General features: G+C 36.9%; 6 protein-coding genes across 7 annotated transcripts; 4 read left to right on the forward strand and 2 right to left on the reverse strand.

The window, feature by feature from the left end:
- Positions 1 to 6,195: 6,195 nt before the first annotated feature.
- On the forward strand, positions 6,196 to 9,428 carry cldn15a (claudin 15a). Of its 2 annotated transcripts, none has more exons than XM_073837265.1 (5): positions 6,196 to 6,618; positions 8,068 to 8,232; positions 8,405 to 8,486; positions 8,618 to 8,725; positions 8,808 to 9,428. In XM_073837265.1, the coding sequence occupies exons 1-5, from the start codon at positions 6,402 to 6,404 to the stop codon at positions 8,899 to 8,901; spliced, it is 666 nt and encodes a 221-aa protein (XP_073693366.1). In that variant the 5' UTR covers positions 6,196 to 6,401; the 3' UTR covers positions 8,902 to 9,428. The 2 variants fall into 2 exon arrangements, with proteins under 2 accessions (XP_073693366.1, XP_073693367.1); XM_073837266.1 differs by having other exon boundaries at positions 8,811 to 9,428.
- A 2,255-nt stretch (positions 9,429 to 11,683) lies between these two features.
- dnajc3b (DnaJ (Hsp40) homolog, subfamily C, member 3b) lies at positions 11,684 to 23,957 on the forward strand. The gene is made up of 12 exons (XM_073837267.1): positions 11,684 to 12,115; positions 13,078 to 13,188; positions 13,871 to 13,995; positions 14,094 to 14,168; positions 14,307 to 14,450; positions 16,024 to 16,205; positions 16,473 to 16,592; positions 17,918 to 18,023; positions 18,636 to 18,756; positions 18,849 to 18,981; positions 20,954 to 21,102; positions 22,638 to 23,957. The coding sequence occupies exons 1-12, from the start codon at positions 12,031 to 12,033 to the stop codon at positions 22,781 to 22,783; spliced, it is 1,497 nt and encodes a 498-aa protein (XP_073693368.1). The 5' UTR covers positions 11,684 to 12,030; the 3' UTR covers positions 22,784 to 23,957.
- Positions 23,958 to 24,800: 843 nt separating this feature from the next.
- cyb5d1 (cytochrome b5 domain containing 1) lies at positions 24,801 to 27,995 on the forward strand. The gene is made up of 4 exons (XM_073835573.1): positions 24,801 to 24,999; positions 25,116 to 25,192; positions 26,793 to 27,011; positions 27,555 to 27,995. Exons 1-4 carry the CDS (start codon positions 24,879 to 24,881, stop codon positions 27,780 to 27,782), a joined length of 645 nt encoding a protein of 214 aa, XP_073691674.1. The 5' UTR covers positions 24,801 to 24,878; the 3' UTR covers positions 27,783 to 27,995.
- A 3,922-nt stretch (positions 27,996 to 31,917) lies between these two features.
- Positions 31,918 to 95,583, forward strand: chd3 (chromodomain helicase DNA binding protein 3). The gene is made up of 40 exons (XM_073836333.1): positions 31,918 to 32,117; positions 36,789 to 36,931; positions 37,129 to 37,302; positions 41,039 to 41,163; positions 41,245 to 41,483; positions 43,248 to 43,375; positions 43,462 to 43,591; positions 44,308 to 44,483; positions 44,688 to 44,945; positions 47,145 to 47,348; positions 47,435 to 47,652; positions 47,730 to 47,861; positions 47,970 to 48,060; positions 49,889 to 50,080; positions 50,213 to 50,413; positions 50,634 to 50,771; positions 52,059 to 52,180; positions 52,371 to 52,544; positions 52,713 to 52,854; positions 53,087 to 53,218; positions 54,283 to 54,400; positions 55,436 to 55,560; positions 55,771 to 56,002; positions 56,178 to 56,344; positions 58,670 to 58,847; positions 62,345 to 62,410; positions 64,981 to 65,066; positions 65,473 to 65,606; positions 65,733 to 65,877; positions 68,291 to 68,456; positions 68,554 to 68,708; positions 71,970 to 72,207; positions 72,302 to 72,436; positions 72,670 to 72,801; positions 79,045 to 79,153; positions 80,587 to 80,719; positions 82,658 to 82,853; positions 84,812 to 84,975; positions 85,216 to 85,342; positions 90,169 to 95,583. The coding sequence occupies exons 1-40, from the start codon at positions 31,952 to 31,954 to the stop codon at positions 90,372 to 90,374; spliced, it is 6,297 nt and encodes a 2,098-aa protein (XP_073692434.1). The 5' UTR covers positions 31,918 to 31,951; the 3' UTR covers positions 90,375 to 95,583.
- A 10,427-nt stretch (positions 95,584 to 106,010) lies between these two features.
- On the reverse strand, positions 106,011 to 115,864 carry tnfsf12 (TNF superfamily member 12). The gene is made up of 6 exons (XM_073837268.1): positions 115,111 to 115,864; positions 111,804 to 111,885; positions 110,140 to 110,187; positions 110,025 to 110,048; positions 109,810 to 109,937; positions 106,011 to 108,376 (listed from the first exon to the last, which is right to left on the reverse strand). Exons 1-6 carry the CDS (start codon positions 115,324 to 115,326, stop codon positions 108,122 to 108,124), a joined length of 753 nt encoding a protein of 250 aa, XP_073693369.1. The 5' UTR covers positions 115,327 to 115,864; the 3' UTR covers positions 106,011 to 108,121.
- Positions 115,865 to 116,956: 1,092 nt separating this feature from the next.
- LOC141332164 (thialysine N-epsilon-acetyltransferase-like) lies at positions 116,957 to 122,093 on the reverse strand. The gene is made up of 6 exons (XM_073837270.1): positions 121,955 to 122,093; positions 121,324 to 121,375; positions 121,121 to 121,204; positions 119,841 to 119,942; positions 119,706 to 119,746; positions 116,957 to 119,583 (listed from the first exon to the last, which is right to left on the reverse strand). Exons 1-6 carry the CDS (start codon positions 122,015 to 122,017, stop codon positions 119,410 to 119,412), a joined length of 516 nt encoding a protein of 171 aa, XP_073693371.1. The 5' UTR covers positions 122,018 to 122,093; the 3' UTR covers positions 116,957 to 119,409.
- Positions 122,094 to 144,179: the final 22,086 nt, after the last annotated feature.

Here is a 144,179-nt window from a genome sequence, read left to right on the forward strand (position 1 = left end):
GTCATTTCTCTGAGGTTTTCAGTTCAAACACAGATATACTCACCGTTTCTGATCAGCTCTTCCGACTGCAACAAGGTTCTTCTTCCATCCACGAGTACACCCTTCATTCCCGGATGCTGGCGGCGGCTAGTGGCTGGAATGAGACATCGCTGCTGGGTGCCTATCGTCACGGTCTCCACCCGGATATTCGCGCCGCTATGGCCATCTATGACGACAACATCGGGTTGGAGACCTTTCTACAGCGAGCTACGAGGGTATCCCAGCGCCTAGCCGCCTGCCAGCCACCTGAAACCGCTCCTCAGTCCGCTATGGTGGCAGCTTGCTCTCCAGTACCAGAACCTATGTAAATCGATTCAACACGTCTCTCATGGTCAGAACGTCAACGCCGCATCAAGGAAAGACTCTGCTTATACTGTGGACAACCTGGTCATCTTCTACGAACCTGTCCTGTTAGACCCCCACGTCCGGTGGTGAGTACTATTCAATCAGACATTGAAACTGCTCACCTGACTCTTATACCTGTGACACTGCGTACTGCTGAACAAGATCTTTGTGTTTCTGCTCTCCTTGACTCAGGCTCATCGGGAAACTTCATCTCACAAGAATGCATAGATCTCTTACGCTTGCCACGTCACCGCCATAGCCCTGCACTTTCTGTCAAAACCATCCAAGGAAAACCACTCGGACGTGGGCGGATCCGGTATTCTTCACCATACATCACTCTGCAAGTTGGTTTATTTCATCAGGAACAAATCAAGTTTCTGGTACTGGAGCACTCCACGGTTGACATCATTCTGGGACGTCCTTGGCTCCATCGTCATCATCCAGAACTCCGCTGGGATCCATGTGATATCATCGGGTGGAGTAAACATTGCCTGAAGAACTGTTTTACCCGTTTACCCTCTCCAGCTTCTGCTCCACTGACCGTCGCATCAACCAAGATTGAAAGTCCTGAGACGGACAGTAATGTGGAGATCCCAGCGGAGTATGAGGATTACGAGGACGTCTTCAGCAAGCAAGCTGCCACCCAACTTCCTCCTCACCGGCCATGGGACTGTTCCATCGACCTGCTACCTGGGGCTCAATTACCTAAAGGACGCGTCTACCCTTTGTCCAACCCGGAGCGCCAGGCGATGGAGGAGTACATCCAGGAAGCTTTGAAGCAAGGATTCATTCGATCATCCACCTCACCAGCTGCCTCAAGCTTCTTCTTCGTGGGTAAGAAGGATGGAGGTCTCCGTCCCTGCATTGATTACCGTCAACTTAATGCCAACATCCTCCAACAACCATACCCTCTTCCACTCATTCCTGCCACCCTCGAGGAACTCCGTGGGGCTCACATCTTCTCCAAGCTGGACCTGCGGAGTGCTTATAACCTCGTTCGTATTCGTGCGGGAGACGAGTGGAAAACAGCATTCATAACACCTGCTGGCCACTACGAATACCTGGTTATGCCCTACGGTTTGTCCATCAGTCCCTCTGTCTTCCAAACGTTTATGAACGAGGTGTTCCGGGAATTTCTACATAAGTTTGTGGTCGTCTATATTGACAACATTCTGATTTATTCCCGGAACCAGGCCGAACATCGCCAGCGCGTCCGTCAGGTCCTTCAAGTCTTGCGCCAACATCAGCTGTACCTCAAGCTTGAGAAGTGTGAGTTCCACCAGACTAAGATTCAGTTCCTGGGTTATAACATCAGCCCCGAGGGTGTGCAAATGAACCTGGAAAAGGTGCAGTCCATCCTGAAATGGCCCAAACCCAGTACAGTCAAGGAACTTCAACGCTTCCTGGGGTTTTCCAACTTCTACCGCCAATTCATAAAGGATTACAGTCTCATCACTGCACCCCTGACCTCCCTCCTACGTGGTCGACCCAAACATCTGGTCTGGACCACCTCTGCCCACGAAGCATTCCAGCAACTTAAGAAGATTTTCAGCACTGCTCCTCTCCTACACCATCCTAACCCCGATCTCCCGTTCGTAGTTGAGGTAGATGCATCCACCATCGGCGTCGGAGCAGTGCTGTCGCAAGCAGCTGGTGAGTCCACTCTCCTCCATCCCTGTGCCTACTATTCCAAGAAACTGTCTCCGGCGGAGCAAAATTACGATGTAGGCAATCGTGAGTTACTTGCCATCAAACTCGCCTTGGAGGAGTGAAACGAGAAGCCAAACGACTCAACCCCCGCCAAGCCAGATGGGCATTATTCTTCACACGTTTCCAGTTCAAGATAACCTACCGTCCCGGATCCAAGAACATTCCTGCTGATGCTCTATCCAGACAATTCTCCCACGATGCCGTGGTTGAGCCTGAAAACATCATTCCTTCAGATCTCATCGTTAGCCCCATCCAGTGGGACATTGACACCTGGATCCACGAAGCCACTCTCCAAGAGCCTGCTCCGCCGGAATGTCCAGAAGGTAAAATCTACGTACCCAGCTCCCAGCGTCAACACCTTCTGGACACAGTTCACCAGTCTCCGGGCTCTGGACACCCAGGTAGCAGACGGACCCTCTCGCTCATCCAATCTCGGTACTGGTGGTCCAGTATGACCCGGGATATCATCAGGTATGTCCAAAGCTGCTCAGTCTGTGCCACCTCTAATACTCCTCGTCATCTGCCCACAGGAACGCTGGTGCCACTACCCATCCTGCAGAGACCCTGGTCCCATCTCGGGGTTGACTTTGTGACGGACCTCCCAGAATCTGAAGGTAACACCTGCGTGCTGGTTGTAGTGGACCGCTTCTCCAAGGCCTGCAAATTTCTCCCCTTGGCAGGCCTACCTACGGCTATGAACACCGCCGAGTTACTCTTCCAGCACGTATTCCGTCACTTTGGTCTCCCCGAGGAGATTGTGTCGGACCGGGGTCCACAATTCATCTCGCATGTATGGAAATCATTCTTCAAGTCACTTGGTGTTTCTGTTAATCTCTCATCAGGATACCACCCACAGACCAACGGCCAGACTGAGAGGAAGATCCAGGAGCTTGGACGTTACCTCCGGTCATACTGTTCCGCTGACCAACACAGCTGGAGCAGGTTCCTCCCGTGGGCCGAGTATGCACAGAACTCACTACGCCAAGAGACCACCGGACTAACTCCCTTCCAGTGCATACTCGGTTTTCAGCCGCCGCTGTTTCCCTGGACGGAGGAACCCACGAATGTTCCAGCTGTAGACTACTGGTTCCGAGAGAGCGAGAGAGTGTGGGACTCAGCTCATCAACATCTACAACGAGCCATCCGACGCCACAAGGAATTCGCCGATGTTCGTAGAAGACCCACCCCATTATACCAACCTGGAGACAAGGTGTGGTTGTCTACGAGAGACATCAGGCTGAGGTTACCGTGCAAAAAGCTGAGTCCCCGCTACATCGGTCCATTCGAGGTCCTGAGGCAGATCAACGAAGTGACATATCAGCTTCAGCTCCCACCCAGGTACAGAATCCATCCCACCTTTCATGTATCACTCCTCAAACCGTACTTTCCCTCTGCCACAGATAATCCTGGAGCTGAAGCTGATACCCCTCCTCCGGAGATCCTGGATCAACCTTCCATCTACACCGTGAGTGAGATCCTGGATTCCCGACGTCGGGGCAACCGCCTGGAATATCTGATCGACTGGGAGGGGTACGGACCGGAGGAAAGATCATGGGTGGCCAGAGACGATATCCTCGATCCTCAACTTCTGACGGACTTCCACCAGAGCCACCCAGAACGTCCTGCCCCTCGCGGTCGAGGTCGTCCTCGACGTCGGAGAGGGGCGTCGGGAGCCGCCCCTGGAGGAGGGGGTAATGTCAGAGTTCTACCACAGCAAGATCCACCAACCACGCCCCCTGAAGACACACACACACACACGTTCACTGTCACCTGATTACTAATTACTCACCTGGATCCAATCAGCTCCCCTATAAATACCCGGACAGATTCATTCCTCGTTGTCTGATCTACCGATCACACCCCTGCATGCTCTTCCCGTGGACTCTATGGTTTCCTGGTTCCATAGTTGGAATTACTTACCTGAACGCTGGACATCTCAGATAAGAACTCTTACCTCAATACCTGCTTCAATATACTTACCAAACCTGTTAATAAACTTACCTTTTATCTTATACATTCACCTCCGTCTCTGCCTCCCTCTGTGCTGTGACACTTATTCAGGTCAGTACTAAATAAAAAATAACATGCATTTTGTATGATTCCTCTTATTTTGGTAAAATAATTAGTATTTTGCAGATTCTGCAAGGTGTATGTAAACTTTTGACTTCAACTGTATAACGTGCATTACTTTGAGTTTATCTGCACTTTATTTGTATTTACAAAATGTTAAATATGTGTCTGTACTGTGTTTAAGTCTCCTCACAAGCTTGTTTCATTCCTCAGTATACCTTGTATAAGCTGTGTAAAAAAACAAATAAACAATCTCATCAAATTTAAACATCATGTAATTCCTGAAGTGAGGTTTCATTGGGTGACAGTGAACTTGATGATCCACAGGTCATCTGATGAACATATGAGAATGTCTGACGTGGTGAGACAGATAATGAGACAAATGATAAAAGCAGTAGTAGATAAACACTGTCAACAGCTTCTTCAGTTGTTAATTTAATCACTCCACCCAGTAGTTCCCCTTTTCCCTCTTCTGATAGTGCCCTCTGAAGACAATTTCAGACAAATCATTAAGCTAAACGTTTTAAAATCCACTAAAACCATGTTATTAATAGGCCAGGTTAACATTTGAATGGATTACACTTAAAAAAAAATCTATTAATTCTTTTATTCAGCAAGGAGGCATTAATTGATCACAAGGACAGTTTATTGCCAATAAATGCTGTTCTTGAACTTTCTATTCATCACAAATCCTGATATGTATTTGGTTTTCACAAAATTATTAAGCAGCACAGCATGTTTTAAACAGTGATAATAATAATTTTTTCTTGAGCAGCATTTCAGCATATTAGAATGATTTCTGAAGGATCATGGAGAAATGGCTGCTGAAAAACAGCTTTGCCATTAAACTACATACCAACCCCAAACTTTTAAGTTTTAAATAGTATAATTAACAGATATCTTTAATTTAAAGATAATCTTATTTACTTTTTCTATAGCCCCGGATCAGTGGCGGCTACTGGTCTGTCAAATAGGGGAAGCTCATTTTCGGTCTACATCATAAAATTGTCTATTTATTTAAAAGTAAATTCTGCCCTACGTTCCTTTTCAAGAAAATGGTCTGTGACCCTGTCGTACCAACTAGGCGTCTTTTCCAGTGACTTTTCGTGTGCAGTTTCATATGAATGAATGATCTAAAAAAATATTAAACTCTGTAAAAGTGAAACAAGGAATGTGGTGTATAATTGTGTGAAATGTATGATGAAAATCAAGCAATTTCGCCAAGCAAATATAAAGAAATAGGTTGCAGCAGTTTTTATTTCGACTGAACTTGAGAAATCCACGATGGGACTGAGCGGCCGCAGAGAGCGCGAACGAATAGCTTCAGCGATTCCTTATAGGACAAAATCGCTGTCAGTCAAAAGGAGATGCAATCTTTCGACAGACCCTCCAATCATCACGCAGAAGCTCAGCGTCCAGGCCAGCCCACTCCTCATTCACCCCCAGAGACGCTGAGCGTCCGTGGGCGGGACATAATCGCAGCGTTTATCCAATGACCGTCTAGTTTCAAAGCACTGAAAAAAAACGTTCAAAGCAGCCCCATTGAAGTCAATGGACGCTGGGCTTCAATGGGGAAATGCACTGTGACGCTACGGGAATGTATGAGAAGAAAATCAAGTCAGCCGACCTGCTATATCTAACTGATTCTGAACGAATTCGTCTTTGAGATGAACGTTTTCTAACGCATTTTTAGTCAATAAAATGTTAATACAATAGTACGTAATTTGACCATTAATTTTGTGACATTATAGGGGAAGCTGAGCTTCCCTTGCAGTCTTAAAGAAATCGCCACTGCCCCGGATATTCTCACTTTGTTTAGGTAAAGTCAACTAATCACATATTACAGTGTGCAATGTGTTTGCGTCCATGAAACATAACGGATGCACTGGCAGTGAAGGTCAGGGAACGACCATTGGACTTTAGCGATAACCACCTGTTGAGTTTCGGGGTGTAAAATCCAAAAGCGAGACATGCTCACGAGAGGGCAGGGCAAACTGATCCTATAAATGACCCATCGCTTCTTCTGACTACACATTTCATATGTCACACTACTGCACTCTCCCTCTCAATGGAAAAATTGTCTCAGCTCAAGAAACATCGAAATCAATAAAACTTGGATATTTTTATAATTTTACAACCAAAGCTGAACACATTTTGAAAACAACTAAATAAGATATAGCCTACTAACTTCGATTGTGGACGATCTTGGCGTCTGTATAGGCTAATCTAAAGCAGACATGGATCCGATTGTTGAAGTCGTTGCTTTATGTCTTGGCTTTTTCGGCTGGATAATGGTTGGCGTCGCAATTCCGAACCGTTACTGGAAAGTATCGTCTTTAGATGGGACTGTGATCACCACAGCAACCATTTATGAGAACCTGTGGATGTCCTGCGCCACGGACTCGACGGGAGTGCACAACTGCCGCGAATTCCCCTCTCTGCTCGCCCTGTCTGGTAAGACAAAAACCATGCTTTAATAATCATTTATTCATCACGTAGCGACTTGATAAATACATGTAGTTTTGGCGGAAACTTGGGTCACCATTAATATTTCCCCTCACAGCTCGCATGTGTTTTGGAATAAAGCAATTATTTTTATCTGTATTTTATTGTTATTATTTTTTTAATTACTATTATTATTATTGCTATTTATTTATGTATTTTCTTTGGCAGTCCTATTTATATCTTATACATTTAATTATGTCTTCTTAATTATTAATTTAAAAGATACAAAGTTGCGACGTTTATTTATTTATTTCTGTCCAGTAAATTGTTTTATATTCATTTGACGTTCTTTCTTTTCTTTCTTTCTTTCTTTCTTTCTTTCTTTCTTTCTTTCTTTCTTTCTTTCTTTCTTTCTTTTTATTTTTCCAATTGTTTTGTTTCTTTTTTTGTTTATTTATTTGTTTACTGCTTTATACATTTATGTATTTTATTTGTCAACCATTTATTTATTTATATATCTATCTGTTTCGTAATTTTAATATACATTTGACTTTCGTTCTTTACTTCCTTCTTTTTTATAGATCTATCTATCTATCTATCTATCTATCTATCTATCTATCTATCTATCTATCTATCTATCTATCTATCTATCTATCTCATTTCGAATAATTTGACTGTCTTTTTATTTATTTATCCTTAAAATATTTTATTTTCTGTTTATTTATTTGTTTACTGACATTTACATTTATGTATTTTCTTTGTCAGTCAATTATTTATTTATTTACTGCTCTTTACATTTATGTATTTTATGTCAACCATTTATTTATTTATATATTTATCAGTTTCGCAATTTTAATATACATTTGACTTTCGTTCTTTACTTCCTTCATTTTTTAACATTTATTTTTCCTTTTTTTTACTGCAATTTACATGTATTTTCTTTCTCAGCCATCTATCTATCTCATTTCGAATAATTTGACTGTCTTTTTATTTATTTATCCTTAAAATATTTTATTTTCTGTTTATTTATTTGCTACTGACATTTAAATTTATGTATTTTCTTTGTCAGTCATTTATTTATTTATCTATTTATTTATTTATCAGTTTAGTAATTCTTCCAAATTCATTTTCCCTGCTTATAAGGAAGACCTTCCTTGCTTCCTTATTTCTTTTTACTTATTTATAATTTCAATACTTTATTTTTGTTTATTTATTTCTTACTGCTATTTATTATTTATGTATTTTCTTTGGCTGCTTTCACTTTATTTGCTTATTTATTTATGTATTTATTCACTCAACCTAATAATTCGCTTTATAGCCTATCTGTTTGACAGACTCTCTTCATACACTTTCTTTCGTGCTGTAATTATTTTATATACAATCCTGTACTATATTTCTCGTTATTTTTTCAAAACTGTATCTAATGTTATATAAAACTAAATATATCTGTTTCGTCAGGTTATATCCAGGCGTCTCGGGCTCTGATGATCGCGGCAGTGGTGTGTGGCACATTCGGTGTGGTGGCCACTCTCATCGGCATGCAGTGTTCGAAGGCCGCTGGTGACAACGAAGTACTGAAAGGCAGAATCGCCGGTACTGGAGGCGCCTTTTTCCTGCTGCAGGGTAAGGCACATTACTAATTAAACTAAACGATGACTGGAATCTTCTTATGGTACATGTGCTTCTCAGGCAAACAGCTAAGCTATCTTTAGAGGAGTTCTTATCAGATTCACATTCCGAAAGCTTTATTGCTATTGTATCTGTTAATCTTTATGTTTATTAATCCAATCCAAAGGTTTCTGTACGATGATATCAATATCGTGGTACGCGGCCAACATCACTCAGGTGTTCTTCGACCCGTTGTACCCTGGCCAAAAGTAAGTGCTCAGTGCTCAAAGTGAAATGCTGCCTCCTGCTGTCTCATTTAATACTCCCACAGAACACCTGTTGATGCTCACAGTTTTACAAAGTGTTAGACTGAACATGTTATTTTTGTGGTGTGCTATAGGTATGAGATTGGAGAGGGTTTGTACATCGGCTGGGCCTCTGGTATTCTCGCAATCTGTGGTGGAGCTTGTCTAATGTGCTCCTGCAAATTAGGCACAAAGGAAAAGACGTGAGTTTTCTATAACATTTTGCCCATTCTTGTTATTTTATGCATTCAGGAGCATGTTTCTCACGTTCTGTATCTTCTCTAGTAGTTACTACCAGCCCACGCGTGAAACGATTTACTCAGCGTCCGCATCCAGGAGAGACGCTCAGAGCACTTATGGAAGAAATGCCTATGTCTGAATGAAGCAATTCTGGTCAATTTCATGGCCAAACAAAAGCAACGTTAATAGTCGACTGTTAATATTTTGTCTAGTGATGTTTTATCAGTGCAATTATGTAAATATGTATACAGTACTAAACGCACAGGTGGTTTTGTGGCCACCTAGGAATATGTCATTAATCAAGTAAAATGTTACTGTGTCGGTTTTGCTGTGCAAAAACACTTCAGAGAACATTATACAGAATGAAAGTTGAAATTACTTCAATGTTGTTTTGAATTTTGAAATATTTAGTTTCCGTTACATGAACCAAGATTTTGAAATAAGATTTATATGTTAATTAACTTAGGTCTCCATTTATTTGTACAAACGACCCTGTTTTATATGATGTGTTTTATACAAACATTAAACAAACCATTATGTATTTGAGGATATTTTATTGGTTGACCCATCTCACATTAACTGCAATAATACAACATGTCATATTTTATTGTATTCTCCATTATTACAAAACTTTATCATCATTTAATAAAATCCTGTATTATTTTATTCTGGCTTTGCATATCAATAATAGCAAATTAACTACAGCTGCGAAAGCCATTGTGAATCTTTGAAAGAGTCTATTCTATTCTATTCTATTCTATTGTAAATGAGGTCCCAGATTAATGTATTTATTACTTAAAGTACTAAAAAAAGCAATAATGATACCTTAAGTAAGAACATGACATTCAAAAATGGCATTATGTATATAGGGATGTTTTATTGATTGACAGAGCTTACACAATAACAACAGAAATACAACATATCAAATTTGATATTATTCTCCATTCTTACAAAACTATATAATTGTGACCCTGGACCACAAAACCAGGTTTAAGTAGCACAGGTATGTTTGTAGCAATAGCCAAAAATACACTGTATGGGTTAAAATGATTGATTTTTCTTTTATGCCAAAAATCATTAGGGTATTAAGTAAAGATCATGTTCCATGAAGATATTTTGTACATTTCCTACCATAAATATATCTAAACTTAATTTTTTTATTAGTAATGTGCATTGCTAAAAACTTAATTTGGACAACTTTAAAGTCAATTTTCTCAGTATTTAGTTTTTTTTTGTACCCTCAGATTCATTTAAATATTGTCCTCTCCTAACAAACCATACATCAATGAAAAGCTTATTTATTCAGTTTTCAGATTATGTATAAATCTCAGTTTTAAAAAATGTTACCCTTATGCCCTTATGGTTTTGGGGTCCAGGGTCGCAAATGACACTATTTAATAAAGTCCTATATTATTGTATTCTGATTATACTAATCATTAACTATTAATTCTATTCTATAATGCTATAAAACAGCATACAAATAGAACAGAATAGAATAGAACAAGTCCAAATACATTACAGAAACCATGAAATGCCATTAACTTTGGAAAGGATGTTAATTATTTGACACTCAAATAATAACCATGTTTACCATGGTAAATATTAAAAAATTCCTTACACCGTTCTTACACTGCTTTAATTTATTTCTATTTTCAGTAAAATGAAAAGTACTATCAGTCAAAAGTTTTTATGTTTTAAACAGTAAAATGTTTAATGTTTTTTAAAGGATTCTCTTCTGATCAGATTCTGCATTTATTTGATCCAAAATACAGCAAAAGCAGTACTATTTAAAATAACTAATTTCTAATTGAATATATTTTAAAATCTAATATATTTCTGTGCTCAAAACTAGCTTTTCGGCATCATTACTTCAGTCTTCAGTGTCACACGATCCTTTAGAAATCATTCTAATATGCTGATTTGCTGTTCAAGAAAAATGTATTATTATTATTATTATTATCATCAAGATTTAAAACAGTTGAGTACAGATTTTTTTCAGGATTCTTTGATGAATTTTTATAGAAATTAATACTTTTATCTAGCCAGGATGCTTTAAATTGATCAAAACTGATGATAAAGACAAAAGATTAGCTTTTCTTCTGAACCTTTTATTCATCAAATAAACCTGAAAAAACTCTACTCAGCTGTTTTCAACATAATAATAATAATAATAAATTCAATTATTATTATTATTCTGAAGTATCATGTGACTGGAGTAATGTTTCTAAAATTCAGCTTTGATATCACAGGAATAAAAATATTTCAAAGTTTTACTGTTTTTGCTGTACTTGAATCAAATTCATGCAGGCTTGGTGAGAAGATGAAACTTCTTTAAAAAACATTAAAAATCTTACTGTTCAAAAACTTTTGACTGGACATTAAGGCCCGGTTTCACAGACAGGGTTTAGGTTAAGCCAGGATTAGGCCATTGTTCAATTAGGACATTTATGTAGTTTTTAGAAATATTCCTTAGGTAAAAACATTACTGTTGTGCATCTTGAGACAAAACAAAAAATCTGACATATTTTAAGATCAGTCAGTGCAAGTTTCTTTCAGCTGAAACAGCTCAGACTTACATTTTAGTCTAGGACTAGTCTTAAGCCTTGTCTGTGAAACCGGGGGTAAGTGTAGTATAGTATTTTGGTGGAATGTTAACATTTTCTATACTGTTGTGTTCTAGAATGCATAGTGGAATAGAATATAATAGAATAGAAAAGAATGTTTACCATGGTGACGACGGCGAGAATAGACTTTTCATCTCAAATAAATGATGGCTCATATCATCTATCAGTCTAATGCAGGACGTGGGCGTGTCCGTCCAGTGAGCTAAAATAATTTGGCCAATGGGACGGGACCACGTTTGTCGGCAAACACGGATGTGAGCAGCCAGTCACCGCGCTGAAATGTAGGGCGATTTGAATTGTACACCCAGGAGGTTCAACTAGAGCGGACTTCCAAAAGTACGCGACTGACAGCTGTTGTGCACGGTCACTGTCACTGGGCTAAGAAACAACTCCCTATAAATTACAATACAGTTTTTTTTTACCTCAGCAGTATACTGAGAAACACGGAACTATAGTTTCGCATTCCTTTATTCTACTCGGACATATTTATAACCCGGACAACAGAAACATCTTCTAGCCAAGTATGCCGGATATGTCGCTGTTATGATGATCGGAGTATAAATACTCTTTCTGTCCTGTTGCGCGTTGTGAATCACGGTGGAAAGACACACGGTTGTATATCGGGGGGTGTGATAAATGTCATCATGGAGTCGGGACGGCGGAGAGGTTTGAGCAGTGTCCTGTCCTCCCTGTCTCTGCTCTGTGTGGTCCTGGACCTACAGTTGGACGGTGAGATTTCGCTTTCATTCACACCTGAGATCTTACTTATTTTGAAAGGAAATCAGTTTTTACAGGTTTTTTTATTTTTCAGTTGTTTGGGAGTGCTATAGTATTACTATGTTTTGGACAAGGTCCATGGCCATACTATAGTATTCTTTGAGATCTATAGAAATCATGTTACAGGTGTATATATAGTAATAATTAAATAAATATATATCAGAATACCTTGGTATCATCATCTGGCACTTCACTATAATTCTACCATGGTACCTCCACAGGTGCTCAACAGGAAGTGTGAAGACTTTCAAGTAGTTGTATAAAATCATATTGACTTAAAGACTTAGTCAGATGCTTATCTAGACAGCATTTTGTTTAGTTTGACAGCTCAGTAGATTTTAAAACACAAATGTTGTTTAAAATTATTCTTGCTTTAGAATCTCATTTTGGTCAAACCGAAAAGCACCATAGTACTACCATGTCATTATATAGACATTTAATATGCTAAGCCAATGTTTTAAACATAAACCAAGATTTATTTGATGTACCTAATGAGATTGAAAGGTGATTTTAAAATTAATGTATGCATTATTGTGACAACTAAACATATAATGGCCATCTGCCTTGTCTTTGGAGTTGTTAATATCATACATTCAAAGCTTTTAAAGATCTTTATTGGTTAATGTTAAAACCAAAGCCATGCTAAAGTAAATAAAGGTGGTAGTTAGTCATTTTAGGTTTTGTTTTCCTAAACAACCACAGGGCAGGGTGCTGTTTGCATGCTTTCACTTTTTGTTCTGTCAGTGTTAATCGAAGCGTGAATGCAGTGGAATGCTGTGTTAAGGAGTTTCGTTCAAGTTTAAGGCATGCAAACTCAATCCCTTCAGGCAGATTTTAAAAGCTACTTCTAAAAGCAGAGTCATTCTAAAAATGAAACAGGTGTCATGTGTGAGTAAGCTGTCTGTTTATTTCAGGTGTGTTAGGAGCAACACCTGTTGAGATAGAGCATCATCTGGAAATGGGCCGTAAGCTGCTGGCAGCCGGACAGCTGGCTGAGGCCTTGTCTCACTATCACTCAGCTGTGGGTAAGACATTTAAACAAACACAGTGACATATGGAGGCCACACTATCATTCAAAAGATTTTTTAAAAATAAATTAATGCTTTTAATAAAAAAAAAGGATCTGTGAAATTGACATGTAAAGACATTTATACTAATACACAAGATTTATTTTTCAAGCAAATACTGTTCCTTTGAACTTTTTATTATTCAAAGATAAAAACCAAAACAAAATTTCCTTTAAAAAACTGTTAGACTGGGGTGATGATGCTGAAAATCGAATACAATTAAACTTAAATGTATTAAAATAGATTAAAAAAAATACATTAATAATACTTAATAATAAAACATTAAAAAAATGTACAGACTATGCAGTTAAACGGCAGTTTTTACATTTTTTTGTTTTTTTGTTTTACTTGATGCTAATTAGTATTAAAATGCATTTAGATTAATTAATTTGGACAACTTTAAAGGCGATTTTCTCAATATTTAGATTTTTTTTCAGATTCCAGATTTTCAAATAGTTGTATTTCAGATCCTATCCTAACAAACCATACATAAATGGAAAGCTTATTTATTTAGCTTTTATATGATGTATAAATCTCAAATTCAAAAAAATGTACCCTTATGACTGGTTTTGTGGTTCAGGGTCACATTTGAAATAAAGCAAAGATGTAGTTCATTAACAAATGCAAATGTTTCAATCAGAGGGCGACTCTAAGAACTACCTGACATACTACAAACGGGCCGCCGTTTTCCTGGCAATGGGAAAGTCCAAGTCAGCACTTCCTGACCTTTCCCAGGCCATACAGCTTAAGCCAGACTTCCTTGCTGTGAGTTTGTTTTTGTTGTTGTGTTGTATATCAAATCAAGTTATAGGTGATAACACTGTTTTACATGTTATTTACATGTTAATGGTGTGTGTTTTCAGGCTAGACTGCAGAGGGGTAATATCCTACTGAAACAGGGAAGTACTCAAGAGGCCAGAGAAGACTTTCTAGCAGTGGTGAGTGAAACAATATCCGGATTTATTTCAAACCTGCCAGTGCCAACTTCATTTTCAAACCAGATCACATTCGGAATCTGCTTGGTGCGCTGTTTCTGTTCTCCTGCTCACTGCTTTGTTAACGCTTTTCCTTCGCAGTTAAAGCGTTCCCCGGATCACGAAGAAGCACATGATCAGCTCCATAAAACCAAGGAGCTGGAGTTACTGCAGGAAGAGGCACACGAAGCTCATCACCGTGGAGACTACGTCACTACAGTCCAGGTGCTGGAGAAAGTCATAGAGGTGAGTTAGTTTGGAGATCAAAAATGCACATGCAGCAACAGGTGGTGTTTATATATTGCTGTGGGGTAGTAGTAATATTAAAGGGATAGTTCAGCCCAAAACGTTATCATTTATTCATCCTCACGTTTTTCCAAAATCATGCAGCGCTTTTTCTTTCCTCTATGAAACACATAATGAGATTATTATCAGATGCCAGAATCTTTTTTCATACAATAAAAATCTCAAAAAGGACCAAAAATTAGCATAAATTTTGTCTGTACAACTGTCTGGATTTCTGAATCCACACAGTAGCTTTGTTTGAGTTAGAAACCCAAAATGACACTATTTTTAAAATGTTTGGGGTTGGTAAAATTTTTTGGTTACACTTCATTTTAACGTGTCCTTATTACATTGTAATTATACATTTAAGTGCTGAGTAATATTAATTAACCACATGTACTTAGGGTTAGGATTAGGGTTTGGCTTAGGGTTATTGTTAACTTATTGTTATTATAATAGTAAGTACATGTAATAAGGACACCTTAAAATTGTTTTAATGCTTTTGTTAAGTTAATGTTAAGTTCAACAAAGCTGTATTTATTTAATTTAAACTACAGTAAAATATTATCACAATAAAATTTTTGTTTTAATATTTTCAAATGAAATTTATTTGTGTGATGGCAAAGCTGAATTGTGACCCTGGACCACAAAACCAGTCTTAAGTCGCTGGGGTATATTTGTAGCAATAGCCAAAAATACATTGTATGGGTCAAAAAATCATTAGTAAATTAAGTAAAGATCATGTTCCATGAAGATTTTTTGTAAAATTCCTACTGTAAACATATCAAAATGTAATTTTTGATTAGTAATATGCATTGTTAAGTGCTTAATTTGGACAACTTTAAAGGTGATTTTCTCAGTATTTTGATTTATTTGCACCCTCAGATTCCAGATTTTCAAATAGATGTATCTCAGCCAAATATTGCCCTATCCTAACAAACCATACATCAATAAAAAGCTTATTTATTGAGCTATGATATATACATCTCAGTTTTGTAAAATTTAACCTTATGACTGGTTTTGTGGTCCAGGGTCACAATTTTCAACAGCTATTTCTCCAGTCTTTAATGTCTCATGATCCTTCAGAAATAATTCTAATATGCTGATTTGATGCTTAAGAAACACTTCTCATAATCAATGTTAAAAACAGTTGTATTGCTTAATAGTTTTTTTTTGTTGAAACTATACTATAGTAACTTATTTTTAAACAGGGTTCTTCGATTAATAAAACATTCAAGAGAACAGCATTTATTTAAAATAGAAATGTAACACTATATTTGTCTTTACTTAACTTCTGATCAATAATCAAGTAATTATTCACTGAAAATATGAAAGTGTTCTTTAAGAATTTTGTAATTTATCACTTTACTTGTATGAGTTGTTGAATTGAATGGCCTTGCAAATAAAATACAAGAACAAACAAAATATCAAATCTTGCATTTAAGCTCAACATGTCTCTGGAGATTCAAAAACTTATTGTGTATGCTTAGTTGTCATCTAGCTTTGTTACAGTCATCTTCTCTTTGTTTTCCAGCTTTCTCCTTGGGACCCGGAGTCTCGAGAACTAAGAGCCGAGTGCTATATCCGACTCGGGGATCCACGGAAGGCCATTATGGACCTGACACCAGCGACACGTCTCCGTGCGGACAACCGAGCGGGCTTTCTCAAACTCAGTCAACTCCATTACAGCTTGGGCGAACATCATGACTCACTTAAGTATGTTATTCAGTATGAATGACAGCCACATTCTTTGGTTATTAAATCATACAGAAATTATTCAAGCATCTCCTATAAGCGGTGTCAAGGACAATTCTAGAGTTATACCTTTTAGTAAATAGAGTTGTCAATGCCTCACTCTGACTGTGTGTGCATGTAGTTATACAATAGTAATAATATACCAATCTTGTGTGATGTTAAAAGAAAAGTTGTCTCTTTCTTTTGTGGCTGCTCACTGTGTGTTTACCTCTTTCTTTCTGTTTTCAGTCAGGTGCGTGAGTGTTTAAAGCTAGATCAGGATGATAAGGAGTGTTTCGCCCACTACAAACAGGTCAAGAAGCTCAGCAGGCAGCTGGACTCTGCAGAAGAGCTGATCTCAGAACAGAGGTGATGAAAAGTTTCCTTTCACTTCTAGAAAATATCTTTTAAATCAGGTCTAGGCTCAGCTTACCTGACTCATTTAATTTTTGGCCTTTGTTTGAGATTTGTCACATTATACTTTATCATTTGTTAACATGAGTTAACATGAACAAACAATGAACAATACATTTATTACACTATTTATAAATTTTTCTTAATGTTAGTTAATAAAAATACAGTTTGTTCATGTTAATTCACCGTGCATTAACTGATGTTAACAAACACAACTTGTGATATTAAAAAATGCATTAGTAAATGCGAAAATTAACATTAAAAATTAATAAATGCTGTAGAAGTTTCTTTCATTCTTAGCTCATGTTAGATAATATACCTTATTGTAAAGTGTTAACAATTTATTTTATAAATGTATAATATTTTATTTTTAGCTATGTCTTATTTTATTATATTTACTTATTTTATCACATATTACATACAGGTTTGGGATTCTCTTAAAAGTTTTTTCAGTATATCAGTCAGAACAGTAATGTTATAAAGTATTATTCATTTTTTAATTAATATTTTAACATTTGTGATCCTGGGCCACAAAACCAGTCATAAGTTGCATTGGTATATTTGTGGCAATAGCCAAAAATACATTGTATGGGTCAAAATGGCAGATTTTTCTCATGTTCCATGAAGATATTTTGTAAATATCCTACCGTAAATGTATCAAAACTTAACTTAATTTTTAAATTCTTAGAAATATGCATTGCTAAGAACTGAATTTGGACGACTTTAAAGGTGTTTTCCCTTAATATTTAGATTTTTTTGCACCCTCTGATTCTAGATTTTCAAATAGTTGTATCTCTGTCAAATATCCTAACAAGCCATACATCAATGGAAAGCTTATTCATGCATAAATTGAGATCATTTTTGAAAAGGCAACTAATTTCTGTGATGATAAAGCTGATTATTTTTTTTAGCAGCCATTTCTCCAGCCTTCAGTGTCACATGATCCTTCAAAAATCATTCTAATATGCTGATTTGCTGCTCAAGAAACATTTTTTATTAGTAGTAGTATTGAAAACAGTTGTGCTGCTTAATACTTTTTTATGACATTTTTCAGAATCATTTGATGAATAAAAAGTTAAAAAAGAACAGCATTTTTTTTTAAATCGAAATGTTTTAAGATTATAAATGTTACATTTGATCATTTTAAATGCGCATTTTTAATATTTCAAATGAAATAACTGATTTGATTTAAATGGTTTAATTTTTTTCATAATTTCTATTATTCCAGGCTTTACATTTCTGATGATTTATTTTTTTTACTTGTTTTTATTGAATGGCAGGTATCAGGACGCCATTGAGAAGTATGAATCTGTAATGCGAACAGAGCCAAATGTAGCATTCTACACTAATAAAGCAAAGGAGAGGATCTGCTTCTGCCTAGTCAAAGTATGTTCTTATAGTCATTTCACAGCTTTTTAAAGGGATGGTTCACCTAAAAATGTAAATTCTGTCATTAATTGCTCCTTCCAAACTGTAACACCTTTGTTGATCTTCGGAACACAAATTAAGATATTTTTTGACGAAATCCAAGAGTACTCTGACCCTCCATAGACAGCAAAGGTCATACCACGGTCAAGGCACAGAAACATAGTAAGGTCATTGTTAAAATAGTCCATATGACATCAGTGATTCAACAGTAATTTTACGAAGCTATGTGAATACATTTTGTGTTCAAAGAAAACAAAAATAAGGACTTCAGGGTCAGAGCGCTCTCAGATTTCATCAAAAAATTTAATTTGCGTTTCGAAGATAACAGATTGTCTTGCAGGTTTGGAACGACATGAGAGTAAGTAATTAATGACAGAATATTCATTTTTGGGTGAACCATCTCTTAAAGCCCTTCTAGTCTATAATCACTAGTCCTAGTAATTACCATTTATATGGTATGAGCACTTTCACGTTGTTAGAGGTTAATAAGAAAAAGTGCACAAAGAGTCTGGTTTTACTGTCTAGCCTCACTGGCTGTTTTTCTCTCCCTTTCTCTTGTGACTCCTCCAGATGAAGAGTGCCGAGGAGGCCGTAGATATTTGTTCAGAAGCCCACCAGAGAGAACCTCAGAATATCTACATCCTCCGGGACCGAGCGGAGGCCTACATCCTACTGCAGGAATATGAGAAAGGTAGTACAACACTCACTGACTACTATATAATATACCTAATATTCTAACCTTTTCATTTCAACTCATGTTTCTTTCTCTGTTCCTCTTCTCAGCTGTGGAAGACTATCAGGAGGCACGGGAGTTCGACCAGGATAACCAGGAGATTCGTGAAGGCCTCGATCGAGCACAGAAGTTGCTCAAGCAGTCTCGCAAGAGAGACTATTACAAGATCCTGGGGGTCAGCAGGTAAGGCAATCACTGGTGATCAAAATCCTGCCTACAAACATTGCTGACAGTGATACTACCATAACTGTTCTGTCCTGTTTTATCATAAAAATTAGAAATGCACCGATTGATCAGCTAGTGATCGGAATCGGCCGATTTTTTTGCATGATCGGCCCGGATCGGTGACCGTCCGGTCAATTTCTCCTCTTGCCGATTCCTAGCCGATCCTTTTATTGCCAGCGGCGCATGCAATTACGTCACAGCCACGCGCGCACTCACAGTCGCGTGTAAACATGTCTGTGGTGTGAGTGAAGATGACACAAAGATCGCAGTTTGTAACATTTATAAGGCCAAAATACAACGTGAGGGAACAACCACGAACCACGCGCGTTTGGACATGTGGTAGATCGCGCCCCCCGCTCTGCATATTTTGCATGTCTCTCTTAGTTAACACACCTGATTCAGATAACCCGCTCGTTAGAAGTAAGCTTCATGAATGAACTGTGTTCCGATTGACATGGTCCCTGCCCAGTGTTCATTGCTCCCTACTCCCTGAGCAGGGGATATCCGTTGACGTTTACTACACTTTCATTCATTCACAGCCTCTTCACACACTAATAGTTCGAAGCGAGCATATATGTTACATTTGAAGGTAATTTAAGCATGCGCAACGTGAATTTAATTTGTATTTATTTACAGATGCATTTATGTTACACTTCTCCAGTAAGTTTGATCTGTGTGTGAAGACGCTGTATGCTGTGGCGTAGCACAAATATGTGACCCTGGACCACAAAACCAGTCATAAGGTTAAATTTTACAAAACTGAGATATATACATCATATGAAAGCTCAATAAATAAGCTTTCTATTGATGTATAGTTTGTTAGGATATGACAATATTTGGCCTAGATACATCTATTTGAAAATCTGGAATCTGAGGGTGCAAAAAAATCAAAATCCTGAGAAAATCACCTTTAAAGTTGTCCAAATTAAGTTCTTAACAATGCATATTACTAATCAAAAATTACATTTTGATATGTTTACAGTAGGAATTTTACAAAAAATCTTAATGTAACATGATCTTTACTTAATTTCCTAATGATTTTTGGCATAAAAGAAAAATCAATAATTTTGACCCATACTATGTATTTTTGGCTATTGCTACAAATATACCCCAGCGACTTAAGACTGGTTTTGTGGTCCAGGGTCACATATGTGAATGAATGTTACGAAGTGTAGTACCGCTGGATTAACTGGTGACAAGGCAGAAATGCTTCTCTTTATCAAGAAAAATTTGCTATTAATGCTCAAGTAATAGCATTTAGTACTAGCATTGTTATTTCTACCTGTTTGAAGACACAGTGCACTTTTTGTTATTAAAGTTATTGTTGTGAGATGATCCTGTAATTAATGTTTTTTAAAAAAATCCATATAAAATTAATTGAAGAAAAGTAGATTTTTGTATGCCTGCTTTGTTACTTATATTTTATTTCTAATGTTTTCAAGGCTCAGAGCACTTTATTTTGTTAAAGTTATTTTAAGATGAGAAGATGCTGTAATATTTATACATTTCTTTTATTATAAAATTAAAAAAAAAAACATTGAGGAAAAGATTTTTGCTAGTATAACTATATACTATGTTAGTCACAGGAACTAATTTGATACCTTTTTCAAAGGCACAAACGAAGCACTTTATTTTGTTGTTAAAGTTATTTTGTTGTAAGAAGATCCTGTAATGTTTAAAAATGTATTTTATTATAAACTAAATTTAATTAAAGAAAATATTTCTGTATAGGCCCATGCTTTCATTACGGTTCTTAAAAAAAAAAAAAAAGGGAATCGGCAAAAATCAGAATCGGCAGGTCACACTTACTGAAAAATCGGAATCGGCCAAGAAAATTGCAATCGGTGCATCTCTAATAAAAATGCATGTATGTGTAAGCCAAAAGAAGGTTATTTGACTGAAGTGCTTGTTTTTCTTCACTTGTTTTCAGGAGTGCCAACAAACAGGAAATCATAAAAGCATATAGAAAGCTGGCTCAGCAATGGCACCCTGATAATTTCCAGTCTGAAGCAGACAAGAAAGAGGCAGAGAAAAAGTTTATTGATATCGCATCAGCAAAGGAAGTGCTCACAGATCCAGGTAGGAAAATGTCAGGTGACAACGGAAATTAAATGAAACATGAAGACTAATTATTTTTGGTCCTTATCAATCTGTTTTTCTCTAATGTAATTGGTTATTCATATGTAAAATTCAGCAAACCCACCTCTGTCACTGGCAAAACACATTAATGTTTTTGATTACTTCAGCTTGTCAGACAGACATCTAGCCATCTTGTCCATATGCATCTGTTATTGCAACACTCTAACTAAAGTGTTGGCACATATTTGTTCTCAAGCATACAAATATTAGGCCTGCAAAGAAAAGGGAATAGTTATGATTAATTCAAAAAAATTACTTGACAGTTTCAGCTTGTTTTATTGCTGGATGTACACTACTGGTCAAAAGTGTGTTCACCCAGGCTGCATTTATTTAATAGAAAATTCAATAATATTGTAAAATATTAATTCAGTTTAAATCTTTGTATTACATTTCTCTAATATACACTACCAGTCAAAAGTTTTTGAACAGTACGATTTTTAATGGTTTTTTTTAAGTGGTCTCTTCTGCTCACCAGCTTACATTTATTTGATCCAAAGTACAGCAAAACAGTATAACTTTGAAATATTTATACTAATTGTCTATTTAAATAAATGTAATTTATTTCTGTGATCAAAGCTCAATTTTCAGCATCATTACTCCAGTCTTCAGTGTCAAATGATCCTTCAGAAATCATTACAAAATGCTGATTTGCTGTTCAAGAAACATTTTTATTATTATTATCAATATTTAAAACAGTTAAGTACATTTTTTTTCAGGATTCTTTGATGAATAAAAAATAAATAAAAAAGCTTTTGTACACTATATGCAGTAGAATTTTTTTGGGGGTAAGAAATAAAAGAACATGCTGTTCTTCTATTTATCAAAGAGACCCCGAAAAAAATCTCCTCAGCTGTTTTCAGCATAATTATAATTATAATAAATGTTTTTTGAGCAGCAAATTAGAATGATTTCTGAAGGATCATGTGTACAATCAAGTAACGATGCTAAAAATGCATCTATAAAATCACAGAAATAAATTACATTTTAAAATATTCAAATAGAAAACGGTTATTTTAAATAGTACAAATATTTTAACAATTTTCTGTTCAAAAACCTTTGACTGGTAGTGTATATATTTAAAAAAAAAAAGTATTATTATCATTAATATTAAAACTGGTTGTGCTGCATAACATTTTTGATATGGTACCATTCAACAGTTTGAGGTAAGCATGATTTAAAAAAAAAAAAAATAATAATGAATTAATACTTTTATTCATCAAGGATGCATTAAATTGTTCTGAATTGACTGGAGAAATTTCAGCTTTGCATCACAAGAATAAATTACATTCCAAAATATATTACAATAGAAAAACAGTCATTTTCAAATATAATACTATTTCACAATGTTAAAGTTTTTACTGTATTTTTGATCAAATACTTTCAGCCTTGGTGTACATATGAGGCTTCTTAAAAAACATTAGAAAAACATAATTGGTATGTGTGTAGGACTGATGCATTCTTTGTTTTCTGGACAGAAATGCGTCAGAAATTTGATGCCGGCGAGGACCCTCTGGACCCTGAGAATCAGCAGGGTGGAGGAGGTGGAGGAGGCAGAGAATGGCCCTTTGGCTTCAACCCCTTTGAGGGCGGAAACTTTCACTTCAAGTTCCACTACAACTGATAACAGACAGGCTGATGCAGTATAAACGGACAGTGATTTCGGACTAAGAAACCTGGCTAGAGAACCTGCTTTATCCAAACTGAACTTTGGAGAAATCTTATCAAACCGAGAGGCTTTTTTTTTTGTTGAGACTTGAATCCGAAGGCTGTTTTGGACTTCTCCAGGAGCAAATTACTTGATCAGGCAAACACTATTAGTTTTGGTGTTTGATTTCCTGCCCTTAAAGACTTAAAAATGCAGTCTAGTTGAACTTGGAGTCTTAACCCCAGCCGAGTCATTTTGGCTCAAACTTTTGTCAGATCTTTCTTTGACGTATGTGCCATCTCTAACATTACTTTGTCTTTCTCATACTTTTTTTTTCTTTTTCTGCTGCTTATCTTTGTTTTCTTTTAATTACACTCCAGAATTTAGGGTTGTGGTTTCTTTTAGACTGTGCCATGTATTTCTGACACCAGTATGTCATATTTGCGTTCTTAAACCTTCGACTCTGACATGCTGGCAGTCTTGAAATAGATAAAACAGTATTGCACGCTTTTTGGCAAAGGAGGCACCTTTTCTCATATTTTTGTCTCATTTCTGTTTTGTTTTATTCTTTAACCACATAAAACCATCAGAAAATTATTTCCTTGGGCTGCTTCATAGCCTGACGCCTTTGATCTGATACCAGTTTGCACAGGTTTTTTTTTACTGAAATCTTTGCTAAACGTTTACATGACCGAATGTTTATGATCATTCTACAGCTGTTGCCGATGATAAATCAGATGACAGGCCATGAAGCAGCCTTTATTTGGTCGAAGTCTTTTGTCTAATATATCAACAGGTCAATGTCCCACGGCAAAGCTTTGAAACTATTATGTAAACTTAATAAGTTACCCCTGCACTTTCTAATTTCGAGTTGAAGGCCAACCAACCAGCTATTGGAGAATAATTGAAAAAACGTATTATTTGAAGATTTATAAAATGTGGCAAACATAATTCAAAAGGTTTGCAAGGTTTTTGGGTATATGCTTGTTAGTTTGTGCCAACATGCCAATGCAATGTCTCCTTTTTGACCTTACTGATGTTAAGGACATGGGTCTTCCTAATGTTTTAAGCTTGTTTTTCATTTGTTTTAAGCTTAACAAAGTCATGAAAATCTCCAACATATACTGTATTTAAGAACGAGTATTGAAGAGTTATTTGTCATGTCTTTTTTTTTAGAGTTATTGTATGGAATTGAAGGTCAAGGCAAGCATCACAGTTACTTAGGTTTAAGGGTTAGAGGTTCTGGAGGCTTTCTTATCATTTGTACATTTGCCCAAAGGATGATGGGGGAAAAAATGATAAAAACATCAAAATTACACAATAGTATCTACCTTATTCTTCAACCCAGAAGTCCGCCTATGGGTGAGACTTCCAGTACAGGAAAATAATGAGAAGCAGTAAAAGGTAAAATTGTTTGCTCTATGAACCAGTGTGTTCATAATTAAGACAATACATTAAAATAATATGGTAAGACACATCCATTTGCAAAATCAAGCAGCAAAAGAAGCTGTTTTGTACAGCTGCAAATAGTTGGACACGGATGAGGCCGGAAACGCGACCCATAACATTTCAAATTGGCCACGCCCACTCTTACGGAAAAAATAAGGTACATAATTTATAGAGGATATCAAAAATAATGGGAGCACTTTACAATAAGGATCCATTAGTTATAATACAAGTGAAAACTTTAAAGCATTTTTTTAAATCTTAGTTCATGTAAATTTTAACATTTTATATTATAATCAAAATTTGTATCTCTTAATATATCTTAATGGATTTGGTTAATATGAACTTACTAATACATTAACTAACATGCCTTAATAATGAGTTTACTAAACTAATTATGAAAAAATTACTAGCGCTAAATTTTTCAAGGCGTCCGTAGGTTGCGCGCTCTTGTTCCTGTGCTTCGGTTACTACAGCAACCATCCAGTAAGCTTGTGCGCGCTTCCGCGGCCGCCTCACAACACAAATGTAACAAGAGTAACAACAACAACCAGCTTAAGGTTGACTGAATACTCTTTAAATTTAGTAAACAGTTTTAATTTTCTGAAATAGGAAGTTTGTTAAAATGCGGCGCCCAAAGTATTTCACGCCGAAGGAGGTGTCCGTTCACAACACTCTCAAAGATATGTGGGTGTCGTACCTGGGCAAAGTGTACGATCTGACACCACTGCTGGAGGAACATAAAGGTAAGTAACTTGCACCTATCATTAAAATATAAAAAGGAAGTCACGGTTTTGTCCCCAAACCTTCAAAATGTGGAATGTATTAAGTGTTTATTAAAAGCAGTGTCTCTGTCTTATAGGTGATGTGTTACTGAAACCTATCACAGAGTGTGCAGGAAAGGACATCAGTCACTGGTTTGACCCGAAGACAAAGGATGTAAGCTACTGTAATAACATTTGCTAAACTTTATGGAAATATATTTTATTATTTTTATGCGTCTGAGAAAACCTAATTTAACTATATACAATCAAACCTGTTTTGATATATAGTTTAGAAAATGGTAATAAAACATGACAACTCAAGAGTTAAACTGTGCCAGAACAAATTCATCTTGATAATGTCAGATAACTTTGATAGATAACTTTGTGTCAAATCACAAGTTTTTGGTGCAATTTTTATTTTATTTATTTTTTTCATAAATTTTACTGGTAGTCCACTGTATTAAGATATTTTGGGTATAATATGTCACAGCTGACTTGAGAATTTTGCTATCCTCAAATGTACTATAATGTCCTGCACCCAGTAGTAAAAAAAAAATCAAAAACTTATATCTGGTGTCTGAATAATTTTTGGTTTGTATAGTAAAAATGTAATATTTGCTTTTAGTATTTTTTCAAATATATTTTTTACTTTCATTAATAACTTCAAAGACACTAAAATCTATATATTTTTAAGAATTTCTCCATTTGAAAAAAGTATGCTTTTCCTACGCAGAAATTATAACCAAAATCAAACTGAATTTAAATGAATTTGTTATCTGGTTGTTTTGTTAAAGTCGCCAAGAAATCAAAACTGACAACACTTTTTTAATGGTACATTGCAGTCAAAAATTTTTGAACAGTAGGATTTTTAGGTTTTTTTTTTTTTAAGAAGTCTCTTCCTCTCACCAAGCTGCATTTATTTGATCCAAAGTACAGCAAAAACAGTAAAAGATATGTGAAAATATTTCAACTGTTTACAATAATTGTTTTCTATTTGAATATATTTTAAAATGTAATTTATTCCTGTGATTTAAAAGCTGATTTAGAAATCAACATGATCCTTTAGAAATCATTTTGTTGAAAAATGCTGAGTAGAGTTTTTTCAGGTCTCTTTGATGAATAGAAAGTTCAGAAGAACAGCATTTATCTTAAATAGAAATCTTTATAATCACTTTTAATCAATTTAAAGTATCCTTGTTAAATAAAAGTATTATTTTTTATAATTTCTCTTTAAAAAAAAATGGTATAGTGTATAATGTTACAAAAGATTTTTTTTTATTTCAGATAAATGCTGACCTTTGGATCTTTCTATTCATCAAAGAATGCTGAACAAAATGTACTCAACTGTTTTAAATATTGATAATAGTATTAATAAATGTTTCTTAAACAGCAAATCAGCATATTAGAATTAGAAAGGATCATGTGACACTGAAGACTGGAGTAGTGATGTTGAAAATGAAGCTTTGATCACATGAAAAAATTACAATTTAAAATATAATCAGATAAAAGCAGTTATTTTAAATAGTACAAATATTTCACAATATTACTGATTTTTGCTGTATTTTAGATAAATGCAGGCCTGGTTAGCAGAAGAGAATTCTTTAAAAAACATAAAAGATCTTACAGTTCAAAAACTTTTGAATGGTAGTGTATACTTCACAGTAATGGTCTTATGCTGATTTTAGGGATTCAATCTTCTGAATTACCAAACTATTTTTACATGATCAGGAGGCTGACATTTTGTCATTTCACAGTGTTGTGTTTTCCCTTTTTAGATTCTTACCCATGTTGACCCATTGACGGGCTGCATGAAATACTACACCCCTAGGGGGCGCTTTTTACACACACCCCCTCCCTGCCCTCGTACCGACTGGGCCAATGACTTCGGAAAGCCGTGGTGGAAGGATAACCGTTATGAGGTTGGACTGCTGTCTGCCAAAACACGCTGGATCCGCATTATCAACACTCTAACCTCCCAAGAGCAGAGGCTGGAGGTAGGCCAATATTAACCCGCCATAGATTTGCAGAGAGTGGAAAATGTTAATGCTGACTCATCTACAAAATGATATCAGGATTGTGGCCCAAAAAGTGCATATTAATTATTGAAGCATTCCTGAGATAAAATGCCTGCGCAGAGCACATTCCTTATACTTGCATTGTGCTTTGCATACTGAAGAGGGCAGGGTTGCACTGTTTCATCTCTTTGTAGCTCCTCTCCATCTTTTGATTTCGTGCTCCCTCCCGCTCTGTGCATCTGATATTTTTCCAGCTTGATGGAAATGGACCTAATGTTGAGCCTCTGGCATTACAAGCGTTTTCAGACTGACCGTGCTGATTCACTTTGCTTCAGCAACCACCAGAATAACCATCTGACAGTTTACATTCAGCCCAGATGCTTCTTTCTCTGCTTTCTATGGGCCTGTCGAAAGACAAATTTCTGCCACGTGTCTTTCTGTAGGACTGCTTTGATAAAATAAACATGCATTTGGAGCACTTTTCAGCAGTCAAATAGTTCTAAGCTGTTGTTTGTTAAGCAGGTTTGCTCTGAGGAGATTCTGGATGAGATTCTTCAGCGATACCTGCGCTACAATACCCATGCAGAAAGCTACACCTGGAAGCACAACGGCATCAATTTGGATATGAGCAAGACTCTGAGTGAAAACGGCATCCCTGAAGAGGACGAGTTCTACTGCGGAAGCCCAGACTGTGACCTCTTCTCTCCATCCATATGTCTGTATTTCAACGACGACCTCACTGAACTCTGAAAACGCATGCTATTAATATGAACAGTGGCATATACTTCATTAGAAAATCATATCCACTGTGAGCCAATTTGAGCAAGGAGCATGAACGGCACATCAACTATTCATGTGTTCAGTGTTTCATCGATTCCTGTATGTGGTTATCTTATTGCAGCTCTCTGGGCTTCGTCCAATCAAATGCTGAGCAACAGAATAAAAAAGATGAATGCCAGCCTACATAATAAACCCCTGAACCATAAAGTCTGGTGGTTGCCATGGTAATTGCTCGGAGGAAATGCAGCAGCTACTGTATTGTAGGCCACAGCGGGCTCTCAGCCCTAATTAAGTAGCATTATATATGTATGCATGTACACAGAAATGATTTCATGCAGCCAACATTTCAATTTAATCACTGCTTTATGAGACTATGCCATTAACGGCTGCAAACATGCATCTTTTTGCTAAGCAGTTTCATTTGATTGTGTACTTGGTCTAATCAAATCTTGGGACTGTTTTTGTTCCCTTTGCACAGGAAAGAACATTTAACTCAGTGGTTCTCATCTAGGGGGCTTTGGGATGGCTTAAAATAAGACTAAATGTGACCCTGGACCACAAAACCAGTCTTAAGTCGCTGGGGTATATTTGTAGCAATAGCCAAAAATACATTGTATGGGGTCAAAATTATAGATTTTTCTTTTATGCCAAAAATCATTAGGAAATTAAGTAAAGATCATGTTCCATGAAATTTTTTTGTAAAATTCCTACTGTAAATATATCAAAATGTAATTTTTGATTAGTAATATGCATTGTTAATAACTTAATTTGGACAACTTTAAAGGTGCTTTTCTCAGTATTTAGATTTTTATTTAGATTTTGCACCCTCAGATTTCAGATTTTCAAATGGATGCATCTCATTGTCCTATCTGAACAAACCATACATCAATAAAAAGCTTATTTATTGAGCTTTCATATGATGTATACATGTCAGTTTTGTCAAATTTAACCTTGTGACTGGTTTTGTGGTCCAGGGTCACAAATACGGATTAACAGCTAAAACTCAAGATGTAAGCTGATGTCACATTTCTCCGTTCCCTCAACATCTGTTTCTACGAACTTGGATAACCTGGATTTATGTGGAATTTTAAAAATGTGATTTTAAGACCTGCAAAAGTCACATTTCTATAACAAATATACATTTTATTGGGCTAAGAAATATTGTATTTGATAGAAACTGCTGATAAATAACTATTTGCATATTTAACAAATTAAATATACATTTTTTTTAAAAAATCACAAATGACTATAAAAATCGTATAGATTAATTAATAATAATGTAAATCATGATAAATATTTAGTTATTGAAACTGCATCTGTAATGCTAGAATTTTATTATTTTAATTATATTAAATATTTAATTTAACTATTTTAAGTAAATGTTGCTATTATAAATATAATTTAGATAACCTATATAAATAGTTAACTAAATGAAGTTTATACTGCAACCTCTAGTTTTTGAAAAAAAAAAAAGTTTTTTTTTTTTCATACCAGAAATATCTTGGTGGAACTTCAAATATTGTCAAATGAATACAAAAATCATGGTAATTCATTACTAGTAATGTAAATCATGATTCAGTTATTAAAACTGCATCTGTTATTATGGAAAATTATTAATTTTAATTATTTATAATATTTAACTATTTTAAGTACATTTTGCTATTATAAATATAATTTGGATAATTTATATAAATAATTAATAATTAAGTTTATATTGCAACTTCTAATTTCTGTAAGGTAAAAAGTGAACATTTTAAATAAATAGCTTTTTTTAATGCCCAAAAAATCTTGGTGGGACTTCAAATATTGTAAATGACTACAAATATCATGTAAATTAATTATTAGTAATGTAAATCATGATTCAGTTATTAAAACTGCATCTGTTATTATGGAATTTTATTATTTTAATTATTTATCATATTTAACTATTTTAAGTAAATTTTGCTATTATAAATATAATTTAGATCATTTATATAAAAAGTTAATAATTAAGTTTATATTGCAACTTTTAATTGCTCTAAGGTAAAAAGTGAAAAATTTAAATAAGTAGTTTTTTTAAATACCAAAATATAGTGAATGACTATAAAGATTATGTAAATTAATTAATAATAATGTTAATCGTGATATTCAGTTATTAAAACTGCATCTGTAATTATGGAATTTTATTATTTTTATTACTTTTAATATTTCATTTAACTATTTAAAATAAATGTTGCTATTATAAATATATATTAAATATAAAATTATATATTTATATATATTATATATAAATATCTGTTAAAAAAGTGAACATTTTAAAGAAGTAGCTTTTTTGGTTTCAGAAATATCTTGGCGGGACTTCAGATATTGTCAAATGAATTATTAATAATGTAGATCATAATATTAATTATTAATAATGTAAATCATAATATATTTCAAATAATAAAACTTTATCTGTAATTATGGAATTGTATTATTTTGATTGTTTATAATATTTAACTATTTAAAGTAAATGTTGCTATTATAAATATAATTTAGATAACATATAAATAGTTAACTAAATTAAGTTTATATGGCAACTTCTAATTTTTGAAAAAAAGTGAAAGGTTCAAATTAGTAGCTTTTTTCATACCAGAAATATCTTCAAATATTTTCAAATGACTACAAAGATCATATAAATTGATTACAAATATTGTAAACCATGAAATGGCTTTAATTATGAATTTTTATTATTATAATTGTTTATAATATTTAACTATTTCAAGTAAATGTTGATATTATAAATATAATTTAAATTATTTATAATAATATTATATTATGTAAAAAAAAGTGAAAAATTGAAATAAGTAGCTATTTTCATATCATAAATATATTGGCGGGACTTCAAATATTATCATTAAATTTATTAATAATAATGTAAATCATGATAAATATTCAGTTATTGAAACTGCATCTGTAATTATGGAGTTTTTTATTATAATTATTTATAATATTTCAATATTTTAAGTAAATGTTGCTATTATAAATATAATTTAGATCATTTATATAAATATTTAAGTAAACTAAGTTTATATGGCAACTTCTAATTTCTGTAAATTAAATAAGTAGCTTTTTTTCATACCAGAAATTTCTTGGTGGGACTTCAAATATTGTCTTTCAGAAAGGTCGAGAACCGCTGATCTAGAATAGATCTAGAATACCAACCAAACATTAAAAAACTAAATTAGACTGAATAAGAAGCTAAATAAGTATTTAAAGTAGGAAGAAGTGGATAAAGCTTATTTGCATCAGTGCCACTGAGTAACGTTTTGCTTGTGGCATCCAGACTCAGAAAGTGCTAAATTTCCCAATGCAATATGTTTACATATATTTACATACAATTTACAATGCTCTTTTCCATTTCATTTTCCTAATAATTTATTCTATTCTAGACGGCTCTGATAACTTGCTTTGTTTTATCCTGTCCTCAAACAGTTAATTTTTAAGCAATGCAACATGATGTAAGTGTGGGCATGGCTGCGGCAGCGCTCCCCCCTCTAGCCAACCTCACATCAGCCCCTTCTGCTCCACATTTCTCTTTTTTTTGGATTTGTTTTTACAAAGGTGGGGGCCTTAAAAGAATATTAAGGTGGCCATGTTTGTTAGATTTGTGTGGTGCGCTGCGTACAGTGCGCGCGGGCGTTACTACGTGCACCTTCGGAAAAACCAGACACACAGTTACCAGGGAAGTCTGAAGCAGTGAGGGAGCGAAAGCTCACACACATTAAAAAAAAAAAGAGTTGAAATACAAGTTGCAATCAGCTATACGCCCCCCTCCAGTAACAATGTGATTATTTTTAAGGAGGGAGGGGAGTCTGGAGAGAGAGAGGGAGAGAGAGAGAAAGAGAAAAAGAAGGAGGAGGAGGAGGGGGGGCGTTCTGAAATAATATAGTCAGCCATTTTTATGTAAGGGGATTTTTCTTATTGGGGGGGCGGTGGGGAGGGGGGGTTGTTAAAAAATAAATATAAGGGCGGCCATCTTTGTTTCTCTGCCTTGTAGTGTAAAATATTCCAAAACGCCCCCCACTTTTTGTGTGTCGATTTGAATATTAAATAAATATCATAATTCGGAAGGAATACACTTTTAGATCTCGCGGAACGGGGTCACCGACGGGAATATAATGTCCTCTCTTCTCCGTTCTTGTGAGGAAGATGAGGGCACGGCGGTTAATTCCGAGGGAGGAGATTTTGATGAAGAAGAAGAAGACGACGGAGACCTGGACGAGAACGCAAGCGACATAAACTCGCCGGCGGCGCCTAGAGAAACTGCAGCAAGAGCCGCGCCAGGTACCGTACAGTCCGCGGCACACACGGGAGCGCGCGTGGGGCACAAAACACCTCGAAACAAACGCGAATGCTCCACAAACTGCGACAGCGACAGCTGCGCTGCTGCATACTTCATCCTTCATTCTCTTAAGCGCTTGTGCGTTGTGTATGCTTTATTTATCCGCGGCAAAGAGTTGCGTAGACTTTGGCTAAAGTTGACCGATCCCCCCTCACTCTGTCCCGTCTGTGTGTCATTCATCAGGTCTGTCATATGATGGTGCTTTTCATCTCCAGCTGTGATCCGACAAAGGATCATTAAGCCGCCACCATGTCGGTTTTTGTTTGCCCTGAAGGTTACAGACTTAGCACTTAAGCAGATAAAGAGTAATATGACAATGCATTGATTTAAATGCGGGTCAGAAAGAGGCGTGAGCGTCAAGATTGTGACAATGTAAATAAACTTGACCCGACCCACTGCCGCCTGGTTCAGTACAGGGCAGAGATCTGAGCTGCCTGCGATGCTTTCACTTTGCGAAATACCAGTTTGTACAGTCACCAGCCCTCGGGCTGTTTTGGTGTGTGACTATGTCAATAGCGCTTAATTGTTATGTATATCCATGGCTTAACATCAGCAGAGAGTGATGAGTCTAAAGTTTACACTATTCAGTCGATTGTGTCATCAAAAAGCTTAGTAATAAACGTGTTGCTTAAACTGATGCTCTGAGAAATTGAGTCCTTATGCAATTACTTTGTTTTGCAAGATTGGACTTATTTACTTCATTCTAACTTTTGTCACACAGTGCTGATGTTTGTGGCCACATTTTGGGGCCTCGTTTTTCACAGTGATTCACAGTGCGCGTGAATCAATTAGCACGCGCGTCCTGTCTCGCCCCCGCGACCTTTAGCTGCGGTTCATGTGGTGGTCTGCTCCCCAGGTGCAGGAGTTCACGACGAGGGGAGCATCAGCTCGACTCGCGGCCTCTCAATCACCGAGCCCCGAGTGCTTGCTACTGCCGCCCCTGGCTGCAGCGAGCGGGAAAAAAGGGCTCTGCCTGCGCGCCCCAGCAACAAAGACAATCAAATCTAATTCGTTTATCGCAGCGCAGTGCCGAGGCTTGTGCGTTATCAGACGTGCTGATATATCTGCATTTATACAAACAAGCTGTTTCAGGGGGAATGGTACAGTGTAAAAAGCGACTGAGGTATTTCTATCTTATCTGACCCTCAAAAACATCTTTCTTCTTTGGTGTAAACTTTAGTGTTAGTTGAAAATATAATATTTTAGACTTATTATATTTGTGCTTTTTACATCTAAATGTGCTGAAAGAGCTGTTCATCTGTTCTAAGAAAGCTGTTTGCTTTAAATGAAAGAACAGACTGATTTGGTTTCATCTGAACGATTTTACATGGCTGCTGTAAATAGTCACATGACCAGAGCTGTTTAACTCCACTTTGCCCTTCTGAAAGATGATGTCTGTGTCAAAGCGCCTTTTATGGAAGCGTGTCAGACTTGTCATAATACAGGTACCTTATTTGGAACATTATAATATTAACCATTTTAGCACATTTTAAGGTGAACTGGCTGTAAGTTTATAGATAAAAATATTTTGAGAAAGAAAAAGCGGGTTAGTGCCTCATTTAATTATTCCTTGTATGTTTGTACTTAAAGGGATAGTTCACCCAAAAATAAAAAGTCTGTCATTAATTACTCACCCTTGTGTCGTTCCAATCCCGTAAGATCTTCATTCATCTTTGAAACACAAATTAAGATATTTTTCATGAAATCCAAGAGCCTTGTGACCCTGCATAGCCAGCAAGGGTCTTATGGTCAAGGCACAGAAACATCGTTAAAATAGGACGTTGTTAAAATAGTCCATTTGACATCAGTGGCTCAACAGTAATTTGTGAAGCTACGAAAATACTTTTTGTGTGCAAAGAAAATCTCTTCTGAGACAGTCTGCCGCCGTTATCGAGAGTACCTCGATGTTTGCACGTGCTTTCCTCTGCTCGTAAACAAGGCGCAGCATGTGTTCTACACCAGCAGCAGCAGCAGCAGCACACTAGTGATGTTACATTCATGAACAAATTCTTTTTGAACAAATCTTTTAGGTGAACGAATCATTGTCGTTCGCGTAATCCATTGACTTATATTTCTCGTTCACCAAAATCCCTCCCTCCAGAGCAGTGCGACGCTATTAGCAGATACACACTGCCTCCAAAAATTTTGTCTGTCATTAAAAAGTTTGGTTTGGTTCGATTTTCTGCGTTTTCACATCCGTTGCAAGCATTTTGAAAGGAAAGGATGACGAATACAAAAAAGCCCTCCGAAAAAACGCATACAAAAACTCTGTGAACTGTTTAGTCTGATTGAAAAATGACTAAAACTCGAGCCAGTAGCCTTCGAGTATGAGATGTGACAGAGCATGTGATTTGTGGAATGTAGAGAACGAATATGTCCTTCACTGAACGAATTGCTTTTGAGTCTGAACGAGGGAGAGATCTCGTTTGTGAACAAGTTGAACAAACTGCTACATGTCGTTCGTGAATGAAATGACCAAACTGGTGAATGAAAAGAACCAGTTGTTGAACGATAATGATGGCGAACAGTAGAACTCGGCTCGTGTAGTTTGGAATATTTACAGCAAACAAAAGAAATTTACGCTTTACCACTGTAATGAAAACTAACCCCTTACTGTGTTTTAGACTTAGTATTGTGGTATATTTGAACAATTATTACTTGACTACTGTACAGAGAACTGAGCAAGTCTGAACGAGAGAGATATCTTGAGAGGATTGTTCAAAGTGCAAAATATTCAACAAAAAAGTCTAAAACACAGTAGTGGGTCAGCTTTCATTACAATGCTGCAAATATTCCAAAACTACATGAGACGAGCTCTGCCTGTTTGCCATCATTATCGTTCGACAACTGGTTCTTTTCATTCACGAACGGTTGGATCTAGTGAACGAATATGCCCATCACTGACCGAGCGAATTGAACAATCTGGTACATGTTGTTTGTGAATGAATGTGTACCAGGTATTTAGCATGTTAGTCAGTCTCTTTCAGCAGAAAGTGCAGGTACTGTGCACATTCTTGTTTATATATTCATTTTTAACATACAGAACATAACCCTACGACACATTTAACATAATCCCAAATTTATGAATGTGTAAATGTCTGACCAAACAATTAAAATGGTAGTTATGCAAGACAACCTTGTGCTTTGGTCATCTGAACCACGACTTATTTTATTTAGTTAATAAGTATATTAGGCACACATTTTAATAAAGCCAAATCATTTATTGTAACAAGTAAATACACACTACAAAAAAAAATGCTTTTCTTAGATTTTTTTGTCTTGTTTCCAGCCAAAATATCTAAAAAATCTTAAACCAAGAAGGATTTTCTAGACAAGTAAATATTATTGTTGTGTTTTCAGAAAAAAAGTTAAAATTAAGTTTTGCTTGTTTTTGCTTGTTAATCTGCCAGTGGGGTAAAATAAATAATCTAGTTTTCTGCTTAAAAATAAGATTATTTTGCTTGTAATAAGCAAAAACTCACTTAGTTTTAACTTATTTTTTCTGAAAACAAGACAATAATTTTTACTTGTCTAAAAAATCCTTTTTGATTTAAGAATTTTTAGATATTTTGGCTGGAAACAAGACCAAAAATCTGAGTAAGAAAAGCATTTTTTGCAATGCATTCGTTGGCATAACACACTCTTTTTCGAAACCTGTTGTGGTACTTATGTAATATGAAAGAAAGGTCACTGAATGAATCTGATCAAGTCATTTTGGTGAACTAACTGAAAATGAAAGAATCTCTTGAAAGAATCAACATTTTCACCACTACAACACACGCATACATGGTGGTACTCTTAATAATGACGGCAGGGTGTCCCGGGAGAAAAGAAATAGTTAAATAAAGTCATTATTTTGTTGTCTTTGTGCATAAAAATTATTCTCGTAGCTTCGTAAAATTACCTACCTTACCTACCTTTCACATGCATCGTGGTACTTTCAATAATGGCGGCAGACTGTCTCAGGAGAGAAGAAATCGTTAAATAAAGTTGTTGTTTTTGTTCTCTGCACATAAAAAGTATTCATGTAGATTCATAAAATTACAGTTGAACCACTGATGTCCCTTGGTCTATTTTAACAATGTCCTTACTACCTTTCTGGGCCTTGAATGTGTCAGTTGCGTTGCTGTCTGTGCAGGGTCAGAAAGCTCTCGGATTTCATTAAAAATATCTTAATTTCTGTTCTGAAGATGAGCGAAGTAAGGGTGAGTAATGACAGAATTTTCATTTTTAGGTGAACTATCCCTTTAAAGTAATTTCTTCTGCTCCCACAGTGACCTGAAAAATTCTCATCTTATGGAGTGCTGCATACAATATTTATCACGTCTTAAAATTCAGTCCGTAAATAGCTTTCGGAGAGTCGTAATTAGGTCATGTAGATAATCATGTTTGTGAGATTAATTCATTAAGTCCTACAGCTTAGTTCGAGTCAGAAGTGGAATGACTTATTTTTCCTGTGTGACGGTCTCGGTCTTCACACCGCTCGTGTTGTTCCGTAATTGAAGTGGGAAATCATTCGAAGGATACCTCAGAGGGCTTGCAAAGTATTATGGTCACTTTCATTTCACCAGTCCTTCCATGTTCCCTCATTTCCCTGCATCTCTCTCACTTAGATGATGGAGACGACATTGCTGAGACATCGGACAGGGACAACCTGGCGAAAAAGAAACGAGGCCCTAAAAAAAAGAAAGAGACGAAAAAGAAAGACAAGGACAAGGAGGGCAAGATGGCCAAAGCACGCAAGCGCAAAAAAATAGTATGTGGTTTTTTGTTTGAACTTTTATTTAGTAGTCATTTGCAAACTGTCAATTGATTTTTAATCAAATTACAAATTTAAGTGCAAATAATCCTATATATGAATATTTTCTAATATTTGCACTATTATTCTAAATGAATGCATTATAGATTTTTACTTTATATAAATGATCATTTTACTTTCTCTGCCTCTTGCAGGAGAGTGACGTAGAAAGAGACTCAGAGCCGGAGTATGCCATGAACTCTGACAGTGCTGCCAGCGATTATGGAGGAGAGAAGAAAAAGAAAAAGAAACACAAGGACAAAAAAGAGAAGAAAACCAAGAAAAAGAAGAAAGAGGATGACGACAGCACACACGAAGAGACCACAAAGGTTATCCTCTAGCACTTTCTATGCCTTTTCTTGCTCTGTCTGTGGATTTGCGTGCTATTTTTTTTTCAGCTTTGCTGAGACAGGTTGTGTGTGTTTCCTTACTCTCCTCTGGATCCAAATCAGACACAATCAGCTCATTATAAAGTGTAAAGATGAATTAGTTTACCTGACTTTGAGCGGTAAAACTGAAACTGATTCAAGAAATAGTTAACCCAAAAATGACTATTTGCTGAAATTTGACTCACCCTCAGGCCATTCAAGATGTTAATGATTTTGTTTCTTTATCTGAACATATTTGGAGAAATTTAGCTTTAGATTATGTCCCCAGCAATGGATCTTCTGCAGGGAATTTATCTTAGGTTTGAACGGTTTTGAACTCTTTTGTTTTGCTGTAGTTGGTATTCGTGTGTTGTAAAAAGTCATTGTTAAGATGATTATTTTTTCTTTGGTGAGCTAGGACCATGTTGAAATTAAGCAAGATCTCTCCTTGCAAAAATATATTTTAAATAATTACATAAAAATGATTAGAGATTAAATTATTCTTTCGGTGTTCAGCCGATTAGGTGAAAAGGCAGAATAAATTCTACCGAACAATGACTTGACGTGATTAAATAGAGACGCGCACTAATGCAGCAAACATGTCAGCAGAGTAGAAGCATTTAAAACGGTCAGAGAAAGACGCAAAAATCATTACAAGCACCTACAGCATGAGACTGTTTCGTATTGCATCGCATGTCTTCCATGAGAAGAGAAAGGGGTGGTTGTTGCTGGTTACTGTTTGATGACTGAAATCGTGAAATGACCTTAAACCTCCTTTGCTCAGCAAGGCTGCATTTATTTGTACATTAAAAGCACATGCTTGATTCAAGAAGGGGGTCTTAAAAATGGCCAAAGAATATTATTTTACTAACTTTTATTTTAAATTAAATTATGCTTTGTTGATAAGCTATAATGTCTACTAGAATGTTAAAATGTTCAATGTTGAGTAAATATTTTTTTAATTGTTTTGTAATTGATTTAAAAAAAAAAGAAGACAAAACTGTAAAAAGCACATTTTGGCTAATTTATGCAATGGTGAAAAAAATGGCAAAATACATGGGGGGAAAAACATGAAAAACCACATTCGGTAATCGGTGTTCGGCCAAGAATTTTCATTACGGTGCATCCCTAAAAACTATGTTATTCTAAGATATAAATTAATGTGAACTAGGTAACTTCATTAAGTGTTAATAGTGCTAGTGCTAACCCATTAAGCATGTTTTAATAGATTGTGCTGGATTTAACTAGGTGAGGAAACTTAAAGAAATGTTAAACAAAGTTTACTTTTCTTTCTCAGGATTCTTTGATGAACAAAAAGTTCAAAAGAGCAGCATGTATTCAAATAAATCTTGTCTAACAATATGTGACCCTGGACCACAAAACCAGTCATAAGGTTAAATTTGACAAAACTGAGATTTATACATCATATGAAAGCTCAATAAATAAGCTTTCTATTGATGTATGGTTTGTTAGGATAGGACAATATTTGACTGAGATGCATCTATTTGAAATCAGAAATCTGAGGGTGCAAAAAAATCAAAAAGACTGAGAAAATCACCTTTAAAGTTGTCCAAATTAGGTTCTTAACAATGCATATTACAAATCAAAAATTACATTTTGATATATTTACAGTAGGAATTTTACAAAAAATCTTCATGGAACATGAACTTTACTTAATTTCTCAATGATTTTTGGCATAAAAGAAAAATCTAAAATTTTGACCCATGCAATGTATTTTTGGCTATTGCTACAAACAAACCCCAGCGACTTAAGACTGGTTTTGTGGTCCAGGGTCACATATAAGTCTTTGCTATCACTTTTTGTCATTGCAACACATCCTTGCTGTAAAAAAGTATTAATATTTTTTTCAAAAAAAAGAAAGAGGAAAAATTTACTGTCCCCAAACTTTTGAACAGTAGTGTATATTGTTAGAAAAGATTTCTGTTTTGAATAAATGCTGTTTTTAACATTTTATTCATCAAAGAATCCATAAAAAAACCACAGGTTCCAAAAAAATATTAAACGGCACAACAGTTTCCAGCATTGATAATAAATCAGCATATTAGAATGATTTCTGAATGATCATGTGACACTGAATAATGATGCTGAAAATTCAGGAATAAATTAGGATTTAAAGTAAATTAAAATAGAAAAATGTTATTTTACATTGTAATAATATTTCACTACATTAAATAGTTTTAGAATTTTAATCAATTAAACACAGCCTTAATGAGCATAAGAAACATCTTTAAAAAACAAAAAATCTTGATGATCCCAAACATTTGAATGGCAATGTAGTTTTACTATAACAATTTCTTGCCATGAAAACAGCCACAGAAACTGGCATGCAATTAAAAAAGGAACAAGCAAACAAACAACACAATAGTCCCATATGATCCACAAGACTACAGTTCATTAGTCAAGCAGGAAATCTGTGTTTGTATTAAACAAGTTCATCATTATTTCTTTTTAACTTATAAACATTGATCAAATATGAGTCTGTAATATTGCTTTTTCCAGTGAAAAGTCAAATCAGAAAAGAACAAACAAGCTCATCTACAGCAAGTTTTCATTTTTGGGAGAACAATTCCTTTAGTGAGTTAACTCACATTGACTTAAATCTAGGATTAAAGTATAATTTTTTATGTAATTATTTAAAATATTTATGTTTACAGTATGTGGAGAGAACTTGCTTAAATTCAACAGGGTCCAAGTTCAACAAAGGAAAACTAATCACCTTAACTCTGACTTCATACAAAACACGAAAACCAGCTACAGCAAAACAAAGGCGTTCAAAAGAGTTCAAACCCATGATAAATTCCCTCGGTTTGACCAAGCATACATAATTAAGTTATTCAAGTGCAAGGGCCAATGGGTGTTCCCCACTGCCTCAATTTTGTACCTGATTCTTTAGAATTATTTATTCTAATGATTTAATGGATTTTAAACCAAATAAGTTTAGGGAACATTTCAAGTAATGTTTGATTATGACTTTTTTTTGTAATGGCAACTTTATGGAAACAAAAAAAAAGCAGAATATTAAGGATAGCTCTCACAAAAAATGAAGATTCTGTCATCATTTAATCACTCGCATGTTGTTACAAACCAGTATGAAATTCTTTCTTCTGTTGAATGTGAGTAACCAAACAGTTTCTGGTCCCTATTGATTTCCCTAGTATTTTTTTTTTTTAATGGAAGCCAGAAGGGACAAACAACTGTTTGTTCTGTATGTATGTATTTATGTTCAGCAGAAGAGAGAAATTCAGACAGGTTTGGAACAACCTGCGAGTGAATAAATGATGACAGAATTTTCATTTTTGGGTGAACTATCCCTTTAATATGTTTAGGATAGCTGGTAGTATTTACATTGTATCAAAAGATGAATCGCTTTTATCAGCTGAGCTGGTGTTAGTAATGTCTATGCAAGAAATTTCCCTTAATATAATATGTTTGCAGACAAAAACCTCACACATTCATATGCAAACACATCATCAGAGGTTCTTCTCACGCTTGCGTCCAGAAATGATAAAAGATTGACAAGTACATGGTGTTTCTAGCTGTTGCATGTCCGTGATAATGTACAACACACATAATTACTGATCCAGTTAACATGTAGTGGATTCTAGAGTGCAGATGTTTCCAGACATTTATTACCCGTCCACACTGTGACAGCCGTATGATGAAGCCTCTCTTCCAGCCGGTAGAGATGAAAACGTCAGCCCAGCTGGCTAGGGAGTGGGGTCTGGAGGATGTTGATCACACATTCACAGAAGAAGATTACCGCACACTAACCAACTACAAAGCCTTCAGCCAGTTCATGAGGTACTGACCTGCACCAGAGGATTCATATGTTGTAGTTCCCTTTCAGCAGCATTTATGTATTAAACATATTGTTCTCTGCAGACCCATGATTGCTAAGAAGAACCCTAAAATCCCCATGTCCAAGATGATGACCATTCTGGGGGCCAAATGGAGGGAGTTTAGCTCCAATAATCCATTCAAAGGCTCGGCAGCAGCCGTCGCTGCTGCTGCAGCCGCCGCCGCAGCAGCCGTTGCTGAGCAGGTCTCCGCAGCAACAGCCTCCCCTGAACCTCCGCCTCAGCCACCGCCACTTCGCAAGGCCAAGACCAAAGAGGGCAAAGGTCAGAGAGCAGCTGTATGGGTTTCAGTACAGGATTTGTTGATTCGCTTTGTTATATAAACACACAGCATCAAAAAATTGTTTGTGTAAGATTGATGGAAACTGATGGTAGATTTTTTTGAAAACACTAGTCAAAAGTCAAAAGTTTTTGAACAGTAAGTAATGTATGTATTTGAAATTGATTTAAAGGTGATGATAAATACATTAATAATGTTACAAAAGCTTTCTATTTCAGATAAATGCTGATCTTCTGAACTTTCTATACATCAAAGAAACCTGTTTTCAACCTAATAATAGTAGTTTTTTTGAGCAGCAAATCAGAATACTAGAATGATTTCTGAAGGATCATGTGACTGGAGTAGTGGTGCTAAAAATTCAGCTTTGAAATCACAGGAATAAATTACATTTTAAAATATATTCAAATTGAAAACAGTTTTTTTAAATAGTAAAAAATAGTTCAAAATTTTACCGTTTTTGCTGTACTTTGGATTATATAAATTCAGGTTTGTTGAGCAGAAGAGACTAGAACATTAAAAATCTTACTGTTTAAAAACTTTTGACTGGTAGTGTATATATCACCGTACTTTCCCTAGTTGATTAATCACAGTACATTAAGACAATTATTTTGTATTAAACATTTATTGAAATGTTATGTTTAATGCCATTTATGTTTTATGCCATATTTTTACATTAAGGTTGCCTTTGCACTCATTTAAAGTTATTTAAATATTTAAACAATATTTAAACACTGATTAAATAGCATTTTTAAATGTCATTTTATCCAACTCTCCAGACATATATTCATGATGTTCTGATGCCTAAATTCATCTAAAAGCACTTTAGGGTTCCTATAGGGTTTGGAGAAGTATGGCATTAGTTTTAAGTATTTCCCATGTCTGGAAGTATGGAAAGTATAAAAAAGAAAGCAGAGCATGAAACAAACTTTGGCCCCAATTTAGTTTTTTATAATAGAAAATAAAGAATGTAATGAAAATCTATTTATTGTACAAGAAGTGAGATTTCATGGCAGCTGTTTAGTGATTCTTCAGTCATTGTCAAATATGCACTTTTTGATTATGCAAAATGCAGGTTATAAGCATTTTGGGTTTCTTCTCACAGTATTCTTAGCACCATATTAAAAAGCCTCAAGGACCTTTGCAAAAGCAAAAAATATACAGATTAACCATTAAAATTAGCATATAGGACAATGCACACTGAGCCACCTATTGTGCCATCAGCTCATTTTGCTGTGTGGTTTCTTGGCCTCCATAAAGTATGCGTTAAAGGCCTTGAAATATTGCTTACTGTCCTAATGTAAGCCAAATTTGAAACACTTTTATACAGTACCAGTCTTTTTTTATAGACTCTTGAACTTGGCCAATTTTATGTCATGGTTTCTGCACCTTCACAAAAGGAAGTGTTCAATTAGACATTTTGTCTTCATATAAGAAGTAATACAATAAGAAAATTAATTCATGTGCATCCACACTTTTGTTTTATTCAGTGATACACAAAAGGAAATACATTATATAAAACTAGAAATTATAATGCATAAGCCTGCAAAAACTTCCCATGCACAGGTGAATATCTTCTCAAGGGCACAAAAAAGTCTGGAAAAGTATGACATTTTGAAATGGAAAATAGGATTTAAACAATTGATTTTAGTTTTTAGTGTTTTATTTTGAATGCATCTAGACAAATACTGTCAATACGTCTAGACAATACTGGTTACTCTTAATATTTCCTGTTTATTTGTTATCAACAGGCCCTGGCTACAAGAAACGCAGTAAGAGTCCTCGTGTCTCAGATAAGAAGAAGCCAAAACCCAAGAAAATGGCTCCTCTGCGCATTAAACTGGGAACGCTTGGTAACAAGAGGAAGAAGAGTAGTTCGGTGAGAGTTTGTGGGTAATACATGTGCACTTCAATGTGTGTTGGGTGCAGTGGTTGTCTTTGATCGTGTGTGTGGTTGTAATGCAGAGTGAGGAGGTGGACGAGGACGATTCTGAGCAGGAGAACTCCAGCGTTCACAGTTCTTCAGTCCGCTCTGACAGCTCAGGACGGGTCAAGAAGAACAAAAGGGGTCGCCCGGCAAAGAAGAAGAAAAAGGGTGAGACATTTGCTTTTACTTATCAGTGTTCTTTCTGATGAATGAATTAAATAAAAAACTAAAAAATCATTTTGACTTGAAAACAAGAATGTAAACATACACAATCTTCAAAATATTTAATTATTCAAAATTGTTCATTGCAATAAGGTTTCTTGGTTCATCACCATAGTATTGTGGGTAAGTACCGAAGATAATTGGCCATAGCGGTTGGATGCACACTCTTATGGCCTTAATGTACTTAAGTTCTTTGCTTAGAGGTAAAAAGTAGTTTATATACCTTTGCAGGGGTATAGTGTTAGCAAAAATGCTGATGCCATCCTTGTTTAGATGAATATACATGTAACAAAAATGACAGTGGTAAGAAAACAGCAGTTAAGAAAGCATCTGATCATAGAGACATTCATATCTTTGCACCAGCTCTGTAATGCGGCACTCGTTTCGAGTTAAGTTACATTTATCAAGTTACATATATTTTTGCACTTCATATAATAGACTGCATTTGATTTGTTTGTTGGACAAAATGGCAGATTCAACGTTTTGATTGGTCAGAGCATCTGTCAATCAAGCTGTTTGCGAAGGGTCAATTATTTTTACATTTCATTTTAAGTATATTGTTGCCTTTAATAGTTAAAAATCACTTTAGAATTTAGTGGACATTATGCATCAGAGGGTTAAAATTAATTTTGATAATTTTTTTTATTAAGCTTCTCTCTCAGCGCTGGGTGATGAGGATGGTGATGGCTATGAAACTGACCATCAGGACTACTGCGAGGTGTGTCAGCAGGGAGGAGAGATTATTCTGTGTGATACCTGTCCTCGAGCGTACCACCTGGTGTGCCTTGAGCCTGAGCTTGAGAAAGCCCCCGAGGGCAAGTGGAGCTGCCCTCACTGCGTGAGTCACATCAACCCACACCTACAGAACTACAGATTGATTTTAATCTGAAACCAGACATCATCCGATATTTTAGCACATTTTTATTTGAGAAGATTATTAAAAAAACATAAAAAATTGTTGACTTGAATATAATACGAGATGAAACTGAATTTTTTCAGTTTGATGTTACTGTAATGAAAGTGCATGTTTTTTTTTTCTCAGGAGAAAGAGGGGATCCAGTGGGAAGCAAAGGAAGAAGACTTTGAGGACTTTGAAGAGGAGTGTGACGATGTGCGGGATGTGGAGCCAGGGCTGGGTGGAGAGGAAGAAGAGGATGATCACATGGAGTTCTGTCGCGTGTGTAAAGATGGAGGAGAGCTGCTGTGTTGTGACTCCTGTCCGTCATCCTATCACATTCACTGCTTGAACCCCCCACTGCCCGAGATCCCCAACGGAGAGTGGCTCTGTCCACGCTGCACTGTGAGTAATGCTCCACCACTGTACTGCCAATTTGATGTCACAGGGCTTAATGTTTTTACAATAAACATTCATTAGAATATCTTTATCATTAATATTTTCCAATTTTCAAATGTATTTTATGCTTTCACACAGTTGATTGTTTTTCTCACGTCACAGACCCAAACATTCCATTATAAACTAAGAATTACAGTGGTGGCCAAAATTATTAGAACACTAGTATTTTTAACCGGCTAAAAATGGTTTTAAGTCAGTTATTTGTATCTTTTGCTGTAGTGTGTCAGTAGGAAATATTAGTTTACATTTCCAAACATTAATTTTGCCATATCTTATCATCATCCAGTCTGTCTGGAATGACATGAAGAAACAGAACAAACTAAGACAGACTAAATCCAGAAGAACTGTGGCAACATCTCCAAGATGCTTCAAAAGACCTATCTGCAAAGCTACAGTACTGTTAAAAGTTTTAGGCACTTGTGTAAAAATGCTGTAAAATGAGGATGCTGTCAAAAATAATGTTATAAATAGATTTTCTCTATCAATTAACTTCTATTAACTGAATTAAATTAACATCTGGTGTGACCATCCTTTGTGTTTGAAGCAGCTTTTGCCCTAGGTGCAGTTGCACATAGTTTTTCAGGTAGCTTTGCAGGTAGGTCTCTTTAAGCATCTTGGAGACGTTGCCTCAGTTCTTCTGGATTTAGTCTGTCTCCGTTTGTTGTTTCTTCATGTCATTCCAGACAGACTGGATGATGATGATGAGATCAGATCTCTGTGTGGAGCACAGGCTGGAAATGTAAACTGATATTTCTGACTGACACTACAGCAAAAGATACAAAAAACTGACTTTTGACCATTTTTTAGCTGATGAAAATACTGTTGTTCTAATAATTTTGGCCACCTCTGTAAAACTATGATAATAGAAACACAAACCAGTGTTTATTGTGGAAATAAAATGACTAATCGGGACAACCGACCTGTAGTTGTGGAGTGACCACAACAAACAGTTTTGGCCCTAAAAAAGTTTTTGCAAGAGTTAATGTACTTGGTTACCATGCAGACAACACTGTCAGTGAAGAGCATGCTTGAGATGAAATATGAGACATGTGATGTGTGAAGAAAAGAAAGAAATTGAAGGTAAATATCACGTATGAACATAATATTATTTTCATTTTCAGTCAAGCTGAAACTTGGTTAAATTATGAAATTATCAAAAATGTGTTAAAATATAATTTTATTATGGGTATTTAGAATACATAGAATGCTAGTGATAAAATTAGCAAGGCAAAGATGTTTTTTTTATTTAAAATTAGAAAAAATTTTCTGTCTCTTTTTCTGTCTCTCTCTCTCTATATGTGTGTGTATATATATATATATATATATATATATATATATATATATTTTTTTTTTTTTTCCTGTTTATTCTGAAAAATCATGTTTCACAAAAATATTAAGCAACACAACTGTTTTCAACATTATAATAAATATAAAAGGAGGTGTTTATAGGACCAAATCAGCATACTAGAATGATTTCTGAAGAATCATGTGTAGGGGTAGACAATTATTAGCCTGGGCGATTATCTGTACCGATATTAAGGATTGTCATAGTTAACTGTATTGGTAATTTTCGAAACCGATTTGCAGATAAAATAACTTAAAAGTATTTAAAGAAAGTAGTTTTTCTTCATTTTCACATTCACATTCATTTTTATTTTTATTTTTACACCAGACATATATATCGGTTCAAAATATTGGTTATCGGTCTAATTGATCTGTAATAATCGGTATCGCATCGACCCTGAAAACACATATCATTTAACCCCTAATCATGTGACACTGAAGAATGGACTAATGGATGCTGAAAATTCAGCTCTGCATCATAGGATTACATTTCATTTGTATATATAGCATATATTTGATGTATTCTTAATACACACAATAAAATAGTTAATAAAGTATATTAAGAGAAGGGTTCATTTGAGGTGAGCTCAGTTAAGGTAAGTGTGTTGAGTTTAGTTGTGCTGATTTTGGTTTGATGAAAAATTATTCTGGTGGGTTTTCGCTTGAGAGATTAAGTAATTTATTATGTTGCGGAAAATAGACATAAGCTTGCTATTTTTAGTAATTAATACATTCAAATTTTATTAATGAACAATCTAGTCAAAATTTTTAATATAATCTGCAACTTCTGTTGTCTTTCAGTGTCCACCAATCAAAGGGAGAGTGCAAAAAATTCTGCACTGGCGATGGGGTGATCCCCCACCCCCTGTTCCTGTCCCTCCACCCCCAGACGCACCCCCTGATGCACCACCCCTTCCACCTATGAAGGGTCGTCCAGAGAGAGAGTTCTTTGTGAAGCTAGCGGCACAGTCCTACTGGCACTGCACCTGGATCACAGAGCTACAGGTGCGAGAGTAAGACAGTGTGAGACAGACATAACTGTTATGGGATGTACAGACTTTTTTCCCTTATGCATATCTGTCCTTCCTCAGCTTGAGATCTTCCACTCTGTGATGTTCCGGAACTATCAGAGGAAAACAGACATGGACGAGCCACCCAGTCTGGACTACGGCTCTGGGGGAGAGGAGGATTCTGGGAAGAGTGAGAAGCGGAGGGCCAAAGACCCTCAATATGCCATTCTGGAGGAGAAGTACTACCGATATGGCATCAAGCCTGAGTGGATGATGGTGCACAGGATAATCAATCACAGGTGTGTGTACTACATAATACTGTATATACTAATAATTTGTACTGTCAGAATATTACATTTTATGTGTTTGCGAACAGCATGGATAAGAAGGGCAACTACCACTACCTGGTTAAATGGAGAGATCTGACCTATGACCAGTGCACCTGGGAGAGAGATGAGCTGGACATCCCTGAGTTCGGTGGGCACAAAGCGGCATACTGGAGACACAGGTGCATACATAGATGATTCAGAAAACTGTTATAGGGGTTTAACTTCTCACAGAATCTTTGTTTTCTGGAAGTATATTTTGGGTGATGGGATTCTTTTTTTTCTCACAGGGAAGAAGTGATGAAGGAAGACCCAGAGAAGCCAAGGAAAATGAGGAGGAGAGAGGAGAATGATGATGCTCCAAGCACGCCTGTTAATGATGTTAGTGTCATCCTTTTGTTTTATTCCAGTGCTTCTGGAATAATATTCTTAAAGGGATAGTTCTCCCAAAAAATGAAAATTCTGTTATTAATTACTCAACCTCTTATTGTTCCAAACCTGAAGACCTTCGTTCATGTTCGGAACAGAAATTAAGATTTTTTTGATGAAATCCGAGAGCTTTCTGGCCCTGCATAGATAGCATGCAATTGAAATGTTACGCTGGACCACACAACCAGTCTTAAGTAGTACGGGTATATTTGTAGCAATAGCCAAAAATACATTGTATGGGTCAAAATTATCAATTTTTCTTTTAGGCCAGAAATCATTAGGATATAAGTGAAGATCCATGAAGATATTTAGTAAATTTCCTACCATAAATATATCAAAAAATGTTTGATTAGTAATATGCATTGCTAAGAACTTCATTTGGACAAATTTAAAGGCAATTTTTTTTGCACCCTCAGATTCCAGATTCAAATAGTTGAATCTCAACCAATTTGTCCTATCCTAACCAAAACCTAAACCATGCATCAATGGAAAGCTAATTTAATCAGCTTTCAGATGATGTCTCAAATCTCAATTTAAAAAAAATTACCTTTATGACTGGTTTTGTGGTCCTAAGTCATGTTCCCAGGCTCAGAAACTTAGTAAGGACATTGGTGGTTCAACCGTATTTTTGTCCGCAAAGAAAACAAAAACTTTATTCAACAATTCTTCTCCTCCAAGTGACCATCCTCCGCAATTATCAAGAGTATCATGATGCATGAGTCATCATTTTTGTTTTCTTTGCGGAGTTTGCGCACAAAAAGTATTCTCGTAGCTTCGTAAAAAATACGGTTGAACCACTGACGTCACATGGACTGTTTTACCGATGTCCTTACTATTTTTTGGGGCCTGGGAACATTTGAGTACTGTTGCTGTCTATGCAGGGTCACAGCAGAAATACCAGTAATATCTTATACAGTATGAGGGACGGGAGGCCTGTGAATCAGAAAGGTTCCTTGCCCTTTTGTAGGGAAAAAAAGCAACGGAAAAGAAACATGCAACAAAATGACCACATTTAGAAAGAATACTGTTACATTATTATGCAAATTCTGCAGTTTAGTTCAAACTTGCCCTCATGAATACGAGCATCTAGTTGCTTACATAATTTGAGGCCATACATAACAATAACTCACCTTTTGTTGATCGCTTCAGTTGTCTGCTGCTTTTTTTTTAGTGTGGCATGCAGGGCTGTGCCTGCGTACAGACAATGCTCAGCTTTTTAAATATTCATGTCCTGTATTGCAGAAAAATGTAGCCTATTTATTACAGCCTTGGACACAAAGCTAAATCAAAATCATAAATAGATTGGGAAAAATAAATATAAAATTCTAAATGGAATAAAATGTTGATATTATTTGCTTCAGTAATTTACTGTCTTTAAAACAGGGGTGGCCAATCCAGCTCTAACACACCTGGAAGTTTCCAGTAAACCGGTAAAGATTTTGATTAGCTGGTTCAGGTGTGTTTGATTAGAGTTGGAGCTAAACTTTTCAGGATGCTGTGCTTCCAGGAGCGGGACTGAGCAGCCCTGTTTTGAAACTATTGATTTGTGTAGTGTAGCACAGTTATGCTGTTGATTTATTTTGTCCAATATTCTTTATCTGACTACACAAAATTGGGTCCTGCTACCTTTTTCCTGCCTTCTTGCCATCTATTTTGAACTATTTTGTCACATCTGCTTTTTAGCACAAAGTCCTCAGTGCATTCAAGCTTTCAGAGCATGTAGGACCACCCTTCTCTCTGTCTTTTCTCATAAATTCTCTACCCATGTTTCTTCCTTCAGCCCACAATCAAGTATGAGGAGCAGCCAGACTTTGTGACAGAGACAGGAGGAACGCTGCACCTCTATCAGCTGGAAGGGCTGAACTGGCTGCGGTTCTCCTGGGCGCAGGGAACAGACACCATCCTGGCTGATGAAATGGGTTTGGGCAAGACCATTCAGACCATTGTTTTCCTCTACTCACTCTTCAAAGAGGTCTGTGAGGGTCAGGCTACAAAATTGTATGTTAAACGACAAGTAATTTTTTGTACCTCACATTATATTTCTCTCCCATTCTGTTCCTCTCTGTCCATCCTTCCGTATCTCTCTGTCCATTTCTTTCTCCAGGGACACACTAAAGGGCCGTTCCTGGTGAGCGCACCGCTGTCCACAATCATTAACTGGGAGAGGGAGTTCGAGATGTGGGCTCCTGACTTCTACGTTGTCACTTACACCGGAGACAAGGACAGCCGGGCCATCATCCGTGAGAACGAGTTCACCTTTGACGACACGGCGGTGAAGGGAGGAAAGAAAGCCTTCAAATTACGGGTGAGAAGGAGAGGAGATGAGCACTGGAATGGAAGGAATGACTGCTGATTGGAGAGGTGAAATGAAAAGATGGACAATGAGAGAAGGAAAAGAGAAGTAAAAGTAAAAAATGGCAGAAGCCATAGCATGAGAGAAGAGGGAAAGGATGTCATTTGGTGCTGTAGAAACAAGTGATTTTACTCTAACTGTTGTTTTCATTTTCTACCCATCATCCCTCCAGAGAGAAGCGCCCATTAAGTTCCACGTGTTGTTGACGTCCTATGAGCTTGTGACCATAGACCAGAACGTTCTCAAGTCTATTGACTGGGCCTGTCTTGTAGTGGATGAAGCCCACCGCCTCAAAAACAACCAGTCCAAGGTATACTGACTTTTTTAGGATTTCCTGTTGTTTGTCCAAGTTTTGTTTTGGTTTGAGAAAGTGTGTTTTGCGTGATTCATCCTACTTTAATGCCAGACAGGAAATGATTTATTGGGTTGCAACACAGTAGATTGAGGATGACAAAAATAAACCACCATAATACAGCCAATACACATTTCATTCAATGAATCATAAGTTAATATACAAAAATGTCTGAATGTGTCTAATACAATGTTGTTGTTTTTTTACTTCGACTCTCTTGTATGTAATGTTTCTGCAGGTAACTGAAGAAACAAATTATATATATATATATATATATATATATATGTATATATACACACAACCTTCAAGAGTTTGGGGTTTTAAAAAAAAAATAAACAGTCTTACACACATATTTACTTGCAATTATTTTATCAAAACAGTAATGCAAAAATAACTACTTGAATGATGTTACTGTTGTGTAATTTCACATATTTTATAATATACAGTTAAAGTCAAAAGTTTACATACACCTTTCAGAATCTGGGAAATGTTTTTACCAAAATAAGGATCATACAAAATGCATGTTATTTTTTATTTAGTGCTGATCTGACTGTATGATTTTGAGACCTATCCTTTCACACTGAGGACAACTGAGAGACTCCTCTCTGTCCATCCTTCCGTATTTCTCTGTCCATTTTTCTTATTTTGCCTAAATATCATATTTTTTATTTTAGTATTGCCCTTCAGAAGCTACAGAATATACTTGCATGTTTTTCAGAAGACAAAATAATTTACATTTACTCTGATATTCAAATTCAGAGTTCAGGTTTTCACCCCCAAGCTCTTAATGCATAATATTTGCTTCTGAAGCATCAGTGAACATTTGAACCTTCTGTAATAGTTGCATATGAGTCCCTCAGTTGTGAAAAGATGTATCTCAAAATCATACAGTCAATGTTGGAAAGGGTTCAAATACGCAAAAAGGACAAACAAGGAACTCATAAACAACTATCACTAAACAAAAAAACACAGCTGTTGATCATTCAGGTAACAACACAGTATTAGGAATGAAGTGTATGTAAACTTTTGAAAAGGGTCAGTTTTATAAATCAAAACTAATTTTACTCCTATTTCTACACATTTTGCAAAAATATGTAAAATAGTTTGTGATTAGCAAGTGCTGCTCATCCTGGTTTTATGATAAATCTTCAGTAAGCACATTGTATATTTCCAATTAAGTAAAATTTAGTGCGATTTTGTGTGTTTGTGTTTTATTAACTGAAGACAGTTGTTGTGGTGTGTTAGTTTTTCAGGAGACTCAATGACTACAAGATAGACCATAAGCTGCTGCTAACAGGAACTCCACTCCAGAACAATCTGGAAGAACTTTTCCATCTTCTCAACTTCCTGACGCCCAACCGCTTCAAGTATGACCATACACTCATACTGGACACTCAATCAAAGTGGCCCAAAAAGTTTGGACATTGTATTATATATAAATTTTTTTAGTGTGGCTGAAGTGTCCAGATGCTTTTTGAGGCCACTGTATGTGCACATCAACACAAATATGTTTTAATACTCAAAATTATTATTATATTCTTTATTTCTGTCCCTCAGTAATCTAGAAGGTTTTCTAGAGGAGTTTGCGGACATCTCTAAAGAGGACCAGATTAAGAAACTGCACGACTTGTTAGGCCCACACATGCTCCGGAGACTCAAAGCTGACGTGTTTAAGAACATGCCGGCCAAAACTGAATTGATCGTCCGGGTGGAGCTTAGCCCCATGCAGAAGTAAGTCCCACAGCGTTGATTTCATAAACAAAATGTGTTGACGTATCTATTATCTCAAGATAATCAGCAATAGGAAGTAAAACAAATATTTAATTTGTTTAAATAAATTTCTTACTATGTGTGCTAGCCTTTCTTTCATATGTTTTTGTGCACACTGTGTATAAACAGAAAATACTACAAGTTCATTCTGACGCGTAATTTCGAGGCGCTGAATTCTAAGGGAGGAGGGAACCAAGTGTCTCTACTCAACATTATGATGGACCTAAAAAAGTGCTGCAACCACCCCTACCTCTTCCCCGTCGCTTCTGCCGTAAGAGCACACACTGTATTTCTGACAGCAACAAACAAAACCTTGTAATTTGGATGGGGTTTTCAGTCTTTTTGGTCCTAACTTATGTAGTGTAAAATACTGCCACCTGCTGTCAGAAAATTTTATTTGAATGCTGTCAAAATGTTGAAGATAATAGTAAATAGTTGCTTAGTGTTTGTCAAGGTTTTTTGTTATGCTCATGTGTATCATAGGCTGTTTTGCTGTGTTACAGGAAGCTCCCAAAACACCAAGTGGAGCATATGAAGGCGCAGGTCTCACTAAGAGTTCTGGGAAACTCATGCTGCTGCAGAAAATGCTCAGAAAACTGAAAGAGCAAGGCCACCGAGTGCTAGTGTTCTCTCAGGTACAAACACACATGAAAATACTTTCATTCAGCCTGTATTTGACATGTATTTGCTATTACATGAACACACAAATTGTGGTTCTTTAGTGCCCCTAGGTGGAAACTGTGGAAATGTGGAAATATTACAAAATTTAGTTACAAAAAAAAAGGTTCTGTTCTGTTTTCTAAGGCTGCCTTCAACTAAAGATTTTTTTGGTCAGCTAGTAATTTTAAGCATTAGTTGACTATTAGTCACATGTTTATTAATAAACCACGTAAATCATAATAATAAGCCTTTAATTCGCCTACATAGCCTAATAAGTGCCACAGCGCACTGGCAGATATAGTAATTATGAATGTGTCAGGGAAAAATAGCATTAATGTTTGAATAATTTATTGATAAACTAGTTCTTTCTTTGTTTTTGGCTTTAGAGATGTACTCAGCGACACTGACTCGTCTTCTCCACAGTAGTGGATGTGCCTGTATGTTTCATACGGATTATATAATCTAAGAATATTTGTTGTCTATTCGAATTGGTTCATTTAAAAGTAGACATTTCAGTACTTTAAGAGCAAGTGACCGCACCGGTGCCTTTATCTGTCATGAAGTGAGTGCACAACTGTTCAGCTTTCACACTTCGCACAGACACCTAAATAGCGCACATTTATTAAGGTTAACATTATCTTAAGCGGCCACATACATCTTTCAGATGAAAAGCCATATTTGAGGTATGAATGATAGGTGAGCGTTAGGATGTCTTGGCCGATGTACCAAATTACGACAAAGACCAGCCGTTAAAGATCTGTCCGTCACAGACTGCGTGACTTTGCCACTTTCTTTGGATTTTTTTATCTGCGACTAAGCGACTAATGAAATTTTGGTAGACCAAGCCGACTATTAGTCGACTATTAGAGGGCAGCCCTACTGTTTTCAAATTGAATGGCTTTGTGTTTCTAGCCTCGCGGCAGACTAGGTGTAACTTGGATGGTCTGATTTGATCATATGTGGTACTTTGTGTTCATTTTGATTTTATCATGTCTTTCTAAATCTTATTTGTACTTACACACTCTTTTTCCCCCCTCAGATGACCAAGATGCTGGATTTGCTGGAGGATTTCCTGGATTATGAGGGTTATAAATATGAGCGAATTGATGGAGGCATCACTGGAGCTCTCCGACAGGAAGCCATTGATAGATTCAATGGTAAAGAGTACATATTTTTTTACAGAAGTAGTATTTCTAGAGAAATAGCTATAGAATTGCAGGTTGATGTGTGACACGAAAATCTATATTATAACATAACATTAAAAAAAAGAAATTGATGACTAGGTGGTACTTCAATAGTCTGATTTAAACAAAGGTTGTCTGAAATGTTTGAGAAGCCAGAGGTTTAATTTGAATAACTATTCAAATGTCATCACATAGTCATCTTTTCTCTCTACTCTCTTCCCAGTCCAAATGTTGATGATGAATGTGAATTTCGAAAGACAAATTGTTTTGTTTGCAAGACTCAATCCATTCTTGGAGCTACTGAGTCAGTTGTTTTCAGATGTGGAGAAAAGTTAATGCCATCTGCCAAATGCCTAATGTTTTATCCTATAATGGCAGTTAATTTATTTTTTTGTTGGGTAAGCAAAACTTGCAATTTACAAGGGCAAAAATACAGAGAACTGATATAGTTGGGATGTTATATTTTTGTTTAAAGCACTTAGAAAGCCTGGAATCTGAATTTTTTTTTTAATGTTGCATAGTTTTGGAAGATTTATAATCATTCAAACATCAGTGGTGCTATAATTATATATTTTGTATTGTGTTGTTTTGTGGTGTTGAGGTTGATTGTGTTTTTTTATTTTAATTATTGTGTTATTTGTTATGATGACTTAATGACTTTTTGGGTGGCCAAAATGTGTGCAAATCTTAAATCACACAGTGAGTCATTTCATATAACTTTAAGAAATTTTCATGCAGTTGCACCTCTTTTAGCACCAGGTTCTTCCTTATCTTGACTTGTTTGGGACACATCCCACCATGTTTATTTGTCGCTGTCATATGTATATAGTATCATCCTGCTCACTGATAGCCACATAGATATATTTACATAATGGTAATTACAATTTATGATAAACCATATTAACGGCTTAGCAAAACCTCTGCTGGTTGACAGCCATTTGTTATCACATAATGACTTAATATTTACGTTAAAAATCTAAATCAAATCACTCTTTTTTTGTCTTGCAGCTCCTGGTGCGTGTCAGTTTTGTTTTCTTCTCTCTACACGAGCGGGCGGTCTGGGAATCAATCTGGCCACTGCGGACACAGTCGTCATCTTTGACTCTGACTGGAATCCCCACAATGACATTCAGGTAACTATAAAGAAGAGAAGTACTTGTGTGACACTTGGTAAGTTTCTCCAGGTTTTTTCTTTGTAATGTTTGTAATGCCACCTGGTGTACAGTTTGAGTACAGACTCATGAAATTTACAGTAGAATACCATCTGTCAGGTTTCAAAACTAAACATATTTTAGCAAGCTCAATGCAGCAGTTTTATTTAAAATCTCATCTCTTTTTCTCAGGCCTTCAGCCGAGCTCACCGTATTGGTCAAGCCAATAAAGTGATGATATATCGGTTTGTGACTCGGGCCTCGGTGGAGGAACGAATCACTCAGGTGGCCAAAAGGAAGATGATGCTCACACACCTGGTGGTGCGGCCTGGTCTGGGCTCAAAAGCCGGATCCATGTCTAAACAAGAGCTGGATGACATCCTCAAGTTCGGCACTGAGGAGCTTTTCAAGGATGAGATTGAAGGTGGGATTGCTAAATTGAATGGATTAATTGTGTATAAATAAATAAACCAGGAAATCATTTGGCAATTTAGACAACTAATGAATATCTTTGTTAAAAAAAACTTGCTCTGTAACGCATGATTGTGCCCAATATTGAAGCTACTGAAAGTTCACCAGTTTGTTTGTTTTTACAGCAGGGGACAATAAAGATGATGACAGCAGCGTCATTCACTACGACAATGCCGCCATTGAGCGTTTGCTAGACCGCAGCCAGGACGCCACAGATGACTCTGACATGCAAAACATGAATGAGTATCTGAGCTCCTTCAAGGTGGCCCAGTACACTGTCAAAGAAGATGACAAGGTGGGATTTGTTTTTGTGGAGTATCCAGAAGTAGGACTTTAAAATGGAATTTGAAAGATGACCAACATTTAATTGCATCACCAATATTTCAACAGTAATTCTCAGAAAAGGGAATTTGTCTCTTAACTTTACTTGCCAGAGATTTTTTTATTATTACAAGACTTAACAGAGGTCTTAGATATATAAAATTTTTGTATTTGATTTCTTAGATGTTTCTCCTAAAATTCAAGAGATATAAAATAGATAGTTTAGAGTCATTCCTTTTTTTTTTCAAAGATGTAGAGTTTTTTATTTAGCAAGGAGGCTTTATATCAAAGAGAGTGTAGATAGTACATTTTTAAAATGTTTCGCAAAAGATTTAAAATTTAAATAAATGCTGTTCTTGTAACTTTATTAAGGATGTTACGATCAAAATCTCACAATACAATAATCTCAATATGAAGTCCACTATACAATTGCAAAAACAAAAATGAAGACTTAACATGTAGAATTAACATATTGTACTTTTTAAAGTTAAATTATTCTATCTAATGCACTTTGAGAGTTCAAAATTAAGAGCTCCAACCCGTGTTCTAAACTCAGAAAACTTAAATTAGTGAATTGACTTGTACCTGATTTTTACAGGGGGCTCAATTCTCTTTTTATTTGTAGTATACTGTCTCAGTCTAAATTACATTCACACTGGTATTTTAGGAAGCCATACAAATTAGAATATAATAATAATAATAACAACAATTTTATATTATTGTTATTCCCATGACAGTAATATCCATATATTGTAAAACAGTTGCTCTGTAAAAATAAATGAAAATGAATATTTCATATGTATATTATTTTTGCTTTACACTACAGTAGGGAAATTACAATACTTCTTTCCTAATTTTTACACTTGAATTGGATATTTTGAATTTGGCTTGCAGTAACGTTACCCATTTAAACGCTAGCTGTCAGCAATTTGTACTGCACTTTTAAGCTTTTAATTTGACGTAAACGAAAAACGAAAAAAGCGTCACACAACAAATCTACTGAAATGCTGTAATCGTAAACAGACTTGATGAAGGGATTAAGCCATTTTAAGCTTTCGGTTTTAGTTCTTTAAACAGATACTGTGCCAAAGTATAATGGCCCAAAACACAACTTTAAAAACCTTTTATGTTAGAATAAAAACTACACTTTTTTTGCTTAGGAAAACATATCGTCATGTGACCACGATGATATCGAGACAATTTTGTTATCGCTATACCACGATATGGATAATACCGTTACAAAAAAATTAAAAATTAAAAAAATTGCAAAATAGTTCTTACCACAAACCTCTGAAAATAGACAGACATTTTTGACATACAGTAATAGTATAGAGCTATAAAAGTAACGTGGATAGCATGTCTCAGATAATTTGTGACCCTGGACCGCAAAACCAGTCTTAGCATGGGTATATTTGTAGCAGTAGCCAAAAATATATTGTATGGGTCAAAATTATTGATTTTTCTTTTATGTCAAAAATCATTAGATATTAAGTAAAGATCATGTTCCATCAAGATTTTTTGTAAATTTCCCACCATAAATATATCAAAACTTAATTTTTTAACAGTAATATGCATTGCTAAGAACTTCATTTGGACAACTTTAAAGACCCTCAGATTCCAGATATGTGGTCCTGGGTCATATTTAGTCTCGCAAGAATGCGATTACAAATGTTTAAGTTGTATTTATATCTATATATGTGACCCTGGACCACAAAACCAGTCTTAAGTCGCTGGGGTATATTTGTAGCAATAGCCAAAAATACATGGTATGGGTCAAAATTATTGATTTTTCTTTTATGCCAAAAATCATTAGGAAGTTAAGTAAAGATCATGTTCCATGAAGATTTTTTGTAAAATTCATATTGGAAATATATTAAAATGTAATTTTTGATTAATAATATGCATTGTTAAGAGCTTACTTTCGACAACTTTAAAGGTGATTTTCTCAGTATTTTGATTTTTTTGCACCCTCAGATTCCAGATTTTCAAATAGATGTATCTCGGCCAAATATTGTCCTATCCTAACAAACCATACATCAATAGAAAGCTTATTTATTGAGCTTTCATATGATGTATACATCTCAGTTTTGTAAAATTGTACCTTATGACTGGTTTTGTGGTCCAGGGTCACATATAGATATTTTTTGAAACTCTAGAGGGTAGTGGAGAAAAGCAGGGGACTTGTTCTTCGTTTCCACTCCATAGAATGTTATTGGTGCCTAACAAATATCAAACAAATGAGATATTAAGGAGATTTCATTTGTGATTAAGAAGATCTCATTTGGTGTTATGTGTCCAGATAGAGGAGATTGAGAGAGAGATCATTAAGCAGGAAGAGAATGTGGATCCTGATTACTGGGAGAAACTCTTGAGGCATCACTACGAACAGCAGCAGGAAGATCTGGCCCGCAATCTCGGCAAAGGAAAGAGAGTCCGCAAACAGGTCAACTACAATGACGCGGCCCAGGAGGACCAAGGTACAGTGCAACACTGAGTGAAATGTTAAAGGGGTCATCGGATGCAAAATTCAAGAGCACATCATTTGGTCGCAATTTATTTTATTTTTCTACAAAATGGCATTAATCAATGCATGCTGAAGAACTTTTATCATCCTTTATAGTTATATGGTAACAAAAGTGGTTAACATTCAACCCGTTCTTTTGCATTAGTAGTATTATTTGCGATTTCAATTTTGTGAACTCATTGCATGTCATAAACCAGGATGTTTTCGCTTTCGAATTTGTGATCTTGTTGTCATGTTTTACAAGAAAAGATAATTGTCTGTTTTGCTTACATCTATACACCTTTCACTTTTTAAAACTAAAACAAACAATGGATTCATTGTTGTTGTTCTTAATTAAAAAGCGCAACAAAAATATAACAGTAGGCTACAATGACAAACTAGCTTACATAACGTTTATTAACAAAAACTAATAAGACGAGGCATGGCATGCACCACATACTGTATTATATACCGACTAATAAATGACAGAAAGTTTGGAAAGCCCTGAGGAATCAAATAAATAATAAAAAAAGAAAGCCTCCATAGCGTAACGTGCAGTGTTAATTATGTCAACGAAGACCATGACGAAAAATATTCGTTAACAAACATTTTTTCTGTGACTAAGACGAGACGTTGACGAGCTAAAACTAATATCTGATGATAAAAACTATGAGGAAATTTATGTTGCGTCGTTAACAAGACGAGATGGGACTAGAATGTTATTTGAGCACTGCCGGACATTCAAAATACATCCTATAGGCTAAGTTCTAAGTTCTAAGTCTTCTCTTTTAAAATGTGAGTCCCTGTCATTGGATCATAAGGGGCATTTGCATATCTAGTCTCAGTATGACAGCCACAGTGGACGGATAGGCTACCAGCACCCGAAGGGTTAGGGATAGGGTGACCAGACGTCTCATTTTCCCTGGCAGTCACAATTCGTTGTCGATTAACTCGATGTGCGTCAGTATTACATGCATGCCTTCCGTATTAAAGGGACAGCATTCCTAATTAAATACTAATCTGTGTCATTAATGTTAACCAACAAAATATGTTAAATAAATGTATACATGTTAATTAAACCTGTATCTGAAAAATTAGTTTTATTTGTATCTCTACCCAGAAATGAAAATTGTCACAATTTATTCCCGTTTTTCCAAATGCAATACTTGATTCAAATTTTGCATAAGCCTAATTAATTAATAATATTAATTAATTAATTAATTAATAATTAATAAGGTCTAAAGAGAGAAGAATGAATGACTATTTTTGTTTGAAGACTATAAAATAGCTACCAAAATAAATGTTGGTAACTGCAGCTTGACTAAAAGTAGTGACTAAAAGTTGACAAAAATGTATTGACTTTTTGTCGACTAAAACTATGAAAGACTCAAATGACTAAAATGTGACTAAGACTATTAAGCATTTTTTAACACTGGTAACGTGATGTAAGCAGCAAAGATAACAACTGCTTTTTAGAATGGAAACAAGAAGAAAAGTGAAGCTGAACTGGCTGTCGGTGACAGTGCTTGCATGTTTTGTTTTTGTTTTTATTTATTTATTTATTTATTTGTTCGTTCGGGACAGTGCACATTAATGAACAATCTAACATTTCTGTACAGACTGTAAATGAGCCAGGTTGTAGCATAAATGCTAATTTTCACCTGTAGTCCCGAGGCAGGAAAACAACAACATAAAAATAAATACAACATAGAAGAACAGACAATATACAATATCAAGCAAGAAACACATTAGCACACATTCAGGCAGATTACATCAATAAAGTTAGTCAAAATGAGGACATATCTGGGAACCTTTAAGAAACTGTTTAAGGTGCATTTTAAATGTACAGTATATAGGACATTCTCTAATATTTGTTGGGAGGCTGTTCCAAAAATGACCTCCTCTGATAGACAGAACAGTTTGTCCAAAGGTAGTTTTTCTGTGCGGGATCTCTATATCTCCTCTAAATGAGGCTCTGGTGCAAAAACCTCTGTCAGCCATAGGTTTAATGTATGTGGAAAGAGAAGGCCTTCTCTGGTTTAAAAAACCAAATCCTCCATCCGCCACTCAATATTTGCCTCATTTTCACCTTCGCGATCGTGCTGATGTGGCAAGTACAAACCCCTTTAAAATGAATGAATTTCAATAATTTCTTTGTGTTTGGAATGTTTCATTTTGCTTCAGTGACTACAGCCATTTAACTCCATGAACTTTGCAAGTTTTTTTTTTTTTTTTAAACCCGATGATCATGTTCTCCGGCATAATTTTAGAGCAAGCCAAAGAGCATTGTGTACTTAAATACAAGAACATCTGACTGTCGGTACAAACGAGTCACATGATCTACATATCAAATTCAATCATTTGATTAGTGACCTATAAAGAGTCTGCAATGTTTCTCCATTTTATGTCAAAACGATTCTTTGTTGTACGTTTGTCAAGCTTTCAATTGAATTTTGAGTCCTGGATTTTCAGTGTGGTCTCAGACTTTTTGGACTTTTTGGACCCCACTGTGTTTTAATTAGCCTGTTCTACTTGCCTATTATTACAATAAACCATGTTTGTGCTCGTCATATAAATGTAGCATATTATCTCATTTAAATCTCCAAAATTACATCTTGTAGCAGCTTCATTCTTGGCATGTGGTTACCTCTTTCCTTTTGATTGAGTGGGAAAGAAAGACTATGTCCCACGCACTGCTGTTTTGGTCAGGTTAGGACAGCCACATGCAGTAGACTCAAAAACGGCTACATCCACAACACCCAGGGGATGCCAGAGTGTGGCAGCTTTTCATTTCTGTGTCAGGAAGAGAAAAACAAAATGGTCAGGAAGAAGACAAATAACAAAAATGAAAAAGGAGGTTTTCTCCAGAAAAGAACACTATAGAATTTATGGTTTTTGTAATGTCGCTTATGGCTGCATAATTACAGTGATAAGTAAGATAAACTGTAGGTACACATACTTTTCTTTGTGTATCCAAGCAGCCTGACTCGTGGGGTCGTGATGTTGCAGCATCTCCTCTGCAGAATATATTACATGCAGTATGCACAAAGAACAATCTCCTGGCCTTTTTAAAAATTTGACAGCGGCCTTGCTTCGATAATTGACATTTGTGGGTTTTCATTTTGGTTTAAGCAGCCCTGTGTTTTCCTGTAGGACTAAATCATTCTCTCTGACAGCTGAATTTGAACAGAACGCTTGTGCAGGGTTAGATAAGTGGAGATACAGAACATTTTGTCACAAAAGAGCCAAATATGAATCGATCGCATCTGTCTTTTTTCCACTGTTGGAGAATGTTGCCAAACTGATTTATAAGATTTTGGTTGGGCTTTATTTGAGGGTTCTGGTGAATGGAAATTGTTTTGACCACTGCTGAACATACTCTGTACTGTGGTTTGTTTTTGATTGTTCATTACTGACAGTGCTCTTTTCTCTATGCTATTCCATATACAGAGTGGCATGCTGACATTTCAGATAACCAATCAGAATACTCCGTGGGCTCAGAGGAGGAAGATGAGGACTTTGATGAGAGACCCGAGGGTGAGGAGCAAACAGACACACTGTCAATTCCTATTCACATGTTATTCTTAGTAGTATAAATAAATGAACATAATACAATGTTTAGGGCCCTATGATTTCACGGAATGCAGTCATAAAAATTGAATTTACTACATTTATATAATGTGGAATGTCATGGAATTTGCCCAATTTGGGATGAATAAAGCAAAAGTAGGTCAGTACACTTAAGTAAAAAAAAAAATGCGATATGGACTAGTTTCTGAGAATATTAAACGGCAAAAATACTATTTAAATACCAGTCGTTTACTACACACATACTGAAGCGTGTAACGCTTGCAGGGTTTTCAGCCTCTGCCACCTCAATATATGAGTACAGAAAACACAAACATGATCTCTAGAACTGCTCTGAAAGTCACTTCTTAAGCATTTTACCATTTCTTTTGAGAAAAACTATCCTCATATCATATACAAACAAAAAAATAAAGGTCTTAACAGCAATTTTGTGACAAAGAAACTGTGACAAAAATATATTACTTAATGTAATGATAGTACTACTACTACTAATACAATTATTATAAAAAGTTTATTTTTTAAGGAATATTTACAAGAAAAACCTGAAAAATGTAAATACACAACACAGGATTTAAAATTTAATAAAACCATTAATAAATAACCATTAAAATGGAATCCAGGAAATTAATGGAAAATTTAATTTGAGAAAAAAATAAAACATATTTCATAGGGTCTAAAAATGTATATTAAAATAATATTTGTTAAACTTTTAATAAATTGCTGTTCAATTGTGTTAGTTTCATGATTTCAATTAATCAGACATGCTTTTTGATGAACATTTTTAATGTAACAATTAAAACAGAGTCTAGAAAAATTAAAAAAAAAAAAAAAATTTAATTTGAAAAACAATTGCAAGAAAATAGAGCAATTTATTAGGGTGGTAAATGTTATAACTACTAAAAAAGTATCATAATATATTAGTATTACTATTATTATTACCTAATTAATAATTATAATAGGTATAATAGGTAATTAATTTATAATTGGGTTGGAATAATGTTCACTTGAACTAACAGTAAACTATGGCCCGGTTTCGCAGACAAGGCTTAAGCCTAGTCCTAGACTAAAATGTAAGTCTGAGTTGTTTCAACTGAAATAAAATTGGACCGATTGATTTTAAAATATATCAGTGCCTTTATTTTGTCTCAAGATGCACACCAGTAATGTTTTTTTCTTAGCATGTTTATAAAAATTACTTAAATGTCCTAATTGAACTATGGTCTAATCCTGGTTTAGTCTAAGCCCTGTCTGGGAAACCGGGCCTATATGTTTACAGCATTAATTAATTTAGGTTATTTTTATTTGTACATATCCTAATGCAATTTCAACTTTAAGCTGTACAAATTGACATTAATGTATTATGAATGAATGACAACAATATTATATTTACACAATGTATAAAACAATATTATATTTATAAATTAATATTAATGTTAACTTTGTAAAAAAATGTTTATTCTTAATGTACATAAATTGATGCTAATGTTAACGCGATGACAAATTGAACAATATTGTAAAGTGTTGTAATGAAATATAAAATATATGTATATAAATAACCCCCCTAACCAAAGTATTAAACTATTAAAACAATTTCTGCATTTATTAATATTAATTTATAAAAATACTCAGGGTTTGAATTTAACTTTTTCACTCACCAGCCAATTTGGCTACTAACTAAATTACTGGCCATTCATAACTTCTACTAGCCAAAACAAATGAATAAATAAACAAAATTCTGAAATAAACCAACAGCTTGAGCTGTCCAAACTGGATGTGACAAAGCGGGCATCACAAATCATCAGTTTACTATCAGGGATTTGTTGTATTGCACCACATCCAGTGTAGACTGCATTACTGATCATAATGGGTTCTATTGTATTTTGTCGCTCCACTCGCATCCGTGGTAGACACTTCAGTAGTTTTCCAACTCTTTTTTTAATTGCTTTAATGCATAGGAAACCAGTGCGCCCACCATGATGTTATTTGTTGGGTATGTTCGAGTAAGCTAGATATGCGCATATTTGACTTAAATGATTGAACATAATTTACGAAAAGTAGCCCACCACAGCTGATATTTACCCACGAGTTGGCGAGTTGGCGGATGTTAATTTCAAACCCTGAATATACTAAACATTTAAAGTTTAATTAGTGTTAAAAAAATTCAAATAAAACAATTAAAAACAAATTGTGCTTAAATCATGTGCTTATTCTGTTGCGCATGCAAGCTTTACTTGCAAATATACAAATATAACTACTAAACCTCACATGTTTTGGCCCCTTTTAGACTATAATTAAGAAATTGATTTGCTCCTTTTGTGGTTCTTTTGCTACCTAGTTGGGTCATCTTGTGGTTTTGTCAGGTTTTGCTATTCTTTTGGAGACACATTCGCAGTTTATGTATTGCAGCTGTTCAGGATAATGTATCCTTCCTGTGCTGTAACCCTGTTTCCTGATGCTGGCTCAGTGAGATGGACATGTTGAACTGATCTCTTGGCTGACTCTCCTCTCCCCTCGTCCAGGTCGCAGACAGTCACGCAGGCAGCTCCGAAACGAGAAGGATAAACCACTGCCACCCCTGTTGGCCAGAGTGGGCGGCAACATTGAGGTATTTTGCAGTTTTTCTTTATTAGTTCGTTTGTGTTGGCACAACTATTGTATATGGCCATTAAAAGACATGTTCGCATGCTCCGAGTAAAATCAACACAAGCCTATTGGTCACAGTTTAATGTGATTTATAGTGTATTTTCCGAGTGTTTGCTTATCTGAAGGTCGCCTGCGTGTCCAGTATATACAGGGTCTCTGGATGCGTGCCTCTCATAATTAAATTGACTGACATACAGCTGGAGATAACAGGGCTGCATTTTTCCACATTTGAGAATTGCCCAGTAACGTTTTAAAATGTCAATAAAATCATGTCTGTTTTTCGTATGAGGCCTAATTAGATTAAAACAATTTACATAAAAATGGAATCGGTCATATTCTTCCTAATCGTGTGTCGGTGTGACGCTCAGGTATTGGGCTTCAATACACGCCAGAGAAAAGCCTTCCTGAATGCTATCATGAGATGGGGGATGCCAGCCCAGGATGCCTTCTCCTCCCAGTGGCTCGTGCGGGACCTCCGCGGCAAGAGTGAAAAAGAGTTCAAGTATGATTTTCTTTACCAGTAAATGTGTTTGGAAAATGTAATTCGATACAGACGTGTGTAAATTTCAGACTTGGGTACCGCTAAGGAAACTTTCTCTCTTTTCCGTATCCTTTGTTTTTTTGGCAGGGCGTACGTGTCGCTCTTCATGAGGCACCTCTGTGAGCCGGTGGCTGACGGTTCAGAGACATTCGCTGACGGTGTCCCACGTGAGGGGCTCTGCAGGCAGCCGGTTCTCACACGTATAGGGGTTATGTCTCTGGTAAAGAAGAAGGTCAGTGTGGATCTTCCTCATTTCAGAGTGATAACGGGGCTGTTGGACTGTGATTGACTAGATGATTGTTTTTGATTATGAGATTATAAGTCTCAGGTCTCCCCAGAATGTGTCTGCGAAGTTTCATCTCAAAGTACAGATCATTTATATATTATTCTGAAAATGCCTGTTTTGAGTGGAAGCAGAAACACGCTCTTTTAACGCATGCAAATGAGCTGCTGCTCCGTGTCCCCTTTTCCAGAAAAGGGCTGTGCCTTTACAGCTCGTAACTCTGATACTCCACCAAAAAACATCTGTTTAGTTTTGATGATCATGTCTATCGTGCTGAAATCATGCATTTTAAAGCGCACACATCTGAAGCACGCGCACAGAAAGCCGCTGTCACTGCATGTGAGTACTAAACTAACTTCTCTTTCATGTGTTATTGCGCTTAAACTGTCAGATTAAGGGGCGGTAATATTAAAAGATCCCCTTTCTGTGTCATGGGGGAGGGAAATCTAAGTGGCCCATTTATTTACAAGCTTGCAGAGAAAGGTCAACCAAAAAAAAATAAAAAATACTGGGTTGTTCTTTTTCACATTTTCTGGGTTGGTAGATGCACAGGGGATCCGATTATAGCATTTAAACATGGAAAATGTTCAGTAGATTTTTATAATGTCACCTTTAAATTTAATTATGTACACTACTATTCAGAAGTTTGGGGTCAGTACGATTTTAGAAAAAAATATATATATACATATTTATACATTAAATTGTTCAGAAGTCATAGTTAAGACATTTACATTGTTACAAAAAATCTGTTTCAAATAAATGCTGTTTAATTAAACTTTCTATTCATCAACAAATACTGGTTTCCACAAAAATATAAAGCAGCACAACTGTTTACAACATTGCTCCAGTTTGCTGAAAAAACATTTTAAAATACATTAAAATAGAAAACAGTTATTTTAAATTGTAAATTGTAATAATATTTCACAATGTTACTGTTTTTACTGTATTTTTTAATTAAATGCAGCTGTTGTCAGCATAGAAGACTTTTGTCAAATACATTTTACTGACCCCAGACTTTTGACTGGCAGTATATGTGACCAGTGCTGGCAATATGAGTCACAATAAACACAATTTTTTATTTTTCTCAATTAAAAGCTTTTAAAATGATGTATGAGTTGTTGGAATCTGATAAAAAAAAAATGACTGAGGTACACCTGTTTGAAATCGATACAGTCAGCAAAGTCATTTTTGAGAAAAAGTTAAAGTTTTCTGAAGGTTCCAAAGCAAAATCACCTAATAACATTGTATCTTTTCCTCCAGTTCTTTTTTAATAATCATTACTATATTAATGAAAATATAGCTACTTTTTATTGTATGTTTGTTGTTATAAATAAGAACAGATGCAAAAAAGATAAGAAAGGAACAAGTGTATAGTGTATTGCTTTTTTTATTTTACATCTAAACAAAAGCATTTAAGTAAGAAAAACAAACAATCAAATGTAAAAAAAAATCTTTAGTGTGTTCATTACAAATAAATTGTTTATTAAAGCTTCAAAAGTAGTTCAATCAAGTGTAGCGGGCGATTCCCTCTTTTGTTTTTTATCGTTTGAATAACATTAATGCGAGAGACGGCCTATATTAAGAACTAATGTAATGCATGGATCTAATATAAAGTTACACATCTAATAAATTTCCCCAAATGTTCACTTAAGACAACAGATTATGTTTGCGTGAATACTTAAATACTGTAATTCTGTGTACTGTATATGTGTATATACCGGGATTGCACACCGTCAGTGTTCCTCTTAGAAAACGTACAAATAAAGCTAATTTCAGATGTTTAATTACTATTTAAAACATTGGGAACGCAAGAGCTTAATAAATTAATTTTTGTGAAAATCTCAAATTCAACCAAAATCAACATTTTACACTTTTTTTTTTTGCCCGTAGCTTAAAATTAGCCTGTGCATTCCGACTCATTTTGCCAGCACGGGTCACATATGTTCTTAATAAAATTTTAATGATGCCATAATGATTACCATCCTATGCTGTATCTTTTACACAGCTGATAAAATCATCTTGGATAAGTTTAAAAAATCACTGCTATAGCCATACACAATCAGACAGAAATCACTGGCCATTGCATCATGTTTCATGCTGTTTTTTAAGTATCCTGTCCTGTTTTGAGTGTTAAAATAGTTAAACTGTAAAACATGTGTTGAAAACCCTGCATTCTTTTTTATGTGCTTCACCTGTGATAGATAGATAGATAGATAGATAGATAGATAGATAGATAGATAGATAGATAGATAGATAGATAGATAGATAGATAGATAGATATTGATTGTTTGATTTATTAATGCACACATGCACTTGAGTTTTACTGTACTGAAGAGGCAGGTGTGTTTTACATTGTGTGCAGGTGCAAGAGTTTGAGCACATTAACGGAAAATGGAGCATGCCTGAACTGAAGCCAGAGATTACTGTGGACTCCAAGAAATCTTCAAGAGCTTCTTCACCTGCCATTAAGACAGACACTCCCACACCTGAAATGAGCTGCAACAACACACCGTGCACCTCCAAACCAGGTACAAACCCACCCAAAATCCTCATATGCAGTCCAAAAAAAAGAATCTCTCACACACAGAGACTTCACCTGCCGTAACCTGTAACCTGTTCCCACAGCCACTCCCTCTCCACCTGACAAGATAGAAAAGAGCTCGAAAGAGGTGGAAAAAGATGAGTGCGAATCCTTGACAGAACCAGAAAGAGAGAGAGAGAAGGAAAAAGCAAAAGAAGGAAAGGAGGGGGAGAGTGTGGAAAGCACAGAACAAGGAGAGGTAAGTGTGTGCGTGTGTTGTCTGCATTGTGGAGACCATCCAACAAGGAAACAGCTTATTATTTTTCATATTAAACGATGTCTTAATGGAAATGCATGAATGGTTTGTGCAATGGTTAGGTTTAGGGGTTATAAAATGCCATTAGCTCAATAGAAAACAATAGAAGTAAGAACAATAGAAAACTATATCCAGCATGATAAACAAATGTATGTGTGGTGTGGCAGGGTGTGGCAGGGATTATTTTAATAGTTAGATTTAACAAAACTATGTGAACAACACTATGTGAACCTGTGTATAAATGTATTGTTTCACAAAGTGTGTGAAGAAATGCGTTGCTTGTTTTACTGTATGTAGATGAAATTATACATAAACATTATGTAAAGTAATTTATATATATATATATATATATATATATATATATATATATATATATATATTAGGGCTGTCGAAAATAACGCGTTAACGGCGTTAATTATTTTGTTGTTGTTAATTACGTCAAATTTTTTAACGCATTTCACGCATGCGCAGTGTGACGAATCATTTGTCAGGATTGGGGAGCTAGAGGCGAGATGGAGCAAGGTGAGCCTATGGACGGATTCAAATATAAAAAGAATGATGATGGTACAGTTAACAAGTACAAGCCTTTGCGACAGCCCCTCTGCAACTGGAGTGGTTAGCCAAGCTTAGGCCCGGTTCTACTGGGGTAGACGGTGCTATATAGCCTACCCTCAAACGAAAGCAAAGCAATTGAAGATCTGACAAACAATCCAGCGTTGTTCATCTCCTGACTAAGTGTAGACGCGATGTAAATAAAATATTCATTGTGTAGTTTAGAAAGCTTTATTGATTATAACGGAACGTTGTGAGATCTCTATGAACTATTTGTGACGCTTTTAGTGATAATAAAGGGAGCGCGCTTTGCACTTTCCATGCCATAATCCATTCAGAATTTGTATAAAAATTTCGTTTTTCTTATGTTTTGGGAATTACATCTGTACATCGTACAAATACGTTCATTCTCGAAAGAGCGGTGACTGACACAGTGACAGAGTGGAGAGTGGAAGATACATAAAGCCGCTTTGCAGGTCATCGAGGCACCAGCTCAATCAATTGCATTTTTTCAGTGGAAGCAATTTCAAATTATCCGTCATTTTTGCTCACAAAGGAAAAAGTAATACACCAAAAAACGTTGCAGTGTTTTTATAAAATAAAGAAAACAAAAATGATGCGCTTTCTGTCGTCTTGTTCTTGAACAGGAGTGCTTAACAAAAATAAAGCTAAATGCATGCCTCACAGACATGATAAACATATCTATAGAAAGTTTTAAATTATTACTTAACGAAATAAAACAAATCGAAAACAAAAACTTATTTAATATGTAATCCTTAACGATAAATTTCTCTCTCAAGGTGCGTCCAAAAATGAAATTGCAGGATCTTTGCGACATTGACTCACATTGACTCACAGTGAATACACTTTATTAATAAATAATTCAGATATGTCCTTACTCTTTCCCCGACACATTTATTATTTATTTTTGCCGGTATTTGTTTTAGCCTACTGCGTGCGATTGAACGCGGATCTCTTCCAGTTGCGCCATCCCAGCCGTTATCGAAAGTAAAAGCGAAAGTCTTGTGTTGTTTCCACCAGCGCGACATTATTGATGGATGTCTAAAATATAAAAAATAAGGAGTAGCCTAAAACAGGCCCGATGCGGGCCCTGGCATAATATGAAAATGTGAAAATTATGTATCCTGTTATTTATATTTTGGTATGCATTTTAGAAAAAAAAAATGGTTAGGATTCAGGTGTTGCAAATAGTGATTAATCATGATTAATCCACTGAAAAGTCTGATTAATCTGATTAAAAATTTTAATCATTTGACAGCCCTAATATATATATATATATACGTATGTATGTATATTGTATATACATACACACACACACACACACACACACACACACACACACACACACACACTACCAGTCAAAAGTTTTTTGGATAGTAAGATTTTTAATGTTTTTTTTCTCTCTCAGAAGAAATCTCTTCTGCTCACCAAGCCTGCATTTATTTGATCCAAAGTACAGCAAAACAGTACAATTTTAAATAACTGAATGTATTGTATTGTAATGTAAATGTAATTTATTCCTGTGATTTCAAAGCTGAATTTGTAGCACCATTACTCCAGTCACATGATCCTGAAAGAAATCATTCTAATATTCTGATTGGCTGTTAAAAAAACATTTATTATTATTATGTTGAAAACAGCTGAGTAGAATATTTTTAGGTTTCTTTTATGAATAGAAAGTTTATAAGAACAGCATTTATCTGAAACAGAAATCTGTTGTAACATTTTAAAAGTCTTTGTCATCACTTTTGATTAATTTAAACCATCCTTGCTAAATAAAAGTATTAATTTCTATAATTTATTTCCCAAGCTTTTGAATGGTATGGTGTATAATGTTACAAAAGCTTTTTATTTCAGATCAATGCTGATCTTCGGGTCTTTCTATTCATCAAAGAATCCTGAAAAAAAATTACTCAACTCTTTTAAATATTGATAATAATAATTAGAAAAAAATGAGTATATTAGAATGATTCCTGAAGGATCCTGTGACAGTGAAGACTGGAGTAATGAAGCTGAAAATGAAGCTTTGATCACAGGGTTAAATTACATTTTTAAATATATTCAAATAGAAAGCAGTTATTTTAAATAGTAAAAATATTTCACAATATTACTGCTTTTGCTGTATTTTTGTATCTTAAATCTTACTGTCCAAAAACTTTTGACTAGTAGTGTATATACAGAATTTCCTTTTTGTCAAATATCCCTTCAATTTATTGCATGAAACAATAAATTGCCATAATCCACATATCCTGGTAGAAATATAAATGCCTAAATCTCCAACAAACTGGTTGTTTTAACCCCATGCACTTGGTCATGTAATGCAAACCAACTCTCCTCCAGGATGTCTGAAAAAGCAGGAAGCAAACAGTTCCAAACCCTTCATTAGCAAGTGTACTTAGCTAAACATCTGCTATAATATAATATAATAAACATCTGTTGTAAAATAATGAAATTTTGATTGGATTTATTTGTTGCTTAATACAAAATTATTTTGGCTGCTTACAGTTTGAATGGCCGTTCCGGAGTGGTTTAGGAAGCTAGAATGCCTCTACAAGCATTTATTTGTAAACAGTAACTTCATCTATGTACAAATGACACTGAAATAAAGAATGTTTCTTTCTCATCTGCCAGACTTCCACCACAGTGAAGGAGGGTGAAAAAGATTCTGTAACCACCAGTGAAAAAGCTCAGACATCCGAAAGTCCATCAAAAGCTTCTGATGACTCAAAAACAAAAGAAAGCCCTGCCATCTCTCAGTCTACTCCGAAAGAAAAGAGTGAGAAAGAAAAACAAGAGGAGGAAAGCGCTGAAAAAGAGGCCTCCCCAGAGAAAACATCAGATTCTCCATCTGTTAAAGACGAGAACCGAGGTAACTGTGGCGGGAAATGGTGAAATTTGATTGGCTGTAGTGCCAGTCAGTTATTTTATTGTGATTTGTGGTTGATTGTTGTCTGTCATTACAGAGGCTTCGAAAGGGGACAAGGGAGAGAAAAGAGAGAAGGCTGGAGAAGAAAAGGAGAAGAGTGAAGGGTCATCTCCTCCTACAGAAACAACGGAAAAGAAGGAGAAATTAGATCAACCTTCTGATGTCAAAAAAGGTGAATGTTACCATGCTACTCTTTCTTTCTTCACATTTTGTATATTGTATAGTTGCATGGAGAAGGATGAAATGCTACTGTGTCAAAGTTGTTTATACAGTCTATCACGCAAAATCACAAAATGTACTGTACAGTGCCTAAAGTCAATGATGCAACAATGTTTGTGTTTTGATGTAGAAAATTACTAAACTAAACATGATGTAAACATGTTTTTCTTTTCCATTGGGTCACAGAGGAGGTAAAAGGTGAAAAGGATGCTGTGAAGGAGGTGAGAGGGCAGAGGGAGGAGGTGCCAAAAGGTAATAATGGCAAACCCACAGAGCGCCCACGGTTTATGTTCAACATCGCAGATGGAGGATTTACAGGTAAACACAATAAAGTTGTTTAAAGCTGCTGTGCTATTTTGTCTGTGTTGAAATACTTAATATGTTAAAGTTGTCTGTACGCATTCCCATTTATCAGCTCAGGGCTCAGTGCTCAGTATTTGTGTCAATCACCTAAGCCATAAATGATTTGACCAATCACATAAGACAGTGCTGATTGGCTGTTGACACCACAACAACTTGCACTGCCCCACCAATACACCATATATACATATATATATATATATATATATATATATATATATATATGTATATATATATATATATATACACACACACACAGAAAAAATAGGTAATATTGTGAAATGTTAATGCAATTTAAAAAAACACATTTAATATACTTTAAAATATAATTTATTCCTGTGATGCAAAGCTGAATTTTCATCAGCATTATTATTGCAGTCTTCAGTGTCACATGATCCTTCAGAAATCATTTTAACATGCTGATTTATTATCAGTGCTGGAAAAAGTTGTGCTGCTTAATATTTTTTTCTTTGATTTAAAATCGTTAAAAAACATCAAAAAGAACAGCATTTATTTAAAATAGAAAACTTTTGTAACAATAAACACCTTGTTCAAAGTTTGGGGTCAGTCATTTTTTTTCTTTCTTTCTCTCTTTGAAAGAAATTAATACTTCATTTTAGCACAGATGTGTTAAATTGATCAAAAATGATAGTAAAGACTTATATTGTTAGAAAAGAAAACCTTTTATTCATCAAGAATCCTGAAAAAAGTATCACAGGTTCCAAAAAAATATTAAGCAGCACAACTGTTTCCAACATTGATATTAAAAGTAATAAATCAGTATATTAGAATGATTTCTGAAGGATCATGTGACACTGAAGACTGGAGTAATGGCTGATGAAAATTCAGCTTTGCATCACAGAAATAAATTATATTTTAAAGTATATTAAAATAAAAAACTGTTATTTTGAATTGCAATAATATTTCATAATGATGATACTTTTTTGTATTTTTAAACAAATAAATGGAACTTCGATGAGCATAAGAGACATTTAAAAAAAAAAAAAAACATTAAAAATCTTACAGATCCCAAACTTTTGAGAACTTTTGTATATCAAAAATAAAATATACACACACACACACACACACACACACACACATATATATATATATATATATATATATATATATATATATATATATACATGTACAAATAAATAATCAATCAATCAATACATAAATATACACACACACACATACAAATATATAATGTATGTGTGTGTGTGTGTGTATTTCCTTTATTTTCTACATTGTTGATATCTATGAGTAAACTTCTAGAAAATGGTTTTTTACTTTTTTTTGGCCTATTTTGAAATGTATATTATACCTTTTTTGCCTAATTTGAAAAGAAAAACATTTCAATATTCTAATATGTTAATTTATTATCAGTGTTGAAAACAGTTTTGTGCTGCTTAATATTTTTTCGGAGCCTGTGATACTTTTTTCAGGATTCTTTAAAAAAAATAAAAAGTTAAAAAGAACAGCATTTATTTTAAATAAGAAATAACTCTTATAGTTATTACTATCAATTTGTATCCATTTAACACATCCTTGCTGAATAAAAGTATTCATTTCTTAAAAAGAAAAAGAAAGAAACAATTTACTGACATCAAACTTTTGAATTGTAGTGTATTATTGTATCACAAAATTTCTATTTTTAATCAAATTTGAACTTTTTGTTCACCAAAGTATCCTGAAAGGAAGTATCACACGTCCCAGAAATATTAACATGAACTATTTCTGACGTTGATTATAAATCAGCAATTTCGATCGGTTTCTGAAGGATCATGTGACACTGAAAACTGAAGTAATGGCTGATGAAAATTCAGCTTTGCTTCACAGGAATAAATTATATTTTAAAGTATATTAAAATGGAAAAATGTTATTTTAAATTGCAATAATATTTCACAGTTCAGTGATTCTTGGGAGTTTGGATAAAACAGGTTTTAATTTTCAAAAAAAAAAAAGTGTTTAATTACACCATCTGAATGTTTATTATTATAGACCAAGGTCTTAGCTTTTCAGCAATGTACTGGTGTCACCTCCCCATTTTGTATTTTTTTCATAAAATAGGCGTTTTACTTTTGAGAGTTTTACAACGTTTACTTTTTGCCTAAATCAAACAAAAAATGTTTTTTATTTAACAAATGTATTTTTGTATTAAAAGAGACTATTACTTTAATAACTCAGCAGCACTGACAAAATATATTGTAGGCCCCTATGCATATTTATTAAAAAAAATTAAAACTCCCTCTGACGGTGGTGACACTAATCTGATGGTGGTGACAGTGGCCTCATTACAACATAAAATTCCAAAATGTATACCACTCAAGTCAACGGCTTCTTGTTTAACAACTTTATTTAACTATTTGGTCCAACAAATAACAATCCTGAGCACTGTGATAAAATATTTTTCGAATATTTCAACATCGTCAGACAGAAAACCTGACGGTGGTGACATCTGACGGTGGTGCCAAAAACCTACTATTTCCCATGATATGCATTAGTTGTTCACATTAGCCATCTTGTTTCCACTCTGTTGCTAGCTACTTCAGACTTGTTTTTAAAAAGTATACATTTATGTCATAATCAAATCTAATATTATTTATACAAAAGAGACGGTGTTGACATGTTATGGTTGCCACATTAGCAGTGTCCAAAAATATGAACAAGTTTAAGAGAAAATAGCAAATTTACAGGAGCTTGGCTGATCTTGAAGCATGCAGTAGAGCTGAAGATTTGATAATGTGGTCCTCAGGAATGCAGTTGACCTTCTAGTTGCCTGATTTTATTGCTTTTTATAAATATCTGACGGTGGTGACGCATATGTGGGACACATTTTGTGCAACCAAAAATAATTGTAAATATTATTCAAAACACAGTTTTTTGTAATTTTTGATACATATTACAATGGACTCTTTCATATAGTAAAATTATTATTCAATTAAATGATTACTTTTTGCTTTTTTAATCAAGCTGAAATGATTATCTCCTATCTGAGGACAAGTGATTTTTTAGGCAATGGGCCAGATTTGATAATTAAATTAATACAAAATTAAAAGAAAACTATAAAAGAACCTTACATATGTGCAACTGACCCTCGGATTATAATCTTGATTCTTTTGATTTATGAAAATGTTCTTCATTTCCAACAGAATGAGCACTTTCCTTGTTGGGACATGTTTTTGCCAAATTTTCAAGAATCAGTGAGTTACATTTTGATTAAATAACGACAGCCTTAAGAAAAAATCTTACTGATCCCAAACTTTTATTTAATTTTGTTGTTGTTGTTCGGCAAGACTTCCTTAGCACTTTTAGTTTCAAACTAAACATTATTTGTCTCCTGATGGTGTATTCATGACATTTACCAGTAGGGGCTAACTGGATTAGGTTACATTGTTTTTTATATATATTGTTTAGTCATAATAGCACAGAAATGACACCCTGCAGCTTCAAGGATGCAGTTTCAAAAATCCTATTGCTAGTTCAGTAGATCACATCACTTATAGCAGCAGCTGACCATCTTACACATTGCCACATCTTGACCTTTACCCATGTTTATCCTTAAATCATTACGTTAATTCATTGTTTGCCAAGTATTGACAAGCACACCAATGCGTGCCAGGTAATTGTGGAAACATTACGTAAAGGTGCTGGCTCATGTAAATTGAAGCATGTACTGTTATGATAAAACGCAGTGGAGCAGTGGGTTGTCGAGGTAACATGACAGTGTGGTCACATTCTGAAGAGCAGTTCAGCTTCTGTTGAGCGGTTTTACCAGGAACAGCAAGCGGTGATTTCATCTGTCAGTGGTTTACAAAGGCTTCCCTTAGATTAGTTTCCATCGTTCACCATTGATTATTTCCTAAAATGACTTGTGTTGAAATACGAAAACCTATGATTTTATGCATTCTGCTTATATTCTTGGTCAATCAGTATGGAAACGTACACTTGCGTGTTTATGTCTGGTGTGCAGATACTGTATAAGTGCATACATCAATATTTCTCTGCGATACTAATACTATGAATAATTGGTATGTGGTGAGGGTGGATACTTTAATGGGAGTATTGGGAATATAAAGGGAGAGTTCAGGAGTAGGAGTGTCTGTTTCCCATCACAATGCTGGGAAATTGTTTGAGGATGAGTGTAATGACCAACACCAAATTAAACTTTCATCTGCTGTCATCAGCTGACTAATATCATCAAGATGTAGGTCACTTAACAAAAATACTATATATGAGTTTTTCTTCCATTTCAAAACTGTTAAGTATACAGATATGCCACAAGTGGTTAACTAAATCATAAAATGCAATTGCAAATATTTTAATTAATTATGCATGCTGCATTGCTTATCGACAGATATATACGATCTTAAGGTCAATATTGCATATTTAATTGTGCATGCTTATTTGTCAGTTTTACAATTGCCATCAACTAAAGTTAATCTTTAAAAACACACAAAAAAATTTAATACATAATTTATGTATTTTTTAATTAACACTCTTAAATATAATCTTTATCTTTAAATGTCAAAATGATTTTTAATACTTTTTTATACTGTTATACTTTATAGTTTTTAATTTACAAAATTGATTTTTTTAATATTTAAAACATTTTTTACAATAAGGTGTTGTTTGTTAACATTAATGTATTAACTAACATGAACGAACAATGAACAAAACATTTATTACACTATTTATTCATCTTTGTTAATGTTAGTTAAGAAAAATACAGTTGTTCATTGTTTGTTCATGTTAGTTCACATTGTTTTAACTTATGTTAATAAACACAACTTGTGATTTTAATAACGCGTTAGTAAATGCTGGAACATTAACTAAGATTAATAAATGCTGTAAAGGTATTATTAATTCTTAGTTCATGTCATCTATTGTAGTTAACTAATTATTACCTAATAAACCTTATTGTAAAGTGTTACCATTTTCTCATTAAGGCAAGACACTGCAGGTGAATAGGGTAAAAAAATAACTAATAGTTATCACCTTACTTACCCAGTTGATTGATTATATTGATAATTGCAAACATTTTTTGTATTACAAGTTTTCTAAAATGTTAGGTTTAAATACGCAAATGAGGCATTGTTTAATGAAATATGCACTAATTTGCATACATTTCTAGTACAAAAATCTAAACACTGGATGAAGTCAGTTCCAAAATTCTTGTTTAATTTTTTAAATTTCTTTTGACAAATTAGAGTCAAAAGTTTTTACAAAGGGGATTTTGGGTATCTCATTTTGTCACTCCATAATTCAGAAAAACTTTGAACAGACAGAAAACCATGTATTTTTTACCATTTTGGAGGAATAAAGTGTTGTATAAAATCAAGATAATTATATATGAACAAATCCCTCTATAAAAACCTTCAAGATATAGACTGGAATAAAAATGTAAAGTTTGGTGTTTGTAAGTGCTACTAAAGTGGAGATTTCTGGCTCAGTTTAGGAGAAAAAACTCATTTTGAGAAAACGACCTTTAAATATATGTATTGTAATTGAAATCTATTGACACAAATAGATAAAATGCTATAAAAAAAAATTAACAATGTGTTTTGGGTGTTTTCTTTCCGCTACATTGAAAAAAACACTTTATAAAAAGCTAAAAAGCCCAAAATCTCAAACTTGACATGAAGTTGCATGAAAAAAATCTCTCCTTAATATAGCCAAAATATTATCAATTTTCAATATTTTAATATTCATTTATTGGTTTTTAGCCTTAACACAAAATGTATTGGCTCATCGGTATCAGCCATAATTTTATTGTCTGTGCATCTCTGAACATTTTCATCTCTTAATATTTACCTTTCCTCTTAACAGGCCAGCGCTCATTTGTCTGGTCTATTATTTCTTCGATTTTTTTCCCCCAGTCCCAGTTACTATAAATAGTTTCAGTTCCCAGAAGCCAATCACTTTAAGTAGTTTAATTTACAACTTTAAAGGAGAACAACTAAACATCAAGGGGTTTATACTCAACGTCCATAAACATTTCACTAGCGCTGAGAAAACATTTCAAGCAAACACTAAGCATACAGCCCACACTCTGGAGTAGTTTATAGCTAGATAACTCGATTTACACGCTGGCTAGCTTTGTTGTCTGAGGATTGTTACCTTTTGTTTATTTATTTGTCAGCAGGTATAAATGGATTGTAACTGATATCCTGCGTTGTGTTTGTCGTTTATGCACAGAGCTCCACACGCTTTGGCAGAACGAGGAGCGGGCGGCCATTTCATCAGGAAAGATCAATGAGATCTGGCACCGGCGACACGACTTCTGGCTGCTGGCAGGCATCGTGTGGTATCCTTGGAGATAGGCTGCTGTCACCGTAGAAACAATCCAGTTCCATTAATGTATATTTATACTGCGTTTGCTAAATGAACAGTTTGTTTAGAGCTCAAGGCCAAGAAGAACAAGGACATAAAATGAGATGGAAAAATCGGAGTTGCTACAAATACATCAATTTCCTTTCGCAAATTCTACAGACAGCAAAATTGTTATTCTTTCATTGAGAATAAAGATTGTTAAATTTGAACACATACAGTTAGTTAAGGTCAAAAGTTTACATCCCCCTTTCAGAATCTGCAAAATGTTAATTATTTTACCAAAATAAGAGGGATCATACAAAATGCATGTTACTATTTATTTAGTACTGACCTGAATAGGATATTTCACATTAAAGATGTTTACATATAGTCTTTAACACTTTAAAATTTACATCCCCTTGATTCTTAATACTGTGCTCTTACCTATATGATCCACAGCTGTTTTTTTAGCGATAGTTCCCTTGTTTGTCAGTTAAACAGCCCACTGTTCTACAGAAAATCTTTCAGGTCCCACAAATATCTTTGGTTTTCCAGCATTTTTGTGTATTTAAACCCTTTCCAACAATGACTGTATGATTTTGATCCTTCTTTTCACACTGAGGACAACTGAGGGACTCATATGCAACTATTACAGAAGGTTCAAACGCTCACTGATGCTTCAGAAGGAAAAACCAAGGATTAAGAGCCAGGGGGGTGAAAACTTTTGAACAGAATGGAGATGTGTACATTTTTCTTATTTTGCCTAAATATCATATTTTTCATGTAGTACTGCCCTTCAGAGGCTACAGAAGATAGTTGCAGGTTTCCAAAAGAAAAAATAAGTTTAAATTTACCCTGATCTTCAAATTCAAAAAGTTTTCACCCCCGGCTCTTAATGCATCGAGTTTTCATTCTGGAGAATCAGTGAGTGTTTGAATCTTCTGTAATAGTTGCATATGTTGTCCTCAGTGTGAAAAGATGGATCTCAAAATCATACAGTCATTGCTGGAAAGGGTTCAAATACACAAAAATGCTGGAAAGCCAACAAATATGTGGGACTTGATAGATTTTTCTGAAGAACAGCAGGCAGTTTAACTGTTCAGGACAAACAAGGGACTCATAAACAACTATCACTAAACAAAAAAAAACACAGCTGTGGATCATTCAGGTAACAACACAGTATTAACAATCAAAGGGATGTAAACTTTTAAACTATTTCTTTCTCTTGTGAACTATATGTAAACGTCTTTTATGTTAAATAGTTTATTCAGGTCAGTACTAAATAAACAATAACATGCTTTTTGCATGATCCCTCTTATTTTGGTAAAATATTGAACATTTTGGAGATTCTGAAAGGGATGTAAACTTTTGACCTCAACTATCGTGATCTAATGTAGTTTGACAGGTTTGATCCTTGACCTGCTGAAGCCATGGCTATGCACGGTGGCAGGACATTCAGAACGACCCGCAGTTCGCCATCGTAAATGAACCTTTCAAAACTCAAGCCAACAAGGGAAACTTCTTAGAGATGAAAAACAAGTTCCTGGCCAGGCGGTTTAAGGTATGTTGTGAATACAGAATATAAATAAAGTTTTGTGTTTAGTTTCTTTACTTTGTGTTTGTTGTGATTTCCGTGGTGGAGTTTAATTTGGTTTTCATTGTGGCTTTTGTAGTTATTTTACACTTTTTGTCTCGAGTTGCGGTAGGTCATTGTTTGAAAGCTGCTTCTTTTGTTCTGTCATTTGTTTTATAATTATATACTCGTGTGTCTTGTTTTGGCATGCTTCTTACTTTACCTTTTGTTCTGTTTGTATGACTCCTGCCTGAAGATTTTATCTATTTAACACAAAACCTGAATATGCTGACACGTATTCTTGTGAAACAGCCTTGTCTCATTGTTTTTCCTGTTTTTCTTTTCATCACATGTTTCATATCCTTTTCTCTACATCCTCCTTTTTCTTTTCTCAGCCTCCCTCACTGTCTTTCTCTCTCTCTCTCGCTTTGTCTTTCTCTCTCTTCACTTACATAATTCCGAATGCATTGAGCAACCTGAGAACTGCCGTTATTCCAGTGGAACTTCTTTTAATTGGAAGCTGGTGCTTTCTCATGCTCATAAATCACTGGAACGGTTTATCGTTCCAGACGTAATTTTTCTGTCAATTCTGTTCAATAAATTTCTTAATTCTCTATTATTTTGAGGCCTGTGTTTCACTCTCCCTCAATCCAGCTCTGTGTTCTCAATCGTTGTCTTTCTTTGTTCTCTCAGCCTCTTCACTCTCTCACCCATAATACTTTTTCCATTGTCTTTTCCTCTCTGTTTTTTAAAGCAGGAATTTGAGATTATTCTTGTGCTCAGATGATGTAATAAAAAGGTTATACTACCATTCAAAAGTTTAGGGTCAGTATTAAAAATGCTTTTATTCAACAAGGATGCAAGTTCACCCAAAAATAAAATTACCACATGATTTACTCACCCTCAAGCCGTCCTAGATGTATATGGCTTTCTTCTTTTAGACGAATACGATCAGAGTTTTATTAAAAAATATCCTTGCACTTTCAAGCTTTATAATGGCAGTGAATGGCTGTTTAGATTTTGAAGTTCAATAAAGTGCATCCATCCATCATAAAAAGTACTCCACACGGCTCCAGGGGGTTAATAAAGGCATTCTGAAGCAAATCAATGCATATGTGTAAGAAAAATATCCATATTTAAAACTTTATGAATTGTAATCTCTAGTTTCCGCTTACTGTCGTACGCGCGTGTTCACAAGAGAGTGGCGTTCCAGCAGAACGCCAATTTTTATGATGGATGGATACACTTTTTTGGACTATTGAGTCTCAACAGCCATTCACTGCCATAATAAAGATTGAAAGAGCCAGTACATTTTTTAATATACTTTCTTTGTATTTGTCTGAAAGAAGAAAGTCATATACACCTAGGATGGCTTGAGGGTGAGTAAATCATGGGCTAATTTTCACTTTTGGGTGAACTGTCCCTTTAAGTTATTTAAACATGATGGTAATTTGTTACAAAAGATTTCTATTTAAAAAAATGCTGTTTTTTTCTATTCTGGAAAAAAAAAATAATGGTAACCACCAACCGTTTTCACCTTTGATAATAAGAAATTATTTGTGAAGGATCATGTGAAACTGATGACTGGATTAATGCTGAAAATTTAGCTTTGCCATCACTTTACATCTATAATGGAATAAAATGGTAGCATAAAATGCCTATAAAATTTTAAAAGGATAATAATCTTTTTTTTTTAGTTTAAATATACAGTGCTTTATGTAGCATGCTGACCGCCTTTTGAATTAAATGTCTTTTGAAGTACCATTGCTTTAACCATACAAATTTAGATTTTCATTTTTAGCTGTCGTGCCACGTCAAGTATTTAGTGGGTTGCCTGAACAACTAGATGACTAATTTTGTAAACATCTAGTTTTACACATCTCTAGATTTAAGATCTCTCTCTCATTCTCTTTCTCTCTCTCTCAGTTGCTAGAGCAGGCCCTGGTGATAGAGGAGCAGTTGCGTCGGGCTGCGTACCTTAACATGACCCAGGACCCCACTCACCCAGCCATGGCCCTTAACGCTCGATTTGCTGAGGTTGAATGTCTTGCCGAGTCCCATCAACATCTCAGCAAGGAATCGCTCGCAGGAAACAAACCTGCCAATGCTGTCTTGCATAAGGGTAAGGAAAATGTGTGTGCACTTGTACAGCTATCTTTGTGAGTTTTAGACCATCAGAGTGAGGAAAGAGACAAGAGTAAAGTGAAGACATTTTGGCCGATCCTCACTTTCTGAGACCTGTCTGAGGGTCAAGATTTGGTTTTAGGAATCAGGTTATAATTGGGTAATGGTTAGGTTTAGCATAAGGGTTTGGGTGAGACACTTAGTTTTGATGGGTAGGGTTAGGTAAGGAGCTAGAGATTGCATTGTGTCAGTGAATGTCCTCGCAAGGATTGCTGTAAAGGGTTGTTTGTGTGTTTTTGTGGGATTTAGTTCATAAGTATCTATAAATGAAAAATGAGAGGGAATATATTTGTGTGTAACTCCAACAAAGTTTTCTGGCGTCTTGAGGGTCTGATAAAAGGCTTCTGGATAGATCCAGTGGGACCAGTGCTCTTGCCAGCTCTGATATGGGAACAGTTCAAGAACACAAGGCACTTTTAATGTTCTGGAGTTTTCTCAAGCGTGTTGTTTAATCTAAACCGATAAACCATTTATTGGATACCAGTTCACTTGGCATGTCACACTTATTATTGTCTGCTATTGCTGAGAGAACTGCCAACAAATTTCACTTTTGACAGTCAGAATCCTCTGTCACTTTTAGTTACATTTCTAAACTGTATCTTGGCTTTCAAATCTGATATTGATAAAAAAAAAGTACCTGTTTGATATGCATCAAATCAAGTGTTGCTTTAGTATTATTTATACACTTTTTAGAATGTAGGATTAACATATTTTTTTAATTGAATGATTTTTCATTTTTATTTTTATATTTTCAGTTATACACTACCAGTCAAAAGTTTTGGAACAGTAAGATTATTATTATTATTTTTTTTTTAAAGAAGTCTCTTCTGCTTACCAAGCCTGCATTTATTTGATCCAAAATACAGCAAAAAGCAGTAATGTTGTGAAATATTTTTACTATTTAAAATAACTGCTTTCTCTTTGAATATATTTTAAAATGTAATTTATTCCTGTGATCAAAGCTACATTTTCTGCATCATTACTGTAGTCTTCTTTTTCACATGACCTTATAGAAATTAATACTTAAATTTAGCAAGGATGCTTTAAATTGATTAAAAATGATGATAAAGACATTTATAATGTTACAAAAGATTTCTATTTCAGATAAAATTCTACTCAGCTTTTTTCAACATAATTATATATATACATTTTAAACAGCAGATCAGAATATTAGAATGATTTCTGAAGGATCATGTGACTGAAGTAATGTTGCTAAAATCCAGCTTTTAAATCACTATTCAAATAGAAAACGATTATTTTAAATATTAAAAATATTTCAAAATTGTGCTGTTTTTGCTGTTCTTTGGATCAAATAAATGCAGGCTTGGTGAGCAGAAGGGACGTTTTTAAAAAAACATTAAAAATCTTTTGACTGGTGTTTTCAGGTCATTTTAGTTTGTTTTAGTAATTTTGTTTTAGTCATGTTTTAAATATTTCATTTTGTGTTTTCACTTTATTTTTAAGTTTTAGTTTTATGTGCAACTTAAACATCTTATTTCAAATGAAAGTTTTTCATCTGATGTTGATATTTAATTTTATTTCAGTTTTATATTTTAATTCAACTTAATAGTTTTAATTTTGCTTTTAGTTAATAACAACAACGCTCTCTTCAAACAGCAGGTGACTGTGTTTTAGAAATATTTAATCTAAATGTTTTCAGGCTTAATGAATTAAGAATATAATATAATAATATTTCACGCTCTTTTAGTTGTTAAAGTTGTCATTATTTATCAGTACATGTATTTTCAAAAAAAGTGTGTCTTCATAAATGTTTGAAGCAGCCTATCAACAGTATTCTTTCTAATAACAATTACACTTTGAATTTTATAGCCAAATCTGGTCTGCTTCTGTTAGTTTCTACAATTTTTCATGTTGCAATGATAGACATTTTTGTAGTTCTTAACCAGCTGGAGGAGCTTCTGAGTGACATGAAGGCAGATGTAATGCGGCTCCCAGCCACGCTCTCTAGAGTTCCTCCGATCACGGCACGCCTGCAGATGTCAGAGAGAAGCATCCTCAGCAGACTGGCCAACAAAGGCAACGAGACACACACACCGCCGGTAAATACGCTAACAAATATGAATGTAAATATTCACACAGATAATAATAGATATAATATAAAATAAAAAATAAAAAAAAGATTTAAGATTTAATATAAAAGATTAAATATGCTCACATTTGTCACAACAATTTGCCATTAATAAAATGTGCAGTGTTTCAAAATGAACTCTTAAGTTTGTATTTTTAGCTGCCCTTTGGTTTATAACACACACTCTCTCTCTCTTTCTCTTTTTATCTAGCCTATTCCTCCAGGCCCGTATGCCACCCCTCAGAATTTCGGCTCTCCCTTCACACCTGCACCTTCAGCGGCTCTCACTCTGGCTGGGGCCAACTACAGCCAGATGCCCCATGGCGCTTTCATATCAGGTCAGTTTTGCTGAACCGTCCCCAGAAAGACACCCCAAAACAGCATCCCACACTGTGGTTGCTCTGAACCATCATAAAGGCTTTTCATTTGCACTAATGAAAAAGCAGATCAGTGTTTGTTAACTGCTCATTTTAAACAAGGGATGACTGTGTGTGTTGTGCTGTTTGAGTGTCTGAGTGTCTTTTTTGTAAGAAATAGAAAGGAAAATGCTGGAGGCGATGTGGAAGTCTAAACATGAAGTTCTGAAAAGACAAGTTTAATTCAGAGTCTAATTGAAATCTGTTTTGACCAGCTGGGGGTACTGATGTGTTTGTTTGTTTGGTTTAAATTTGAAAGGCAGATTTGCCTGCCATCTGTTGATCATGGCAGTCTCAAAATGTGAAAACAAAGTGCTTCTTGTAAGCAGCTCTGGATTAGAGCATCTGCTAGATGCTCAAATGGTGAAGTTAATTTTTTTGAATGTTAAATTCTCCTGTCGCAGCTTAATACGCAGAGACAGCTATAAGTAGGCCATTCATAGGTTGATTCTGCCGAAAAATGTAAACACTGTGGCTCTGTGGTGCTATCAAAACATTGCTCTGCAAGTTGCATCCAATAGTATGAGTTTGGGGCGGAGCCATCTGTTTGGCCAACCAATGACAAATGGAGAGCAGAGTGTTCTAAAAACCTGTTGGCAAACAATCATTATTTTGCAGTTTCTTTTGGTGACACCAATGTGTGTGAAGAATGTACTTTACCTTCAAGGGCTGAGGAATTATTGATAACATTAGTAAAATGTAGATTTGTAAATAAATGCACCATACACATATAAAACACCAGTGAACTTGGTTTTAGCAGCGAAAATGAATTAATGTTTTATTAACCTTTCCCATAAAGGGCCAGTTTTGTGCCAGCTCAAACCGTCTTAAGTATTTACTTAAGACGTGCAGTGAAGAATTAGCTCTGAAAAGGCGTGGGCACAGTTATTTTTGCGCCTGACCTTATTTAATATGCATTTGTAGGTGTTTCCCTTTTAGACGCAAAAATTATGGGAGGAGAGTATTAAAATGAATCACACGTTCTACTAATGCTTGCACTCGTCAAATTACTGGCATTTGCAGCATTATTTATCACCCAAAAAAAGCATGTCTTAAAGCAGGCGCTAATTTGCGCTGCTCTGGTAATTTTTTTAATTATCTGGCTGTGTCTGTGTTCATTAATGTGTGCATTGTCAGTAAATCACACGCAGAATTTGTATGGAATTGCGCTCTAATGCTAATTTGGCCTGTTGAGTAAAACTGCCCCAAAGAGGTATAACTACATACTCAACAAAACTATCCACAAATTTCCTATGACACATGAGGCCTTGAATCAAAAGTGGGAGCGTCTTCCGGTTCGAAGAAGCAGGTCGTAACCACTGATCTATAATAGCACTAAAATTTTCCTCTTGACTGTTTCTGTAAAAGAGTCAAAGCTTCATTTGTCAAAAACAGCATGATCTGGTGGTTAGTAAAAAAAACAAAAAAAACAATCAAAAGCCTGTAAAAAGAAGCTCCTTTAAAAGCCTAAATAAAAGCCTAAAATTGTGTTTGTTTGTCGAATTTCTGTCCCTGCTAAAATTAATTTACCCATTAATGTGTCATTCAGTTCCAGTACGAATATATGTAATAGAAGAATAATTTACACATATGTGACCCTGGACCACAAAACCAGTCTTAAGTCGCTGGGGTATGTTTGTAGCAATAGCCAAAAATACATTGTATGGGTCAAAATTATTGATTTTTCTTTGCCAAAAATCATTAGGAAATTAAGTAAAGATCATGTTCCATGAAGATTTTTTGTAAAATTCCTACTGTAAATGTATCAAAATGTAATTTTTGATTAGTAATATGCATTGTTAAGAACCTAATTTGGACAACTTTAAAGGTGATTTTCTCAGTATTTTGATATTTTTGCACCCTCAGATTCCAGATTTTCAAATAGATGTAAATCTATCATCAATAGAAAGCTTATTTACTGAGCTTTCATATTCTATATACATCTCAGTTTTGTAAAATTTAACCTTATGACTGGTTTTGTGGTCCAGGGTCACATATATGAATTGCATATGACAAATGTTTAATTTTCCTGAAATAATTTGTATTTTTCATATTACTTGAATGACTGGGTATTTAAAAATGAAATTAAATAAGTCTGAATGAAAATGTAAGTTACTCTTGAAGTAAGATTTAAGGGGTTTGACACAAAAAGTGAATCGCGCACATGACTGGACAGATCGTGAGGCTTTGTTTCGTGATTACTACATTATCACCACAAGCCTCGAATCGAGGTTTCATCTGGCACACCCCTTAACACTAGCGATGCCTCGGTTCAAATGTCACATTAAAATTAGCATACAAAATGCCATTGGTATACTACAACTGCCACTTCACCGGAAGTTGTACCCGTGTACTTTTTTTACAGTAGAGCCTCAAGGAAACGGGATACTGTTTTTTCTCACGTTTTTTTTTTTTAATAAATTGCAATTTATTGCAAGAAAACACTATCTTTGCCTACACATTGACCTGCAAACATCCAGTCAGTAAGCAAATGAGTTGTTCATGCAGCAATTGTTTCACAGATTGAATCGGTACTTGAGCTGATTTAAACTTAATACTGTGAGTCTTTTGAATTGATTCATTAAAAGAATCAGTTCAAAAGAGTAATTTGTCAATCAGACTACACCAGTGTTAATTTAGTATTATTTATATTCTATAATAGATAGCTTTTATTTTAATTTTAAATTTAGTATAATGTTTAGTTATTTTATAGTTGTTTTATATTGCTATTTGTGTTAAATATAGTTTTTTTTAATCTAATATTGATATTTTACTTTATTTCAGCTTTATTTCAATTAACAAAAGTGTTTTAACAGTTTTAGTAGCAAGCAATGATTTATTAGTTGATGAATGGACAGCGCTTTATAACTTGACCATTTCATGATTTACGTGGCAAAATCCACACGATTCAACTTCCCTCTGTTCTTGTCGCTCCTCTTCCAGTCTATTTGTGTTTATGTGGGCGTATATGTGGGTGTACGAATGGTCTATTTCACAATAATTTGTGAGGTCAGTGTATGAGAGGCTGGATTTGACATAAAGCACTTTGTAGCATTTGATTCTTGAAAAAGGTTTAATAAGTTAACAAACTTTTAATGGACTTGAAATGGATTTCAGCATTAAGTAGTTTACTATTTAGCTTTTAAATCGTAAACACGGTTGCAAATGTAATCCTTGCTCAATATGTCACTGTTCAGAAATGCAAGCACACGTTCTGTCCTAACTATTAAAAAACACTGACATAAGTCACACTTTATGTATTCATATTTCTGCAAAAATATGATTCTGGTTAGTACACTTAATTGCATTTTAATTTGAGAGAGCCCCCGTGGAATTTTGGCAAAATTATTTCACGTTCTCCATCTTTGGTCCAAGAGAACAGATTAGCCCTGCCAGTGAGTTTATTGTTTCAATATTAGCTCTGTAACAGCATATGTGTGCAGGAAGCACTGAGAAGAACAAATGTAGTTGTTTTTGTTTGCCGTTTTCTGTTTGTTTTATCAGAGGCCAAACTCCGTCCATCGTCCCGACTGTTTTTACCCATACAGAGTCGAAGCGCTTCTGGATTGAGTGTCCTGATACCAATCTTTCTACCACAGCGTCTAAGGGAGGCATATTTTCTTGCCATGGTGCTTTTTCTGAAAATGTCATTACAGTTATCCAGAACCTTAGCCGTGCCAGGAATCGCTCAGCCGAGGGAACATTTTTTGCTTTTCTACTCAGATATTTTTAAGAGAGTAAGAAAGAAAAAAAAAACAGAAAGAAACACAAATGTGCTTGTGCCTTTGCGCCGGTTTTTTAAACCCCCTGGAGGCAGAACTAGACTCTCGCTCACTCGCTCTCTTTGTCTGTCTCTCTCTTTCAGTCTCTGTCTGTCACTGAAATAGCCCCAGACTTCAGATCCTGGTGGGTGTAGAGGCTGATTGGGTTTGTTGAGGCTGTACACGCTGAACCCTCGCCTGGCTAAAAATATGCCCCGCTTGGGGCCCGTTTGAACCCTCTGGTCCCTGATTAAGACAACTGCGGTGACCCCAGTTTAAACCGAGCCAGGGAGCGAGATGAAAACAGCATGCCAGACTAAACAAAAAACGAGAGAGAGAAAGAGATATAAAAGAAAAGAGAAAAATGAAGGACAGACTGTGTTGATCTGTTTAACGTACTCCATAATAGGACATTTTTTGGACCCGCTCAGACATCTCTCTAAAAGACAGAGGAAGAAGTGAGAGGGAGGAGAGAGACAAAATGGAGTGTGAGCTCCGCTTTGCCTCTGTTAAAATCCTAGCGGACCCTGTAACATCTCCCTCAATCATTCTTAAAGTTGTCAGAAATAAAGACCTTGGCGAGCACGTCTTGTTTTCTTTTTTAAGTCATTGCCACTTAAACTCTTAGCGTTTTACATGTCATGAACTTTACGGAGCAAAGGGTTTTAGACACATTATGTCAACACAGATTTCTTTGGCAAAAAGTGCCCGAACATCTATTTTTTCTCTTTTTTTTACCTTGTGAAAAGTTCAGTGCGTCACTGCTCTCGCAGCCAGTGGATGTCCTGACTCACGCTCGGGATTATTTGTAAGAGCGGGAGACACAAAACTGCGAGATTTTGAGCTTTTTCTTTGTTCGGGAGAAGGCCTCCTTCCAGCCTATGGGTTTTTCTCTGTTTTCTCAATATTGAGGACTGCTATATGCCACTGATTGACCGCTCCCTACCCCCCCAGTGTCTACAGTCTGCCCCCTTTCTGCCTCCACAGAAGTTCCGTCCTGCCTGAAGACCAAGGAACATGACGTGCTGCAGCGCCAGAGGGTGGTGGACCTGTGGAAGGACGGCAAGTCGGAAGGGTCAATCGGGCAGGAGCTTCGCATGCCCAAATCCACCGTGCACAGCATCATCGTCAAGTATCGCCTCAGCAACACGGTGGAGAACCTGCCTCGCAACGGACGGCCCAAAAAACCATGACCTGAAAGAGCAATGGATGAAGGACGAGAGGGACTATAGAACGTGAGGAGAAGAAAAACAATGAATTAGGATGGGGAGGGGAAACAAAGAGGTGGGAATGTCTGAAAATATTGTAGCAGTGAGAAAAGACACTCTTCAGGCGAAATGGTTAATAATAGACAAAACGAGAAAATGCGAAAGAGAGAAATGAAGTAGGGAAAAGGGAGCTGAAACGAGAGCCGTTTGGACGACGAAAACACAGACCTCTTCTTCTACTTCTGCCCTTTCCAGCACTTTTTTTTCCTCTCTCTCTGTATCTCTCCTCCACTCTCACTCTCTCTCCCCTTGCCCCCACCGTTCTCTTTCTTTCATCTGTCGGTCCGAGAGAAGTCCCAGCAGATTAATTTTTCATTTGGCCGAAGGAGCGCGAGTGCTCGTTTAAGTGCCCGAAACCTTCCCTCCCTAATTCCAGCACAAATCACTATTTCTCTGCTTCCCTTTATACTGTATCTCTCTTTCTTTTATCATTTATCCGCTCTCCTTCTCTCTTTCTCTCTCACACGCACATGCAGCCTCGCAATGTCAGAAGTGAAGGATTCCAAAGATGGCAGTTTTTCCAAAATACCACAAGTTTGTTTTCTGTCATTAAAACCCCTGACCCAATCAAAACTGTTTTGGAACTGAGGCACAGTGGAGTGGAACTATCTTATTTCTGGAAACTGCGGACCTCTTGAAAAACTCTCCAGCCACGGACTCTCTGCGTCGCTAAACCAGGATTGTGCAATGTTAAAATGGCACAAAATCACTCTCTCTCTCTCTCTCTCTCTCTATATATATATATATATATATATGAAGACTCTTCATCACAGCAACCTGTCCTATAGAGTGATGCAGGTAGATATACATCTGCACCTGATCTGAGGTCAGCTGTATGATTTTCCAGAGCTAACATGTGAAAGGAATGCACTGATCCTGGGTCAGAAGACCTTCATGCTGAGCGTGCAACCTGTCCGACCAAATTCCTGTGCAGTGCTAGAGCCAGATTCAATCCCCAGCAGGACGTTTACACAGTACATGACTGTTGTATGAGAACTCCCTGCATTCTGCAAAAATGCACAAACACACCCACGTGTGCACACTCACACACGCTCGAGAGCCACTTAAGTAGCTCTGTATTTTCCACCACACGGTGTTTTATTGTAGTGGTTGAGTGTGTGTGCGTGTGTGTGCATGATCTTGCAGTATCAGTGAACTGAAGCTAATTGTGCGTATGTTTGTGTTCAGTTGGGGTTGATACTGTACGAGTGATGATTCTGCGCTGCTGCTGTGTGGCTTCTTCTGTGTGAGTGATTAATCGTGTGAGTGTGCTAGATGTTTGAATAGGCCGGGTAACTGAGGCCAGCTGCCATCTCTGCATGTTTTTCTGGTTTACTGAGACGTAGAGAGGCTGAGACTTGAGGCAAAAGCAAAACTTGGTGCCCTCAGATAATGTTTGGTCAGAGAAAGAGGCATACAGAGAAAGATGGTGAATATTTTGATAGGCGTTTAATGTGTTGATTATTTCTTTAATTAATTAGGATGAAAAGCCACATTTATTTTCTGTATTTTATAAAAGCAAGTTAACCAACATGTTGCCCAGTGTTCTCTTCCAAACTGAACTGCAGCTGCAAATTGAAGGCTGTAAAAACAAATATACACTTCCAGTCAAAAGTTTTTGAACAGTAAGATTTGTTTTATGTTATTTAAGGAAGTCTCTTCTGCTCACCAAGCCTGCATTTATGTGATCCAAAATACAGAAAAAAATTTGAAAATATTTTTACTATGTAAAATAACAGTTTTCTATTTAAAAATATTTAAAAATGCAATTTATTCCTGTGATTTCAAAGCTGAATTTTTAGCATCATTACTCCAGTCACACAATCCTTCAGAAATCATTCTAATATTCTGATTTGCTCTTCAAAAAACATTTATTATTATTATTATTATTATATTAAAACAGCTGAGTAGATTTTTTTCAGGTTTCTTTGATGAATCGAACGTTCAGAAGAAAAGCATTTCTCGAAAGATGAAGTTACATTGCTTTGTAACATTATAAATGTCTTTATCATCACTTTTGATCAATTTAAAGCATCCTTTCTAAATTAAAGTATGAGTATCTATAACGTTCTTTAATCAAAAAATGAATAAATAAAATTATACTGATTCCAAGCTTTTCAATGGTATAGTGTAATGTTACAAAATATTTTTAGTTCAGATAAATGCTGATCTCTGAATCTTTCTATTCATCAAAGAATCCTGAAAAAATGTACTCAACTGTTTTAAATACTGATAATAATAATAAATGATTCTTGAACAGCAAATCACCATATTAGAATGATTTCTGATCATGTGACACTAAAGACTGGAGTACTGATGCTGAAAATGTAGCTTTGATCACAGGAATAAATTACATTTTAATATATATTCAAATAGAAAGCAGTTATTTTAAATACAATGCAATAGTACTGTTTTTACTGCATTTGGATCAAATAAATGCAGGCTTGGTAAGAAGAAGAGACTTTTAAAAAACATTAAAAAAAAACTTAAGCTTTACTAAACACTATGGGCAATAATATGAATAAAATAATATGTTAGAAAAATCAACTGCTTGTTTACAGGAACACAAACATTTCCAAAAATAGAGTATGTCTTATATTCGTCAAGGCTACATTAATTTGATATATCATTCTAATGTGCTGCTGATTTGGTGCTCAAGAAACATTTCTTATTATTATCAATGTTGTGACGCTTAATTTTTTTGTGTGAATGATTGTTGATTTAGTTTGTGTTGATTATTATCATTATTATGCATTACTGATTTTATCAATGAATCATTGCAGCCCTAGATACGAGAGACAGACAGCCTGGAAAGAGAAACGATTCTAAAAGAGTCGGAGTGAATCAGTCCGAGAGGGACAGAAAGGCAGTCTGACAGACACACACGGTCTGAGAGAGACATTTTGGAATAGAGAGACAGTCTGAGTAAAAGAGGTAATCTGAGAGAGACAGTCTGGGAAAAAGCAGCAGCATTCAAGAAAGTGAGACAGTCTGAGAGATAGACAGTCTGAGTGAGAAAGCCAGATAGTTCCAAGATTGTTGATTGTAGAAGCAGAGAGTCAAGTCATTCCGAGATCTGAATCTGAGTAATGAATTATTTTCCTTGGCTCGCGCTGCAGGAGTATGCAGTACAACGTTCAGCGATATGAAAGTCACCCGGCGGGTTTCTAGCTCAGCATTTCCCCCTTGTAAAGGAGCCCCAATGCATTCCAAGCTCTCTCCAGACACGTTCCCATCTGAAGGCCATGCATTCTTCTTCTCTTATTGCATGTTTACGAAACGGTGCCAGTCTTAATCAGATAATTGAACTCGAGCGTTAGCATTAGCCTGTTCCAGTGCACACATTTCTTTTTTTTGCACACTCCAGAACATTCATCTCAGCCAAAACCTGTAGCACAACAAACGACTCTGGCGTTTTTGTCCTTGGAAAAACTTTGGTTGTGTAATTTCGAGGAACACATGCCAAGAAGGATTGTTCCTTTGAAGATCTTGCAACTGTTCCTCAGTTCCCTGCATGTTTAGGCCTGAGACAAAACAGGTACCCCAAGTGCACAATCAAGGTGGCTGTCACTCACCTTGTGTTTAGGATATTGTGCAACCAATAAATTACATTTTGACTGTCTTGAAATAAAGATGCAGTTCTACAAACCAAAGGTAGTAAATGCTTACCCCATTCATAGAACAGAATAGAATAGTCACATTAAAGGATTAGTTTACTTTCAGAACAGAAATGTACAGATAATTTACACACCCCCTTGTCATCCAAGATGTTCATGTCTTTCTTTCTTCAGTTGTAAAGAAATTGTTTTTTGAGGAAAACATTTCAGGAATTTTCTCCATATAGTGGACTTCAATGGTGCCCCTGAGTTTGAACTTCCAAAATGTGGTTTTAATTCAGCTTCAAAGGGCTGTAAACGATCCCAGACGAGGAAAAGGGGCCTTATCTACTGAAACAATCAGTTATTTTCTAAAAACTTTGACAATTTATGCACTTTTCAACCACAAATGCTTGTCTTGTCTAGCTCCGTGATGTGCATTCTAGTTAGGGTTTGTCGAAAAAACCCCATCTCATTTTTTCCTATAACTTCAAAATCGCCCTACATCGCTGCAGAAGTACTGACCTAGTGTTTACAAAGTGAGCATGCAAAGAAGGTCAAACACCCTTTACAAAAAAAGGTAAAACAGCGATGTAGGATTTTAAAGTTGGAGGAGAAAATGAGATGGGAGTTTTTTGACATACCCTAACTGTCCTGAACCAGAATGCACATCGCAGAGCTAGACAAGACAAGCATTTGAAGTTAAAAAGTGTATAAATTGTCAATTTTTTAAGAAAATAATTGTTTGTTTCACTAGATAAGGCCCTTCTTCCATGGCTGGGATCATTTGGAGCCCTTTGAAGTTGCACTAAACTGCATTTTGGAAGTTCAAACTCGTGGGCACCGTAGAAGTCAACTATATGCAGAGAAATCCTGAAATGTTTTCCTCAAAAAAACATAATTTATTTACAACTGAAGAAAGACATAAACATCTTGGATGACAAAAGGCTGAGTAAATTATCTGTAAATTTTTGTTCTGAAAGTGAACTAATCCTTTAACGAAGAGATGGTGAAGTTTAATGGACAAAAACAGGCCGTTGTCAGTAGTGTAGCGATGCATGAAGCACTTCTCAAATAGGACTCAATTTCAAACCAAGCAGCTTTCTTTTGGTCAACGCGACATATTCGCATGACCATCTTGAACGTGTCATTTTATGCTGTAGGCCACTTATGGTAATTTCATGTGTTCACTAGAAGTACTGTAGGATGTTCCCGGCAGGACAGTTAGACGTTACTCAGAAGTTTATACATGACTCAAATGATGGCAGCTGTCATGTCTTTCTGAGTCACACTGTGAGTTTGCAAACAACAAAAAAAATCTACAAGTACAGCAAATTAAGCTAAAGAATTTCAAACACTATACACTCACTATGTGCTGGTGTGTGGTGAACTAAAATGCTCAGTACTGTTGTCCTCACGTATATCTCTTTATAGAAGACAAGGTTTTGTATTATTATTATTATCATTATGACTGTGTATGGTATATAGTATACTCTGACTGTATGCAAGTTTACCCATTAAAGGATGTCCACAATGGAGCACAATGTAGTTTTTTTTTTTTTTTTTTTTTTTGCTGTGGCTATGTAGGGATGTGCATATTAATTTAGCTTATTTTTCATATAGGTTACCTTTGCTGGCATCTACAGTAAAAGTTAATCTTTAAAATTTGGCATATAGGATTAGTTGACATATAGGATTAGACTGAAATATTTTCAGTCGAAAAATAATTAATTTTTGAGGACTTTTTGAGGAAAACATTCCAGGATTTTTCTCCATATAGTGGACTTCAATGGTAGCCAACGGGTTGAAGGTCCAAATTGCTGTTTCAATGCAGCTTCAAAGGTCTCTACACAATCCCAGCTGAGGAATAAGGGTCTGATCTAGCAAAACGATCGGTCATTTCCTAAAAAAAAAATTACTAAATTAAATACTTTTTATCCACAAATGCTCGTCTTGCACTAGCTCTGCGATGCGCACATTGTCCGTCATCAACTTTTTTGGTAAAGAGCGTTTCTTTAACTGTCTCTGCACATTCGCTCTGCACAAACACTGGGTTGTACTTCTGCCTGCTTCACACATGCATGATCACGTAATTTGTGAGGTCGAACTAGTGCAAGACAAGCATTTGTGGTTAAAAAGTTTCACTAGATAAGACCCTTATTCCTCAGCTGGGATCGTGTAGAGCCCTTTGAAGCTGCATTGAAACTGTAAGTTGGACCTTCAACGCTACCATTGAAGTCCACCATATGGAGAAAAACCCTGGGATGTTTCCCTTGAAAATCTTATTTCTTTTCTACTGAAGAAAGAAAGACATGAACATCTTCGATGAAATGGGGGTAAGTAAATTATCAGGACGTGAACTAATCCTTTAAAAATTATGAAATGTATTTGGCGACAGATCCTTTCTTCCGTACTGTTACTTGCATCTGAAATCCAGAAGGTTTCTTACTTCCATCCTATCAATGAGCCATTGCCTTTGGACTCTTGATCATATTGCTTTGGATAGAAGCTACAGTTGAAGGCAAAAGTTCACACACACTTTGTAGATTCTGCAAAATGTTAATTATTTTACCACAATAAGAGGGATCATACAAAATGCATGCTGTTTTATTTAGTACTCATCTGAATAAGATCATTCACGTAAAATACATTTACATATAGTCCACAAGAGAAAATAATAGTTGAATTTATAAAAATAACCCTGTTCAAAAGTTTACATACCCTTGATTCTTAATACTGAATGATTACCTGAATGATCCACAGATGATTTTTTGTTTTGTTTAGTGATAGTTGTTCATAAGTCCCTTGTTTGTCCTGAACAGTTAAACTGCCCGCTGTTCTTCAGAAAAATCCTCTAGGTCCCACAGATTATGTGGCTTTCCAGCATTTTTGTGTATTTGAACCCTTTCCAACAATGACTGTATGATCTTGAGATCCATATTTTCAAACTGAGGAGAACTAAGGGACTCATATGCAACTATTACAGAAGGTTCGAACGCTCACTGATGCTCCAGAAGGGAAAATTAGGGGTGAAAACTTTTGAACAGAATACATTTCAACCAGATACATTTCTCATTTAGTAGTTACAGAAAATGCTTACATGTTTCCCAGAGAACAAAATAATTTAAATTTAATTTAAAGTTCTCATCCCCGGCTCTTAATGCATTGTTTCCTTTTAAAGCATCAGTGAGTGTTTGAACCTTCTGTAATAGTTGCATATGAGTCCCTCAGTTGTCCTCAGTGTGAAAAGATCATACAGTAGTAGTTAGAAAGGGTTCAAATACACAAAATTGCTGAAAACCAAAGAATTTGTGGATTTTTTGGAAGAACAGTGGGCAGTTTAACTGTTCAGAACAAACATGGGACTCATGAACAACTATCACTAAACAAAAAAAACATCTGTGGATCATTCCGGTAACAACACAGTATTATGGGTCATTTTTATAAATTCAACTATTATTTTCTCTTGTGGACTATATGTAAATGTCTTTCATGTGAAATATCTTACTCAGATCAGTACTAAATAAAAAAATAACATGCATTTTGTATGATCCCTCTTATTTTGGTAAAATAATTCACATTTTGCATATTCTGCAACGTTTGACTTTAGCTGTAAATGACTGCTTTCTAAGCAATATTTTGAAAGGTCAAATCCACTAATAATTCTGTACAAGTCTTCAAGTAGATCATTTACATACATATTTGTCCTTGAATAGTGCATGCTCAGTATAATAGACATAATGATCATGAATACTCTGCAATGACAGCATTGATCATCATGATGACTGACTTTTTTACCAAATGTAAAATTAAGGAAGAACTTCTAAACAAAGTCCAAAACCACACATGGTTTTTCCGCTCAAATTTGTGCATATTCACGGTTAGTGAATGAAACCTAATGAGACAGAAAGAGAAAAAGAGGAAGGAGAAGTCAGCCGGTAAGAAATGGAAAATGTGATACAATAATGATTAGAAGGTCAGATTCAACTTTCAAATGTCTCGCTGTTTTGACATAAACAACAAAAAATGCTAACCATAATTAGTGTACAGATCATTAACTTCCCTTCCTTTATGTTTCCTTACAGTGTTGAACGGACCCCCCATGTCGGTAAAGAAAGAGAGGGAGGCAGAGCTCCTTATGGCACGGAGGGAACAGCGCAGCGGGGAGGTGATCTGCATCGACGACTGAATTCAGCGCCTCTTGAACCCCCCACACACACAAACACACACACGCTGACTCAGTCAAAGGACATCTGCATGCAAACGTAAACACGACTATTCCTGAACACATACATGCACACATGCACCTGCAGTTGACGAATGAACAGACTACCCTCAGTATCACGGCAGCACTTTCACAGCACCTCGAGTTACAGCTACTCAGAGCTCCAGCTCGCCTTTGGTTATTTCCTCCCGTACACATACCGTATGTGGGCATATACACACACACAAATATTTGATTTCCTTTCCTCTCATTACTATCTGTCCCAAATCAGCCTCGCATTTCAGACCTCGCATTTCAGACCCTCGACACAGACATGAAGCTGCATGTATGTGGAATAGCTTCACGTCACCCGCAGTGATTTGTTTTCCGACAGCATGCACCTCACAGTCCACGGTTTAGTCAAGACGAACGCCCGTGCGTTGAGCTGTGCCGACTCAAGCATAGTGCAATCTTTCAAGCAAACCCTCATCGTAAGCTAGCGTGACTGTTTTGGAGCCGCCATGTACCATCTTAAAGCAATCTTAATGCTTTAAAATGATTGTTAAACACAGAATGAATATCCTGTCATCATTTACGTTTCAAACCTGTTCTTTCTTTGGTGAAACACAAACTGTTTGGTTCTGACTATACAATGAAAGTCAATGGGGTCCAAAACAACACTGGACCCCTTTGATTTTCATTGCATGATCAGACAACACATTTTTCCAAACAGGTTTTGAATGACATTAGTATGGAAGCCTGTTTCCACCACTGATTAAAAAAAAAGCTTTTTAGCTCACAATTCTAACTTTTTTTCTCAGAATTGCATGATGCAAACTTGCAATTCTGACTTTTTTCCTCAGAATTTTGCAATATAAACTCGCAATTGCGTGTTATAAAGTCAGAATTGTGAGATATGAAGTCACAATTCTGACTTTTTTTCTCAGAATTCACAATTGCGAGAAATAAAGTCAGAATTGCAAGTTATTCTGACTTTATATACTTGCAATTCTGACTTTATTGTACTTATTGTGAGTTTGTATCGCACAATTCTAAACTTTTTTCTCAGAATTGCATGATACAAACTTGTAATTCTGACTATTTTTCTCAGAATTTTATATAAACTTGCAATTGCAAGTTATAAAGTCTAAACTGCAAGATATGAAGACAATTCTGACCTTTTTTCTCAGAATTGCATGATAAACAGAAAATTGCGAGAAATAAAGTCAGAATTGTGTGTTATTCTGACTTTATATACTTGCAATTCTGACTTTTTCTCACACTTGCGAGTTTGTATGTCACATTTCTGACTTTTTCTCAAAACTGCATAATGCAAACTCGCAATTCTGACTTTTTTTCTGAATTTTGAGATATAAACTCGCAATTGCATGTTATAAAGTCAGAATTATGAGATATAAACTTGCAACTGCAAGATATGAAGTCACAAGTCTGACATTTTTTCTCAGAATTGCATGATAAACACAACTGCAAGAAATAAAGTCAGAATTGCAAGTTATTCTGATTGTAGATACTCGAAATTCTGAGTTTGCAATTACGAGTTTGTACCTCACAATTCTGACTTTTTTCTCACAATTGTGAGTTTGTATTTCACAATTCTGACTCTTTTTCTCAGAATTGCATGATACAAACTCGCAATTCTGACTTTTTTCTCTGAATTTTGGGATATAAACTCGCAATTGCGTGTTATAAAGTCAGAATTATGAGATATAAACTTGAAATTGCGAGTTAGAAAGTCAGAAATGTGAGATATCAAGTCACAGTTCTGACTTTTTTTTCTCAGACGAGATATAAACTCACAAATGCATTATAAAGTCACAATTGTGAGATATAAACTCACAATTCTGAGAAAAAAGCCGTAATTGGGAGTTTTTATCTTGCTTTTTTTGGGAGTTTTTATCTTGACTTTATAACTCGCAATTACGAGTTTAAAGCATGCAATTCTAAGAAAAAAGTCAGAATTGTGAGATATAAACAAGCAATCCTGCGAAAAAAAGAATTGCAAGATATAAAATCAATTTTGAGAAAAAAGTCAGAATTGTAAGTTTATATATCGCAATTCTGACTTTTTTTTCTCAAAATTGCGAGTTTATATAACAATTCTGAGGAAAAAACACAATTGTGAGATATAAACTTGTAATTCTGAGAAAAAAAGTCAATCCTGAGATATAAACTCGCAATTCTGAGAAAAATTGTGAATTGTGAGTTTTTATCTTGCCATTCTGACTTTATTTCTCAACATTGCGACTTTGTCTTAAAATTGCGACTTTATGTCTGACAATTCTGACTTTATATCTCGCAATTCTAAGAAAAACAGAATTGTGAGTTTTTATTTTGCTATCTGACTTTATAACTTGCAATTGCATGTTTTTATCACAACAATTCTAACTTAATTTCAGTGTTTATATCTCAACTCTGACTTTATTACTCGCAACTGAGTTTAAACATCATAATTCTGAGAAAAAAGTCAGAATTGAAGTTTGCATCATTTGTGAGATGTAAACTCAATTGTGACAAAAAAGTCAAAATTGTGAGATAAAAAGGTCTTTTATCTTTGTTTTTTTTATTTATTTTTTTATTCAGTGGCTGAAACAGGCTTCCACACATTAGGGAAAGTAAATAATGGCACAAATGTTATTTTAGAGTGAACTGTCCCTTTAAGATGATTTGGTTGGTTTGGGAAGATACATTTGTACGTAAAAAAGTTTTCTCCGTCTTTCAGAGTAAAGCAACACGAGGTAAAGTTTCTAACCTACCACGACAGTAAGGAAGTAATGTATTATGCTCAAATAAAACAGTATTGGCTGCAGTATTGTCTTGGGATAAAAAGACAAGTTTGTTATGAAGTTTATTTAGCCTTATATTGGGACATCAAGCATTGATATGTAGAGTTCCCTGCCTTTTTTAAGCATTGACCCTTAATCTTGTGTTACAGTGAGGTGAAGAGAGTTCAAAAAGCATCTCTAGACCTCCCTAATAGAGTTAAGATTGTTACTGAAGGACGTTTGGCAGTCCTACACTTTCCCAACTCCTCTTTCTCTGTCATCTTCACCCTCGCCTTTCATTCAAACGAATCGCTCACATCTCAGTCCTATCCTTTCTTCACATTTCTACTTGTTTTTACGAGCTCTTTGATATCGTTTGCGTATTTAAACTCGGTTTCATTGTGTTCTCTTGTTTTTAATCCTTGTTATTACAACTAAGATTATTGTTGTTGCTCTCGATGTTGTCCTTGATGTTACGATTGCGAAGCTTCTACCAAATGAAAATAATAATAATTAAAAAAAACAGTCGAAACATTGATGCATTGTATGTTTGGTCCATGACATTTCTCTATACCGGACCTCTTGTAATAATATTTCACAAGGAGGTCAAACGGACTTCGGAATGATTGATATCATTGCTATCTAACGGACATCGCTTATATCTAGATTTGGGCCTTGCAAGCGAATAACCTGTATGCAGTGGATCACGTGTAACCATGAAATTGAAAACATATGAATGCATATATTCAAATCAACAACTGAAATTCCTTCCGCAGTGTTTCTTTATGATCTTTGGCTCCTACAAAAGCAAGCCTTGCAATGTAATCGCCTTAAATGGTAAAACAACTGTAAAGGGTTAATCAGCAGATGTGAACTCTGTATATGGCTGCAGTTGTACTATTCCTAGCTAGGCCTCAACTCAGACAGATCAGAGTTGAAATGTTAATTTATTTGCCCTGGTCCCCAGTATAGTTCCTTTGTTGAAACTGAAATATCGCTAGTTTCAGTGCTTGGTATTATTTGGGAGAGTTGTGTCAAATCAAGCACTTTCTGTCCATTTTTTCATTTCTGTCTTTTAATATTTTTTGTTGTTGTTGTTGTCAGCCTTTTGCGTTTTGTTTGTTTTCTGCTAAGCGTCACTGTGTACGTTGTGATTCCAGACAGTCAGTGACATTGTTGTGATCGACATTCGGCACACCGAACGGAACATGTTAATAATGCATCTTTCTCTCTTTTGTTTTGTTTTGTTTGTAATAAAATAAAAATTCAAATGAACAACTTCTGTTTTGCTGTTCTTGTTATTAAGAGAGTTTTATCGGTTCATTGGTATGTCTATTGCAGGGCTCCAGACTGTGTCTTATAAAAAAAATAATAATAATTTACAACGGTAATTTAAAATCTACTTACTCTTGACAACAGTCAGGAATGTTTTGTGTGTCCATTGCCAAACAAATTACTCTTATGAGTCGATTCTTTTTCATCAGTCAGTCAAAAAGATTCACTAAACAGCCTTGAACTCATTAGTGATTTGAATCAGACTCAATCAGTGAATCATTCAGGACCGTTACTGAATTTATAACTGACTCCCTCACAGTTCCATGAGTCCAGGGGCCTCATTTATAAAGACTTGCGTAGAAACCATCCTTGATTTTATCTTATAACTTTTCTGATTTGATCGTAAGAGCGATTCAGAGAAAACGAACGTACCACGAAATCCATGCGTATAAGCCAGTCATTCGGTTATAAATCACAAATGATCGTGGAATTGTGTGCAGCTGAATGTTCCGCCGTCGAAACACCCCTGCTTAATTAATTAACATAAAATGAGCTCATTCCTAAAGCAAAAACTCTGTGACAATGGCAAGAAAAAAGGAGCGCAAGAAATCAAATTATAGTGAGGCTGAACTATCTGCAATACCAGGCATTACCACAAGGAAACGGTCGTACGCCAAGCTGGAATCTGACGTGGAGATAAGTACTTTTCCACGTCAAAGACGGTTTTTATAAATCTGTACTTTGACGTGGATTTGATCGTACGAACACTCTAAGATCAAATCAGTGCGTAAGAAAGTTTTATAAATGAGGCCCCAGGAATCATTACAGTGATGATTACTTAAAGGGATAGTTCCCTAAAAATGAAAATTACCTCACGTTTTACTCACCCTCAAGCCATCCTAGATGTATATGACTTTCTTATTTCAAATGAATGCAATCTAATGTTCTTGCTCTTTCAAGTTTAATAAAGGCAGTGAATGGGTGTTGAGATTTCGAAGTCCAAAAAAGTGCATCAATCCATCATAAAAAATACTCCACACGGCTTTGGAGGGTTAATAACGGCCTTGACAAGCGAAGTGATACATTTGTGTATGAAAAATATCCATATTTTAAACTTTATGAACCTTTATATATCTCTAGCTTCTACTAACCATCGTTCCAGCACATGACATAAGATGTAGGCATAACGAAAGCTTTGGTGAGATTTGGTGATAGCCGTGTGGTTAGCGCGCCGACATATAGCGCCATTGTGCTCCGGGCGTCCCGTGTTCGAATCCCGACTCGAGGACCTTTCCCAATCCCGCCCCCTATCTCTCTCCCGCTTCGCTTCCTGTCCTATCATAATAAAAGGCCAAAAAAAGAAGTACAAAACCAGTGTTAATTTTGACAGCAAATTTTGAAATCTTTTACTAAAACGCCATTTTGTCTTAGTCGTATTTTAGTCATCTGAAGTTTTAGTTTTAGTCTACTTTAATCTACAGTTGTGGGTTTAGTTACAGTGTAATGGATTTATTAAACGTTTGTCTAAAATTACCGAACTCATTGTATAGGTTCGATATTAAAGAAGTAGTTCACTACCATAACAAAAATTTACAGATAATTTACTCTCCCCCTTGTCATCCAAGATGTTCATGTCTTTCTTTTTTTTACCAGTCATAAAAGAAATTATGTTTTCGGAGGAAAACATTTAAGGATTTTTTCTCCATATACTGAACTTATATGGTGCCCGCAAGTTTGAACTTCCCAAATGCAGTTTAAATGCAGCTTCAAAGGGCTCTAAATGATCCCAGCCGAGAAAGAAGTCTTGTTATTTTCTAAAAAAAAAAAAAAATTACAATTTGTATACTTTTTAACCTCAAATGCTCGTCTTGACAAGCTTTGTGTGTGCTCTGTGCACTCTGGTTTAAGACAGTTAGGGTATGTCAAAAAACTCCCATCTCATTTACTTCTCCAACTTCAAAGTCCTACATCGTTGTTTTACCTTTTTTTGGTAAAGGGCGTTTGATTTTCTTTGCATGTTCACTTTGTAAACACTTGTAAACACAGCAATGTAGGACGATTTTGAAGTTGGAGGAGAAAATTAGATGGGAGTCCAAAATTTTTGTTCGAAGTTTTTGCCCGTTAAAAAAACAAATACGACCTCACGTTTACACACTGCCTCCAAACTTTCATCCGTCATAAAAAATTTTGGATCAGGAAAGGATGACAAATACGAGAAAACGAAAAAAACGCATATGTACATTTCGGACTTAGTGTGCAATGACCTTAACTGCCTTGACCTGGAAGAGAGCATGGAGAAGAAAATGAGATGGAAGTTTTTTGACATACCCTAACTGTCTTAAACTGGAGTACACACAGAGCTTGTCAAGACGAGCATTTGGGGTTAAAAAGTATATAAATTGTTTGTTTTTTGTTTTTTTTTAGAAAATAACCGATCGTTTCGCTAGCTAAGACCCTTCTTCCTCGGCTGGGATCATTTACAGCCCTTTGAAGCTGCATTTAAACTGCGTTTTGGAAGTTCAAACTCGCGGGCACCATAGAAGTCCACTATATGTAGAGAAATCCTGAAAAAACATCTTGGATGACAAGGGGGTGGGTAAATTGTCTGTAAATTTTTGTTCTGGAAGTGAACTTCTCCTTTAAGGTTTTATCATGATAGACGCAGATTTAACTGCTGTGACATGCAACATGCCTTTATATTAAAATTCTAACATTATTATTTTAAGCAAACATGCATGCCTATTTAAATAAATTTAGATTTATCTTTATTAGGGCTACTAAGTGATTCAGTCAAGAGCAGTGAGTGATTTTCTGTTCTTCTTTTGTTGCTTGATTAACATAAATGCCACAGACAATAGCATCTAAATTGGGCTTGTGTCCCTTTAAAACCGAATATATGGATGCAAAGTACTGATACACATCCTATATTCTCCCAGCTGTTTACGTTCACCTAAGACGTAACCGAGTATGTTTGCGTGAATACTCGTCAAAATGGACAAGTCGACATAATTTTCTGTATTTCTCCGTTCATTAGATGCGAAAGTGTGAGAGGCGCTGCTTGGGTGTCTGTGCTCAAAAAACGGACGAATTGAGTTCTCTTTTGCGTCGTCAAATTTATCCATAGGTCTGCTCTTCTCTTACTCTCAGATATTTACATTTTTGAACGTTATGAGACGTGCAGCGAACTTATGCTAGCTTAAGTCCCAAATGTACGTGTCTATTCTTACTTTCTAACCAAGCAGCAGATTCGTTCTGAATGAATCTCTTCCCAGATCGAACCTTCCTAACATTTTGGTATCGTTTTTATTCGTTGACGAAAATGTCAATATAATAGTTTTTGTTTTCGTCGGTGAAAAAATGTCATTGACTAAAATGATGAGGTTATGTCAATGAAATTAAAACTGTGCAAAACGTTGAAGAATTTCAAATTTACAAAAATAAATCGTAATCCAAGAGGAAACTTTTTTTGCCCAGCCATAATATAAAGACAGTTTTGTTGCTGTAGGCTAAACAAAACTTAGTTCTCACAAGATTAGCATATTCTCACAGCGTATACTATGTCATGGTCATCTACTGGAGTGTCTCTCGCGCAAACCCGTGTACGACAGTTAGCATAAGCTACATTTTACAGTTTATAAAGTTAAAAATATGGATAATTTTCTTACACAAACACATCGCTTTGGAAGGCCTTTATTAACTTCTTGGATGGATGCACTTTCTCGAACTTCAAAATCTGCCACAGCCATTCACTGCCATTATGAAGCTTGGAAAAGCCAGGACATTTTTTTAAAATATAACTCCGATTGTATTCGTCTGAAAAAAGAAAGTCATATACACCCAGGATGGCTTGAGGGTGAGTAAATCATGGAGTAATTTTCATTTTTGGGTGATCTATCCCTTTAAGGTTTGCGTTTTTGCCTAGGTCCTTGTATGGTCAAAAACTAAACAAAAAAGAGCATTTTGGCAGACCAAATGAAATATGTTAATAATCTTCTTGACATTGGTACAGACTTAAATGTTAACATGAAACATGCCATGCAAATGTCTTTTAAAGTCTTAATATTTTGTCCTATTTGACTACAGTTATTTAATATTACAACATAATTTATGAAATCTGAATTGCATTTTGCAGGCTTGTAATGTAACTTCTTTAACTGGTTTACAAGTTATTTGGCTTTGAAAAACTACAGAGATTACTTTTCTTAATACCTTCTCAATCCCCATAAATGTAGGAACGTCAACCTGATTTACAGGTAGAATGCATTTTCAGATTATTTAAAAAATATGCCCATGAAAACAAAGAAACACCTGTGCATATTTTCAAATCGAAACTGCTTTCGTCACCTCAAATTCACACATTTACTCTCACAGAATCTGACTGCTTCATCTCGACCCAGTCAGGTTTATCTTGGATGTTTTAAAAGCAGAAACGGTGTCGTTAGCCAAATGTGGATTTTATGCGAGGAGTGAACCCAAACAGATGAAAAAAAAAATACTGAGTAGACAAGAGGGGAAGGAATGGGGCTAGAGAGCAGGGGGGAATAAGCACATGTTTTTCCTCAAAGGTTTTCAACTATTTGCTGCAGATTGAGATACAGGAAGTGAGAGTCCAGAAGCAAGTGGAAATAAGAAGGTTTGCGGGGGTCCGCATGAGGGTTCAGGAAACACAAAGAGGAAGCCGGCTGCATTATTAGGAAACCCATTTGGGGAAAAGTGCATTCGGAACGGCGGCTGTGATTTCCATTTCAGATTTAATTGACAGTATTGACAAGATTTACGAAAAGGCTTCAGGAGCGCTAAGTCAGGTAGACATTGACAGATTCGAGTCACCAGTGGTTTCATACATTTCTAATGAGTGAGATTAAATGACATTACGATGGTGTAAAAATCTGTAACTTTACCTTTTAAAAAAATATAACATGAAATTGCACATTATATAAAAACTAAAGGCATACTGTGACTTTGTTAAAGGTCTGTGCCATCCATGCCATCAACCTTCATGCCATATAGTCCACTTTCAGTAACACAGTACAGTACGCAAGATACGTCATCTGCTTTAAGAAGCCACTGCCTTTTCATCGATAAATATTAATATATGTTTCATATGTCACAGTGACAGTGTATTTGGAAAGAAACGTGTGGCTTGTTGTTGCAATTGGATGCAACAACCAAAGTAAAGTTCCTTGTGTATTTGATGCATATTTGGTCTCTCTGAGTTTTCATAACGACCAACCCGAAACCTTCATTTTTCTGCGCTGAACCCATCCAGTGGTAAGGCAGTTCAGGAACTAGGGCAACTCTGTTTTGGTCCAGCCAAGTAACCAGTGGTGAAACCTCTCATGCTTGTAGTGGCCTGCAACGCTGCTGAAAATTCATCGTCCTTCTGGTCAAACTGGTTATGCCAGTATATAAGCCAACCACGCTGCTGGAGCAATGTCTCTGGTATGCTGTAATTAAATGCTATATTTATATAGTAGAAATTGTGCTGGTTTGCGTTTAATAAGGCATTTGCAGCCAAACCGACAGAGTACCAAATGATTCCCCATAAATTGGTCCAGCAAGGCAAGTCGTGCAGTCATTAACATCCCGATGACATCTTCATGGAAGGGCACTTGCGTTCATAAAGGGGTCATCCGTGACCAAGGACAGCTGGTTCTAGAAACGTTCCTCGCTGAGTCAGAGTTTCCTCTTTTAAGGCAACGCCAGGTTCAAAGAGACAGGTTTAGGTTAGGTACTTTGGGGCCAGTGATCTGTGGAAAACTATAAAACTATTTTGTCCATACAGCTGAGGTGTCTGGAAAACCGTCTGTGCCTCTAGTTGACTTTGAAGAGGCCAAAGTAGTGTTTGCCCGACATCTGCAGAGTGAAGGAACCTCCGGTGACGGCCTTCAGCTCGGCGCCCTTGTTAAGGCGTAGGAGGCCGGAGACCTGGCAAGGCTTTAGGAAGTGAAACCTGTGGGAGCCAGACGCCGGTGTGGTTCCATACCCCTCGATACACTGGAGCAAAGGGCCTTTAGGAACGGACACCTCAAGCTTCACATACTGACTCTGGTTCTCGTTGAAGTGGACCTGGGGGTGGAAATGCAGGAGAAAGAGAACAAGTGAAACAGGAATGTTATGAGAGACCAGTTCAGAGCAGGGGACACAGCAAAGACTTTCAAAAAGGGAGCAAAAAAAAGAAGAAGTTATGACTAAACCAGAAGCTTTTTGATTTGATTTAACAGGAACCACTGAAATTTGAATTAGAATTTGATTTGTAATTTGGTACTGAATTGTAACTTAACATAAGGTAAATTATAAAGTAAAGTTTTCTATAGGTGGCATTTTAAAATGTTTTTAAAATCTCACAAAAGTGAGTACACCCCTCACATTTCAGCAACTATTTTAGTATATCTTCTCAAGGGACAATACTATAGAAATGAAACTTGGATATATTTTAGAGTGGAGTTACATTACAGTGGTCAGAGTCATACAGAGGTTTTCCAAGATGGGTTCCATTCGGAACAGGCCTTGCAAGGGTCAATCAACGAAGTTGGCCACTTGTTCTGTGTGTCAGGTGCAGAACCTGGCTTCAAAAAACAGATGCATGAGTGCTGCCAGCTGGGTCAGCCAAAAGGTCAGCTTGTCATTGCTCAGACCATACGCTGCACACTGCAACAAGTCGGTTTGCATAGGCGTCGTCCCAGAAGGAAGCCTCATCTGAAGCTGGCTCACAAGAAAGCCCGCAAACAGTTTGCTGAAGACAACCTGTCCAAGAGCATGAATTACTGGAACCATGTCCTGTGGTCTGATGAGACTATAAGATAAACTTGTTTGGCTCAGATAGTGTCCAGCATGTGTGGCAATGCTCTGGTGAGGACTACAAAGAAAACTGTGTCTTGCCTACAGTCAAGCATGGTGGTGGTAGCATCATGGTCTGGGGTTGCATGAGTGCTGCTGGTACTGGGGAGCTGCAGTTCATTGAGGGAAACATGGATTCTATTATGTACTTTACATTCTGAAGCATAACATGATGCCTTCCCTCCAGAAACTAGGCCGAACAGCAGTTTTCCAACATGTTAACGATCCCAAACAAACCACTAAGATGACAACTACATTGCTGAGGAAGCTGAAGGTGAAGGTGATGGGGTGGCCATGTATGTCCCCAGATCTGAACCCTATTAAGCACCTGTGGGGCATCCTCAAGCGTAAGGTGGAGAAGCACCATGTGTCTAACGTCCAGCAGCTCCGTGAGGATTGGAAGAGGATCCCAGCAACAACCTGTGCAGCTCTGGTCAATTCCATGACCAGGATGATTAAGGCAGTGCCAGATAACAATGGTGCTAACACAATATATTGATACTTTGGACAAGTTCACTTAGGGTGTACTCACTTTTGTATCTATCTATCTATCTATCTATCTTTGATTCTCTATACAAAATATCTATAAACCTTTTCACACAAAATATATATATATTTTGGCGATGTGCCTGGAAAGTTTGCAGCAATGTGGTTTAACTCACTTGACAGTACAGGAAGTAGACGCCGCTGCGCTCCACCTTGAAGGTGCCAGTCTCTGGATAATATTGCACTGCCCTGCTCATATTCAGCTGCTCCTCAGTCCATCCTTTAATGACTCCCTCATCTCCCACTAGGACGCACACAGTATTGAAGAATATTCCATATGACACATACATTTACAGAATATTCCACATATATATAATCCCAAATAACTCACCTTTTTGGACGGAATTGTTGGTTACTGTTAAAAATGAGATATATATTAGTCTGAGGGAATACAGCTGTTGGGTTTTTAACTCTTAATAAAATGAATTGCAATACTGTCCACTTACTCTCAAAATGAGAGGCCACTTTTCGTCCATTTCCTTTCCTCCCTCCCGCTTTGCAAGATAAAGACAAAAGAAAGCCGTGTTATGGAAAAAGAGACAAAACTCTCTGGGATGCAGATAACAGTCATCCATGTGGAGCTCCTGCAACTTCCAGCACTAAACAGCTGTGCAGATGCAAACATCATGGATTAATCTAGAATAATTTATACACCAGCTGAAGTCCTGATTGTCAAAGCAGATGGTGAAATATTTCCTTTCAGCTCTGTTCTACACTTCTCCTAGCCTTTGTTTTCAGTAACAGGCACTACGCACAGTATTTTCTACTTTCACCCCACCAGCTGGTTCCAGTCAACAAAAATGCAAAAACACACACACACACACACACACACACACACACACACACACACACACACACACACACACACACACAAATTAGACACTGCAAGAAAAATGAATTGTTGGCTCTTTCTTAACCTTTCTCATGCATGCAGAAAATAATCTTCCTATGAAACGAGATAGATTAACAGCTATGGCTACCGTTCAACTAAATGCAATAATTCAAACAAACCACCTCGAGAAATGTGTTATTTTTTTTCTTTGCCCCTCTCCAGAGACTCTCGAATCTCGCCTCAGGGGAGCTGCCTGAACTCCCGCTAGTCCGTCAAAATGTGCATTGACTGATCACCTAAGTCTCAGACTTCAAAAGGAACTTGCTAGAAATGGTTAAAACGACTGTTATTTCTGGCTGACCGCTTCGACTTGAAGCCGTGACTGTCCCTAAGGGGCACTATTCTGGGCTAGGAAAACAATATATATTTTGAGGAATGATTGTGGATAAGCATTTTGGCTCTGAAATCAGACAGCCGTCAGGTGTCAGCTGAAGACTTGCGGCTGCTCATTAGACTTCTGAGGGTCCATCAGTCTCTACACTCGTGTTTATTATTATTGTTGATCTTTTTGGCCGTAGTTCCTTACTTTTTGTTGTTTTTACCCTGTTGGCAGTGTTTTTTCCACCGTGCACTCGAGAGACCAACCTCAAGATGCCTTATCGCATAATTGCGACAGAATTTGAAGCAGAACTAAAGAAAGTCTATTGCTAATTAAAGCTATTTCAGGCTTCAGTGCAAGGGGTCACTTGTTTTAGAAGGTTGCTAAAACCGCCATGCCCTTGCGGTCCTTGTGCCAGTTGGTTTTTGCCGGGTGCGTGTCCATCCAGCTCAAACCTGTAATTTCTGCTGTCATTCAGCCTGCTGCCTACTGTTTCCTGTTGCAGCTTTTGGAAACATATGCCCAATGGTTTACCCAAGGTGCCGCGGTGTCCAAAACGGTTTGGTCTCTGTAAATATTGCGTGCAAAGACCAAAGATCATCCCTCTGCAGCTGCAAAGACTGCAGGTGATCCAAGGCTTGCTGACAACAGCTGTCGTGTGTCAGTTTTACGGCTTTGTGTTTAATAGCCTTTTGATACATCTCCTGCATTTTTCTAATCTCTGTGGTTTTATTCAATTTCCTTGAAAGAGTAATGTATGATTGCTATAATGGATAGCCTGCGTCTGAATCTGTCACAATCGCAGATCATTTGTTCAGTGTTTACTAGTCGAGCGCTTTGAATGGAGTTCAATAACTGGCTTGGTGCCTGACATAATGACATATGATGTCCTTCAGTACCATCTCTGCGGAACCTCTGACTCTCCAGCAGTTCGCGTTTTTCCAGGATGAGCTGGAAGATGGCCTTGCGCTGCATATTCACCTGCAAGAGAGAGAAATAACGAGCTAGAGGAAAAGAAAGAATAACATTTTTCATCGCCCTCAACAGCTTTTGCAGACAGATATGGGAGACAGACGCAACCAGTGTGACTGGGCCAAGAATGGAACCTAAATATGTGTGTCAAGTACGAGCAGGCCACTGGGGAGAAACACTGCTGGCTTCTATTAACTGGCGTTTTGCGGGTAACCCATGCAGTAGTCATAGCATTTGAAATAATCAAACCCAAGCTGGAGGCGTTCCTGAGCTAGACACAAACAAACAGTCACCAGAAGGCTGGCAAACACTGACACTCAGTTTTTAATAGGTCAACCACTTCCCCTAAATGAAATCCGGTAACAACACCTTGTATGTTTTTTTTTTTTACTTTAATGCAATACATTCTGGGAATGCTTCTCTGCTAAAAGGAAACTTTAAGTGGAGAAGAAAGGGCTGACAAGCAATGTGACAAGCATGTGAACGCTTTGTCAGCAGTTTAACAAACGTCTGGCAACAGAAACCACGGTTGTGCCTATAAGTGAAGTGAGTACCTGTCCATCTGGACTTTCAATCTACTCCATGCAAAGTGCATTTGGATCTACACTCGCCATATACAATTATGGAGGCACACAAATTGTACTGTGCGAGAAAGAAAAGTCATATGCAGAGTTTTAACCACATGTTTTTTTGTTTTTTTTTTAAGAGTGAAATATTGCTAGTTGGGTCAACTCTCGCCAGATATTGATTGCAGAATATCACATAAATACAGCTGTTGCCAAACCATAACTGTATATTTCCATGTTTCTAAAAATCCACAAAAGAACATTCCCCACATTTTTTACATACCTAACCATAAAGTTCATATTATATGGCAACAAGGATTAAAAACCTAGCTGATGTTAGTTACATGTCGTTGGTTTAGTAGTTCACAAAGAAGCATCAGAGAATGAATTTCGTCTTTAAATGTGACCATGGACCACAAAACCAGTCATAAGGGTCAGCTTTTTGAAATTGAGATTTATACATCATCTGAAAGATGAATAAATAAGCTTTCCATTGATCTATGGTCAATATTTGGCTGAGATACAACTATTTGAAAATCAATAATCTGAGGGTGCAAAAAATCTAAATATTGAGAAGTTCTTATCAATGCATATTACTAATCAAAAATTAAGTTTTGATGTATTTACAGTAGGAAATTAACTAAATATCTTTATGGAACATGATATGTACTTAATATCCTAATGATTTTTAGCATTAAACCAATCATAAAAATCAATAATTTTGACCCATACAATGTATTTTTGGCTATTGCTACAAATATACTCGTGCGACTTAAGGGTCACAAATGTGACCCTGGACCACAAAACCAGTCTTAAGTCGCTGGAGTATATTTGTAGCAATAGCCAAAAATACATTGTATGGGTCAAAATTATTGATTTTTCTTTTATGTCAAAAATCATTAGGAAATTAAGTAAAGATCATGTTACATTAAGATTTTTTTGTAAAATTCCTACTGTAAACCTATCAAAATGTAATTTTTGATTAGTAATATGCATTGTTAAGAACCTAATTTGGACAACTTTAAAGGTGATTTTCTCAGTATTTTGATTTTTTTGCACCCTCAGATTCCAGATTTTCAAATAGATGTATCTCGGCCAAATATTGTCCTATCCTAACAAACTATACATCAATAGAAAGCTTATTTATTGAGCTTTCATATGATGTATGTATCTCAGTTTTGTAAAATTTAACCTTATGACTGGTTTTGTGGTCCAGGGTCACAAATGAGGTAGGAAAATTTGCATAATTTAAAGTCTACACCTGCCATGGTGTTCTTTATTTTACCTCTCCGAATTCGGTCTGTGTCTTTAAATTTGTCCTAGTAGTAAAGTATGGTTTGTTAACGAATCTTTTAAGTGAATAATTTTCAAATGGGAAAAATCACTGATAAAACACTGAAATAAGATTTTGGTCGCATTTCCCTGGTGAAAAAAAAACAGCTAAAACCAGCCTAGGCTGGTTGGCTGGTTTTAGCTGGTCAACCAGCCTGGTTTTAGCTGGTCATAGCTGGTCAGCAGGCTGGTTTTAGAGGGGGTTTGGCCACTTTCCCAGTGGTTACTACTTCCAGCCTACTTCCAGCCTAAACCAGCCAACCCGCCTAGGCTGGTTTTAGCTGGGTTTTCATTCGTTCTTACATGGTTTCACACAAACAAGCTGTTACTACACTTTTAAGTGTCAGAAACCTTAAGTAGAAGTAGCCTATTTTAATTCAATAACACAAGTAATGAAGTAACTACTAACTACGATTCATAAGTGTTTTGAAATCAGAGTCCTACGCTGGTCACGCTGTATAATTTGATTCCCTAAAATGAAGCGAATCATAAGAGTCATTCGTTCGGGAATCGCTAAAGAGTTTGATTCCCTAAAAAGAACCGGCTCATAAGAGTCATTCGTTCTGGTCTGGAATCGCTGTAGAATTCGTGGTGCGCTCTATTCAGTAGCGGTGTTCGGGCGCTTGGAGAGTTGTGCAGGAACTCTCTCAGAACACTTTAGTACGGTGTTCCGTCCACAATAGCGAAAGAACGGACGCGTAGGAACGCTTACGAAATAGCGAACCCTATTCCAGTAATATTCCAGTAATTAAAACAATGCTCATAATTACAACAACATATGCTACTCATGACAAAGTTACCCATTTGTATCTGAGGGCAAGCTAAGCCTCGAAATGGTAGCTTACGAGTTGCAAATCATTTAACCATAATTACACAAACGCTTTTACGAGACGCGATGCTTAAAAGGCAATGTCAATTGGCTTCGAAACGCCCTCGTGCCAAGTAGATTTCCAGTAAATTGCCCTAAACATGGAGCGAAATTGGCAACAGAAACCATCACACTTGGCAGCGACTTTAGAAACTAAATAGGCCATAACTCACAGCACCCGGCGCGCAAAGTCTGGAAGGGTCATAAAAACGCGTCCCGCAGACCCCCAGCAGTGCCGCAGCTGTATGTTTGTATAATCAAGTGCCTCGAAATTATACGATTGCATTCTTCATGATATGCCTCCACAAAAAGGGCTTGCAAAGGGCTTTCGTGATTAAAAGAAAGAAAACGCGTAATTGCAAAATCACTGCATGATTAGTGAGAACTGCTTTGACAAATGTGCTTGGGAATGCATCTGACATGCACTTAAAAGACAAAAAACCAGAGCAAACGAGCCGTCGCGTTTACCTGCTCCAAGCGCTCCTGCAGAGTTTGGAAAGACCTGGACAGGTCCCGCGTTTGTCGCATTGTCCACACTGTAAATATGGCACTGCACACGGCCAGGGACAGAGCGAGCACGGCCATGAGCGACCAAACCAAGCGCAGTGTGCGGATCCGTCTCCTCTGAAGAATTCGCTGCATTGTTGCGCACACGGGTCGTTTACCGTTCTGGAGCTTCCACATCAATCATTCTGTCCATATTCCACGAGAACATCTCTGAGCCTCACTGGTAGGTCCCATGCGCGACAGCTTCTCCAACTCAGAGCGCAAATGCAGCTGTTGCAAAAGCAAACCTGCTTGCAATCGCTGCGAGATTGACCCAGCAAATCAGTCGCCGCTGGCAATGCTTTGGTATATGGAGACCTGGCTGCGTTTATTGCACAAACTGGCCCAAACGGAATAGCAATATTCCTTTCATTCCTGTGCAGAGAGTTGACAGTAGCACAGCAACACTGTGGGGTTGGGGTTCTACTCGCATCTTCCAGAGACCTGATTCTTTGGCATGACTTCCTCGTGTTCTCTTAGACAAATAGATAATGCTCTAGTCCATAAGAGGTGCCATTTCAAAGCACTTCTGCGTCCATGTGCTCAAGTATGCACTGCAGGGAAGTGAGTCCTGCACAGCAGTGGAAAACAGATTTCCTTCCCCCCTTCGTGCGGTGCCAAGTATTCTTATTCTGTAGCGAAATACTATTTAGCTCTGTCCTGCCTCAAATCAACAAGTGCGTTTGTCCGCGTGTCTTTTTCTAGAAGGCTGGCTGAACTGGTTGTTCTCTAACATTTCACCGCGTGTGACCATGCATTAATGCAGTAAATGCATTCATGCAAGAGAAAATTTGCTACAAAGAAAAGAGCTGCATAAAGCCAAGGGGCAGTCAGATTCAAATTAGACCAATCTACGTTTTTATGTAACCGACATAATGACCAGTTATTAAGCCTTATGACCAGTTTTGAAAACATTTGATGACTAACTTGTAAGACTAGTCTAAGCATTTATGCAACCGGCCACAGGCACTATTTCATAAGAAAAAAAAAAACCTTTAGATTCTTTATGCAACCCGAACCAGCTCATAAAACCTTGCGATTATTTCACTAGCAGGGGTTATTAAAATATTAACCTCTATTACCTTCAAATGACATGTAAATTGTTTGCTTTTGTCTCTTAATTCTAATATTTTGTTTATCATTTTTTTTTATCTCCTCTATGGTTTCTGAAATCACAAACAGCGCAGTCTAATCATCGCTTAATCATTTCCTAACAAAAATGTCAATATTGTGAAGATGTGTCTAGTTTTGCTCTCTCTTCTCCCTTCCAAAAACCCCAAACAATTGGATGGTTTCCTGGCAGTGAGTTCGATTATTATGAGTCAGAAAATGAGCCTGGGTCTGATTCAGTGTTTGATTTGCTGCGAAACGTTGGCCTGTCAATCGGTTGAGCATTTGAAGGATTAAATGAAACAACATACCCACGTCACAACTGTTGTCTCATTTGTTTTTAACACTGAAATACTATTTGAAAAAAACTTCTAAATGTGGTATTTGGTTAATCGCTTCTCCGGGTGAGCACTTGATGTCGCTGTTGCCTAAGGTGTGCTAACTGCAACATGTTGGCGTTTCAGCTGCTTAGTAGTGATCTGCAGGCCAAATGTGGGTTCTGCTTCCAGCTACGATTTAGCTTATGGTCATTGATTCAAAAATGAGCTTTGATGGCATTTACTATGTTTACTTTACGATTACTTGTGCATAGTTTGGTTCTACACTAATCTAGATCACACTGTTTTAAAAGCTTTTAGTCAAGTAAAAACACATGTCGTGAAACCATGGACAAATGTACTTTTATCAGTGGCCGATAGAACAACAGACTCCACAGTACACTGGATACAGCAGCTTGTAACTTTTTTGCCATCATCTTCACAATGAGGCTACACAGCTTTTCTAAAGTGCTACAAAATAACAGTTTAATTTTAGAAGGTCAGTACCAGTTACTTACTAAATAACTACATTTAGAGACTGAGGTACGTATAAGTTGTATGTTGTTCATGTTTATGATGTATTCAGTAACAGCACAAGATTTTCTTGCCAAAGACCTTTTGGCAGTAAACATAAAATATCTGGTTACTAAAAATGCACAAAAATCCACAAGGCAAAGTAAACAATTTAGAAAAGCAAAATCCAAGCACAATCTCACTAACCAATAACATATAGGGATTTAGCTTATTTACAATTTTAGTGCATTTCTCTACTTTTAGTGAGCTTATTATCTGTTATGACTGGTAACAGTTAGTCAAGAGAACAATGTGACTGATATCTGTGCATGTACAGCGTAAAACAGACACACCATCTTCTAAGTAGCCATGACTCTTGTGTACCAATATCAGTTCTTCATATATTAATTACAACATAGTTTTAAAAACACTACTTGTGTATAATTTTAATAAAGAGTGACTAGATGTACAAATAAAATAACATGTAATGTATGGCTAAATATTAAATTGGCTATTTAAATAGAACATCTAAGAGCAACAATTCTAAATTCTAAATAGAAATGATTGTAACAGCACCATCTCTAACAATTTCACTTCCACTCTTTCCACTGTTAGAAAAATGATTATGTCATAATATTCCCAATATACCATTGAGGTCAAAAGTTTACATACGCCTTGCAGAATCTGTCAAAAATTTAATAGACGTCTAAACATATCCCAATATTAGACTAGTCATCAATTAAAAAATAAAAAATTTAAATTAAAACAATTAAACCATAAAACCTTGTAAACGCTGCTGAGTTTGCTTACAGGATGGAATATCATACATCTAGCTAGTTATTTTGCCAAAAAATGGCATGCAACCAAATTCAAGGTTATATGGGCTGGAAGTGGGTTACACATAGCCGGACTATATCGGGTTTATAGTTAACCCAGAAGGTGAAATGACGACTATTGCTTGCTGGTATCATACAAAATACATGTTATTTTTTATTTAGCACTGACCTGAATAAGATATTTCACATAAAAGATGTTTACATATAGTCCATAGGAAAAAATAATAGTTGAATTTATAAAAATTACCCTGTTCAGAAATGTACATAGGCTTGATTCTAAATGATCCACAGCTGTTTAGTGATAGTTGTTTATGAGTCCCTTGTTTGTCCTGAACAAATAAACTGCCCGCTGTTCTTCAGAAAAATCCTTCAGATCCCACAAGTTCTTGTTTTTTTTTTTTTTTTTATAGCATTTTTGTGTATTTGAACCCTTTCCAACAATGACTGTGTAATTTTAAGATCCATCTTTTCACACTAAAGACAACTGAGGAACTCATATGTAACTATTAAAGAAGATCACTTATGTTTCAGAAGGAAACAAGAGCCGGGGGTGAAAACTTTTGAACAGAATGAATGTGTACATTTTTCCCATTTTACCTAAATATCATATTTTTTCAATTAGTACTGCCCTTCAGAAGCTACAGAAGACACTTACATGTTTCCCAGAAGACAAAATAAGTTAAATTAATGCTGATCTTCAAATTCTAAAAGTTTTCACCCCCGACACTTAATGTATCACGTTTCCTTCTGAAGCATCATTGAGCATTTTAACCTTCTGTAATAGTTGAGTCCCTCAGTTGTCCTCAGTGTAAAAAGATGGATCTCAAAATCATACAGTCGTTATTGGAAAGGGTTCAAATGCTGAAAAAACAGAATTTGTGGGACCTGAAGGAATTTTCTGAAGAACAGCAAGCAGTTTAACTGTGAAGGACAAACAAGAGACTCATGAACAACTATCACAAAACAAAAAATATATAGTATTAAGAATCAAGTGTATGTAAACTTTTGAATGGGGTCATTACCATTATTTTCTCTTGTGGACTGTATGTAAATGTATTTTATGTGAAATATCCTATTCAGGTCAGTACTAAATAAAAAGTCACATGCCTTTTGTATGATGTATGTAAACTTTTGACTTCAACTGTATATGCAATTCCCAATAACACAACAGTGCACTTCTGAATCTTTGGTTAGGCCAGACTTTGCAGTTTAAGTATGTAGAATGGATCAATATGTAATGCAATTTTTGAGGCAACATAAATAAGCAGCATTTTCAGTCTGTCTTTTGTTCTCTGCAATAATGCTTGTCTATATTGCCTCATAAACTTGCGTTTCATTAAGAAAATGTATATAGGATAAAAGCATGGTCTTCATGTGCTTTTCAAACAACTTGTTACTTGTGGCACTGGTCAGTGGTTGACAGGGATATCTATGTGCTTTAAAATTTAAAGATCCCCTTGGGCCAAGTGTTCAAGGGCATCACCCTCACAGCGCATGCAGTGATAGCCGAGGTCAGAGGTCACATCCCAGCAGCCCCGCTTTAGGTAGAAGTCAAGAGATGATTTGTTCCAGTCCAGCACAGTGAAATTCAGCTGCGTGCAACCAGCAGCCATACCAAGCTGAGGGCGATTGTAATCACAAACATGTAAAATCATACACAATCAACAATAATCTAATTCTCAATTTGTTAACAGATTGTGCCATATGCTGCTATTATCTAGTACAAATAAACACCCCTCACCTGGGAAACTTTGGACATCAGAGCCTTGCCAATGCCTTTCCCTGGAAGTACTCACAGAAAACCATTATTCAGTCACAGGGCTAACAATTTATTTTCAATTCAAATAAACAAAAGCACATAGTGTGGTTTCCTTACCTCTGAACTCTGGCATCACATACAGATCCTCCATGTACACCGCCCGACCTTTCCACGAACTGTATGTGTAGAAGTACAGAGAGTAACCAACCTTGGTATGACCTGTAAAGAGATATACATACATGAATCATCACTGTCAGCCTGAAGGCTAAAATAAAATTTAAAAAAAACTCAAACATACTCTGTGTAAACAATATCAAGTTGTAAAAAATACAATTACCAAAATATTAGAATATTTAGCTATACACAAAAAAACGAAATTTTACCCACAGGCTATCCAAGATTGAGATAAGTTTGTTTCTTTATCAAAACAGAAATTTGGCATTTCATCACTTGCTCACCAGTGAATGCTCTGTAGTGAATGGGTGCCGTCAGAATGAGAGTCTAAACACCTGATAAAAACAACAAAGTAATCCACTTGACTCCAGTCCATCAATGAACATCATGTGTAGCAAAAAGCTGCATGTTTATATCGAAACAAATCCATTATTCAGTTTTAACATTGCAGCTAAAATACAAGTCCTCCATTCAACATACAGCTTTCGCCAGTGAAAAGGTTGTCTCGTCAGTTTAAGTGCTGTTGTGTTTACAAGTGAAAACAGCCTAAAACAGTTCTAAATATTTCAGTGTCACTGAAGGAAGAGTTGTGGTTCAGTATTATGGGCTCGAATTTTGGGCGAAAGCAACACTTTCAAGTTAAAACGCATTAATGATGGATTTGTTTGCAGTTTTTCACTTTACAAGACATTAAATGATGGATTGGAGTTGTGTGGATTACTCGCGGCTTATTGTGATGTTTTTATCAGCTATTTGGACTCTGACGGCACCCATTCACTGCAGAGGATCCATTGGTACATTTGATACATTTACATGTAATATACTCCAAATCTGTTTTGATACAGAAACATAATCACCTACATCTCGAATGGCCTGCAGAGTTTGTTGATTTTCAGAAACTATTCATTTTTGGGTAAACAAATCTTGCATGAGTAAATACCACAATAAAGTAAATATTGTGGCGATGTTGTTTAAAAAATAGTGTAGAAAATGTACGTATGTAACTGTAAAAAGTAAAGTCAGAAAACTGAAGTCAGAGAGGATAAAAGGTTATCTAACATCTATGCACTTAGACTAGACATGACACACATGCTCAGATTAGATAACAAATATGTACCCCAGTGCAGGGCAGCGTAAAAGGACAGTAGTTTTTATTTGATGTTTTAATAGGATTGTTCATCCATGATGAATACTGAATCAAATGCCTGCTTCTTTTTTCTCACCCTCTCTGGACTTAAGGTGTTCTGGCACTTCAGCAATGATTCCATGGAAAAAAGGATTTTTGGAGAATCCATCCTGCTCCAGATCTATAGTAGAGAAATATGATAGGCATCAGCTTCAAATTCTTACTAAAGCAATTCACTGAATTATTTATTGCGAGCAAAAGATTGCATTAGTATTGAAAAGATGTGACAATCAGGCCTACCTTTTTGTGTAATCTTGACCTGGTCAGAAACTTTCTCATACTCTGCCAGTTCCTATTGTGAAATATTTGACAACAAAAACAGCCATGTGGATCATGCACATACTTGCTTGAGATAACTGTTTCTAGTATTTACCATCCATTGAACGTTTAAAGTCATTTAAGTCATTTTTTTATTTTCGCATGCACCATAACTAACAAGGTTTCAGTAATTAGGGTTATTTTGATGTATGATGTGACAATGGCCTGTGTAATGTAGTGGTCAAGCTACACTCTGATGTTCTGATTCTTTTATCTTCATTATTATGCGCATTCACGATTCTAAACACACTGACAGGTGAAGGCTGCTGCACGTTTCCGACTCCGAGCATACCAAATGCAGTCCACTAGGCTCAATGACAGGAAAGTGTCAGATTATAGTGTGCCAAATGAAAATGGCTTACTGTAACTCCGTCATCAAAATACTGATGTAATTACATACGTTACGCGTTAAAATAACAGCAGTGTTTGGAAGATAATGAAAGGTTGCGCATGCTGTCTATGACGCAGCAGATATGTGTTTCTATTTTTCATTAAGACTCTAAAATTGTCATAAATGGACGCACGCTTATGACACGCGGGCACGTAGGCTCACCAGTATCATCCGCGAGATGTCCTTACAGTCCTCGAGAGTGGCGGCTCGGATTGTGAAATCCATCCTGTGTTCAATAATAACAAGCTGAGCAAAAAAAAAAAACCCTGAGTGTTTGTCAACGTGGAATATTATGAAATGGAAATACGGAAGGGATGTGTTTATATAGCTCTGACGCTCACGCGGTACTCAGAAACTGCTGAAACAGCGCCATCTGCAGTTTCTGATGTGATAACACAGTTCCGTCATCACTATTAGTCATTTTTACGATTATTGTAAAGAAAACTCTGTAAATTAGCCTTCTATTAATTTTAAAACAGTATATTAAACTGTTTTAGGCCTATTTAGATCTAGATATGCACGTTATCTTTCCACAGAAGCAGTATATTCAAAGGTTGACTCAAGACAGCTGGTTTAACAGTTGCTTTCATTTTTATCTGTAACATGTGTGACTAAACTATTTCTCCCTCACACATTCTGTGGCTTCTTTTCTGAATCATTTAAACATTACGTAGCTATATTCAGCTATTATTATTATTATTATTATTATTATTAATAGCCACTTTTAGTCAGTCAGTCAGTTAGGCTAATCAATCATTCAGTCAGTCAGTCAGTCAGTCAGTCAGTCTATCCGTCTGTCTATCTATCTTTCTGTTGGTCTATCTAGCATCTATCTATCTACAGTGGTGTGAAAAAGCGTTTTTTTTTTTTTTTTTTTTTGCATGTTTGTCACATTTTAATGTTTCAGATCATCAAACAAATGTAAATGTTAATCAAATTTAACACAAGTAAACATAACATGCAGTTTTTAAATGAAGGGTTTTTTTTTTATGAAGGGGAAAAAAATCCAAACCCACATGGCCCTGTGTGAAAATGTGTTTAAAAAGAACATAAAGGCTCGTCTCAGTTTTGCCAGAACACATCTTGATGATCCCCAAGACTTTTGGGAAAATACTCTGTGGACTGACGAGACAGAAGTTTAACTTTTTGGAAGGTGTGTGTCCCATTACGTAAAAGTAACACAGCATTTCAGAAAAAGAACATTATATCAACAGTAAAATATAGTGGTGGTAGTGTGATGGTCTGGGGCTGTTTTGCTGCTTCTGGACCTGGAAGAGTGCTGTGATAAATGAAACCATGAATTCTGCTGTCTACTAAAATCCTGAAGGACAATGTATGGCCATCTGTTCGTGACCTCAAGCTGAAGCAAACTTGGGTTCTGCAGCAGGACAATGATCCAAAACACAACAGCAAAGAAAAACAAAATGAAGACTTTGGAGTGGCCTAGTCAAAGTCCTGACCTGAATCCTATTGAGATGCTGTGGCATGACCTTAAAAAGGTGGTTCATGCCCGAAAACCCTCCAATGTGGCTGAATTACAACAATTCTGCCTAGATGAGTGGGTGAAAATTCCTGACAGCGCTGTAACAGACTCATTGAAAGTTATAAACGCTTGATTGCAGTTGTTGCTGTTAAGGGTGGCCCAACCAGTTATTAAGTTTAGGGGGCAAACACTTTTTCACACAGGGCCATGTGGGTTTGGATTTTGTTTTCCCTTCATAATAAAAAAACTTCATTCAAAAACTGCATGTTGTGTTTACTTGTGTTATCTTTGATAAATATTTAAATTTGTTTGATGATCTGAAACAATAAAGTGTGACAAACATGCAAAAAAAAAAAAAAAAAAAAATGAGGAAGGGGGCCAACACTTTCACACCACTCTATCTATCTATCTATCTATCTATCTATCTATCTATCTATCTATCTATCTATCTATCTGTCTGTCTGTCTTTCTGTCTATCATTCTGTATCATTCTTTTGTCATATGGGGTCATACGAATTTCTTAAAATTTAAATGAACTTTAATTCTACTACTCTATATTTAAATTCAAATTCACATTGCAATTGTGTTCCCTGTTTGCTACCTCAATACAAATTCTGTTCAAAGCAGCAGTTGAATGATTGCATAAGAGAGTGAACCATTTAAGAATAGAAAATGATTATACATAAAACAGTGCAGTCAGTTCGAACATAGCACAGTGCTCATTCAGTAAATGCACAGCTAAACAGATGAGTTTTGAGTCTGGATTTAAATGTGGCTAATGTTTTAGCACATCTGGGCCCGTATTCACAAAACATCTTAAGGCTAAAAGTAACTCATAACTTGCTGAATTAGGAGAAAATCTTAAAAATAATGGGCGTGTCAGTCCTAAATTTAAGACTCCTAAATTTTTACTCTAAGAGTATTTCACAAAGCGTTTTAGCACTAAAACTAGCTCCTAAATCTGAGAAACATTAGGAGTAGTGAAGAGGACTCCTAAGTCACTAAGACCAAATCCCACACAGCAAAATCTCCAGTGTTAAAATCCTGGTGTTAAAGGAGTAGTTCACTTTCAGAACAAAAAATTACAGATAATGTACTTACCCCCTTGTCATCCAAGATGTTCATGTCTTTCTTCAGTTGTAAGGAAGTTATGTTTTTTGAGGAAAACATTTCAGGATTTCTCTCCATATAATGGACTTCTATGGTGCCCCTGAGTTTGACCTCCAATATGCAGCTTGGTCTGGTATGGTCTTGGTATGGTCTGTTTCCTTTTCTTGTTTAGTTAATTAGTTATTCTGTCCACCTGTGTTTAATAATTATCCTCATTAGTTCCTTGTTTGTTTAGTATGTATAGCCCTTCCCTTCCTGAGTTTCTTTGTTCTGTCTTAATGTTGTGTGAAGAGGTTGTGTTCTCCCTTTTGTTTTATTAAAAGTTCTGTTTGTTTGAAATTCTGGGTTCCATTGTTCTCCCTCATGCTCCTCACCTTCCACAACCTGTAACGCATATTGATTTTTAGTGATATTTGTGTGTTGCGCACTTGTAAACTTTTTCACAGAGAGACATTCTTTCACACGGGAGATGTCTTTGATGTGCCAGAGACATGGGTAAGCCACAACTGCATATTTTAAGATTATTGATTGAGAATGGCATCTACACTAGACTAGACTACACTACACTAGTCTGTTTTGTCCTTATTCCGAGGCCACCGTAGCCACCCAGATCCAGACTGTATCCAGATCAGATGGTCACTGCAGTCCACTGGATCCAGTCCGGATCTAGTCCAGATGGTGGATCAGCACAACTAGATGAGCCCTAGAGACAGATTTTACCCTTGTGAACACCTCGTCAACTACACACCCATTGGCACAAGACTACAGGAACCAGACAAGTCCTCTACTCAATCTGACTTTATTGTAGACTAGATTTAAACTGCTGGTTTCGTCAGAGCAGAGGAGAATGGAACACTATTTCAACACACTATTCCCTGTTTAATAATGTAAACCTGCTTTGACACAATCTGCATTGTAAAATGTGCTATATACATAACGGTGACTTGACTATTGTACATGATACTTGTCTCTGATATTTCACCTGATAAAAGGATGTGAAATTATACTGTTTTTTTTTTTTTTTTCGTTATTTAGTTTTCCAATTTTACAGGAGTACTTTTGTGATGCTGCAAATGTGAGTGGCTATCTGGCTTGGCTAAAAACTGCAGAGTAACACATCTCGTCATGCTGAAAACAAAGAATAAGACTACTCTCTCCAACGAGGTCCAAACTCTTAGCACTCTTAAGACTGTTGTAAGCATTATGCATAAATGTAAACGTGTATTGTTTTGTGGGTTTATTTTTTAATATATTCACATGAACACTGGTGCAGTGTTGACCAGTTAATCCATAAGTGTTAAAGGTCCCATATTGTACACATTTCTGGAGGTTTATTTTAGTAGTTGATGTCCTTAAGAATATATATTTGCGGTATAAGTGCCAAAATCCATGAGAGGGTGCTCGCTGCAGAGCCATATGGGAGGAGCTGGAGCTCCAGCCCCCCCGCTGGAGGTAATGGGTGGAAATAGACACCTAACCACACCCTAACCCTACCCATCACCAAACCTTAACTCCACCCATTTGTTCACTCAGAGGTGGAGCTGGACATCAAGAGAGGTGGAGCTGGAGGCCATTTGGCTCTGCAGTGAGCAGTACTTGAAATCCATCTCAATATATTTTTACAGCTCCTTTTTTAGGAGCTCTGTCAAAAACAGGTCGATTTTGGCCCATCTATTTAATATTCATGAGCCTCTCTTCTGATTGGCCTGTTGTTTTCTGAGTGACGCACAGCCAGGCCAATCACAGTTAACTACGGTCATGTATGCTTGATAAAGAGAGCCTAGCCTGCTGATACTCAACAGGATATTTCAGAATGATCATTAATGTTTTTTCTTTTTCAAACACCGAATGCAGTAAGCTACATAACTGTTGCTTCAGTTTCACAATGCGCGCTGATTCTGGAAAATTACAGGAACGAGCGCTGTGTGAACAAAAAAAAAAGCCAGAACCATAAAGGCAGTGTTGTAGTGATGATGCACGTTATCATGCGACTCTTCACGACGAAAAAATACGTGCAAAGTGGAATGAAGCGGCGATCGAGCAGAGCCAGCTCCTCACTATCAGCGCTGAAGCACAGTTTGTTCAGGTTAGTTTCAGTTTAGTGAAACATACGCGTCGCATTACATCTCACGTCCAAACGTCACATGTCTTTATGGGTTGTGTGTAAAGCATGCACAGATTCCGGAAAACAACTGTGAATGAACCAAATCAAACAACTCCGGAACAAATCATGGGACACATTATCCGTGTATTTACCGGAATCGCTGTGTGAAAGAGGCTGAAGTTGATGTGCCACTGGTCTCTTATATTCACGTTGTTCTGAAGCCTGTGCAATGATGTAGTTTCTACATCTATCGACTGAACAGGGTTTTCTCGACTGTTTTTGTGTTGTTGTTGCTTAGCAATGTTATGGACATGATATTGTCTGGGTTTGACAAAAGGAGGGTGGGACGGTGGTTGGTGCTCGGGGTGGTGACTGAAGGCAGTGACTGAGTAGATCAGACGTCACATCGTTATGGAAGTCACAGCGGCTCGTGAAAATGAACAGCTACTTTAAGCAGGCTGTGTGCAGTTTACTGTGGATTGACTGTTTTGAAACTCATATGGTAGTTACATAGTGTCATGGGTTTGGGCTGCGGTATTTTCCTTTCTCCACTTGATGTCGCTGTCTTTTTCCTCCACACTCCATGCCTCATCACGAACACCTGTCATTCCCTGATCACACAGCTGTCTCCTATCACCCAGTACTATATTAGTCTCCCCTTTCCCACCACTCTTTGAGTTTGGATTGTTTCCTGTTCCTGTCTACAGTGTTTGTGTATCCTGCTCCTGTCTAAACCCTGTCGTGTGTGCCGTGTTGGCCTTTGGTTTGTTTATTTGTTTGTTTATTTGTGTTTATTTAAATAAATATTCTCCTCACCTGCATTTGGACCCAGACCTCATTTCAGCTCGTGACAGAATCCAAACTCCAAGAATGGGTCCAGCAGGGAGGTTGCTCAACCTCCACCAGGGAGATCGGAGCATAGAGGATTACGCCAGGGACTTCATTGGCGTGGCGGGGCAGTCGACCACCAAGGAGACCTGCTTCTTGGTTTTTTTTTGGGAGGTCTAGCTGAGCCCTTCAAGTCCGTCATGCCATACTGGTTCCTCGAGGAGTCATTAGAGGAATATGTCAATCGGGCTCTGTACTTGAAGGGCTCGGCCTTCAGGGTGGAGTCGGCTGCGGAACCCGCTCACGTTCCTCTGGCGGCGATGCCAGCTCACGTTCCTCTGGCGGTGGTGCCCGCTCACGTTCCTCTGGCGGCGATGCCAGCTCACGTTCCTCTGGCGGCGGTGTCTGCTGACGTTCCTCTGGCGACGGTGCCCGCTGATGTTCCTCTGGCGGCGGTGCCCGCTGACGTTCCTCTGGCGGTGGTGCCCGCTCACGTTCCTCTGGCGGCGATGCCCGCTGATGTTCCTCTGGTGGCGGTGTCCGCTCACGTTCCTCTGGCGGCGGTGCCGGCTGATGTTCTCCTGGCGGCAGTGCCCGCTGACGTTCCTCTGGTGGCGGTGCCCGCTGATGTTCCTCTGGTGGCGGTGTCCGCTCACGTTCCTCTGGCGGCGGTGCCGGCTGATGTTCTCCTGGCGACGGTGCCCGCTCACGTTCCTCTGGCGGCGGTGCCCGCTGACGTTCCTCTGGTGGCGGTGCCCGCTGATGTTCCTCTGGTGGCGGTGCCCGCTTACGTTCCTCTGGTGGCGGTGCCCGCTTACGTTCCTCTGGCGGCGATGCCAGCTCACGTTCCTCTGGCGGTGGTGCCCGCTCACGTTCCTCTGGCGGCGATGCCAGCTCACGTTCCTCTGGCGGCGGTGTCTGCTGACGTTCCTCTGGCGACGGTGCCCGCTGATGTTCCTCTGGCGGCGGTGCCCGCTGACGTTCCTCTGGCGGTGGTGCCCGCTCACGTTCCTCTGGCGGCGATGCCCGCTGATGTTCCTCTGGTGGCGGTGTCCGCTCACGTTCCTCTGGCGGCGGTGCCGGCTGATGTTCTCCTGGCGGCAGTGCCCGCTGACGTTCCTCTGGTGGCGGTGCCCGCTGATGTTCCTCTGGTGGCGGTGTCCGCTCACGTTCCTCTGGCGGCGGTGCCGGCTGATGTTCTCCTGGCGACGGTGCCCGCTCACGTTCCTCTGGCGGCGGTGCCCGCTGACGTTCCTCTGGTGGCGGTGCCCGCTGATGTTCCTCTGGTGGCGGTGCCCGCTTACGTTCCTCTGGTGGCGGTGCCCGCTGATGTTCCTCTGGTGGCGGTGCCCGCTGACGTTCCTCTGGTGGCGGTGTCCGCTGATGTTCCTCTGGCGGCGGTGCCCGCTGACGTTCCTCTGGTGGCGGTGCCCGCTGATGTTCCTCTGGTGGCGGTGCCCGCTGACGTTCCTCTGGTGGCGGTGCCCGCTGATGTTCCTCTGGTGGCGGTGTCCGCTCACGTTCCTCTGGCGGCGGTGCCGGCTGATGTTCTCCTGGCGACGGTGCCCGCTCACGTTCCTCTGGCGGCGGTGCCCGCTGACGTTCCTCTGGTGGCGGTGCCCGCTGATGTTCCTCTGGTGGCGGTGCCCGCTGACGTTCCTCTGGTGGCGGTGCCCGCTGACGTTCCTCTGGTGGCGGTGTCCGCTGACGTTCCTCTGGCGGCGGTGCCGGCTGATGTTCTCCTGGCGGCGGTGCCTGCTGAGGTTCCTCTGGCGGCGGTGCCCGCTGATGTTCCTCCTGAGTTCGGTCACGCCCTGCCCGAGCTCCCAGGCCCTGCGCTGGTCTTGCCCAGCCTCGCGGATCCTTCGTCTCCGGCCCTGCTGCCGTTGCACGGGCCTGGCCCGCCATCCCTCCCCCTGGTTCACCATTCCCCCGTTCCTCCTCCCTCCAGATTGGTTTTCGGCCTTGTGGAACGTCTAGGAGCCGTTCCGTAGAGGAGGGGTTCTGTCATGGGTTTGGGCTGCGGTGTTTTCCTTTCTCCACTTGATGTCGCTGTCTTTTTCCTCCACACTCCATGCCTCATCACGAACACCTGTCATTCCCTGATCACACAGCTGTCTCCTATCACCCAGCACTATATTAGTCTCCCCTTTCCCACCACTCTTTGAGTTTGGATTGTTTCCTGTTCCTGTCTACAGTGTTTGTGTATCCTGCTCCTGTCTAAACCCTGTCGTGTGTGCCGTGTTGGCCTTTGGTTTGTTTGTTTGTTTATTTGTGTTTATTTAAATAAATATTCTCCTCACCTGCATTTGGACCCAGACCTCATTTCAGCTCGTGACACATAGCCCCTAGACCTCAGTTATCATGAAAAAAGCCAGGAAATTTCGATTTTGACAATATGGGACCTTTAACTTTGAACACCAAACTTGTTTTTTTTTTATCATCCATTCTGGTGTTAATATTTTATTGCCTCCCTGGGGTGCGAATACCGTGGCGCGAATTGACCGTTAATTCGCGTAATGCGCAAATCGCGCAAGTTGAAAAATCTGAACTTTGGCGAAAATTTGCGCTGCGTTAATCAATCAGGAGCTTGCCCTAGTAGTGAAGGAGACAGAAATCCGAACCACCAATGGAGGACAAAATCATCCTTGCTGTATGTGAAATTCACTTCACAGCAGACACGAATTCGCCTCATGGGAAAGGCTAAGTAGTTGTAAAATACGGCGATTAAGCTCAATTTGCTGGCTTTAACTAGCTTGTTAGTCTGAATATGTATATATACATAGCTCAAATTGAGTAAAGAGCGTTTTTTACAATTTACCAGATTGTCCGACCTCCGCACTCACTTTCTTCACAGCATTCGTGCGAATCGCGTCATTTGAGCCGCCTCGTTCGCGAGAATCGCACCGCAGGGAGGTCTATCGCGTCTTTGCATTGACTTATGTAAATCACTCCCGCTTAACACGCCATTCGCGTCTGGTGGGTGTTAAAGGGGTCATCGGGTGCCACATGCACTTTTACAAGCTGTTTGAACTGAAATGTGTGTTAGGAGTGTGTGTACACAACCACCCTAGAATGACAAAGATCCACCCAGTAGTTTTCTTTTAATTTAGTAAAATAATTTGCCCCTTCTCAAATCGATCCGTTCTCAGATGCCTGTCGGTGTGCCGTCAGCTCCCACGACAGTTGATAGACAGTTCCATGGCTTTAGCACAGACCCACCCTGAGTGAGAAGTAAACTGACACGACGCTGGAGCAGAATGTTGCCTAAGCGAGTGTGGAGTACAGTTATTGGATGTAACAGCAAACACAGCAGTCATCATTTACTATGGACATCTGAGCCGCCGAGGACACAGTGGCTGAATTTTGTTTCTGAATGTGGCCGTCGATTTACCTAAATGGGTTCATGCTTTTGCGAATCATTTCTCACCAGACTGCTTTATAAACGAGGGTCAGTATATAGCAGTTTTTGCTAGGAAGCTGCTCCTGAAAAACAGATCTGTATAAACTATTCATGTTCCTGCTTCTTCACCAGATATGAGTGTAATTTATTTTTCTATGAATCTTTGCAAATCGCCTTTTCTAATAATGTGCTAAAAGTAAGCACGTTTCACGATGAATGAAAGTATAACTTACACTCTCAGAGAACATGGTTATGTCGTCTTCTCTACATCCGTCTCAATATAATTCCTAATAGCACGTTTATAATGAACAAAGCATTAAGTTGATTGTCTATTTACAAACTGTGTACATTGTCTTAAAACTACATTAAGCTTAGCTTTGTAACGCTAGATGGTTTAAAACGGTGTCTGTTAATGATCAAGAAGTCATGTACAATGATTATTAAATAGTTTTGAATCAGTTACAACTGCATTAAGAATGTAACTTTAACGCAATACCTGCAAAATAGTGTTTACAGCCTGCAACTGCATATGAGTAAAGACCATAACTACTCACATTTATGTATTTCAATATTATAACGGGGTAGTTATGTTAACCGATCACTTATTTGCTCTTGTTCAATCAGCTATACCTCACTAAACACATCGCGTTCGTATCTGTACCTCCGTAAACACATTGCGTTTGTATCTCTCTCAGTATGCTACCCTGCCAGTAGCCTACATACAAAGATAAATTAAAAGTGACTTTAAGTTTACTAACCATTCAGAAATGCCCTGTTCAAGCCGTAATTGCCGAACTTCTTCGCGGGTGTCTTCTTGTTCCGGGTCCAACTCCGGTTCAAATTGATATGGTTGCACAGATGTGTTTTCAAAGCCTCCCGCGACCATTATTTCTCCAAATAATACGAGTAATATTGTAGTATCCCCTCAACTGTTGTCTAGGCAACACCCCATGTGCGATGTGATGACAGGCCCCACAGAACTGAGGGGCGGGGTGAGCAAAGGTTCATATCATTTAAAGGGGTCATCGGGTGCCACATGCACTTTTACAAGCTGTTTGAACTGAAATGTGTGTTAGGAGTGTGTGTACACAACCACCCTAGAATGAAATAGATCCACCCAGTAGTTTTCGTTTAATTTAGTAAAATAATTAGCCTCTTCTCATATCGAGCCGTTCTCAGATGCCTGTCGTTGTGGCGTAACACCGACAGAGGCCTCTCCTGCCATAGTTGATAGACAGCAGTGTTTTAGCATAGACCCGCCCCCAGTGAAGTAGACTGACAGCACTGAGGGAATGTGACCGCTCATCTATCTAAGTGGGTTCATGTTTACACGAATCATTTCTCACCATACTGCTTTATAAACGAGGGTCAGTATAAAGCTTAGCTTTGTAACACTAGATGGTTTAAAACGGTGTCTGTTAATGATTAAGATGTAACCTTAGCACAATACCTGCAAAAGTGTTTACAGTCGGCAACTGCACGAGTAAAGACTATAACACTCACATTTATGTATTTCAATATAAGGATGGGGTAAGTTATGTTAACCATCACTTTTTTGCTCTTGTTCAATCAGCTATGCCTCAGTAAACACACCGCGTTCCTCTCTTTACCACAGTAAACACATCGTGTTCGTCTCCACAGTAAACACACCGCGTTCGTATCTCTCTCAGTACTCTACCCTGCCAGTACATATAAAAATAAATCACAGTGACATTAAGTTTACTAACCATTCAGACATGTCCAGTATAAGCCGTAATTGCCGAACTTCTTTGCGGGTGTCATCTTGTTTCGGTTCCAACTCCGGTTTTTAAATTAAATTTTAAATAGATGGGGTTGTCTTCAAAGCCCCCCAAGTGCCGCTTCCCCCCAAACTATACAACTATACCCCCAACTGTTGTCTAGGCCAGTCATTCCCAAAGGCGGGGTCCCGACCCACAAGTGGGTCGCGGGAAATATTGTATGGGTCGCCAAGTCGAGCACTATTTTTCAGTGCGCTATATACTCTTGATTAAAATTTGTAGTTCACCTATTAGCCGCACGAGGGAGCTCGTTGTTTTCTTCTTCTGCTTTCTTTTTTTTGTTGTTGTTCTTTAGCTGCGCTCTGCATCGCCTGTTTCAGACTCCGTCTGCAGTGCGTATGCGTTGCGTATTTTTTTCCGCACCCATGTTAACGGATTGGAGCGTTCACACTGCACGCGGTTGCAGTCCAGCAGTGCGTCCCAGAAGCAGTGCGTTTGCAGCAGAGCAGCGATCATTTCGGCAGAGTCTATTTTTTGCTGTGCTGCAAGCGCTGCATGTGCTGAATTAAAGTGACAGCGCATTGTTCGCTGTAAAAATGAACATGGATTGACACGAAAATGTCCCATAAATGCATATAAATGAAGTCCACTTTTTCACAGTCAACATGTGGCTTTTTGGCTAGGTTTAAAATAAGGAAAAGTGCAGTTTTAAAGAAAAAGGCAACATTGCAAAGCATTGTTTTTAATAAAGATTTAATGTGAAAGAAAAGCATGAGAGCCGACTGTTTCTGTCTGTGGTAAGTTTTAATTAAAATATTTTTTGATAGCCCAATTTCAGTTAGAAAAGGAAGCTATAGCCTCCCTATGTTGTGTTTAAATGTGTTGCAACTTGCTTGAGCAACTTAATATACAAATCTAGAAGTCAAGTGCATTGAATAATATGTTGTTTTTTATTGAGTTTAAACGTGAAAATGTCTGTTACTGTATTAGTGTACTGTGATAAAAGAGGATCACAATGCTGAAAAAGCACTTGTGGATTTGAAATCAAAATAACGGATAAATATTGTGTTTGTGGTAAACAGCATTTTCTGCAAATCTGCATTTTACTTAAATAAAAAAAAAAAAAGTGCTTTGTCAAATATCTGTATCTCTTTTAAATAGTTAAGTTGAAGCGGCGTCCAATCGCCACATACAGGCAAGATAGTGGGATCCTCCGTGACTCGTTTGCTGTCCGTATTAAAGAGTATCTTTGCTAAGTTTTGCTTGCATTGATTTATTTTAAATGAAACACACGAAGACAAACAGATACAAAAAAATACCAAAACAATAAGCAATACGGTCAACAGAAAGTTGGCCCCACTACTCGCCAATCCTACAAACAAATGAACCGCCACATAAGATATAGAAAACGGAAGTGATCACCAGTGAACCCTCGTGACAGTGATTAACCAATAAGAAAAAACAACAACAAGTTTAATGCTCCTACATTCCGGCCCCATGATTATTACATATAAAGAAAAAGTAATAATCATCAACCATAAATCAACAACCATGAACATACAAAACATACAAATTCATATTATAAATACATGTCCATCAATTAATCAGTCCATAATAAAAAATGTCCATATTTCTTCTTAGAAAAGTCTCAAAAAAGGGTCAAAAAGAGTCAGACCAAAAAATTCAAAAGAATCTGTATACAAGTCAGTCATTATGTCCTCATCAGTACGTCAGTAAGTCATTGAGCGCTCAAAAAAAAAAGAAATCAATTATAAATCTTCTTCAGCTTCAAGTAGTAAGCAAATCTTGGTGACCGGTCTGTCCAAGCAATTATACCTTGTCTTAATCCTTACTTGGCGGATCAAACCTCTTTTGTCTGGTATAGTTTGAATGATTTTACCCATTAACCATGAGTTCCGAGGGGCAGTGTCATTGACAACAAGTACAACATCTCCAACTTGAAAGTTCCTTTTCTTCACAAGCCATTTCTGTCGTTCCTGTAGCTGAGGTAGATATTCCTTTACCCACCTCCTCCAAAACAGGTCGGCCATGTACTGTACTTGTCGCCATCTACGTCGTGCATAAAGATCTTCATTCTGAAACAAACTTGGAGGTAAAGAAGGTTGAGTCTTTAACAGCAACAGATGATTGGGTGTTATAGCTTCTAAATCGTTGGGATCCATTGATGATCTAGTAAGAGGACGGCCATTAATAATGGACTCCAATTCACATAAAAGTGTATGGAGACCCTCTTCAGTTAAACTCTGCCCTCTCAGGACTGAATTCATAATCCTCTTCACTGATCGAATCATCCGCTCCCATACACCTCCGTGATGAGATCCTGTAGGAGGGTTAAAAATCCATCTAATACCCTTTTGGATTAGAACATCACTGATCCTATTGTGGTTCCAGTTTTGTATAGCTTCTCTTAACTCTCGTTCAGCTCCTACGAAATTGGTTCCATTATCAGAACGCAACTCTGACACTTGACCACGACGTGCTATAAACCGTCGTAAAGAATTAATGAAAGAGTCTGTGTCCAATGTTGTCAACACTTCAATGTGTACAGCTCTGATGGACAAACAAGTGAAAATGACTCCATATCGCTTCACAGTAGTTCTTCCACGTTTTATCTCAAATGGACCGAAACAATCCACTCCAACTCGAGTAAATGGTGGTTCATTTGGTAATACTCTGCTTAAAGGTAAGTTCGCCATCTGCTGGCAGCCTGCTGTTCCTTGAAGTCTTTTACAAATCACACATCTGGACAAAACTCTCCGTATGGCTGAACTTGCTCCCGAGATCCAATATTTTTGACGTAGTCTAGCCAACATATAATTTCGTCCGCTGTGTCCAACTTCTTCATGAATATGTCTTATAAGTAGCTCAGAAACATACAAATCCTTTGCCAGTATCACTGGGTGCTTCGATTCTTCAGGCATAACTGCGTTATCCAAACGTCCGTACATTCTTATGACGCCTGCATCAAGTGTTGGGTTAAGGCAATACAAAAAACTGCTCCGCTTTACTATCTCACCTCTTTGTAAAGATATCAGTTCCTCTGGGAACCTCATCTTTTGGGAAAAGCGTATGATCGCCATTTCACTTTCTTCTAACTCATCTACTGAAAGGTAACCGTCCCTGATACTAGATCGGAATTTACGCATGGATTCATTAATGGTATCTTTCAGTGACTGATTTGGTTCAGTGCAAACGAGAGATTCCCTCAGCTGTTTTCTCCTTTTACTCAGGGATAGAAGAATTTTCTTCAGCCTCAGAATCCAGGCCACTGCCTTCTTCAAACGTGTCCATGATGAATAGTAATTGACAAGCTGTGTTACAGTGCCACATCCCTCCTGAGTTTGAACCAGCAGTGTATTAACAATCACTTCTTGTTTAATTTCTGGATCCTGAACCAAACTTTTTCCCAAGTCAGTTGGGCTACTTGGCCACTCCTCCGGTGGCCTAGTAAGAAAGGGAGGGCCAGAAGTCCACATCTGTTCTTTAAGGAATAGATCTACCTTCAAGCCTCTTGAGGCGAAGTCAGCGGGATTGTTGGCAGAATTTGTGTGTCTCCACTGAGTAGTTTTGGATGTTTTCAAGATCTCAGACACTCGATTAGCAACAAAACACTTGAATCTGGAGGACTCATTTTGGATATATTTCAGCACAGCAGTGCTGTCAGTCCAGAACACTGAATCTTGTAATTTCATTTTCAGGTCTCTTTTCCACAGTTGGTCCATTCGACTGGCCAAAGTGGCAGCTGTCAGTTCCATACGAGGAATAGTGATAGATTTCACTGGTGCCACTCTGGCTTTACCCATCAAAAAGGCAGAATGCACCATGTTCCGACCATTATGTAAAAGCAAATATGACACAACGCCATAACCTTCCTCGCTGGCATCCGAGAAATGATGTAAATGAGCTACAGTGATCTCTCCAAACTCTACAGGCTTCAGACATCTTTTCATCTCAAATTTCTCCAAGCCATGCAGATCTTTGAGCCAATTTGTCCATCTCTGTACATATTTAATGGGTATAGCACTGTCCCATCCAACCCCTTCTCTGCAAAGATCTTGAAGGATCCTCTTTGCAGAAAGAACTACTGGAGCCAAAAAACCAAGGGGATCATATATGGCACTGATCACTGAAAGTATCCCTCTTCTTGTAAATGGTCTTTCTTTGATTACTATCTTGAATTTGAAGGTATCAGATTCAGCACACCACTGTACACCGAGTACTCTTTCTACTGGAAGCATGTCATGATTCAAATCAAGATCTTTGACTTCTTTCACTCTATCTTCTTCTGGTATCGCATTCAACACCACACGACTGTTGCTCATCCATTTGGTTAAGTGAAACCCACCTTTAGCACACATTGCCTTTAGTTCTTTATATAGCTGAATAGCATCAGACTCCGTAGGCACAGAAGAAAGACAATCATCCACATAAAAGTGATTCTGGACAACCTCTACTTTCCTCTGGTTAAACATGGCTCCATGGTCATCTGCACATTTTTTAAGTGCATAATTAGAGCAACTTGGGGACGAAGAAGCTCCAAATAGGTGCACAACCATTCTAAATTCCTCCAGGTCTTTACTCAAGTCGCCTTTTGACCACCACAGAAACCTCAACAGGTCAGAATCTTCTGCAGGAACCTTCACCTGATAGAACATAGACTCGATATCAGCCATTAAGGCAACAGGCTCCATTCGAAATCTAGTAAGAACACCTAATAAAGTGCTTGTTAGGTCTGGTCCCTGAAGGAGATGTCCATTTAATGATTCTCCCTGAAAAGAAGCACTACAGTCAAATACGACTCTGATCTTTTTCTTTTTTGGATGGTAAACCCCGTGATGGGGTATATACCACACACGACCATCATGCCTCTTAAGTTCCTTTTCAGGTACCTTCTCTGCATATCCTTTGGAAATCACATCCTCCATAAAGGCAGTATAATCTACATGAAATGCAGAATCTTTCCAAAATTTCCTTTGCAGGTTTAAAGCTCTCTGTTCTGCAACTATTCGGTTGTTTGGCAGGACCACATCTTTTCTCCTAAGCGGTAAACCAATACAATAATGACCATCTCTTAGTTTTACAGACTGAGACACTATATCCATGAACTGAATATCTTCTTTAGACATTGCAACCAGTTCATCCTGAGCAGTTTCAGGGAAATCAGTCCTAAACTGTTGTTTCCAAAGCTCATCCAATTTTGAGACAGATATCCTGTTCACAGTCACCTGAGGCTGGTCATTACAAAAAGTTCCATCTTTTTCCATTCCTTTAAGAGGTCCATTCACTGTCCATCCAAGTATGGTTTTAACCGCATATGGTCCATTCCTTTGACCACGAACAACTTGCCATGGCTCCAGTGCCTCTGGCACATTGGCTCCAATCAAGAGCTCAACTCCAGCTTCAATTAAGGGCAAAGTTACATGATTTAAATAAGGCCAGCGAACAAGATCGCTCTGTGTGGGAATGTTAGCCTTAGATACTGGCATGCTTTTCTGAGTATACACTTCAGGCAAGTAACAATAATGTGTCTGATCCAATCCAGCAACTTCTAAATCTTTGAGAACATAACTGGAAGTCAGTTTGTCTTGATTCATGGTTTTAAGCAGAATATTCAACCTTTTGCCAGACAGATTGAGTTTATTCATGAGACTTTCAGTACAGAAAGTTGATGAACTGCCTGGATCTAAAAAGGCATAAGTCTCCACAATCTTGGTTCCATTCTTAGCTTTAACACACACTGGAAGAATGGACAAGGCACAAGCATCTTCACCGGCCCCAGTAAGACTGTTTGACTGAACTGAGATCAGGGCATTGCCTATTGCTTGCTTTGGTTCGACGGTTTTATCTTGTCGAAAAATATGAAGAATACTGGGGTGTTTAGAGCCGCACACTCTGCATGTAATCCGCTTCTTACAATCTCGACTAATATGGCCTGTACCCAAACAACCAAAACAGACTCTTTTCTTTTTCAAGAATTCCAGCTTTTCTTTATGGGACCTTTTGGCCAACACAGTGCATGAATTTAAGAAATGTTCATCACCACAACAAAGACAGGCCACACTTGACTTGTTGGTTTCCTTAGCATCTTCAGTACCAGTCACAGCAACGGTGGTAGCAAAACTACTGCCCTTCATCTTAGAACGATACGGATTTCGACTGACAGATAAAGGAGCCTCCAAAATGTTTCCGAACACAGGATCGGTAGCAATTTTTACCTGCTTCTCTACAAAATCCACAATATCCTTAAATACTGCCTGCGCATTCCGTTTTTCCTGCAGCTCACATGCCACTGCTCTCCATTTATCTCTGAGCTTAAAGGGCAACTTGGAAAGAATAGTTTGCATGTTAGTAGCCAAGTTTAACTCTTTCATGTAACACACATCATCCATGGCATTACAACAGGCTCTAAGGAAAAGATGATAATCCTGCAAAGCCCTAGTATCTTCAGGTCTTATAGCCTTCCAAGAAAGCACTTTGTCCATATAGGCAGACGATATTTTAAGTTCATTTCCAAAATGTTCCTTAAGTAAGGCCTTGGCTTTCAAATAGCCCTGTGTGGAAGCCATATGCTGACAACTTTTGACGAGTTCTCTAGGTTGACCTCGAGTATAATGCTCCAGAAAATAGAAACAGTCACCATAATTATTTGCCCTTTTCTCCACAACCTCCTCGAATGAGCGTATGAAAGATTGATACTGCAAGGGATCTCCATCGAAAGGCAGAATATCTCTGTGAGGAAGTAATGAAGTATTGCACTGTTGTACCAACATAGCAGTAATTTCATTTTGTCTCTCCATAAGATGCACCATATTTCCTTGTTCATCATCAGATAACGATTGCCTTAAAGCAGGTACATCACCACCACGGTTAGAGAATTGCTGTCCACTGAATGATGCACTTAACTGTAATGGTGTTATAGAACTGGAACTTGGTTGTTGCAGAGAGTGAGGCTGAGTATTCTTTACATCCACATCCCTTGTTGAATTACTGACAGACCGAGACTTAACAGGTGCATGAACTTGAACTGATGCTGTTGCCATCACATTGGAGGAACTCATTTTGTCACTTTTCTTTCTTGATTCACTAATTTCCAGATGCACACTTGGGTCTGATATAGCAGCTCTGTACACATTAACCTTAGCCATAGACACAGCTATTTGAGTTTGAAGGTCAATTTGTTCTTTCTTCTTTCTTAAACGCTCCTCCTCTTCTTCCACCTCATGCTTCCTTTGCAGCATTTGCTGGCGGGCTAACAAAGCTGCCATTTCAGCTTCCACTTGAAGACGAGCAGAAGATGTAGATGATCTACCAGATCGAGAACCTGAAGAAGAGCTCCTATTACCAGACTTTTTACTGCATGTGTTGGAAATGCTATCAGTTGGCTTAATGTCATCCGTAAAATGATCAGAAGGCAATGCATTGCACTCTTCACTTTGAGTCAGAGTTCTTTGTGGATTTGCACAATCAGAGGCTGTAACAGCAGGCAATTGATCATGTAAAGAAGATGAATTTTCAGCAACAGACATGGTCTTCATCAGTGTTGCATCTATAGCAGACTGAGGTAACACCAAGCATTCATTCATTTGATCAGACAATGCTAAAGCTGGAGCAGACACAGTTTTCTTGAAGAATTCAAGATCAAGCAGCCATTTTTCCACATCTTCAATAAAACCTTTGTTGAACCGTGAAACTGAGCCATACCATTCATTTTGCTTAGTTTGCTCCTCAACAGGAAGTAAAGGAATCACACTTTCATGCAACAAGGTGGCATCATCTCTCAGAAGTTTTAATGTCTCCAGTAAAGAATAAACCTTAGGTGCATTTTCACCATTTTGCATCAGATCTTTCATTGAACCAATCAAATTCTTTATTTTATTCACTTTGGATTTGCGATCCCTTTGTAACGATTCAACTTTTAATTCCCACGCCTTTGCTGTAAGCTTACGCTCCCTTATACTCTCGACAACCACATCAGCCTCGTCTTCATCCATTTTCTCTCATCAAAACTTCAACTTTACATTCAGCTTTCACAGCAATCCATTTAAATCACTCGCAATCAACTGCGCGAATCCCATCACTGCATGTAACAGACATGACGTAAACGCCGCGTTTCCAAAGGAATGCAGTTGATTCAAATATGTAGCAGCGCGCTACACAGCCAGCACAACCAACACAGTGTCTCCAATAGACAAGCCAGCAAGCAGATAAATAATAATCTGTTTCACATACCGGTCCAAGTGCTGTGCTTCTCGTGTCCGTTGCCTCCTACAATCCACAGCTGCGTTCCAATACAGCATATAAACGGAGTTTCTTGATAACAAGCGCCGCTTTCTGTTGACTAATGAAGCGGCGTCCAATCGCCACATACAGGCAAGATAGTGGGATCCTCCGTGACTCGTTTGCTGTCCGTATTAAAGAGTATCTTTGCTAAGTTTTGCTTGCATTGATTTATTTTAAATGAAACACACGAAGACAAACAGATACAAAAAAATACCAAAACAATAAGCAATACGGTCAACAGAAAGTTGGCCCCACTACTCGCCAATCCTACAAACAAATGAACCGCCACATAAGATATAGAAAACGGAAGTGATCACCAGTGAACCCTCGTGACAGTGATTAACCAATAAGAAAAAACAACAACAAGTTTAATGCTCCTACAAAGTGGAAGCATGACCTTAAAAATGGTCATACATATTTTGTTGATGCATAAATTCTCTTCGTGATATATGAACTATATGGGCTTAATGTTTATTGGGTCACAAGGATTTATCGACTTTAAAATGTGGGTCCCCAGAAAAAAAGTTTGGGAAACACTGGTCTAGGCAACACCCTGTGTGCTATGTAATGACATGCCCCACAGAACTGAAGGGCGGGGTGAGCAGAAGTTCATATGATTTAAAGGGCCAGGTACTGATATCGCTTGCTGAGAACAGAGGCATTTTTTACCAGGTAAAATGAGTGGTTTTTTACACTACCATAGAGAATTTTTTATCAAAGTATATTACAAACTTTTCATTTGGACCCTAAAGCATCAGATTAACTTGTGGAAAATGGGCATCGGATGACCCCTTTAAAGGGCCATGTACTGACATCGGTTGCTGAGAATAGAGCTATTTTTACCAGGTAAAAATTAGTGTTTTTTTACACAACCATTGAGAATTTTTAATCAAAGTATATTCCAAACTTTTCATTGGGACCCTAAAGCATCATATTAACTTGTGGAAAATGGGCATCCGATGACCCCTTTAAAAATATTAACACTTTCAAAAGTGGTAAAGTGTTAATTTTAACACTGAGAGAGTTAAATTCACTCTTTAAAATTTGCAGTGATAACTTTGCCTTGGAACTTAAACTTTTTAGAAACACTCATTTATTTGCACACATATGTTTTCCCACGCAACTTTTTTTGGTTTTAGAGGTTATCCCAACTCCAAATTTTCCTTTGATTATATCCTTGTTTTCATTAACAAGTTGGGGATGAAGTAACAGCTGTTCTTGCGTCCAGTTTGGTTTTCTTTTAAGTTTGTATATCTGACTATCAGCCATGATTATTCTATTCTGTTAATAATAAGGCTGTTTATATGCATATCAGCTAATTGTTTATGAGAAGCACACTTAAGGCTGACAATCAGCTGAACATATACTTGTTTAATTTGTAATGTTGTGGATTTTTATTGGTCAAAATGTGAACTAATCAAGCCATTTAGGTATCAAATGAAGCTACTATTATAATAATGTATTGCCTGTGTTTGAGAAGGCCCACATTAGAAAAACATAGCCGTCTGGGAATGTGCAGATATAGCTTATCTGCCTTATCTGCACGTCCTGTTGTGACCTAAATGAAAGATATATGATGGGGCCCCTTCCCTGACTGAGTGGTGGCCCCCCAGTCCGTTTCCTGATACCGGACTTAAGGAGAACCATATGTGTGGAATGTTAGAACACGCCTAGGAGAAACGCTATAAAGGAAGAATGCCAAACAGAGACCCGACAGATTCTCCTGCAGAGGGTTTCTCATTCTTTGTTACTTTGTTAATAAAGTCTTATCTTCTGGCTTCAAAACCCCAAGACTTATGTGATCTTTCAAAGCAGCGAGAGGAAAACCACTTCATATTGGCGTCACGAACAGGATGGAAAGGAGCACGGGTGAAAGACCATTTTGGGCTGTCTGGACTGAGCAACATAAACAGTGGCCACTAAAAAAAGGTAAGCAGTTTTGCTTGCATAATTAGTTTGTGTTGTTCAGCCAGGTCTGCCCGAGATGGTAAGAACACTCAGATATTTGCTCTTCCAAATTTAAAAGAACAAAAAAGGGGTTTTGAGTCCAAAAGAACTAAAATGCATGCATTGATCTGTGTTTTCTGTTGTTTTGGTTTTGAGAAGAATAGGGAATACAGATTTTAATATTTTTATAAGTGTAAAGTTTATGTTAGATGTTTAAAGTGTTAAAAGAGAAGTCCTAGGCAAAAGACCTACAAGAGGTAGGCTTTATTTCTGCAAGGGTTGCCTTCATTGTGTAGAGGAAGTGAATCAATGAGACAGAGCGCAAACTTGCCAGATTGTTTCCCTGTGTTGAGGAAGTGTATCAGGGAATGTTAAGTTGTTTAAGTGTATTTTTGATTTGTTTTGTGTAAGAGCTGAATATGATCAGTGTTTATTGTTAAGTGGGCCTTGAGGATAGCAATAAACGTGAAGCAGATAAAGTAAAGTCCTATGGATACCGCTCTGTAGAGGAGTTAGGAGGTTACAGAGGTAATGATAGGCAAAAATCCTTCAGAGTACTGCTTTTTTACTGTATGGAAAAGTTCAGTGAAAGAGAGAGTAGAACTGACAGGTCACTCAAGAAGAGTGTAGAAAAGTCTGTGTAAATGTATGTGTCAGTGTCTGTGTCTGTGTGAGTGAGGAGAAAAAACTCCAGAAAAGGGGGGACCAGATGTGCGTGCCCCTCCCGGACAAACACTTGAGAGTGGTCGGATTGCAGAGAGAGAGCCCTGAATAATAGGGACTAATTGATAATAATAAATAAAGAAAATGTTGAGTAAAAATTATAAAAGAAATAGACTTTGCAAAGTACTATAGTAAGAGATTCTTGATAGATGAATAAATAAGAGTGCACGTGCTTAAGAACATAATATTTTATATCTAATGACGTCTAAAATTTGTATCTTGTTATCCCTGGAAGACAGTATGGAAGTTAATCCATTACAGAGTTTCAGAGATTTGGGGTTGAATTAACTAAAAGATAACTTGTGTAATGTAATGTGGAATAAGAACAAGATTGGGTGACCAAGTTAATAGAAATTATGATTTAAAGGCCATAGACATTTTAAAATAGTAAGGGAACTTGGTGAATAAATATATGCTGATATGGAAAAATTCATTCACCATTACTAGATTATTCTGAACAATCTATGTGAATGTAAAAGAAAAAATAGGATGGAAATCTTTGTTTCACAATATGCATGCCATGCTGTTGTAGAAAGAAGAAGGATCATTTTGTTTTATTGTAGTATACTTAGATAATAAAGATAGCTGTTTTCTGCATTTTGCAAAGAAGAAACTGCTTGCTATTTTCGCAATGAAGAACTTGCTTTACTAAAATAGAATAAGGGAACTGCTGTTTTTAACCAGATGAAACTGACCATTGAAAGATTTGGCTGAAAAGTGAAATTTAGTTAGAGCTGATTGCTCAGACA

Source organism: Garra rufa, chromosome 3 (genome assembly GCF_049309525.1).
Source record: "Garra rufa chromosome 3, GarRuf1.0, whole genome shotgun sequence".
NCBI lineage: Eukaryota > Metazoa > Chordata > Actinopteri > Cypriniformes > Cyprinidae > Garra > Garra rufa.

Bases quoted from the DNA above. Each gene is read 5' to 3' on its own strand.
- cyb5d1 (XM_073835573.1), top strand. From the start codon at position 24,879: ATGCGGCGCCCAAAGTATTTCACGCCGAAGGAGGTGTCCGTTCACAAC. The intron at 25,000-25,115 runs GTAAGTAACTTG...TCTGTCTTATAG, and splicing joins ACTGCTGGAGGAACATAAAG to GTGATGTGTTACTGAAACCT. The intron at 27,012-27,554 runs GTAGGCCAATAT...TTTGTTAAGCAG, and splicing joins CCCAAGAGCAGAGGCTGGAG to GTTTGCTCTGAGGAGATTCT.
- tnfsf12 (XM_073837268.1), bottom strand. From the start codon at position 115,326: ATGTGGAAGCTCCAGAACGGTAAACGACCCGTGTGCGCAACAATGCAG. The intron at 110,188-111,803 runs GTACTGAAGGAC...TATCTTGCAAAG, and splicing joins TCAGAGGTTCCGCAGAGATG to CGGGAGGGAGGAAAGGAAAT. The intron at 110,049-110,139 runs GTAAGTGGACAG...CATTTTTAACAG, and splicing joins AGTGGCCTCTCATTTTGAGA to TAACCAACAATTCCGTCCAA.
- dnajc3b (XM_073837267.1), top strand. From the start codon at position 12,031: ATGGAGTCGGGACGGCGGAGAGGTTTGAGCAGTGTCCTGTCCTCCCTG. The intron at 13,189-13,870 runs GTAAGACATTTA...TGTTTCAATCAG, and splicing joins TCACTATCACTCAGCTGTGG to AGGGCGACTCTAAGAACTAC. The intron at 18,024-18,635 runs GTATGTTCTTAT...TGACTCCTCCAG, and splicing joins TCTGCTTCTGCCTAGTCAAA to ATGAAGAGTGCCGAGGAGGC.
- chd3 (XM_073836333.1), top strand. From the start codon at position 31,952: ATGTCCTCTCTTCTCCGTTCTTGTGAGGAAGATGAGGGCACGGCGGTT. The intron at 41,484-43,247 runs GTCAGAGAGCAG...TGTTATCAACAG, and splicing joins CAAGACCAAAGAGGGCAAAG to GCCCTGGCTACAAGAAACGC. The intron at 80,720-82,657 runs GTATGTTGTGAA...TCTCTCTCTCAG, and splicing joins TCCTGGCCAGGCGGTTTAAG to TTGCTAGAGCAGGCCCTGGT.
- cldn15a (XM_073837265.1), top strand. From the start codon at position 6,402: ATGGATCCGATTGTTGAAGTCGTTGCTTTATGTCTTGGCTTTTTCGGC. The intron at 8,233-8,404 runs GTAAGGCACATT...TCCAATCCAAAG, and splicing joins CGCCTTTTTCCTGCTGCAGG to GTTTCTGTACGATGATATCA. The intron at 8,487-8,617 runs GTAAGTGCTCAG...GGTGTGCTATAG, and splicing joins CCGTTGTACCCTGGCCAAAA to GTATGAGATTGGAGAGGGTT.
- LOC141332164 (XM_073837270.1), bottom strand. From the start codon at position 122,017: ATGGATTTCACAATCCGAGCCGCCACTCTCGAGGACTGTAAGGACATC. The intron at 121,376-121,954 runs GTGAGCCTACGT...ATTTCACAATAG, and splicing joins ACATCTCGCGGATGATACTG to GAACTGGCAGAGTATGAGAA. The intron at 119,747-119,840 runs GTAAGGAAACCA...GAGTACTTCCAG, and splicing joins TGTGATGCCAGAGTTCAGAG to GGAAAGGCATTGGCAAGGCT.